General features: G+C 44.6%; 2 protein-coding genes and 1 pseudogene across 2 annotated transcripts in view; 1 reads left to right on the plus strand and 2 right to left on the minus strand.

The window, feature by feature from the left end:
- The first annotated feature begins 17,807 nt into the window (after window positions 1-17,807).
- Window positions 17,808-108,077, plus strand: DPY19L3 (dpy-19 like C-mannosyltransferase 3). The gene is given in 20 exon segments (XM_073605829.1): window positions 17,808-18,045; window positions 22,306-22,445; window positions 23,838-23,962; window positions 30,596-30,686; window positions 31,600-31,721; window positions 33,104-33,249; window positions 37,762-37,885; window positions 38,789-38,923; window positions 45,902-46,033; window positions 50,969-51,070; window positions 53,061-53,131; window positions 59,401-59,559; window positions 61,946-62,068; window positions 69,631-69,662; window positions 69,665-69,741; window positions 77,129-77,185; window positions 92,148-92,230; window positions 96,451-96,583; window positions 104,375-104,533; window positions 106,930-108,077. Coding segments are annotated over 20 exon segments (2,343 nt in total). The 5' UTR covers window positions 17,808-17,884; the 3' UTR covers window positions 107,101-108,077.
- LOC141113059 (U2 spliceosomal RNA) lies at window positions 85,042-85,210 on the minus strand (annotated as a pseudogene).
- A 16,368-nt stretch (window positions 108,078-124,445) lies between the features above and the next one.
- Window positions 124,446-144,179, minus strand: part of LOC141111760 (neural-cadherin-like) — a 130,839-nt gene continuing 111,105 nt past the window's right edge. The window contains 8 exon segments of the mRNA XM_073603899.1: window positions 124,446-127,676; window positions 130,690-130,844; window positions 131,331-131,569; window positions 133,604-133,784; window positions 136,685-136,943; window positions 139,252-139,418; window positions 141,432-141,606; window positions 141,773-141,890. Of these exon segments, the coding sequence (XP_073460000.1) occupies window positions 127,257-127,676; window positions 130,690-130,844; window positions 131,331-131,569; window positions 133,604-133,784; window positions 136,685-136,943; window positions 139,252-139,418; window positions 141,432-141,606; window positions 141,773-141,890 (1,714 nt within the window). The 3' untranslated portion in view covers window positions 124,446-127,256.

Genomic DNA, 144,179 nt, shown 5'->3' on the forward strand with positions numbered 1-144,179 from the left:
GTTTTTGAGCTAGGTCTTCTCCAGCATCAGAACCTGACCACAGCCCTACTGAACTCCATCAGGGTGAATTGGAAGGCTGTTTTTGAGCTAGGTCTTCTCTTCCACATCGAGAACCTGACCACAGCCCTACTGAACTTCTTGAGGATGATTTGGAGGGCTGTTTTTGAGCTAGATCTTCTCCTCCAACACCAGATCCTGACCTCGATCCTACTAAACAGTTTTGTAATAAATTGGAATGGCGACTGTGAGCCAAGTTTTCTCATTCAGGAAGCTCAAACTATTCCTCATGTTGGAATGAGATGTCCAGCAAGCTCATGTAAGTATGATGGTCAGGTATCCACAAACGTTTGGCCATATAGTATACATTGCCTTATTCAACAAGACGAAGCACAAATGACCCAAGGCAACTAATTAGAATGTTGATTTTTGCTGGGCCGACATTAAAAAAAAAACTTCTTGGATGTAGTTTACTCCTCTGCTATCTTTCTTTACCGCTTTGTTGAAAAAGCCTGAATGCCTATATTGTCTTTCCCAGCTCTGATGTAGGTTACTCCTCTGCTTTTCCATCTTTCTTTGCCACTTTATTGAAAGAGACTAAAGGCCCACTTTGTCTTTCCCAGCTAAAGATGTTACAATATTGTTTCCTTTTGACATTGGGCAAAATATTTAGAAGATGCATACGATGCTTTTCATAAAAATATTGCGCAGTTTGAAGGTTACAAGCTGCTCACTTGTATAGTTAACCATTTATAGCCATTATTATTATTAATTTTTTTGTGTAATCCTTTTTTTTTTTTTTTTTTTTTTTTAGATATCTATTTTTTTAGCGTTACGCAGGGTGTGTAGTTTTTCTTACATATTTATTGAGTATTTATATGTCATTTCACGACTGAGTTGTCAGCGGATACAGCTGACACATTGTATCACTGGTGCTAGTTCCAAATTTATGGCTCTCAACTAGATTGTGATGTAAGAGAATGGGGGTGGAGCAAAGGTACCGTAATTCAGAGAAAAGCCTGTGTGTGAGAATATTGACTGCTCTGTGCAATTACTGTGGCTTTAAACCTTGTTTTGTAAGTGAACAGTAGGGATCTGTAGTCTCCTAAAAAGCTGCTTATACGAACTGAAGTAGTGGAATATGATATTCATAGAGGTTTGATTTCCCTGTGATGATTGTTTTTTTTCTGATTGTGATTTCAGACAGATGAGGGCATGGATCGTCTTGTGCTCGTAGTATCTTAAGCCTCACTTGAGGAGTTATGCGGTGGGGATGGGCTGCTGGCCTGGTAAGAGCCTTTTCTTTCTCTGGCTGTTGGGTGCCCAGTTCATGCACATGCGTACTGGAATTTCATTATCTTGGTAACCTCTTATAGATACAGAAAGTGTACACGGTGCATACATCAAAGGAAGTGTACAAAAAAAAAAATGCTAGAAAAGAGTTCAAGTAGATTTTTTGGGTATAGGAGACCTACAAAGTGTCTTCTAAAATCTCAGCCTACTAAGAAAGAGTTTATAAAAAAAACTTCCTAATCACCTTTATTAGAACATACAAAAACATATCCTAGATTAAAAACAAGTGTACAACAGATAATTGTTACAATTTATCACACCATAATACCTCCATAAGTTGGGCTCTTCATAAAACATGATTCCAAATACAGATACATCATGGAACTCAACATGTTTTGTGAATCATGGTTCACGCCATCAGGAGTTTTGGTATTGCTGATGGGGTGTATCTTAATATAATCAAATTCTTTGAGGAAGTAAATCTTCCACGCTGGATGGTTACCATAAACGGGAAGTCTCCCCCCAGGGGTTGTGGAAATGTGGGGTAGGAAGTCCATTGGTGCACTGGAGGCAGAGGCAAGTGACATGGTAGGATAAAGAGTTCTTCTACAAGCTGTGTATTAAGTCCAAGAGCCAGGTGGCCACCTGGCTCTCAGATTTCATGCAGGGCTTGTAGGAGAACACTTATTTATCATTCGAGGTCTACCCATTTTATTTCTAGGGCCTTTATTCTTCGTGGTCACTTGCCTTTGCCTCCAGTACACCATTGGACTTCCTCCTCCATGTTTCCACAACCCCCCCCCCAGGAGAAACTTCCCATTTATGGTGACCATCCAGTGTGGAAGATATACTTCCTTTAATGAATTTTGCTTGATTATATTGAGATACACTCTATCCGCAAAACCAAAACTCTTGAAGAGAAGCGAACCATGATTCATGAAACGCGTTCCATGATGTATCTCTATTTGGAATCATTGGGTTGAGTCCATCTTGTGTGATATAATATAATAAATTTAGCTGTGGTGCACTCGTTTTTTTTAATCTACGAGATGGTTTTTATATGTTCTAAAAACAAAAGGTGATTACTTTTTTTTATATATCTTGGTGTTTATCTCCTAAAAAGTCCCGGGGCAATTTTTTTGTAAACCCTTTGGAAGTTTGGGATGGAGACACAGATGCCTCTGCATTAGACCGAGTGTTACCAAATTCAACCGACTAGTAGTTTTTTTTTTGTTTTTTTTTCAAAACCTTACTGGAGGCAAAACGAGCCCAGGTGCCTCTCCTGAAGTTGCTCTTCTCTACCACATCATGTCCTCATTCTTCTGGGTTGAATGACGCCCAACTTCTTTCAGCTCTTAAGACTGATTGTAAGTGCAGGGCATCAGAACATCTCACCGCGGCGGCCTGCTCTCGGTGTAATGATGCCGAGATTGGCGATGATGTCATGAAGCAAGCGCTGCACGTTACATCACTGAGGACCACCAGAGAAGAGGTGAAGAAGACCCTTCATGTCCCATGATGTCCTGAAGACTAAGACTGAATATTCAGATTCTTGCTTTGCAACTGTCTTATGACCGTATACAATAAGGGCCAATCTACACGGATCATTTTCAGTTGCTTAAATCGCACAGCGCTTGGAAAGTTCCCTTCTTTTTGAATATCGTCGTTGGGTAAAGTAAGTGAATGGTTGCAAAGGTTGATATTTAATGTATTGGTTCTGATACTTTTTCTTTTAGAATTACCTCTTAGAATTCAGAGCCCAGCTTCTAAAGAAAACAATGGTGCTCCATGGAATTGCATTGCTTCATAGTTTCGGTTATCTTACTTTTATTATGTAACACTAATTTTATTTTATTTTTTTATTTTATCCTTTGTTAAGCCAAAGTTCTCTGCTTTTGAAAAACTGACAATTAGACTGTCATGGCTTCTCACATTTTCCTTTATTGTATATTCTACAACCCCCCCCCAAATATTTCAGCTGTGCATGCCTTAACATATAGGAATGTTGCTGTATTCGGGATAGACTGTGCGGAGAAAAGAGGCGAATCCTTTAGTATTTCAACTACCTTTTACAGATACTGTAAAATGTTAGAATAATTTATTTTGCTTTACAAAAGTTTGTCACATATGGACTTTCATATTGTATTTTGGTAATAAACACATTTTAAATAACCTGCGTGGCATTGTGGGTAATTTATGGACTGAATAAAGTGACTCCTGTAAGGTAAACCTATTCATTACCGGTGAAGGAGTACAGATAGTCAGCAGTAGTGCTGTTTACCCAGAAGACATCAATATACCACCACCAGCCCGAATCCTTCACACAAAAAAAGATGGATCTGTAGATTTGTACTCTATATGCCAAATTTTGACTGAGATTGTAATATATATATATATATATATATATATATATATATATATATATATATATATATCTCTCTATCTCTATCTCTATCTCTATCTCTATCATCTCTATCTCTATCTCTATCATCTCTATCTCTATCTCTATCATCTCTATCTCTATCATCTCTATCTCTATCATCTCTATCTCTATCATCTCTATCTCTATCATCTCTATCTCTATCTACCCCGTATATACTCGAGTATAAGTCGAATTTTTCAGCACATTTTTTTTTTTGTGCTGAAAGTGCCCCCTCGACTTATACTCCAGTCAAGCACTTTTCTGCAGCAAAAAATTTCATTTTCCGAACCAACTTTGGGGCCCTGTATTTCAGGGCCACTTGGTGCTAGGAACCCCAAATTTGGTGTGCAAACCCAGTAGAACTGGCACCACAACATATCCTAAGCTGGAGTTCCTAGTGGCCCTGAGATACGGGGCCCCAAAATTGATTCGGAAAATGTCATTCTCTGCTGCAGAAAAGTGCTTGACATTTTCTGAACCGATATTTGGGGCCCTGTATCTTGGGGCCACTTGGTGCTAGAAACCCCAGCTTTGGATATTTTATGGTGCTAGTTCCACTGGGTTTGCACAACAAATTTTGGGTTCTTAGCACTAAGTGGCCCAGAGATACGGGGCCCCAAATTCGGTCAACTGTGTCCATCTGTAGCAATGTCATTTTGGGACCCTTTGGGTTCAGAGACCCCAAATTTTGGCTGCAGCTAGGGGGCATCTAGGAACCCTTAACTACCAAGTTTGAAGTTCGAGGGACCTATGGCTGCAAATGGGCACAGTGAGGCTGCAAATGGGCATTGTTGACCTTGACCCTCTTTTTCACTTACAGTAGCTGTGCATTTCTCACCCTCGTCTTATACTCGGGTCAATACGTTTTTCCCATTTTTTTGTGGTAAATTAGGGCCTCGACTTATACTCGGATCGACTTATACTCGAGTATATACGGTATATATATATATATATATAATCTCTCATATCTATATATATATATATATATATATATATATATATAGATAGATAGATAGATAGATAGATAGATAGATAGATAGATAGATAGATAGATAGATAGATAGATAGATAGATAGATAGATATATATATATATATATATATATATATATATATATATATATATATATATATATATATATATATATATATATATATATATATATATATATATATATAATTTTTTTTTTTTTTTTTAGCAAAGACCCTAAAGAATAAAATTGCGACTGTTGCAATATTTTATGTCACACTGTATTTGCACAGCGATCTTTTAAGCACAATTGTTTTGGAAAAATGCACTTTAATGAATTAAAAAAAAATAGTTACCCCTTTTTTTGTGTATAATGTGAAAGATGATGTTATTCCAAGTAAATAGATACCCAACATGTCATGCTTTTAAAATTGCGCACGCTCATGGAATGGTGACAAACTACAGTACTTAAAAATCTCTATAGGTGACGCTATAAAGATTTTAACAGGTTACCAGTTAAAAGTTACAGGGGAGGTCTAGTGCTTGAATTAGTGCTCTCGCTCTAACGATCGCAGCGATACCTCACGTGTGGTGCGAACATCGTTTACATATGTGGGCGCGGCTTTCATGTGCGTTTACTTCTGTGTGCGAGCACGGAGGGTAGGGGCGTTTTTTAAAATTCTTTTTTTTTTATTTTACGTTTTTGTTTTTACACTGTCCGTGTTTTTTTTTTTTTTTTTTTTTTTTAGCATTTGTTAACATCCATCGTAATAGAAATAAGCATGACAGGTCCTCCTTATTGAGGGATCTGGGGTCAAAAAGATTAAAATTTTTATTTTTAAATAAAAATAATTTATGCCCGAAAAACTGAAAATCAGAGGTCGCTCCAGTCCTCCAAGGGCATAGAGCCAAGTGGGGGTCATCTTGCCCTCATTCGACTTCCTGCCTAGCCATCAGCCGGATTGGATCGCTTCCAAGTTTACCGACTGCTCTGGTAAACCTAGGAATTACTGAAAAGGGGTGGGGCTGCTGCCATAACCCCGATTATTACGTATATATACTGTGGGTGGTTGGCAAGTGGTTTTAACCTTTTTTTAGTTGCTTCGTTTTGGTGACCTCTCACCCAGAGTGGCTTTTTTTTTTTTTTTTTTTTTTTTTTTTTTTAGCTGACTGGAGGTAAACCTGGTTGTGATCTTCTCCTCTAGATCTTTTAGCTTGAACACTGTTGACTGCTGTACCTAACAAGTACACTATATGGCCAAACACCTGACCATCACACCTATACAAGCCTGTTGGACATATCATTTAGGTTGCATTCACACCTGAGCGTTTTCAGCTCGTAAAACGCCCAACAAGCAAAATCCCATTCATTTCAATGGCACCTGTTCACATCTGAGCGTTTTGTCACCTGAAGCAAAACGCCTGAAAAAAAGTCCTGAGCTCAAAAAAGAACATGAGCTTCTTTGGGGCAGATTACAGGCATTTTTCTGCCTTTTACATTGGTGACCTGAACAAAATCGCGGTAAAAATGCTGTAAAAATGTGCAACTTTGAAACGCTTAGGTGTGACTGCGGCCTTAAAACCATAATCAAAATACAGTCTGATACTTGCTAGGGTGCCGCTCCCCTTATGGTAATTAAAGAGAGAGAAAAAAACATGGACTAGGATTTTTCAGGCACCAATTAGACCCAAAAGTTGCTAGCAGCAAAAGGGTTAAGTATCTAAATAAAAAAAAAAAAGTTGCTAACCGCACAAGGGTTAAATATCAAAAATACAGAAAAAAAAAAGTTGCCAGCAGCAAAGGGGTTAAATATCGAAATGCTAGCAGCAAAAGCGTAAAGTATTAAAATTACACAGAAAAAGGTGCTAGCAGTAAAAGGGCTAAATATCAAAATTACAAAAAAAAAGGCACTAGCAAAAGGGTTAAGTATCAAAATAATAAAAAAAAGTGAAAAAAGCGCTAGCAGCAAAAGGGGTTAAGCATCGAAATTACAAAGAAAAGCGCTAGCAGCCATAAGGGTTAAATATCGAAATTTACAAAAAAAAAGGCGCTAGCAGCAAAAGGATTAAGGATTGAAATTACAAAAAAAGGCGCTAGCAAAAGGGTTAAGTATCAAAATTAAAAAAAAAAAAAAAAGTCAAAAAAGCGCTAGCAGCAAAAGGGGTCAAATATCAAAATAATTTTTTGTTACTTAACCCTTTTGGCTCCTTGCGCTTTTATTAACAAAAAATTATTTCGATACTTGACCCCTTTTGCTGCTAGCGCTTTTGTTGCTTTTTTTTTTTTTTTTTAATGTTGATACTTAACCCTTTTGCTAGCGCCTTTTTTTGTAATTTTGATATTTAACCCTTATGGCTGCTAGCGCTTTTCTTTGTAATTTTGATACTTAACCCTTTTGGCTCCTTGCACTTTTATTATCAAAATTTTAAAAGGCGCTAGCAGTAAAAGGGCTAAATATCAAAATTACAAAAAAAAAAAAGGTGCTAGCAAAAGGGTTAAGTATCAAAAAAATAAGTAAAAATAGCGCTAGCAGCAAAAGGGGTTAAGCATCGAAATTACAAAAAAAGCGCTAGCAGCAATAAGGGTTAAATATCGAAATTACAAAGAAAGGCACTAGCAGCAAAAGGGTCAAGAATAAAAAAAAAAAAAAAAAAAAAGCGCAAGCAGAAAAAGGGTTAAGTATCAAAATTACACACAAAAAAAGTGCAAAAAAAGAAATTTCGAAAAGGCGCTAGCAAAAGGGTTAAGTATCAAAATAAAAAAAAATTAAAAAAGCGCTAGCAGCTATAAGGGTTAAATATTGAAATTACAAAAAGGCGCTAGCAGAAAAAGGGTTAAGTATCGAAGATTGAAAAAAAAAATACAATTTTGGAAGCAAATTTTGCTGAGTGAAATTTAAGTTTTCATTTCAGGGAAATTTAGTTAATTTCGCAGCTAAATTTAATTCAGCGAAATCCCTCCGCTCATCCCTAGTAATAAATGCAACATGAAAATATTAAGCTGATGGGTGTTTCAAGGGCACAACGACGGCATCTGGAAGTCAAATAGTTGACAGCTGGAGTCTGTCACTGAGCTGTCTGTCATCGGAATGGGGGCCGACAAACCGGCTTGACATATGAATATGAAATATATTTTTATATTCAGTATTCCGTGAGGTCACAGGTGGAAAAATAGAGCTCCTAATTCCAGTTTGGGGAATAAGTGACATCCTTCATGTCCCTTGATGAAGGGCTCAGTGACTGCATCCTTGGCGTTGGAGACCAGAGCCGCGCCCTCCCGTGGCATGAACGCACATCCTTCTGCCAAGGTAGAGTCGTCCATAACCTAAATTTGTAAACCCAATTACAGAGTAATGCAGTAAGAAACTTTTAAAATTAATTTTGCAATGCACTTCGCTTAATATTTAACCACTTGACCTCTAGAAAGTTTTACCACCTTCATGACCAGAGTGTTTTTTTGCTATTCAGTAGGGATGGGCCGAATGGACCCCTGTTCGGTTCGCAACAGAATTTTTGAACACCGCGAAAGTTCGGATCCGAATAACGAACACCTTTAAAGTCAATGGGACTCAAACATCAAAAATCAAAAGTGCCCATTTTGAAGGCTTATATGTAAGTAATTGGGCATACAATGGTAATAGGGGTCCGGGTCTTGCCCTGGGCGACATATATCAGTAAAAAAAAAAAGGTAATTTTTAAATGAGCAGCGATTTTTTTTTTTTTTTTTTTTTTTTTATTTAAAGTGAAAGCATAAAAATAAAAAATTCTTCCCAATATAGTGTCTGGGGGGGTCCCCTTAGTCTACCTGTAAAGTGGCAGATCTGTACCATGTCTAGAATCTGCTGCAGCAATAATTTCATTTATAGAACCAAAAAAAAAATGACATTTTCCCTGCAAGCTGCCTTTATTTTGCTCAGCAGCTGGGGAGCCAGTGTGTATGATAAGGCCACAATGTAGTGCATCGGGAACAAGATTAGAGATTATTTGGATACATTCTGGTGTCACTTTGACTTTGGATAGAAGTAACTGGTGCGTAAAAATTGGTCTTTGGGTGTCGGTGGCGCCTTCCCATCAGAACCCTATAGAGGTAATCTTGATGAAAGCAAGAATTGGCCTTGCTGTAAAAAATTGCAATGATATGCACCTTTTAAACAGGTGCTAAAAAATTGGTCTTCGGGTTTTAATTGTGCCCATGTGACCTATACCAAAAACATTCTTCCAGATAAAATGATTGAACACCCTCAAAGCTAGGCAGCCTCGAAGTCCTGCAGAGATTTCACATCCCAAAAAGACTTAATCAGTGACATCGGCATCAGGGGCTTCATAGCTGGTAATCCAGGACTGATTCATTTTTATAAAAGTCAAACGGTCCACGGAGTCTGTGGACAGACGCGTTCTATGATCAGTAACAAAACCTCCTGCAACACTGAATACCCGTTCTGAAAGCTCGCTGGATGCAGGGCAGCCCAACAACTCAATAGCATACTGGACAAGTTCTGGCCAGTGGTCTATTCTCATGACCCAGTAAGTCAGTGGATCGTCAGCTGGAAAGCTCTCCATCTCTGTTTTGGCCCAGAGGGAATCGTCCACCATGTGATGCAGACGCTGCCGATGGGATGTGGAAGCTGACAGCCCTGGGTGGCGAGAACTAAAAAAATTCCCAAATGCCTCTCTTAGGCGGACGCCTTCTCCAACGCTCCTCTCTTGACCAACAGAAGACTCAAAACTACGTTTTCCACGACACTAACCTACTGGAGTCAGGAAAAAAGTTCAATAACATCCTCTTTAACGTGTCCTCAAGAGATTATCTTCTGCACCCTCTGTGGGGACGGGATCAATTCTGAGACCTTCCCCTTATAACGGTGGTCAAGGAGGGTTGCCAACCAGTAATCATCCGCCATGTATTCTTGGGTACTTTTTTGCAGGCTTTGAAGGATGAGGTTGCCCATGCGCCTCAAATTTGCCAAGGCTTGAGAAGCAGACTCCTCGGGGTCACTCAGGATGACAGCATCTGGAACTTCCTCCTCCCAGCCACGTACTACTCCCAAGGGAGGGGTCCTGTGGTTTGAAAGCCATCGCTTACAGATTGACGCATGTCTTCCTCTTCCTCGAAGCCTATGAAAGTGCCAGAATCCTCCTCCTCCTCCTCATCCACCCCTCTCTCCTCCTGTGTGTTCTGTGACATAGGAATGATGGTGTCCGGATAAAGTAGGCCTTGAGAGGAAAAGAAGTCCTCCTCTTCCTCCAGTCCCCTGTCTTTTTTTCATTTATATAAAAAAAATATTTTGAAAAAAACCCCCAATATTTTCTACTTTCTGTCATAAAGCATACCCAATGTAATCAAATTTGAAGGAGAAGGCCTTCAAAAAAATACAAGGCTGAGGGATCATCATCAGCATTCCAACTTTACAAAGAATGCATCAAGAAATGCAAGGGTGCAATCGGGGAAAAATCCCAAGAAATTCTTTAAGTACATAAATAGAAAGAAAGGCAGGTCAGATCATATTGGTCCCATAAAGAAGGATGAAGGGAATCTGGTTACTAAGGATGGAGAGATGGCGAAGGTATTGAATTTATTTTTCTCAGTCTTCACGAGGGAATCGGGGGGGTTTAAGTAACCAAAACTGCAGTGTTTATCCTTGTGACACATCACAGGAAGGACCCTCATGGCTAACAGAGGACACAATTAGAAATAGACTTGAAAAACTTAACATTAATAAGTCACTGGGACCAGATGGCTTGCACCTGAGGGTCCTTAACCACTTCCCGACTGGCGCACGTCGATGTACGTCGGCAGAATGGCATGGCTGGGCAAATGGGTGAACAGGTAAGTGCCATTGCATGCGCGCCGGCCGGGAGCTCCGTGAGTCGGGTCGCGGGTCCCGCGGACTCGATCGCCGCGGGGATACCCGCGATCGCCTCACGGAGAGGACGAACGGGGAGATGCTGATGTAAACAGCATCTCCCCGTTCTGCCTAGTGACAGTGTCACTGATCTCTGCTCCCTGTCATTGGGTCACAGCTAGCCCATTCCCCCTACAGTTAGAGCCCTTGCACACTGGGGCGGTTTGCAGGCGCTATTGCGCTAATAATAGCGCCTGCAAACCGCCCCGAAAGTGCCGTTGCTTTCATTCCAGTGTGCAAGCCCCGAGGGCTTGCACACTGGAGCGATGCGCTGGCAGGACGGTAAAAAAAGTCCTGCCAGCAGCATCTTCGGAGCGGTGAAGGAGCGGTGTGTATACCGCTCCTTTACCGCTCCTGCCCATTGAAATCAATGGGACGGCGCGGCTATACCGCCGGCAAAGCGCCTCTGCAGAGGCGCTTTGCGGTGGTATTTAACCCTTTCTCAGCCGCTAGCGGGGGGTAAAACCGTCCCGCTAGCGGCTGCATACCGAAGGTAAAACGCCGCTAATAATAGCGGCGTTTTACCGCCGACCCTGCCCCAGTGTGCAAGGGCTCTTAGAAAACACTCCCCAGTACTGACTTAACCCCTCCCCGCCCCCTAGTGGTTAACCCCTTCACTGCCAGTGTCATTTACATAGGAATCAGTGCATTTTTATAGCACTGATTGCTGTATAAATGACAATGGTCCCAAATATGTGTCAAAAATGTCCGACGTGTCCGCCATAATGTTGCAGTCACAATAAAAATCGCTGATCGCCACCATTACTAGTAAAAAAAAAAATTATCAATAAAAATGCCATAAAACTATCCCCTATTTTGTAAACGCTATAACTTTTGTGCAAACCAATCAATAAACGCTTATTGCGATTTTTTTTTTTTTTTTTTTTTACCAAAAATATGTAGAAGAATATGTATTGGCCTAAACTGAAGAAAAAAAATGTTTTTTTAATTACTTTTGGGGGATATTTATTATAGCAAAAAGTAAAAAATATTGCGTTTTTTTCAAAATTGTCGCTTATTTTTTGTTTATAGCGCAAAAAATAAAAACTGCAGAGGTGATCAAATCCACCACAAGAAAGCTGTATTTGTGGGGAAAAAAAAAGGACGTCAATTTTGTTTGGGAGTCACGTCGCACGACCGCGCAATTGTCAGTTAAAGCGACGCAGTGACGAATCGCAAAAAACGCACTGGTCAGGAAGGGGGTAAATTGTTCTGGGGCTGAATTGGTTAAGGAACTCAGTCAAGTAATTGTCAGACCATTTTTATTAATTTTTACGAACAGTCTACTGACTGGAATGGTACCAGCTGATTGGAGAAAAGTCAATGTAGCACCAATATTTAAAAAGGACCAAAATACATCCCTGGGAATTACAGACCAGTTAGCCTAACATCAATAGTATGCAAGCTCTTGGAGGGGATGATAAGGGACTATATACAAGATTTTAGTAGTGAAAAAGGTATTATTAACAGTAATCAGCATGGATTCATGAAGAATCGTTCTTGCCAAACCAATCTATTAACCTTCTATGAGGAGGTTAGTTGCCATCTAGATAAAGGAAGGCCCGTAGACGTGGTGTATCTGGATTTTGCAAAAGCCTATGACACAGTTCCCCATAAACGTTTACTGTACAAAATAAGGTCCGTTGGCATGGACCATAGGGTGAGTACATGGATTGAAAACTGGCTACAAGGGTGCGTTCAGAGGGTGGTGATAAATGGGGAGTACTCGGAATGGTCAGGGGTGGGTAGTGGGGTTCCCCAGGGTTCTGTGCTGGGACCAATCCAATTTAATTTGTTCATAAACGACCCCTGGAGGATGGGATAAACAGTTCAATCTCTGTATTTGCAGACAATACTAAGCTAAGCGGGGCAATAACTTCTCTGCAGGATGTGGAAACCTTGCAAGAAGATCTAAACAAATTAATGGGGTGGGCAACTACATGGCAAATGAGGTTTAATGTTGAAAAATATAAAATAATGCATTTGGGCGGCAAAAATCTGAATGCAATCTATACACTGGGGGGAGAACCTCTGGGGGAATCTAGGATGGAAAAGGACCTGGGGGGTCCTAGTAGATGATAGGCTCAGCAATGGCTTGCAATGCCAAGCTGCTGCTAACAAAGCAAACAGAATATTGGCATTAAAAAGGGGATCAACTCCAGAGATAAAACAATAATTCTCCCGCTCTATAAGACTCTGGTCCGGCCGCACCTGGAGTATGCTGTCCAGTTCTGGGCACCAGTCCTCAGGAAGGTTGTACTGAAAGTTGAGCGAGTACAAAGAAGAGCAACAAAGCTAATAAAGGGTCTGGAGGATCTTAGTTATGAGGAAAGGTTGTGAGCACTGAACTTATTCCCTCTGGAGAAGAAACGCTTGAGAGGGGATATGATTTCAATGTATAAATACCGGACTGGTGACCCCACAATAGGGATAAAACTTTTCAGCGTAAGGTAATTTAACCTCTTGCCGGCCGCCTGCCGTCGTTTGACGGCGGCAGAATGATTCCCCTGCGTGAATCACCGTAGTTGTACAGCAGGTGCTTTAAGGTGTATAGGGGCGCACGCACCCGCCGCCTTACTGAGGAGCCGATGCACATGCCCGCAATGTTCGCCGGGCACCCGCAATCGCTCCTGACAGAGCCAGAACGGGGATGTGTGTGTTTGTACACACACATCCCCGTTCTGGCAGGGGAGAGGAGACCGATCGTGTTTTCCTAGTATATAGGAACAAGGATCGGTCTCCTCCCCCAGGCAGTCCCATCCCCCCTACAGTTAGAACACGCTGAGGGAACACATTTAACCCCTTGATCGCCTCCTAGTGTTAACCCCTTCCCTGCCAGTGACATTTATACAGTAATTTTTGGCTATTTGGGCTATTTTTAGCTGTGATCGCTGTATAAATGTCAATGGTCCCTCAAAAGTGTCCAATCTGTCCGCCGCAATGTCGCATTCCCAAAAATTTTACAAAAAATTACGACTTCTTACTAAATACCTTGGACTGTCTACTTTCCAAAAAAAGGGGTCAGTTGGGGGATATTTGTACTGTTCTGGTGCTATCGGACCTCAAGAAATGAATTGATTTTTCCAAATATATTCACTGTAGTTTGTGGACTCTAAATTTCTGAAAAAAGATGATTTATTTGCAAAAATTTTCAGCAGAAACAAAACTTTTTTTTTATTTTTAAATTTTTGGTCTTTTTTAGTTTATGTGGAAAAAAATAACCCCAGTGGTGAATAAATAACACCAAAAGAACACTCAAAACAAATGATAAAAATTTTATCTGGGTATAGTGTTGCATTCAAAGTGTGACAGCGCTGAAATCTGAAAATTGGCCTGGGCAGGAGGGGGGGGGGGGGGTGAAAGTGGCCGATATTAAAGTGGTTAATGTAATATATACTCTATTTTTGCCTGAAACAATTTTAAAGGTTGAAGAAAGATTCTACGATCTTGTTAACGTGAAACATTATTTAAGTTTTTTTTTTTCTCTCCCCCCCCCCCCCCCTTTTTTCCTTTTTTTTTAAAAATGTTTTTCTTAATTTTGGGTTTTTGTCACTCAGAATATATATAGGAGGTTTTTTTTTTTTTTTTAAGCAATATATAATTAAAGCTAAATGATTTAGTACTTATAACTTTAATGAACATCAAAGGCTAAATATGTATTCTGAATGACTGTATTTTGTGTATGTACTGTATGTGTGTTTTGTTGTTTGTATAAAATTTAAGAAAATGAATAAAAATATGTTGGACTAACTCACCACCCACCAATGAGGTACAAGGTGTAAAACTTCCTCTTCTGCAGGCTGCCGTTGTCGTATTTTGTTTTGTTTTTATGGTGACACCGAATGTAACTTACTAGTTTGCAGACTCACTTTTTTTAAGAGTCTAAAGCGCCACCTGCTGCCTCAGTAGGAGAATACAGGATGTTAGGGACCCAATCACCTACATAAAAAAAAAAAATGCAGAAAAGCCAAGAATTTTCAATGTTTGGTTGCAGTGTTTACTTTCCATAAATGATTACGGAGCTGCCAGGGGAGGAGTGAGAGGAAAAAAAAAAAAAAATATATATATATATATATATATATATATATATATATATATATATATATATATATATATATATATATATATATAATAAAAGAAATAAAAGCGGATAGAAAAGCTAATAAAAAAAAAAAGCAGAAAAACCTAGCACCAGTATAATATATATATAATATGCTAGGTTTTTCTGCTTTTTTTTTTTTTTATTAGCTTTTCTATCCGCTTTTATTTCTTTTATTATTACTATTTTTTTTTTTTTTTGTTAGGTTAGGGGGTTAAAGTGATTGTAAAGGCAGAAGGTGCATTCTAAAAACAAAAAAAAAAACCCTTCTGTGGGGAGCAGCCCCCCTAATATTTACCTGAGCCCCCCTCTCTATCCAGCGATGTTGGACGAGAGACTCGGCTGGCCGGGACTCTCCCTCCTGATTGGCAGTGGAGCACCATTTGCTTCTGCTGCTGTCAATTTAAAGTCAGTGAGCCAATGAGGTGAGAGAGGGGGGGGCCGGCCAGCTCTGGTGCCCCCATAGCAATCTGCTATCAATTTAAAGTCAGTGAGCCAATGAGGAGAGAGAGTGGGGGCGGGCCTGGCCCTGGCCCTGTGTCTGAATGGACACGCAAAGCAGGGGCTCGGGTGCCCCCATAGCAAGCTGCTTGCTGTGGGGGCACTCGGCAGGGGACAGGAGCATCGGTGAGGGACCTGAGAAGAGGCGGATCGGGGCTCCTCTGTGCAAAACTAACTGCATAGGAGGTAAGTATAACATATTTTTTCATTTTTAAATGAAAAAAAAATAGTTTTTAGTCTCACTTTACAGCGGTTGTATTGCCCGCTTGGTGATTTTCACCTACAGGTAATCCTATAATAAGGATTACCTCTAGGTAAAATTAATATCTCCTAAACATAGGCTGCGCACAGGGTGTGCCGGACGTGCCTGGGCACACCCTAATCTGGTGCTTGACAACCCGTCGATCACAATCTACTTGCCAATCACAGGCAGGTGAAGGGTAGACCATAAATCTTCCTTGTCGATCCTCGGGTAAAAATATATGTGTGTGTATATATATATATATATATATATATATATATATATATATATATATATATATATATATATATATATATATATATATATATATAATTTTGTATAATTAATAAAAAAAAAAAAAAAAAAGATCTCTGCTCTAATGACACCGTCCACTGCCCCACCGACACCAATCTCTGCTCTAATGACAACGTACACTGCCGTACTGACACTGTACACACACACAGTGCGTTTTGAGCTTTGGGGTGCACACCCTAATGCAATGGGCTGCGCCCACCTATGCTCCTAAACCAGTGATGGTGAACCTTGGCACCCCAGATCTTTTGGAACTACATTTCCCATGATGCTCCACTACACTGCAGAGTGCATGAGAATCATGGGAAATGTAGTTCCAAAACATCTGGGGTGTCAAGGTTCACCATCACTGTCCTAAACGTGCACGGTATAAGGAGATATTCTCCCTTCATGCAGCCGCTTGACGGTCCAGGGGCCCCCATGCCGGAACGAAGGACTCATCGCGGCGCTGTGATTGGCCGGAGCCCGCAAACCTGGAAGAAAACGCCGAAGGAACATGTCAGCCCACCCTCGGCGGTGACCGAGCGAGCTGCGGGAGCTTCCTTCTAAGGTAAGTATTTCATAATGTGCTAGTATGCGATGCATTACTAGCAGATTATGCTATTGTCTTGCAGGGTTTTGTTTTTTTTTTTTTTTTTTTTGTGTATGTGTGGAGGTGTAAACCCACCACCAAACCTGCACAAATGACAAAACCAAATAAAATAATAATATTATTGTGAAAAATTCTGATAAGAATGAGAGCAGCCCGTTGTAAATAAATTGGGTAAGAAAGGAATTAATTAAAAATGAATTAATTAGAACTGCGCTCTCCCAAAAATACTTTTTAAATACTTTTTTTTTTTTTTTTTTTTTCCAGGGGTTTACTACCGCTTTAAGGTTAGGATTAGGGGTTTGGGTTATTTATTTCTTTTTTGTTAGGGTATTACTACTACTACTACTACTTACACAAGTATTTACAAAAAAAAAATACACAAGTATTTATAAAAAATAAAAAAATACACAAATATTTATAAATAAAAAAAAAAAAATACACAAGTATTTAAAAAAAAAAAAACAAGTATGTATAAATTAAAAAAAATACAATGTAATAAATAATTAACCCCTAACCTTAAAGAAAAAATAATAATAAATAATTAACACCCTAACACAAAATAAATAATAATAATGATTATTATTAATGCTACTAATAATAAATTAATATTATTAATAAAATATTTTTTTTGTTCAGGTTTGGGGGTTTATTATTATTGTTAATAATAATATTTTTTATTTTTTTTTAAGGTTAGGGGTTTATTATTTACTTATGTATTTTTTTTTAACTTATGTATTATTTTATTTGTGATGATTCTTAGTCATTTGTATATTTATTTTACATTTATTTATTCATATTTAATTACCGTTTTTTTATTTAAACATTTTTCATGAAAATCGCACACACAAAAAAACGCACAAATGGCGTGTTTCAATTAAGTTTTATGGGAATAAAGAGATGGCAAAAATGCGCAAATCTGCCCAATCTGAGCGACCAAAAAAAAACCCTCCAGAACTTTTTTTTTGAGTTTCAGGCTTCAGGTGATTTGTAGTGGAGATGAGAATCACCTCCAGCATAGAGAATAATTGATTGAATGGGGCCTAAGTCACGCCCACCGAGCGCCTAGGTCGCGCCCACTGAGCGCCTGGGCCACGCCCACCCTGTGCCTGCTTGCCATTCGCTGGCTTTGTATCACGTGACGAATTGATACCACGCGCTGGCTACTGAGCCGCTCATCCTCCTCCCCCGCTGCCCTGTTCGCTGTATAAGACTGTGGGCGTTGATTTTTTTCCTTTACTGCGTTCCCATTGGTTACCGGTACAATAACAGAGACGCTCATAATCATCCAGTGTGCAATATCATACAATGTTCCATTAGCCGATATCATTTCTTTTCTTCGGCTAGTGCCCGCCTCCTCCCCGGCACACCGCACGCTGATTGGTTGATCCCATTATTGTTGATAGCAGCTGGAGCATATGATTTTTTTGGATTGGCCGGGAGCTTCTTCGCACAGCACCCTGGGAGTTGTAGTTTCTCTGTACGCCTCTGAGACGCGGCCGAGGCCGGTTGGAACTACAACCCCCATCCCCCCCTCTGTAGAGCGCTGGCGGCTTCCAATGCCTGTTCCTCTGTACGGGGGTGGAGTGGACCAATTCAGCCGGACAGGGGGGGAGAGTCTTGGCCTAGCTTGGTTGCCTGGGAAACCAGACGGCGCCGCCGACATCAGCTCCCCTTGTCTTCGGGTGGGATTGAGGCGAGGCCGCGGAGACTGGAGCCGGTAACCCCGGGGAGGGGTCTGGGGGGTCCTATAGAAGGCAGTCAGGGGGCCATTTACTGGGAGACAGAGAAAATGTCCCCTCATGGGTCACAGCTGGCCCATTGTTACCCATAATGACCCTTGTTTCTAGGGACAGGGTAACCATGGGCAACCAGGGGCTCTCCAGATGTCAGGGGACTACATGTTTCAGCATATTCAAGTCTAAGGAGCCATTCTTGGGTGACAGGGAAATGGTAAGGGCCCTCAGGGGCCACAGCTGTCCTGTTACCCATGATGACCCCTATTTGTAGGGACAAGATAACCACGGGGGACCAGGGACTGTTAGGGGACAGCCATGGCAGAGACCGAGGGACCATTTACTGGATGACCATGGCAACCCGGGCTCTCCAGATGTTAGGTACCCACGGCAACCAGGGGCTTTCCAGATGTTAGGTACCCACGGCAACCAGGGGCTCTCCAGATGTTAGGTGACCATGGTAACCAGGGGCTCTCCAGATGTTAGGTGATCATGGCAACCAGGGGCTCTCCAGATGTTAGGTGATCATGGCAACCAGGGGCTCTCCAGATGTTAGGTGACCATGGCAACCCGGGGCTCTCCAGATGTTAGGTACCCACGGCAACCAGGGACTCTCCAGATGTTAGGTGACCATGGTAACCAGGGGCTCTCCAGATGTTAGGTGACCATGGCAACCAGGGGCTCTCCAGATGTTAGGTGATCATGGTAACCAGGGGTTCTCCAGATGTTAGGTACCCATGGCAACCAGGGGTTCTCCCGATGTTAGGTGACCATGGCAACCAGGGGTTCTCCTGATGTTAGGTGACCATGGCAACCAGGGGCTCTCCAGATGTTAGGTGACCATGGCAACCAGGGGTTCTCCCGATGTTAGGTACCCATGGCAACCAGGGGTTCTCCTGATGTTAGGTGACCATGGCAACCAGGGGTTCTCCAGATGTTAGGTGACCGTGGCAACCACGGGCTCTCCAGATGTTAGGTGACCGTGATAACCAGGGACTCTCCAGATGTTAGGTGACCATGGCAACCCGGGGCTCTCCAGATGTTAGGTACCCACGGCAACCAGGGACTCTCCAGATGTTAGGTGACCATGGTAACCAGGGGCTCTCCAGATGTTAGGTGACCATGGCAACCAGGGGCTCTCCAGATGTTAGGTGATCATGGTAACCAGGGGTTCTCCAGATGTTAGGTACCCATGGCAACCAGGGGCTCTCCAGATGTTAGGTGATCATGGTAACCAGGGGTTCTCCAGATGTTAGGTGACCATGGCAACCAGGGGCTCTCCAGATGTTAGGTGACCATGGCAACCAGGGGTTCTCCCGATGTTAGGTACCCATGGCAACCAGGGGTTCTCCTGATGTTAGGTGACCATGGCAACCAGGGGTTCTCCAGATGTTAGGTGACCGTGGCAACCACGGGCTCTCCAGATGTTAGGTGACCGTGATAACCAGGGACTCTCCAGATGTTAGGTGACCGTGGCAACCAGGGGCTCTCCAGATGTTAGGTGACCATGGCAACCAGGGGTTCTCCAGATGTTAGGTGACCGTGGCAACCAGGGGCTCTCCAGATGTTAGGTGACCGTGGCAACCAGGGACTCTCCAGATGTTAGGTGACCGTGGCAACCAGGGGTTCTCCAGATGTTAGGTGACTGTGGCAACCAGGGGCTCTCCAGATGTTAGGTGACCGTGGCAACCAGGGACTCTCCAGATGTTAGGTGACCGTGGCAACCAGGGGCTCTCCAGATGTTAGGTGACCGTGGCAACCAGGGGCTCTCCAGATGTTAGGTGACCATGGCAACCAGGGGCTCTCCAGATGTTAGGTGACCGTGGCAACCCGGGGCTCTCCAGATGTTAGGTGACCATGGCAACCAACTATAGAAACAAGAAAATCCTGGACTGCCGCACTCTGAAGACAGACATCTTTATTGCATAATCGATTAAAATCCAAGGATAGCCATTACATAGTAACAGAGCATAGCAAAATCTAACGTGTTTCACATCTAGAGATGCTTACTCATAGCTAAATTGTTCAAGGCAGAAGTACAAAGAAGTAGAAAACAGGATAAAAAACTGCCAATTTTCTACTTATTTGTATTTCTGCCTTGAACACTTTAGCTATGAGTAAGCATCTCTAGATGTGAAACGCATTAGATTTTGCTATGCTCTGTTACTATGTAATGGCTATCGTTGGATTTCAATCGATTATGCAATAAAGATGTCTGTCTTCAGAGTGCGGCAGTCCAGGATTTTCTTGTTTCTATAGACTTGTGCAAAGTCTGCACCTGTCACCAATTACAGAGGGTGGAGGCACTCAGATGTGGTCCTGAGGCTTAGTGAGCGGCATATCCTCTACGTTTGCAACCAGAGACTAGGTGTTGGGTGACCATGGCAATCAGGGACTCTCCGGAGGTGACCATGTTTCAGCATGCTCAAGGGTAATGGTAAGGGCCCACAGCTACCCTATTGTTACCCTCCATGGTGCCCCCATGGCTATCCTATTATTCTCTATGGTGATCAGACGCCCATAGTTACCCTGTCCCTAGAAATAACATGACCGGCCGAAGTTCGGTGCCACGGAGGAAGACCGGACGAAATTCGGTGCCATAGAGGAAGACCGGCCAAAGTTCGGTGCCACCGAGGAAGACTGTCCAAAGATCAGTGCCATGGAAGAAGGCCGTCCGAAGATCAGTGCCACGGAAGAAGACCTTCAAAATATAGGTGCCATGGAAGAAGACCTTCAGAAGATAGGTGCCAGGGAAGAAGACCTTCAGAAGATAGGTGCTATGGAAGAAGACCTTTGGAAGATAGGTGCCACGGTGGAAGACTGGCCAAAGTTTGGGTCTGTGGAAGAAGATCGGCCGAAGATCGGTGCTATGGAAGTATACTTTCCGAAGATTGGTGCCACAGAAAAAGACTGGCCATAGATCGGTGCCCGGAAGAAGACCAGCCGAAAATCGGTGCTATGGAAGAAGACAAGCTGAAGATCAGTGCTATGGAAGAGGACCGGCCAAAAATCGGTGCCATGGAAGAAGACCGGCCGAAGATCGGTGCTGTGGAAGAAGACCTCCTGAAGACCGGTGCTATGGAAGAAGACTGGCCAAAAATCGGTGCTATGGAAGAAGACCGGCCTTAGATCGGTGCCCAGAAGAAGACCAGCCGAAAATCTGTGCCACGGAAGAAGATCAGACAAATATCTGTGCCACGGAAGATGACCAGCCGAAGATCGGTGCTATGGAAGAAGACCAGCCAGAGATCAGTGCCCGGAAGAAGACCAGTCGAACGTCGGTGCCATGGAAGAAGACCAGCCGAAAATCGGTGCCACGAAAGAAGACTGGCCGAAGATCGGTGCTATGGAAGAAGACTGTCCGAAGATAGGTGCTATGGAAGAAGACCGGCCGAAGATAGGTGCTATGGAAGAAGACCGGCCGAAGATAGGTGCTATGGAAGAAGACCGGCCGGAGATCGGTGCTATGAAAGAAGACAGGCCGAAGATCGGTGCTATGGAAGAAGACAGGCCGAAGATCAGTACTATGGAAGAAGACCAGCCAAAGATCGGTTCTATGGAAGAAGACCGGTGCTATGGAAGAAGACCGGCCGAAGATCGGTGCTATGGAAGAAGATCGGTGCTATGGAAGAAGACCGGTGCTATGGAAGAAGACCCGCCGAAGATCGGTTCTATGGAAGAAGATCGGTGCTATGGAAGAAGACCGGACGAATATCGGTGCCACAAAAGAAGACTGCCCAAAGATGACAATGGCTGGTGAGGGACACCACAGCGCTGGAGTGGAGGTGAGTATAGTTCCGCTTTAAAACAGAAGCATCTGGAAGATTAACCTGCAGTGAATGATAGGCAAACGTCAGATTCACTGCTTTCTAAATATACTACAAAGAGGATGTATAGCCAAATATTTCTCTAGTTATGGGTGGAGTGTGGAAGGTCAACCTGTTGCCGCCTGCCACAGCACCATGTGACCACTGTGACAACCATTGACAGTGGTGGTCACATGATTGCCAATAGAGGGGAAATCTTCCAATGGGGACACCTGTTCAGGTGACTACTAAGAGGGGATTTCCCCTATCTTTGTGAAGATCTCCTCTTCCTGTTGTGTCCCCGGGACAGGGAAGAGAAGGAAATCTCACCAATGGAACACAGACAGCCGTCATCGGGTCATCTGTCTGTGTAGATGCTGTTTATTGTGAGGGCACCAGAGCTGATATAACCTCTCTCTCTCTCTCTCTCTCTTCCAGGGATCTGCCTCGGAGGTATGTGAGAACGGCCGATACAATGACCACCGTGCGTCAGAGGAAGAGGATTAACGCCTCCGAGCCGAGTCCCAACAACTCGCAGGGGCAGAAAAGTTCAAGGGAGAACGCTAAAGGGATTTCCGGTGGGTGGAGCAAGCAATGTTTGTTATTACTTTCCATTACTGGTGTAGAACCTTCCATGCTTCTAGGCTGCCAGTTATAGACTGACTATACCATCAAAACCACAACTATATATGTTATATATCTATATATACATACTGTCATATATACTGTATATACATACAGATATACACTATATTACCAAAAGTATTGGGACACCTGCCTTTACACGCACATGAACTTTAATGACATCCCAGTCTTAGTCCGTAGGGTTCAATATTGAGTTGGCCCACCCTTTGCAGCTATAACAGCTTCAACTCTTCTGGGAAGGCTGTCCACAAGGTTTAGGAGTGTGTCTATGGAAATGTTTGACCATTCTTCCAGAAGAGCATTTGTGGGGTCAGGCACTGATGTGGATGAGAAGGCCTGGCTCGCAGTCTCCACTCTAGTTCATCCTAAAGGTGTTCTATCAGGTTGAGGTCAGGACTATGTGCAGGCCAGTCAAGTTCCTCCACCCCAAACTCGCTTATCCGTGTCTTTATGGACCTTGCACAGAGCAGCCCCGATCCTCCTCTTCTTGGGTCCCCAGATCCCCCAGATCTCATATTTAAGAGGTCCTTTCATGTTTTTTTTTTCTATTACAAGGGATGTTTACATTCCTTGTAATAGGAATAAAAGTGACACAATTTTTTTTTTTTAAACGGTGTAAAAATAAAAGATATAATAAATAATAATTAAAAAAAAATTTTTAAGCGTGCCCCGTCCTGCCGAGCTCGCGTGCAGAAGCGAACGCATACGCGAGCAGCGCCCGCATATGAAAACGGTATTAAAACCACACATGTGAGGTATCCCCGCGATCGGTAGAGCGAGAGCAATAATTCTGGCCCTAGACCTCCTCTGTAACTCAAAACATGCAACCTGTAGAATTTTTTTTAAACGTTGCCTATGGAGATTTTTAAGGGTAAAAGTTTGTCGCCATTCCACGAGCGGGCGCAATTTTGAAGCGTGACATGTTGGGTATCAATTTACTCGGCGTAACATTATCTTTCACAATTTAAAAAAAAAAAAGTGCACTTCTAAGACCGCTGCGCAAATACGGTGTGACAGAAAGTATTGCTAAAAAAAAAAATAAAATAAAAAAAAAATGGCCTGGTCATGAAGGGGGTAAACCTTCCAGAGGTCAAGTGGTAAACCCTTGTGGCTGCAAAAATATTGCAAAAAAAATTAAAAAAAGATTTTCAACCAATCATAACCCACAGGAGATTAAAAAAAGTGCATAAATGAGACAAGTCCTCCTTACCTAGTTTTGGCTTGTAGAAAACGAGATGAGATGTATTGTTGAGAATAATGTTGTGAATAAAGTAATTTTATGTTGTTGATGGAATTGGGATGTGATGACTTCTTCTTGTTTTCAGGAGGGAGCACATGGAATATCCTCAGTTACTTCATTGGCGGGATGCTGGCTTTGTTCCTGGGACTACTTGCTGCATATTATGTGGCCACCCTCCATGAGAATGATCTGTGGTTCTCCAATATTAAGGTACATGTACACTTGGGTAGAAAGGATTGGTCGATCGCTGTCATGTGGGACGTTCACACATTCCCAGGCAATGGATGCAGAACTCCTGTGTAGTTCTGGACCTCTCATTCCTACTTTGAATCAATTAAAGTGGAACTAAACCCATAAATTTAAAGCGGTATTAAACCCAAAACTAAAAAATGGAATACAGTGGAACCTTGGTTTAAGTCCTCATGCACACAGACGTTTTTACAGCTGCTTTTTGGAGCTTTTATTGCAGCTTAAAAAGACCTGTCTATTTTAGTCTATGGCTTCATGCCCACCTAGGCATTTTTGAGCTGCAAGTGGCATAGGCGTTTTTAAGCTGTAAAAAAAAACCCAGGACCAGTGGGTTCTGAGAGACGTTTTTCAGCTGTAAAAACGCTCTAACGCTCAAAAACGTCATTTACCAACATTTTTTAACGTTTTTGATCCATTGAAAAAAAAAAAAAAAAATTTGAAAAAAAAAACCCTGAAAAACGCTCAAAAACGCTAACAAACGCTATTGCAAAAACGCTGAAAAAAGTTTAAAAAAATCACTGCAAAGATACTGGCGTTTTCATAACATTATTTTAGCAGCCTGTGTGCATGAGGCCTTAGAGTTACGCGGTTAACGAGCGTTTTGAAAGACAAGAAATTTTAAAAAAAATCAGTTTCGGTTTGTTTGCCTTATGCCGGCCGTACACGGTTCAAATTTCGTAAGAATTTTCTTTCGAAAATCGCATGAAAGAATTTTCGTATGAATTTCGCACCATTAGTGGAGCTGCAACAACGGCCGATTTTCGTGCGGCAATCAAATTTTAGGAATCGGACATGTTGGAAATTTTCAGAAAAACAAACAATTTTCTAATCAATAATGGGAGAATCGTGCGAGAAATGTAATAAGAAAAGGAAATTTACGGAGAGAAAAGAAGAATCCCAGCCACAAAAATTATTTTCTGTAGCAACATGCGGTGAAATTGAAGGCTTGGTCGGCCGAATTTCGAAAATCAATGGTGGCGTCATCGGATCACAAAAAAACACGAACATTTGGATTTTGTAAAGAAAATTCGTTTGAAATTCGACCGTGTATGGCCTGCTTTAGAAAGCAGTCACATCCTGAGTAGAAAAGCCCGTCCCCTGCTAGCATACTACATACAGTGCCTGGAAAAAGTATTCACACCCCTTGAAATTTTCCACATTTTGTCAGGTTACAACCAAAAATGTAAATGTATTTTATTGGGATTTTATGTGATCGACCAACACAAAGTGGCACATAATTGTGAAGTGGAAGGAAAATGAAAAATGGGTTTCAATTATTCTTACTAATAAATATGTGAAAAGTGTGGGGTACATTTGTATTCAGCCCCCCTTTACTCTGATACCCCTAACTAAAATCTAGAGGAACCAATTGCCTTCAGAAGTCACCTAATTAGTAAATAGAGTCCACCTGTGTGTAATTTAATCTCAGTATAAATACAGCTGTTCTGTGAAGCCCTCAGAGGTTTGTTAGAGAACCTTAGTGAACAAACCACATCATGAAGGCCAAGGAACACACCAGACAGGTCAGGGATAAAGTTGTGGAGAAGTATAAAGCAGGGTTAGGTTATAAAAAAATATCCCAAGCTTTGAACATCTCACGGAGCTCTGTTCAATCCATCATCGGAAAATGGAAAGAGAATGGCACAACTGCAAACCTACCAAGACATGGCCGTCCACCTAAACTGACCGGCCGGGCAAGGAGAGCATTCATCAGAGAAGAGCCAAGAGGTCCATGGTAACTCTGGAGGAGCTGCAGAGATCCACAGCTCAGGTGGGAGAATCAAAGAGAAAAAGTTGGCGCTTGCACCCGCCTCAGTGTGGAACCACCAAACTGATGAATACCTGAAACATAGGGGGAACTTTACACAGAATGATTTAAAAAATGTAATTGAAAATGAGTGATTATGATAAGTCCATATAGTCCATAATGTATCACCTTGAAGGCAGCCCAGAGAAGATGAGAAGCAACTCTTGGAATAGCTGGGGGAGAAAGCACAAAGGCGCCACTCTAAGTGTAGTATAACAAAGAGTTTTAATGAGCAGAAAGTCCAAACCTACTCACAGGAGTATATTGATAACAGGCATGTCGAATATAGGTAGATAAAAACATCCGGGAAGGAAGTCCATCCGTGGCTGTTGTCTGGAGAAGCGATCACATGTGCCTTCTTGAGGAGGAGGACTCGTCGTGTTTGGGGGAAGAAAAATGCTAACTATGACCCTAAGAACACCATCCCTACAGTCAAACACGACGCTTTGGGGCTGTTTCTCTGCTAAAGGTACAGGCCAACTTTGCCGCATTGATGGTCCAATAGACGGGGCCATGTATTGTAAAATCTTGGATGAGAACCTTCTTCCCTCAGACAGAACACTGAAGATGGGTCGTGGATGGGTCTTTCAGCATGACGATGACCCAAAACATACCGCCAGGGCAACAAAGGAGTGGCTCAAGAAGAAGCACATTAAGGACATGGAGTGGCCTAGCCAGTCTCCAGACCTTAATCCTATAGAAAATGTATGGAGGGAGCTGAAACTTCGAGTTGCCAAGAAACCTTAAGGATTTAGAGAAGATCTGTAAAGAAGAGTGGACCAAAATCCCTCCTGAGATGTGTGCAAACCTGGTCACCAACTACAAGAAACGTCTCACCTTTGTGATTGCCAACAAGAGTTTCTCCACCAACTACTAAGTCATGTTTTGCTTGGGGATCAAATACTTATTTTACTCACTGAACTGCAACTCAATTTATAACATTTGTATTGTGTGTTTTTTCTGTATTTTTGGTTGATATTCTGTCTCTATCATTTAAAATACACCTATGATAAAAAATGATAGACCCTTCATTTCTTTGTAAGTGGGCAAACCTACACAATCTGCAGGGGAGCAAATAATGATTTCCCCCACTGTAAGTGCTCATGTGTACTAAGCCATTCAGCACAATGCACCCTTATACTCCTTGAGAGTTTCTACAGCTTCAGGCGACCTCCGCTTACTAAGCAGACCTTCCCACCACAAGCCTGATTTCAGTTTTCAGCTTGGTGTTTGGCAACTTAGTAAAAAAAGCCACATTTTAGGGAGTTCCTTTGGCTGAAATTGAAGATGATTTTATGACATTTAAAAGAATACCTAAGTGGCCCAAGGAGGGTTTTCTATATCCGTCCAGAGTTCCTCTTTAAGGTGTATAGAGTACTCATCAGTTAATAGAAATGGGAATTGCCATTTGTGCTGACAAGGCCCCTGACTCTGCACCGGTCCTGATACATCTTCTCTACACATCATTTTATGGACAGCTTTCCCAGCACTCCGATGAATGTGCCCTGCAGCCATATCATGCTGAGCTTTATTAATAACCTCGTACCTCTTCCAGATGAATGTTCTTTCTTTCATTGATTGTAGGTGTAGTGCAGAGCTCATAGGTTTGGAATTAAATCTATTTCATCTGCTTTTACTTCCCTCCTCCTTATTGGCATGCTAATATTTAATTAAAAAAAACATTTCTGCTATCATTCCATACTTTTTTTTTTTTTTAGACCCAGCAATGTCATCACTGGGTCTGTGTGCTTCTCTATGCAATGCAGATCATTGCTGGTGGGAGGGAGCTGTACATAGCCTCTTGATAGCAACAAAACACCCAGCCTCAGTGCTCCTCTTGAGAGCCCTCAGTCCTTTATGTAAGCAGTGGGCTGGCTCCTGGGAGGAGTTATGCAAATAGCAAAATGCCTTGATGGGCGGATGCCAGCCTGGAGAAGTGGGCGTTCCTAGGCAGGCTGCATTTACATACAAACCGCCTCTTGGGAGGAGTTATACAAATAGCAAAATGCCTTGATGGTTGAATGCCAGTCTGGAGGAGTGGGTGTTCCTAGGCAGGCTGCATTTACATACAGACCGCCCCTTGGGAGGAGTTATGCAAATAGCAAAATGCCTTGATGGGCGGATGCCAGCCTGGAGGAGTGGGTGTTCCTAGGCAGGCAGCTTTTACATACAACCACCCCTTGGGAGGAGTTATGCAAATAGCAAAATGCCTTGATGGACGGATGCCAGCCTGGAGGAGTGGGCATTCCTAGGCAGCCTGCATTTACATACAGACCACCCTAGGCATCACCCACCCCAGATAGCAAGCAATTGTGCTGCAAGTTTGAGAATGACTTGCTAAGCTATTGCTAGACTTGTCAGGCTTCACAAGTTTGTTGCACAATTGCAGCAAGTCCACATTGCATGACTCCAGATCAACTTTCTTTGCAAACATTCTGCACGTCTGCTGCAAGTTCTTGTTCAGTTATGTTGAGCAACCGTCATCCCACCACAGGGGGCACTGTGACTGAATTTTTATGCTGTAGACTTGCAGAGCTCTTGCTGTAGACTCACCACTGCAACTTTGCTCTTGCTAGAGACTTGCCTTGCAAACGTGCTACAAATTGGAAAAGTGTCAAGTGCTCTGCAAGTGTACAACCTGCCAGAGAAAATGTGCAGCAAGTTATCAGACTTACAATTCAACACTGCCACAAATGTGTGGCAAGTTGTCCTTGCTATCTGGGACGTGTGATGCTGAGCATCCATGAAGGAAAGAACTGAAATCCAATGAATGAAAGGGTTAGAGTCAGGCTGGGGAAGAAATGAAGGCTAGATGATGCTGCACATCCTGCAGCCAGAAAAGGAGGCGGGGCTCTATCTGACTTGCTGCAGCTTCTAATGCACATTGTGAGAAGCTCACAGTGTGCAGTGAAATCGGAGTAAGCCATTTCAGTCCAGGAGAGGATCCTGTGCAACCGCGCATGACTGAAGGTAAGGCCGGAGGTCAGGTCCCCGGAGTGCAGAATCCCAATCACTAAAATCTTATATTATTTTACAGGTAAAGTCGATATGGGAAAAAAGTCAGTATAACAAATGCCATCTGAGAGCATCACATGTCTTGTGCTGTAATTGGAATTGCTGAGGAAATGGCGCCATCTAGTGGCTGATTTGGTAACCCATAGGCTGCTGTCTTCTTATATTGCAAGGACGCAACCTACAGTTTTTTCCCTACACCTTATGGATGAGGAGCTCTAAGCCTCATAGGACCGGCAAATATTGTTGATGCCACAAAGAGAGCAACGATCCTTCTCTACAGCCTGCTGGCAGGGGAAAGGCTTTTCTACTCTGTGGCTGCTTTCTAAGCCCTCATGCACACAGGCTGTTAAAAAAACTTTATGAAAACGCCAGTATCTTTGCAGTGATTTTTTTTTAACTTTTTTCAGCGTTTTTGCATTAGCGTTTTTGAGCGTTTTTCCGCGTTAGCGTTTTTGAGCATTTTTTTTTTTTCAAAATTTTTTTTTTTTTTTTTTTTCAATGGATCAAAAACGCTAAAAAACATTGGTGAATGACGTTTTTAAGCGTTTTTGAGCGTTTTTCAGCGTTAGAGCGTTTTTACAGCTGAAAAACGTCTCTCAGAACCCACTGGTCCTGGGTTTTTTTTACAGCTTAAAAACGCCTATGCCACTTGCAGCTCAAAAACGCCTAGGTGGGCATGAAGCCATAGACTAACATAGACAGGCCTTTTTAAGCTGCAAAAAAAGCTCAAAAAAGCAGCTGTAAAAACGTCCGTGTGCATGAGGACTAAGGAAAGCAAACTGAAAAACTTTGCACATCTTTTTCATTTGATCAATCTGAAATACATTTAGCTGATTTAAAGTGATTGGCTGACCTGGGGGACCGGAGCAGGAGAAACTAGTAGATGTCACACGCAGCAGGGGAGCAATATAGTGGGGGGGGGGGGGGGATGGGGACCAAAAATAGAGGTGGATGAGCAAACCAGAGTATAAGCATACCTCCCAACTTTTTGAGATGGAAATGAGGGACACTTATTAGCAAAAGTATGCAGCCATAGGACACACCCCTTGCCATGCCCCCTTAAAGGAGAATTGTACAAAAAAAACAAGATTGGTTAAAGCCACAAGTGCTTTTTATACCACTACTATTCCTTTATATTGGCTTTTGGAGATTACAAATGCAGCAATTTAAAAATCAGATGAAAGGTTTAGCGCTGGAAAACACTTTTTGATAGATAAAAAGTGCATTTTATATACATCTACATAGATCAGACCAAAATGAGGGACAAATGAGGAGGACAGAGGGACATTGCTCCAAATCAGGGACAGTCCCTCGAAATCAGGGACAGTTGGGAGCTATGTATAAGCAGAGCTGGGTGTTACTACTAAGTGGGGGATTAGCAGAGCTGAGGGTTACTACCGGGCAGACGATCGGCAGAGCTGGGGGTTACTACTAAGTGGGGGATCAGCAGAGCTGGGGGTTACTACCGGGCAGACGATCGGCAGAGCTGGGGGGTTACTACTAAGTGGGGGATCAGCAAAGCTTCTGAATGAGGGTACTACTGAGCTGAGGTTCTTCTAAAACAAATAGAAAATCAACACACACAGGGCATTAGCCAAGCTTCAAAAAAGCATCAAAGAAACATCAAAAAACCCATAAAACATGTTTTAGCGGTAGGCGCTTTAATGCGTGTTAAAGTGGAAGCAAGTGTAAATGAGACCTAAAGTACATGTGTTGGTATAGCCGGCGTACAGTTTATAGGTAACAATCTGTTTTTTCTTTTATTTGCTCAGGAGGTGGAGAGAGAAATCTCATTCAGGACGGAGTGCGGATTGTATTATTCTTACTATAAGCAAGTCCTCCACGCCCCGACCATCTCTCAAGGTACGCTCTATGTCTTACGTGACTTATGCACACAGGTATGTTGGGATGTGCACATGGGGGTCTTCCACTACAGCTTTGTATCTGCATCCTCCTACCTAAGTTGTACCTGTTTATCTGAGTCTTCTCTTCTGTACAGTATATCTGTTCAAAGTCCAACATTCATAAAGCTTGTCTGAGATTTCAGAAAGTAGGGGGTGGGGAGTTGAAGTTACACTCTGCAAAGTTCAGTGAGGAGAGCACCGAGAGCTGATTGGAGGGATGGGACACCCCCCCCCCCCTTTCAGCTGAGGCTGTCAATCACAGGCGGTGTGCTGGAGCTCCTTCCTCTGTCACCTTTTTTCTCTTGGTGTCAGGAAAACTTGTCAGAAGTGACTCATGCTGATAGCAGAGGAAGGAGGCAGCAGACAGAAATGACACTTAGTGCTCTGGATTGAGACAAATACACACTATAAAGGGATATGCTTTGTTCTTATTTCATGTCTGAGGTTTACAACCACTTTAAGCTTTAACAAAAAAAGACTGGAAGCTGATTGGTTTCTATGCAGAGCTGCACCAGTGCACCGGTTTTAGTAAATCTCCCCCTATGTATAAAAATTCTCTAAAAACATTAAAAAGAATTTATCAAGACTGGAGTAGCCAGAGTCTAGAGCAGCTATGCATGGCAGCCAATTTTCTTGCTTTCATTTTCAAAGCTTAACCAAACAAGCTGAAGATGGAATCCGATTGTTGTCATGCACAGCTGCTCCAGATTCTGTCTGCTCCCATTTTGATCAATTCTCCTCAATGTCTTTTATTGGCCATAATAACCAATCGTGTTGCATTACTGTAGTTTTCTACTGGAATGTGATTGGACGGCACAGACACTTTTCTGTCCTCTACATTGGTGAAGCTTCTCTGTCTGTGTCTCCTATAGGAATCGCTGATTTAATCTATGACAACAGAACAGAGGCCATGAGGACCATCAATATTCTGGAGAGGATGAATGTGTACCAGGAGCTTCTCCTGGCGATCATCTACAGAACCTTCAATCTTTGGGTGAGTCTTTTTTTTATAGAGGTGCCCTACTGGAGGTGGTGGGCTAGAAGGGGTGCTCCACTGGAGGTTGGGTGTTAGAAGGGGTGCCCCACTGGAGGTTGGGTGTTAGAAGGGGTGCCCTACTGGAGGTTGGGAGTTAGAAGGGGTGCCCTACTGGAGGTTGGGAGTTAGAAGGGGTGCCCTACTGGAGGTTGGGAGTTAGCAGGGATGTTCTTCTTGAGGTGGGAGGTTGAAAGTGGGGGGCTAAAAGGGATGTTCTAGTGAAAGTGGGGGGCTAGAAGGGGTGCTCCACTGGAGGTTGGGAGTTAGAAGGGGTGGTTTCCTGGAGGTAGGGGGCTAGAAGCAGTAATCTACTGGAAGTGGGGGGCTAGAAGAAGTGCACCACTGGAGGTTCGGAGTTAGAAGGGTTCCCCTTCTTGAGGTGGGAGGCTGAAAGTGGGGGGCTAGAAGGGACATTTTACTGGAAGTGAGGGCCTAGAAGAGGTGCCCTACTGGAGGTGGGGGGCTAGAAGGGGTGCCCTACTGGAGGTTGGGAGTTAGAAGGGGTGCCCTACTGGAGGTTGGGAGTTAGAAGGGGTGCCCTACTGGAGGTTGGGAGTTAGAAGGGGTGCCCTACTGGAGGTTGGGAGTTAGAAGGGGTGCCCTACTTGAGGTGGGAGATTGGAAGTGGGGGGCTAGAAGAGATGTTCTACTGGAAGTGGGGACCTAGAAGAGGTGCCCTACTGGAGGTGGGAGGCTAGAAGGTGTGCTCTGCTGGAGGTGGGAGACTGGAAATGGTGGGGGGACATAGTAAAGGGTTAGGCTTTAAAGCGGTTCAAAACCCAAAATGTATTTTTAAATGAATGCATTCCCTGCATTAAGGTAAAAAAACTTTTTACATCTTGCTGTCCTCCCCCCACCTCCCTAAATACTTACCTGAGTCTTCAAGCGACCCAGCTCTGTGCATAGCTGGATCTCTTCTCTCACCTCTTCCTCTTCACACAGGGAATCCGGCAGCAGTAGGAGCCATTGGCGCCTGCTGCTGTCAATCAAATGCTGTGAGGAGGAAGCGGGAGGCGGGGCCCAAGCTGCGTTGTGTGTGTCTATAGAGCGTGGTTCGGGAACAAGCACACACTAGCTATGGGGAGCACATGGAGAAGAGGAGGAGCCAAGATCGCCGGCGGGGGGACCCCAGAAAAGCAGGTTCGTGGTCACTCTGTGTTAAACCATTGCACAGAGCAGGTGAGTATAACATGTTTATTATTTTAATTTAAAAAAGTGACTTGTGAGGATTTTGCAGGGAGTCATTAACAAGATTTGGCTAACATTACATTTGCCATTTCACAGAGCTTTATTGTTGGCTTTATTGCTGTCTTTTGATTGTGAAGTTGTCGTCCTCACAGAGCCTGCTGGATTCCGTCTATTTCTACATCTATACTCTGTTCGGGCTGCAGACGCTGTACGTAGCGGCTCTGTATATTAACAGCTGGCTGCTCAGTGGGACTTGGCTTTCTGGATCATTAGCGGCTCTATGGTACATTGTTAACAGGTAAAGTTCAATTCAGAATCAGCATCTACAAGTCATCAATGACAGGCGGCTAATGGTGTTATTTTTATGCATATCGCAGTAACGGGCCATGCGCTCGGCTCCCGCCAGCAGCTGCTCTGCGTACTGCGATGGCACGACTTTGAAACACAGCCTGCCTCTTGTATGCAGAGTTTACCCAAAGCAGTCTTTTAAAGGTTTTCATACGCTGTTATAGGACAATTTATCTCCTTTCTATTCAATGTAAATAATCAAGGTGTGTTTAAGGGTTTTTTTGGTTTTTTTTTAACCCGTTCATGCCTAAGGCTATTTCTGACATTTGTTGCTTAGAAGTTAAAAAACTCTGTATTTTTTGCTAGAAAATTACTTAGAACCCCCCAAACATTATATATTTTTTTTAACAGAGACCCTAGAGCAGTGATGTCGAACCTTGGCACCCCAGATGTTTTGGAACTACATTTCCCATGATGCTCAACTACACTGCAGAGTGCAAGGGCATTATGGGAAATGTAGTTTCAAAACATCTGGGGTGCCAAGGTTCGACATCACCGTCCTAGAGAATCAAATTGTGATTGTTGCAATATTTTATGTCACACGGTATTTGCGCAGCAGTCTTTTAAACGCATTTTTTTTTGGGAAAAAAGACACTTTCATGAATAAAAATAAAACTAAACAGTAAAGTTAGCCCAATTTTCTGTATAATGCGAAAGATGATGTTTCGCCTAGTAAATAGATACCTAACATGTCATGCTTTGAAATTGCACACACTCGTGGAATGGCGACAAACTACGATATCTAAAAATCTCCATAGGCGACGCTTTAAAAAAATGTAACGGTCAACAGAGTTAAAGAGGAGGTCTTTTGCTAGAAATATTGCTCTCACTCTGACGATCGTGGCGATATCTCACATGTGTGATTTGAATACCGTTTACATTTGCAGGCGCGGCTTGTGTATGTGTTTTCTTTGCTGCGCGAGCTCGTGGGAAGGGGGCGCTTTAAGAAAAAAAAAAAAATATATATATATCTATATATCGATAGATATATCGATATATATCTATATATATATCTATATATCGATATATATATATATATATCGATATATCGATATATATATATATATATATATCAGATTTTTTTTTATTTTTTTAAAGGGACAATGTAAAAAAATATATATATATCTATATTTATATCATTATTTTTTTTTTTTTTACATTGTCCCTTTAAAAAAAAATTTGATCACTTTTATTGCTGTCACAAGGAATGTACACATCCCTTGTGACAGTAATAGGCGGTGACAGGTACTCTTTATGAAGGAATCGCTGGTTTAAAAGACCCCAAATCCGTCCTTTGCACTTAAAAGTATTCAGATCAACAAAATTGGTGATTCTGAATACAGTCATTATTTTTCAAATCGGCATCATTGGCAGCCAAGTAAACCAGAAGTGACGCCGCTTCCGGGAGACCCGATCAGAGCCGAATCCGACTTTATTCGGATCTCAGCCTAGCCAGCGTACGCGCCGGCTGGTGGCCCGGATCTCCCGGTGGGACGGGAGGCCAGGAAGAGCGGCGGAAAGGTGGCCGCATCGGTTGATACCACTAAAGAGTCAACCGCTGGCTCTAAAAAACTGTACCGGAGTGATGCCTGCAGCTTCATCCCGATATAACCCCTTCAAGCCATGAACGCAAATTTGCATAGGTCGGCGTGAAGGGGTTAATAAACCAGTTCAGCTTTCAAACCTGTAGTGTACACCCCCTATGGATCCAAGCAATTTTTACATTTCTGCCATGTTTATTCGGAAATAACTTTGTCGTTACTGAACTCTGGGCTGGAGCACTTTTCAAGTGGAGCCCCCCTGGCACTGCACGGGTTAAATGATCATTATTTCTAGGGTATAGATAGAGGAAGAGGCTATATTACTTACCCCATTTCCCATTCCAGCAGGCTCCAACACTGTCTCCTTCTCCCCAAAGCTTCAGCCTGTGGACAGTCCATTGGTGTCATCACATACAATGCAGATATCAGAGAAAGGGAATAGGCCATGGAAGTACTGGCAATCTTGCCAGTAGAAGAAATGGGTGCCATAGGCGCATTATGTGACAGATGGTTCCCCCTGCTGGCCTATATAATGCTGCCTCTGTCTGACTCAAGTTGCTGGATTGTCTTCAGCTCTTCCCTGTTCCTGTGTTATACTTCCAAGAGATTCCTGTTGTGACCTCGGCTTGCCTCCTGACCTGCTCTGATCTCCTCTCCATTGTTTGACCCCCGGCTTGGCTCATGGACTTTGCTATACTTGCACCTGCCTGATTACCAGTCTTTGACCCCCCGGCTTGGCTCACGGACTTTGCCTATCACTTACCTGTGATTGACCCTCAGCTGGCCTCACCACAGCCTCCAATCTGCTCTCCTCCTGTGTTCTACCCTCAGCCAGGCTTATACTAAGTGTCTGAAATACTCCTTGTCGTCCTCTCAAGCAAAGTCTCCAAGTGATCATCAGCTCAAGCCGTCTCAACCTGCTGGCAACCCATGCTTCTTTGAGCCCTATACCTCCTGTACCACCTTCAGGGGTATACTGCGCTTAGCCACAAGGGGCGCCTCTCTCAGCATCTTGGCCTCGGAAAAGGTACCTGACAGCAGAGCTGTCAACCCTGTATTGTAGGGGCAAGCATGCGACCATGGCCATGAGAGGCTGAGAGAGGAGGCTCCACTCACACAGATTAAGGAGCCTGCTGTAGTACAGAGAAGTATTTCTCCATATTCAAGCACACCCAGACATAACAAGCATTTAAAACGGTTGTAAACCGTTGGTGCTTAAAAAAAAGAAAATCCTGCAAATCAACGTCACAATGTGCTAGTATGCATCACATACTAGCACATTTTGAGAAACTTCCCTTAGAACGAAGCCCTCCGGCGCCGTGATGTCACTGTTGAGACGGCTGACTTCTTCCCCCAGTCTTCCTTCCGGGTTCGCGGCCTCGGGCTACATGAGTGGTTGGGGGTGCAATGATGTCACTCCCGCTCATGCGCGTGGGAGCCGTCGTTTCCGGCACAGGCTCTGAAGGTCCGGCTTACAGTGCCGGGGGCTTTAACACGCATGCGCTGGTGATGTCATCGGCTGCATGCACTATGAATATCTCCTAAACTGTGAATTTTAGGAGATATTCCCCTTACTCACAGGCAGGGGCGTTGCTAGGTCTACTAAAGATCTGGGGCTAGAGCCCATAGCAGCGAAGTAAAGAAAGTCATACGCTTGGGCAGGCATACACATGTATATGATATAAATATGTGTGTGTATGTATATATATACAGAGGAGGTGATGCAGAGGCTGCGGGCATGGTACAGGAGATGTCAGAGGCTGCGGGCATGGTACAGACCACCTCTCTCCATCAGTACAGACCACCCCTCTGTACAGACCCCCCTCAGTACAGACCACCCCCCTCCATCAGTACAGACCCCCCTCAGTACAGACCACCCCTCCCTTAGTATAGACCTCCCCCCATCAGTATAGACACCCCCTCGGTGCAGCCACCCTCCTCAGTGCAGACCCCCCATCAGTATAGAAACCCCCCTCAGTGCAGACCCCCCAATCAGTATATACACCCCCCTCAGTGCAGACCCCCCCATTAGTATAGACACCCCCCCATAAGTATAGACACCCCCCTTTAGTGCAGACCCCCCATCAGTATAGGCACCCCTCTCCCCTCCCATAGCCCCCTGCACATGTCCACCTAAATACTGTATAGTAAAATGTACAGACCTCAGAACAGCGTTGACGGATATACTGTACACAGTGGTGTGTCCCTCGGGATTCCCCTCCTCCTGTGTGGATGTAAACAGAGAGGAGGGGAAGGCGGCCCCCACCTCCCAGCAACACCACTGCCTCAGGCTCACGCTGTGTCACTCGTGACATCACTGGTTGCTAGAACCTGGGCGGTTCTAGCAATCAGTGCAGTGGCAGAACAACGTAAAACGGCTGAGATGTTAGTTATCTGCACGGCGCCCACATCCACTGTTGATTGCACCGCTTCCCCCCAGTGAGAGACTCGGGGCTATGGGCCCTAGATTTGGGGCTATAGCCCCAATAGCCACCCCCTAGCGACGCCTCTGCTTACAGGTAACCCTTACTATAGGCTTGCCTGTAGGTACAAGTGGTAGTACAGAGTTTTACTACCACTTTAACCCCTGCAGTGCCGGGGGTGCCCATGCAAGGGTATTTTTTGTTCAAGCCCAGAGTTCAGCTTTAATGTAACAAAGCAATACATTTTTTTTTTTTTTTTATGACAAATAATGATCTACCTTCTCCATGTTTGGTGGTGAAGACCCTTCTTGGAGGGCCCTCAGCAGCTCATTCAGTAACATCTCAGGCAACCATTTTTATTTTTTTTTTAGAGCCAAAAAAAGTTTTGCAAAAAGTCTACATTGCAGTTCGTCATTTCACACGTGACAAGTGACACCTCCATGGCCTGCGACACCTCTGACTGTGATTTATTTTTATTTTATTTTTATTTTTTTCCAGAATTGACACAACGCGGGTAGAATTCACCATTCCCCTGAGAGAAAACTGGGCTCTGCCTTTCTTTGCTGTTCAGATAGCCACCATTACCTATTTGTTTAGGCCGGACCTGACCAGAGTGAAGGAGGTAAGCGTCTCAGAGACTAACATAGCAATGTGTGGGACAGTCTTGTCTTATTTTAAGGCAAACAGCTAAATACATAGAGTAATAAAGAAGAGGTGGATGAGTATCTGCGCTATCTAAAATATTGTAAAAAAAAGCAACCAGCACAGTTCGTCGATCATCAAGCACAAATAAATAAAAAGTCCAAAATGCAGCGCTTCAAATTGTCAGTAATCATAAGACAGTTCTGTCATAGTAGAGATCAAGAATATAAGGGACCCTTCACCAGCTTCAGTGTGTATGAAACCGCACACCACACTCAAGAGAATCCAATCTGCTTACCAGAAAGTAATGGTAAAAAGACATGTAATCTAAATCACAGGGGATCAAGGTGTGTCACACTCCAGATATTGCAAATCGATCACAGGGAATCCATATCCAGATCACATATAGCCACCAACTCATCAAACTTCAAGACAGGGATGCATATTATAAACACTCATCAATGAGACATGACCCAAGTGGAAAAAAAAAAAAAAGCAGCAATAGTCAAGCCCGTAAGTTATAAAAACAATAGTTTATTGTATTCCACTTACAGGTAGTAGAAATAAAACAGGCATCATGTTCTGTAGTAGAAAATCCGCGGCTCACAGCGTGCTTGCATCGGCCAGCCTGACATGTTTCGTCCCATAGGATCATCAGAGCCTCTGCAAGATGCTGATAACAGGTCTAATTCAGGAACTTACACTCTTTATATAAAATAAATACATAAAATTGAGGAGTTATTATTGAGTACATAGGTGTGTTATATGTATATTTATATTTTTTTATATGTGTGGAGTTTAGCTTTACTTTTAGGTTTTTGTTTTGTTTTCCGATGTCCATGAATATTTTAACATCTTGATTTACTTTTATGTTCCTCTTCAGAGAATGTCCCTTCTCGTAGTGTTCATTTCCACATTCCTCTTCAGTCTCACATGGCAGTTCAACCAGTTTGTGTTACTCCTGCAAAGTTTGGTGCTGTTTGCCCTGGACTGCCTGGACTTGGTTCCAAGCCGCAAGGTAAGGCCGTGCGAATGAATCTGTCTGATAATTGTAACCGCACATATTACTCAGCCAAGTAATGACGCCTCACAGAGACCTGTAATAAGGGGAATACCCTAAAGCAGAGGTCTCAAACTAGCGGCCCTCCAGCTGTTGCGGAACTACAAGTCCCATCATGCGTCTGCCTGTGGGAGTCATAATTATAACTGTCAGCTTGGCAATGAGTTGAGCTGCATCTTGATATAGTGCGGTCATTTACCCCGTAGGATCTCGACGCGCTTGGGACACACATTCCCACATATACTAGGGCCAATTTGGACAAGATCTAATTAACCTACTAGCATGTCTTTGGAGTGTGGGAGGAAACCGGAGTACCCGGAGGAAACCCATGCAGACACAGGGAGAACATGCAAACTCCAGGCAGATGGTGTCGTGGTCGGGATTCGAACCAGAGACCTTTTTTGCTGCTAGGTGAAAGTGCTACCCACTACACCACTGTGCTGCCTCATGGGACTTGTAGTTCTGCAACAGCTGGAGGGCCTCCAGTTTAAGACCCCTGGTCTAAAGTGACAGGTGTCAGTCACAGCTGCTGTGCCCTGTGTGGTGCACAAAACTTCCATAGAGCCAGTTTCATCTGGATTAACCACTTCCCGACCGCCGCACGACTATATACGTCCTAAGTTTGAATGGGGATATCGTTGTTATGGCAGCAGCTAGCTGCCATAACCCCGGTATCCCCGTTTTCGTGCGGCGGCCGGCTTTCAGATAAAAGTGGTCCCTGCGGCGGATTCGCCGCGAGATCACTTTTATCGGTGGCGGGAGAGGGGGCCCCCCCCCTCCCGCCGCGATCCGGTGCCCTCCGCCGTTTACCGGAGCCGTCGGTAGCGGCGGAGGCGATCGCGTCCTCTGCCGTTGTGTGTCAGGAGACGAGTGAGGCCAAGATGGCGCTCACTCGTCTCCAAGATACTGCTGGGCGGAAGCGACGTCAAAACGTCACTTCCGTCCACGCCTCTTAAAGGCATATTTTTTCAAATGTAATTTTTCTAAATGACTTTTTTTTTTTTTTTTTTTTATTGCATTTTAGTGTAAATATGAGATCTGAGGTCTTTTTGACCCCAGATCTCATATTTAAGAGGTCCTGCCATGCTTTTTTCTATTACAAGGGATGTTTACATTCCTTGTAATAGGAATAAAAGTGACACCATTTTTTTTTTTTTTAAACAGTGTAAAAATAAATAAAATATTTTAAAATAAATAATAAAAATAAAAAAAAAAAATTTTAAAACCCCCCTGTCCCGACGAGCTCGCGCGCAGAAGCGAACGCATACGCGAGTAGCGCCCGCATATGAAAACGGTGGTCAAACCACACATGTGAGGTATCACAGCGACCGGTAGAGCGAGAGCAATAATTCTAGCCCTAGACCTCCTCTGTAGCGCAAAATATGCAACCTGTAGAATTTTTTAAACGTCGCCTATGGAGATTTTTGAGGGTAAAAGTTTGACGCCATTCCACGAGCGGGCGCAATTTTCAAGCATGACATGTTGGGTATCAATTTACTTGGCGTAACATTATATTTCACAATATTAAAAAAAATTGGGATAACTTTACTGTTGTTTTATTTTTTTATTCAAAAAAGTGAATTTTTTCCAAAAAAAGTGCGCTTATAAGACCGCTGCGCAAATACGGTGCAAAAAAAAGTATTGCAATGACTGCCATTGTATTCTCTAGGGTGTTAGAAGAAAAACCATATATAATGTTTGGGGGTTCTAAGTAATTTTCTAGCAGAAAAACCTGTTTTAAACATGTAAACACCTAAAATCCAAAACGAGGCTGGTCCTTAAGTGGTTAAAGCTCATCTCTAGCCAGGACAAGGAGAATCTTATTAGCAACTTACTAGCAAAAGACTCACTCCCTTTCTTTTTTTTTTATAATCAATTTTTCCTGTAGTATTTCTATCTCGAATAGATCCTGTTTATGTGACTGGATCGCCCCTATTTTCTATTTTCTCTGTACAGAGAACTGGCTTCTGGTCAAGTTTCTTCCTCTGTGTAGTTTCCTGAAGTAGAGCAGATTGGGTGACTCCACAATACCTGGTCATAACCTGCCCACAGGTAGTAGCTATGCCAGTATCTGCTCTCTGGCTAACACAACACTATTCCTTATAGACAGTACATTCCTTTGGAATCCTACAAAAGGTAGTAACTATTTGCCACCGGTAGGCACAAATGTGACATGCGCCCCCTGCCTAGATCCTCCCCCCCAGTGCTCCGGTACAGTAAACTTTATTAAAAGAGCCAATGAGATCACATAAGAGAAATACAGTGACAAATTAAAAAGTTATTTAAAAAAAAAAATGTAATGTGCATGGAGTAAGGGAGCTAAGGGTCAAAAATAGGCAGGATCCTGGAGTTCAGTTTTAAAAAGAGCTGCAGAGGACACCCCCTCCCTGTGCTTATTATTTAAGGACCGGAAGGATTTGCCCCCTTAATAACCAGCCCATTTTTTTGCGATACGGCACTGCGTTGCTTTAACTGACAATTGCGCGGTCGTGCGAACGCTGTACCCAAACAAAATTGGCGTCTCCCCCCCCCCCCCACAAATAGAGCTTTCTTTTGGTGGTATTTGATCACCTCTGTGGTTTTTATTTTTTACGCTATAAACAAAAAAAGAGCGACAATTTTGAAAAACAAAAATATTTTACCATTTGCTATAATAAATGTCCCCCAAAAAACTAAAAAAAAAAACGAATTTCTTCATCAGTTTAGGCCAATATGTATTCTTCTACATATTTTTAGTAAAAAAAACCCCCCCGCAATAAGCGTATATTGATTGATTTGCGCAAAAGTTATAGCGTCTACAAAATAGGGGATAGATTTGTGTCATTTTTATTATTTATTTGTTTTTTTACTAGTAATGGCGGCGATCTGCGTTTAAAAAAAAAAAAATTGTGTTCTTTTAGCGTGACTGCAACATTGCAAAGGACAGATCGGACACTTTTGACACTTTTTTGGGACCATTGACATTTATACAGCGATCAGAGCTAAAAATAGCCACTGGGTACTGTGTAAATGACACTGGCAGGGAAGGGGTTAACACTAGGGGGCGATCAAGGGGTTAAATGTGTTCCTTAAGGAGGTGTTTCTAACTGTAGGGGGAGTGTAGTGACTGGAGGAGGAGAGAGATCGCTGTTCCTGATCACTAGGAACAGCAGATCTCTCTCTACTCCCCTGTCAGAACGGGGATCTGTTTGTTTACATACACAGATCCCCGCCGTTCTGGCTCTCTGTGGAGCGCTCACGGGTGGCCGGCGGACATCGCGGCTGGCAGGCCACGTGCATCGGCTCCAGTGTCGCGCCGCGGGCGTGCGCGCCTCCCATCGCTCTTAAAGCGTCCGACGTACTCCTACGGCGATTCGTGCAGGGGAACCAACCTGCCGCAGTATAATGACGCCAGCTGGTCGGCAAGAGGTTAAATGATAGGGTTCAGGAAATCCTCTGCAGCTGTTGGTATGTTACTTAAGCCAGCCATAAATAGTTGGTTTAGCAGGGACTGGCCGAGATTCGAACCATGTATGGACAGGCCAGGAGCGCCTGCTCTGTTAAAAACCATTACATAGAGCCGGTGAGTATAACATGTTCGTTATTTTAAAAAATAAAAAGTGATCCTTTACAATCAGGACTCTCACCCTGCCCCTGTACTGGGTGTCTGAGCTTCCAATCACCTACTTCAGTGCAGTCCTGTGGGAAGAAGTGGAGAGCGTCACATGATTCCCCATATACAGAAGTACCAAGGTACAGTGTCTTCAAAAAGTATTCATATCCTATTCATACCCCCCCTGCTGGGTCACAGCTAGAACCCTCCAATCAACAAAGCTCATGCTTCCTGGTGATCTGAGAGCTCCGACTCAGCAGGAGGCATGTCAGACCTCGGCAGAGAGGCCACTGCTTCTAAACAGAACAAGGGTCCTTCTACAGTGCCTTGAAAAAGTATTGATACCCCTTGAAATTTTCCACATTTTGTCATGTTACAACCAAAAATGTAAATGTTTTTTATTGGGATTTTATGTGATAGACCAACACAAAGTGGCACATAATTGTGAAGTGGAAGGAAAATGATGAATGGTTTTCACAATTCTTTACAAATAAATATGTGAAAAGTGTGGGGGGGGGATTTGTATTCAGCCCCCTTTACTCTGATACCCCCAACTAAAATCTAGTGGAACTAATTGCCTTCAGAAGTCACCTAATTAATAAATAGAGTCCACCTGTGTGTAATTAAATCTCAGTATAAATACAGCTGTTCTGTGAAGCCCTCAGAGGTTTGTTAGAGAACCTTAGTGAACAAACAGCATCATGAGGGCCAAGGAACACACCAGACAGGTCAGGGATTAAGTTGTAGAGAAGTTTAAAGCAGGGTTAATTTATAAAAAAATATCCCAAGCTTTGAACATCTCACGGAGCTCTGTTCAATCCATCATCAATGGAAAGAGTATGGCACAACTGCAAACCTACCAAGACATGGCCGTCCACCTAAACTGACCGGCCGGGCAAGGAGAGCATTCATCAGAGAAGAGCCAAGAGGTCCATGGTAACTCTGGAGGAGCTGCAGAGATCCACAGCTCAGGTGGGAGAATCTGTCCACAGGACAACTATTAGTCGTGTTCTCCACAAATCTGACCTTTATGGAAGAGTGACAAGAAGAAAGACATTGTTGAAAGAAAGCCATAAGAATTCCTGTTTGCAGTTTGTGAGAAGCCATGTGGGGGACACAGCAAACATGTGAAAGAAGGTGCTCTGGTCAGATGAGACCAAAATTTTACTTTTTGGCGTTAAAGCAAAACGCTATGTGTGGGGAAAACTATCACTGCACATCACCCTGAACACACCATCCCCACCGTGAAACATGGTGGTGACAGCATAATGTTGTGGAGATGCTTTTCTTCAGCAGGGACAGGGAAGCTGGTCAGAGTTGATGGGAAGATGGATGGAGCCAAATACAGGACAATCTTAGAAGAAAACCTGTTAGAGTCTGCAAAAGACTTGAGACTGGGGCGGAGGTTCACCTTCCAGCAGGACAACGACCCGAAACATACAGCCAGAGCTACAATGGAATGGTTTAGAGCAGAGGTCTCAAACCCAAATTGCCAGAGGGCCACATGACAAGTTTTCATATCCCATAGGGGCCGCATGCAAACTTTCAGAACTTCAAAAAACAATAAACTATACCAGCAATAATATCCTATACCCAGCACTGGTGTCAGCAAACACATTATTAACCCCCAGCATTAACCCCCACACTGCACAAATCCCCCCACACTCCATAAAATACCCCCCCCCACACTGCACACATTTCTACCCCAGTCACCCCACTAGGGACTTTGCCTCAGTGTGATGCTCACTCACCTCTCCTGGCAGTCAGGATCATCCGCCTCCCGAGTCCTCTCCTCCTGGCTTCCACACACGCCTAGTGACAGGGGACCCAGAGAACACAATCTCCCGCCCTGAGGTCAGTGCCTAGGTGGGCGGGGCGATGGGCGGATCTTTCCTCTGCTCTGTTCTCTCTCTGGGCTGCAGCAGCGCGCAGCGGAGAGGACAGAGCAGATGGAGACATAAAGCTCTTCGGCGCCTCCCCCTTTGCGGTGCAGTGCAAAAAGACTTCCTGGAACGGCCCTGCTTGTGGGCCATTTTTAACCAGTCCGCAGGCCACAAATGGCCCGCGGGCCGGTACTTTGAGACCCCTGGTTTAGATCAAAGCATATTCATGTGTTAGAATAGCCCAGTCAAAGTCCAGACCTGAATCCAATTAAGAATTTATAGCAATACTTGAAAATTGCTGTTCACAGACGCTCTTCATCCAATCTGACAGAGCTTGAGATATTTTGCAAAGAAGAATGGGCAAAAATGTCCCTCTCTAGATGTGCAAAGAGAGACATCCCCAAAAAGACTTGCAGCTGTAATTGAAGTGAAAGGAGGTTCTACAAAGTATTGACTCCGGGGGGCGCCATACAAATGTACCCCACACTTTACACAGATTTATTTGTAAAAAATTTGGAAAACCATTTATCATTTTCCTTCCACTTCACAATTATGTGCCACTTTGTGTTGGTCGATCACATAAAATCCCAATATTATTATTATTATACAGGATTTATATAGCGCCAACAGTTTGTGCAGCACTTTACAACTGGGGGCAGACAGTTAAAATACAAATCAATACAGGAGGAATCGGAAGGCCCTTCTCATTAGATCTTACAATCTAGAGGGGAGGGTCAAATGGAACAACAGGTAATAACTGTGGGGGATGATGAGATGGAGAAAATGAAAATCCAGTTGTTAGGTGTGGGTAGGGTGGGCTTCTCTGAACAGAAGGGTTTTCAGGGATCGTCTAAAAGCTAATAGAGTAGGAGATAATTGGATAGATTGGAGTAAGGAGTTCCATAGGATTAGAGAGGCTCTGGAAAAGTCCCAGAGGTGAGCATGGGAGGAGTTGATGAGGGCGTTAGAGAGCAGGAGGTCTTGAGAAGAATGAAGAGAACGATTAGGTTGGTATTTTGAGACTAGGTCAGTGATGTACGGTTTTTAGGTTGTAACATGACAAAATGTGTAAAATTTCAAGGGATATGAATACTTTTTTCATGGCACTGTATGTTACTTCCATGGAGAATGAAAGGGGGAGAAAGTGAAGAGAGTGTGTTCTGCTACATGGTCTGCATTATGGTGGACCCATTACTTTGCCCTCCAACAACAAAGACACACAGATTCACTTTAAGGGACTTTCCATCACTTTACTGAAAAGATAGGTATGAAAACCAGTACAGTCCAACACTGCTTAATATATTGGTGCTTTATAGGAAAGGATAATTGTATGATTAACTACAGCAACCAGTAAGGTATGTTGTGCTATATACTGTATGTTGTGCTATATACTGTATGTTGTGCTATATACTGTATGTTGTGCTATATACTGTATGTTTGCCTATGTTGTGTTGTTTGTAGGTGAGAAGCCTGTACATGATTCAGGCATCCAGTCTTCTCCTGGTGTGTCTCCTCCAGTTCATCAATACCATGATTCTGGGCTCACTGCTTCTCAGCTTCATCCTGGCCGCCATTATCGCCCAGAGATTACAGGTGAGCAAATCTGAGACTGATGGGTTTTATTACCTCAACTGCTACTGTGGTGGGTTGGGTGCAGATCTTTGAGTTTTATATGTACGGTACATACACCATTAAACAGAGCAGGTAAGTATAACATGGTGGTTTTTTTTTTTTTTTCTTTTTTTTATATACAGTGGGGACGGAAAGTATTCAGACCCCCTTCAATTTTTCACTCTTTGTTATATTGCAGCCATTTGCTAAAATCATTTAAGTTCATTTTTTTTCCTCATTAATGTACACACAGCACCCCATATTGTACACACAGCACCCCATATTGTACACACAGCCCCCCATATTGTACACACAACACCCCATATTGTACACACAGCCCCCCATATTGTACACACAGCACCCCATATTGTACACACAGCACCCCATATTGTACACACAGCACTCCATATTGTACACACAGCACCCCATATTGACAGAAAAACACAGAATTGTTGACATTTTTGCAGATTTATTAAAAAAGAAAAATTGAAATATCACATGGTCCTAAGTATTCAGACCCTTTGCTCAGTATTTAGTAGAAGCCCCTTTTGATCTAATACAGCCATGAGTCTTTTTGGGAAAGATGTTACAAGTTTTTCACACCTGGATTTGGGGATCCTCTGCCATTCCTCCTTGCAGATCCTCTCCAGTTCTGTCAGGTTGGATGGTAAATGTTGGTGGACGGCCATTTTTAGGTCTCGCCAGAGATGCTCAATTGGGTTTAAGTCAGGGCTCTGGATGGGCTATTCAAGAACAGTCACGGAGTTGTTGTGAAGCCACTCCTTCGTTATTTTAGCTGTGTGCTTAGGGTCATTGTCTTGTTGGAAGGTAAATCTTCGGCCCAGTCTGAGGTCCTGAGCACTCTGGAAAAGGTTTTCGTCCAGGATATCCCTGTACTTGGCTGCATTCATCTTTCCCTCGATTGCAATCAGTCGTCCTGCCCCTGCAGCTGAAAAACACCCTCACAGCATGATGCTGCCACCACCATGCTTCACTGTTGGGACTGTATCGGACAGGTGATGAGCAGTGCCTGGTTTTCTCCACACATACCGCTTAGAATTAAGGCCAAAAAGTTCTATCTTGGTCTCATCAGACCAGAGAATCTTATTTCTCACCATCTTGGAGTCCTTCAGGTGTTTTTTTAGCAAACTCCATGTGGCTTTCATGTGTCTTGCACTCAGGAGAGGCTTCCGTCGGGCCACTCTGCCATAAAGCCCTGACTGGTGGAGGGCTGCAGTGATGGTTGACTTTCTACAACTTTCTCCCATCTCCCGACTGCATCTCTGGAGCTCAGCCACAGTGATCTTTGGGTTCTTCTTTACCTCTCTCACCAAGGCTCTTCTCCCCCGACAGCTCAGTTTGGCCGGACGGCCAGCTCTAGGAAGGGTTCTGGTCGTCCCAAATGTCTTCCATTTAAGGATTATGGAGGTCACTGTGCTCTTAGGAACCTTAAGTGCAGCAGAAATTTTTTTGTAACCTTGGCCAGATCTGTGCCTTGCCACAATTCTGTCTCTGAGCTCTTCAGGCAGTTCCTTTGACCTCATGATTCTCATTTGCTCTGACATGCACTGTGAGCTGTAAGGTCTTATATAGACAGGTGTGTGGCTTTCCTAATCAAGTCCAATCAGTATAATCAAACACAGCTGGACTCAAATGAAGGTGTAGAACCATCTCAAGGATGATCAGAAGAAATGGACAGCACCTGAGTTATATATATGAGTGTCACAGCAAAGGGTCTGAATACTTAGGACCATGTGATATTTCAGTTTTTCTTTTTTAATAAATCTGCAAAAATGTCAGCAATGCCCTCACTGTAATCGGTGAGGTTATCAGTCTAACCTGTGTGGTTGGGTCCCGAACACTACTCTGTAGAAGCCATGATTTCCATACACGGCACTGATGATGGTCAAAAAGTCTGAAGGCGCTGTATGCTGTTTGCAATAAATGGCTCTTTAATATTGGGCTATATTTGCACTATACACTGTCAGTTCTTGACGTGCATCTGACAAATGGGTGTAAAGGAATTATTTGCATGGCTCCACCCATTGTCCTGACATGATAAATAATCCTCGTATTTTATGGATTGGAGATAGAATGACATGTGAATACTTTTTGTTTTCAGAAGGCTTTATTTTCCTATCTGTCAAGGAAATCCATAGTCTATTATTTTAATTCCAGTGATAATGGGGTATATGACAGAGTAAGTGTTGTGTGTACACAAATATCCAATTGGAGCGTTCAGGGTAACTTTCTGCCGATCTCAATGTACCAGAATGCAGCACCTCTGAAGAGACTGAAATATCTCTAGGGAAACCGATAAGAACAGCAGGGCGCAATCTGAGTGTAGTATATTAACAGATTTATTGTGGTGAAGAGACAAATGGCAATCCACATTGTGACAGTTAAAACCAGACTCATCACATTGTAAGGGCTTCCAATGGACAGTCTCACAACAACAGGGAACCTCAGAGCAGCACAGAAATACTGGGTGGATGGATACACCTGCAGGACCAAGAAAAAACACCGGAGGGGGGGGGGGGGGGGGGGGCACCAAACTAAGTGCAGCATTAACCACCTGCTTGATGGGCACTTATACCCCCTTCCTGCCCAGGCCAGTTTTCAGCTTTCAGCGCTGTCACACTTTGAATGACAATTGCGCGGTCATGCAAACCTGTACCCAAATGAAACTTTTATCATTTTTTTTTGGAGACAGATAGAGCTTTCTTTGGTGGTATTTAATCACCACCGGGGTTTTTATTTTTTGCTAAACAAACAAAAAAAAAAGACGGACAATTTTGAAAAAAATAACCTTGTTTCTGTAATAAAATTTTCCAAAAAAATAATTTTTCTCCTTCACTGATGTGCGCTGATGAGGAAGCACTGGGCACTAATGATGGGCACTGATGATGCTGCACTGAGAGCAGAGATAGGCTTCAACGATGAGTGGGCACTGATGAGGAAGCACTGATGGGCACTGATGAGGAAGCACTGATAGGCACTGATGAGGAGGCACTGAGGGCAGAGATAGGCTTCAATGATAAGTGGGCACTAATGAGGAAGCACTGCTGGGCACAGATGAGAAGGCACTGAGGGCCAGAGATAGGCTGCACTGATGAGGAAGCACTGGGCACTAATGATGGGCACTGATGGTGCAGCACTGTGGGCAGAGATAGGCTGCAATGATGAGTGGGCACTGATGAGGAGGCACTGAGGGCCAGAGATAGGCTGCACTGATGAGGAAGCACTTGGCACTAATGATGGGCACTGATGATGCAGCACTGTGGGTAGAGATAGGCTGCAATGATGAGTGGGCACTGATGAGGAGGCACTGAGGGCCAGAGATAGGCTGCACTGATGAGGAAGCACTGAGGGCCAGAGATAGGCTGCACTGATGGGCACTGATGAGGAAGCACTGGGCACTAATGATGGGCACTGATGATGCTGCACTGAGGGCAGAGATAGGCTTCAATGATGAGTGGGTACTGATGAGGAAGCACTGATGGGCACTGATAAGGAAGCACTGGGCACTAATGATGGGCACTGATAAGGAAGCACTGGGCACTAATGATGGGCACTGATGCACTGAGGTTAGAGATAGGCTGCAATGATGAGTGGGCACTGATGAAGAAGCACTGATGGGCACTGATGAGGAAGCACTGGGCACTAATGATGGTCACTGATGTTGCACTCAGGGCAGAGATAGGCTGCAATGATGAGTGGGCACTGATGAGGAAGCACTGATGGGCACTGATAAGGAAGCACTGGGCACTAATGATGGGCACTGATGCACTGAGGTTAGAGATAGGCTGCAATGATGAGTGGGCACTGATGAAGAAGCACTGATGGGCACTGATGAGGAAGCACTGGGCACTAATGTTGCACTGAGGGCAGAGATAGGCTGCAATGATGAGTGGGCACTGATGAGGAAGCACTGATGGGCACTGGTGAGGAGGCACTGAAGGCCAGAGAGAGGCTGCACTGATAAGGCAGCACTGATGGGCACTGATGAGGAGGCACTGCTGGGCATCATTGATGGGCACTGATGGCGCTGCACTAATAATCAGGGTACTGATGATCTGTGTACATGTCCCCTGCCAGGATTGCGGGTTATTGGCTCTACTCTCCTCACTCTGTGACAGCACGTGAGGAAAGTACTGACGATAACCAGCAAGTCTGTTTACACTGAGATCAGCTGTGATTGGACATATCTGATCACATGGTAAAGGACTGCTGTGATTGGGCTTTACTATAATCTGTGATTGGCTGTATCCAGCGATCACAAACTGGATCGGATGCACGTCCCAGAGGGCTTGCAAGGGCCGTGGTTCCCGGAAGGACATCCATGTGCGCTCTCCTGGAACAACAGAGCCACGCTGTAGCCGTCTTTCAGGTATAGCCTGGTAGGGAAGTGGTTAATTGTACTGAGAAATACTTGTAAATTAGCACCTCACATGGGAAGAAGAAATGACACATTTTGTATGTAACCTGTGAGTGGTCGGCTCATGCATCTGGGGTGGGGAGCCTCTTCCTACAACTTGCAGCCTAGAAAGTCGGGACATCCGGCTGGATGACAGCTTGGATGAGGAAGTAAAAAGCAATAAAATGGCGGAGGGCTTCTTGTGGGATGCAGAGCAGACCGGAAGTGATGTCAGGGGGGCGGAGCTATGCATTTTAAGGCCACCCAATCCATTTTCTCAAGCTAACCTGGTTATAGCATTAAGTGTCACAATGTGAGTTGTCATTTTGTCTTTTCACCACAGTAAATCTGTTAATATACTACACTCAGATCGCGCCCCGCTGTTCTTCTTTATCCATCATTTTATTTCCGTTTCCTGTACTTTTGATACTTTCTTCATCTAATCTATGGATCTGCATATTTTATTTCAGGTTTTTACATGTATTTATGTTGTCTTTCAGAAAAACCTTAGAAGTGGCAGTGTGCTGAGGAGACTCTGGAACATCGCCGTCCATGTAGTGATCGTTCTGCTCCTTGCTACAATCATTAATAAGTGTGTTAAGGTGAGCAGATGTTAATGGATGTAAGAAAATGTATCCGGTCTATTTAACCACTTAAAGTGGATGTAAACCCAATGTCATCCTTTCTAAACTACTGCCATGGGGGTTATCTATAAGGATAATCACGCCTCCTGCATGTATCTTTACCTGTCAAATGTCTCCCCTCTGTCTGTTATGAGACCCGAAAAACTGCAGATTCTGTGGGCGGGTCTGTTGTCTGGAGCTCGGTGGGCAGAGTCATGATGTCAGTAGACTCCCCGCCCATCTCTACACTCCCCGCCCACCTCTACACTCCCCTTGTCAATATGCATTTTCTCCTGTGTATTTCTTACACTGAACTTCTGCTATGATCTCTAACATCCAGTGAAAAGACAGGAAAGTAACCACATGACTCCAGCATGCCAAATCACGCTGAGGTGTGGAACAGCCAATCCTTGCAGAGCTGCTGAAGAAAGGAGTGGGGGAGGGAATTAAAAAATAATGCATGTCTTAGGCTAGTGCACTAGATATGTAAATCACCTGTCACTCACAGCAAGGGGGAGGATTTGACAAAGTTTTCCTCTGTTTGTCAAGATTTATCTCACTGAACAATAAAAGAGGATTGCTCAGAGCTGGATTAACTCTTTGTGGCAAGACTGGGCTCGAATGATAGGAAATCTTATACTCTACATTATGACATAAAAACAAAGTTAAAAAAATTTCGGGTTTACATCCACTTTAAGAACCGGGCCTAGTTTTCAAACTTGTAGTTAAAATCTTTTTTTCTTTTGCTAGAAAATTACTTTGAACCCCCAAACATTATATATATATATTTTTTTTTTTCAGACACCCCAGAGAATAAAATGGCGGTCGTTGCAATACTTCATGTCACACCGTATTTGCACAGCGGTCTTACAAGCGCAGATTTTTTTGGGGAAAAAATAAATTTTTTTAAAATTAAAAAATAAGACAACAGTACAGTTAGCCCAAATTTTTTTATATATTGGGAAAGATTATGTTACGCCAAGTAAACTGATACCTAACATGTCACGCTTCAAAATTGTGCCCGTTTGTGGAATGGCGACAAACAGGCTGTCTAAAAAAAAAAAAAAAAAATTATAAAAATGTGGTTTTGGTACAGTATTGCATGACCGTGCATATGTCATTCAAAGTGCGGCAGCGCTAAAAGCTAAAAATTGTCCTGGGCAGGAAGGGGGTGAAAGTGCCCGGTATTGAAGGGGTTAACAGACTAAAGTGGAAAAATAAGAGACAATTATTATTAAAGTTATTATTATTAAAAATGTAACTTCCGCTTTAAGTGAAGGTGACCCCCTGACATGCCACATTTGGCATGTCATTTTTTTGGAGGGGGGGGGAGCGGATACCCTCGTTTTAGAGGCACCCAGCTCCCACTTCCTCCCAGGGCCCCGCGGTGCCGAAAGGAAGTTCACCTCTCCCCCTCCCTCCCTGCAATCTTTTGGGACACGTCACAGGTCCCAGAAGATTGCCCGGCCATTCACAGCGCGGCTCGCGCATGCGTAGCCGGGCGCCCACAGTAAGAATGCTGGCGCCGTGGAGAGGAAGGGATGCTTCTTTCTCCCGCATCGCTGGACTGGTGAATGTCCGATTATTAAAAGTCAGCAGCTACACTTTTTTTTGTAGCTGCTGACTTTTAATTCTTTTCTTTTTCAGCGGAACTCCGCTTTAAGGTTTACTTACATTTTATAGGTTTTATACAGTTTCATTGCTTGCTGATCTAACTACGGTAAAGTAAATTTGGCGCGTTGCTGTATATTTCTTTGCTTTGTGTAGTGTATTGCTTTCTATAGCATTGTTTTCGTGAGCTTACAAAACATGTGATCAAGAAAAACATGGCTGACCCCATTTGCCTATATAAATCCAAGCTGTACATAGAAATCTGTCATCATATATGCTTTTAAAAAAAAAATTCTTTAATTAAAACGTTGTCCTTTTATAGTTTTATAATTTTTTTGTATTTGTTTCTCCTTGACAGAAAGTCCTGAATCTGCAGTCAGATGAACACATTTTTAAGTTCATACAAGCAAAACTGGGCTTTAAAACCAGGTAATCGCCTTTCTGGACAATTCTATTGCCATGTTCTCGCTGAAAATGCATATTTGCCATACTGACCTGCTCATGCCGTCACATTAAAGCGATAGCAAAGGCTTTTTTGTTGATTTATATCTACATTTAAATGTGTGTTTAGGGTGATGAGGGGCAGCGCCAGAAAATTATTAAATGATAATAACGAGTGAAGCTGCCCCTTTAAAAGCGGATAAACCACTCAAATGTGAATTAATACTGAAATAAAAAGATGTGGTGTTACCTCAAAACTCAATATGAATATAAAGAATAAGTGATCATTTCTTATGAATCCTTCAAAAACTAAACAGAGTGGTGCAATAACATAACATAACCAGGGGCGGACTGACCATTCGGGCACTCGGGCACTGCCCGAGTGCCCCATGCCACTAAGGGGTCCCATCAGGGTTGCCATCCTCCAATAAAACCAGGGACAGTATGTAAAAATCTGTGTTTTTTAAAAATCCCAAGATTATAGCTGCCCCACCTCTCCAGTACCTTTTCAGTGTGTGTATGTGTATTCTGTGTGTGTATACTGTGTGTGTATATTGTGTGTATACTGTATGTGTGTGTGTATACTGTGTGGCCCCATAATCTATTGCCTGGGGGCCCCATAATCTCCTATTGCCCGGGGGCCCCATAATCTTCTCCTATTGCCCGGGGGCCCCATAATCTCCTATTGCCTGGGAGCCCCATAATCTCCTATTGCCCGGGGGCCCCATAATCTCCTATTGCCCGGGTGCCCCATAATCTCCTATTGCCCGGGGGCCCCATAATCTCCTATTGCCCGGGGGCCCCATAATCTCCTATTGCCCGGGGGCCCCATAATCTCCTATTGCCCGGGGGCCCCATAATCTTCTCCTATTGCCCGGGGGCCCCATAATCTCCTATTGCCCGGGAGCCCCATAATCTCCTATTGCCCGGGGGCCCCATAATCTCCTATTGCCCGGGGGCCCCATAATCTCCTATTGCCCGGGGGCCCCATAATCTCCTATTGCCCGGGGGCCCCATAATCTTCTCCTATTGCCCGGGGGCCCCATAATCTTCTCCTATTGCCCGAGGGCCCCATAATCTTCTCCTATTGCCCGAGGGCCCCATAATCTTCTCCTATTGCCCGAGGGCCCCATAATCTTCTCCTATTGCCCGGGGGCCCCATAATCTCCTATTGCCCGGGGGCCCCATAATCTCCTATTGCCCGGGGGCCCCATAATCTCCTATTGCCCGGGGGCCCCATAATCTCCTATTGCCCGGGGGCCCCATAATCTTCTCCTATTGCCCGGGGGCCCCATGAGTTGTCAGTCTGCCCCTGAACATAACATAACATTATTAGACCACTCTGTTTAATCCTTAAAGGATTCATATGAAATGATCACTTATTTTTTGTATTCATATTGAGTTTTAGCGAGGTAGCGCCACACCTTTTTTATTTCAGTATTTATACCTACAGCTAAGCCAATAATAAAGCTTACCTTGTAGGTACAGTAAATATCTCCTAAACATGCACCATCTAGGACAGGGATATGCAATTAGCTGACCTCCAGCTGTTGCAAAACTACAAGTCCCATCATGCCTCTGGGTGTCATGCTTGTGGCTGTCAGAGTCTTGCTGTGCCTCATTGGACTTGTAGTTCTGCAACAGCTGGAGGTCCGCTAATTGCATATCCCTGATCTAGGAGATATTTACTTTAGCCGCGCTGGTAATGTTATCCGTTGAGAGAGAGCTGTTGGGTGGCCGTGGCTCCCGCGCACATGTGCAGGAGTGCCGTCATCCCAGCTTGGCCCTTCAAACAGCCTGCCAACCTGGAAGGAACATCAGGTGAACATGGAAGCCCTGGCAGTGGTGACAGCGCACCACCGGAGGGCTTGGTTTTCAGGTAAGTCATTCATATTGTGCTAGTATGAGGTGTATATTAGCACAGTGGGGGTTATTTACTAAAGGCAAATCCACTTTGCACTACAAGTGCAAAGTGCACTTGAAATTGCACTTGGAAGTGCAGTCGCTGTAAATCTGAGGGGTAGATCTGAAATTAGGGGAAGCTCTGCTGATTTTATCATCCAATCATGTGGCAAGCTGAAATGCTGTTTTTTATTTTCCTTGCATGTCCCCTTCGGATCTACAGCGACTGCAGTTTCAAGTGCACAGAGAAGATTTTTTTTTGTTTTCTTTTTTTTGCAGTTTACTACACTTTAAGGCCTTTTTTCACACGATCATTTAGCTACATACACCAGATTCCAGCAGCAAGAATTCTTGCAGCTGGAATAACCGATGCCTGATCAGTGGTGACCACTCAGCCTACATAAACTAATGACAGGATGACAGCGCCTGCCGCATGTAGCTGCACAGCATAGGGTTGCCTGCAGTTAGGGGACAGATGTCCAAGCCTGGACATAGCCGACTGCATCCAGGCGTCCAGACCCACACATCCGTACCTAACTGCAGGTAACCCTGTGGTGTGCAGCTACATGCGATCAGCGGCAGGCGCTGTCATCCTGTCAGTTTATATAGGGCTGAGCACCCACCGCTATTAACATGCACCTGTCATTCCAGCTGCAAGAAATCACTGATTCTTGCTGGAGGGATCCGGTATATGCAGCTAAAACGGCCATGAGAAGGAGGCCTAAAGTGTGTCTAAAGCAAGTAAAAATGAGGTGCAGCTACCTGTTGGCCTTTTGTCCTGCAGTCATCCATCGACCTTTACCCCAACGCAGAAGGGACCTGGAGCGTGCTGTCTAAATGTTCCCTCCTATCAAAGCACTAGGTTTATTTCTTCATTTTTGCCAGCCCTGTATTTACATTGCACCTGATGCCTTGTATTGTCTTATGCCCCGTACACACGGTCGGATTTTCCGATGGAAAATGTGTGATAGGACCTTGTTGTCGGAAATTCTGACCGTGTGTGGGCTCCATCACACATTTTCCATCGGATTTTCCGACACACAAAGTTTGAGAGCAGGCTATAAAATTTTCCGACAACAAAATCCGTTGTCGGAAATTCCGATCGTGTGTACACAAATCCGACGCACAAAGTGCCACGCATGCTCAGAATAAATAAAGAGATGAAAGCTATTGGCTACTGCCCCGTTTATAGTCCAGACGTACATGTTTTACGTCACCGCGTTCAGAATGATCGGATTTTCCGACAACTTTGTGTGACCGTGTGTATGCAAGACAAGTTTGAGCCAACATCCGTCGGAAAAAATCCTAGGATTTTGTTGTCGGAATGTCCGATCAATGTCCGACCGTGTGTACGGGGCATAAGTGCGATTCACAGAGGGGAAACACGACTTCAGTACGACTTTGCAAGGCAACTTCAACACGGCTTCAACGCGACTTCAGCGCGACTTTAAGCAACTTGCAACACGACTTCAAGTTGCCTCCAGGACAGGCGACTTTGGCTGTGGCCAATCACAGAATAATCAGCTCTCTGGGAGGGAGGGGTTTGCCTGGGTAAACTAATTTCTGTTCCTGTAAAGTTGCTTCAATATAGATGGAGATCCGACTTGGAGGCGACTTCCATTGAATTCTATGGGTACAGGTCGCCTAGAAGTCGCCTTGAAGTAGTTCAAGAACCTTTTCTGAAGTCGGAGCGACTTCAGTAGTGTACATTAAGACGGCTCTCATTGACTATAATGCAATTCCCAATGTCAAGCGACTTGGGGCGACTTGAGGGCTGACAAGTCGGATCCCAAGTCGTTGTAGTGTGAACCGACTCTAAGTATCACACATCCTTTTGAGCAGTGGTGTTGGCTCATGTTTTTGTGCCTATTTCCTTCTGTATGTTGAAAAACTCAGTATAGTTTATTTTCAAAGAGATGAGGTTCTGGATTTAATTATATATACAGTGCCTTGAAAAGTATTCATACCCCTTGAAATGTTCCACATTTTGTCCTGTTGCAACCAAAAATGTAAATGTATTTTATTGGGAATTTATGTGATAGACCAACACAAAGTGGCTCATAACTGTGAAGTGGAAGGAAAATGATAAATGGTTTTCAAATTTTTTTTACAAATAAATATGTGAAAAGTGTGGGGTACATTTGTATTCAGCCCCCTTTACTCTGATACCCCTAACTAAAATCTAGTGGAACCAATTGCCTTCAGAAGTTACCTAAATAGTAAATAGAGTCCACCTGTGTGTAATTTAATCTCAGTATAAATACAGCTATACACAGCTCTTCTGATTCTTGACCCTTAGGGTTATAGCGCCACCTACAGGAGTAGGATGCTAGGCAGAAAAAGTACACAGCACCACCTGTAGGCAGTCCTGGCTGGTGTAAACCCCCTTTCTGCTATAGGCAAGTCAATTAAAGGGGTTGTAAAGATAAAAGTTTTTTCACCTTAATGCATTCTATGCATTAAGGTGAAAAAACATCTGACAATACCGGCCCCCCCAGCCCCCCTGTTTTACTTACCTGACCCCTCGAAAGTCCCACGCTCGCCCCCAACATCTTCTCCGTTGCTCAGCCTGGCCGTTGATTGGCTAGAGTGGATGGATTGAAAGCAGCGCAACCATTGGCTCGTGCTGCTGTCAATCACATCCAATGATGCGGCGCGACGGGGAGCGGGGCCGAGTGATACAGTGAGCGGCTATGGCCGCCGGCTGTATCAAGGGAGCACGCCCGCAAGAACCCACCACCATGCGAGGGAGCTTGCATGATGGTGATTAGTTCTTGCGGGGGGGGAGCCGAGACAGCCGCCGAGGGACCCCAGAAGAGGAGGTTCGGAGCCACTCTGTGCAAAACGAGCTGCACAGTGGAGGTACGTATGATATGTTTGTTATTTTAAAAAAAAAAAAATTATCTTTAGTGATCCTTTAAGTCACAAAGTGACAGAAAGATTACATTTAAAAAAAAACTAGGGGTGGGTGCTGTGTCCATCAATGAAGTCAGAGAAAGAGAATTTACAGTGAATAACATTACATTCATTGATGGACACAGCTCTTCTGATTCTTCACCCTGAGGGCATCCCAAAGCAGTGTCTTAAAAAGGGGGGGAAACCAAAAACATTAAATTTTAAACAGCTGCCTAAAAAACCTTGTAGCCAAAACAATCATCCAAAGATGCAAAGACATCAGTTTGTAAAATTGTTCTAAAAGTGTACAAAGACGACAAGGAAGCCGCCTTGCAAATCCGAGACACAAACGCCAGAGGTCGGAACGCCCAGGAGGCAAGAATCACCCTGCCATTCTGAAGCTTCCCTCCATCCACTTTGCATATTATTTTTTATATATATATATATATATATACTGGGATTCTGTACTTGCCAAATACATAGCTCCCAACTGTCCCTGATTTCGAGGCACTGTCCCTGATTTGGAAAAATGTCCCTCTGTCCTCCTCATTTGTCCCTCATTTTAGTCTGATCCATATAGCTGTATATAAAATGCACTTTTTATCTATCAAAAAGTGTTTCCCAGCACTAAACCTTTCATCTGATTTCTAAATTGCTGCATTTGTAAATTCCAAAAGCCAATATAAAGGAATATTAGTGGTAAAAAAAAGCTCTTCTGGGTTTAACCAATCCTGTTTTTTTTTTGTACAATTCTCCTTTAAGGGGGCGTGGCAAGGGGTGTGTCTTATGCCTCCATACTTTTGCTGATAGGTGCCCCTCATTCCCATCTCAAAAAGTTGGGAGGCATGCAAATATGCTGCGGAAATCTCCCTCCACTGAGTCTGGCTGCAGCCATTTTAACTGTGGGCAGCTGAAGCTGCTGCCTGTTCACTTCCTGGATTTACACAGAGGCACACCTCCAGCTCTGCAGCTCTCATTGGCCCTCTTAAGAGTCATCCCCCCTCCCTTCCTGGCAAACTCTCAGGAGAGTGAGAGCGAGAGCTGTGCATGATGTCATAAGAAGAGGCTAATGACCAGACAAGAGACAGGAAGTGGGCTGTAGAAGGGATTTACTGGCAGAAAAAAAAATGTTTTACTATCCGAAGTTAAAACAACAACAAGGGCAGAAGATTTAATAGATGGAAAGATGAAAAAAATGACTGAAGTTCTGCTTTAAGCAGTGTTGTCATCCCTGCCCAGTTCTCATCTGCTGGACTACAGAACACCTCCCTCTTATGTTATGGAAATGAGGAGAGGGGGGAGGTGTTCTTTAGAGATGGATCACATGAGTTTTTGTTTATTTTGTCCAGACATTTTAAGGCCTGAACACAAAAGGCTGGCCATACAGATCTGTAGCCTTTCTGTATTACTCTCTATAACAGAAGAGACCATGAGACTTATGAATTGTTTCTCCTTTACAGAGATTTCGATGCCAATCTATATCTGTGCGAGGAGCCCTTCCAGATGCTTCCATCTGACACGTTTGAGAGACTCGCCGACTCGTTACTTCTCCACCCCTTTGTATTTGTTCTTTCCTTCCTAATCATTGCAGCATCCGTCACCGCTTTCCACAAACTGAGGTGAGTTGCTGTGTATCAGGGATGGTATTGCTGCTTCTTATTATTTATATCAAATGTTTAACTACTTAAAGTGGATGTAAACCCGAAAATTTTTTTTTTTTTAAATGTCATAATATAGAGTATAAGATTTCCTATCATTTGAGCCCAGTCTTGCCACAAAGAGTTAATCCATCTCTGAGCAATCCTCTTTTATTGTTCAGTGAGATAAATCTTGACAAACAGAGAAAAACTTTGTCAAATCCTCCCCCTTGCTGTGAGTGACAGGTGATTTACATATCTCGGGCACTTCAGCAGCTCTGCAAGGATTGGATGTTCCACACCTCACCATGATTGGGCATGCTGAAGTCATGTGGTGACTTTTCTGGGTTTTCACTGGATGTTAGAGATCATAGCAGAAGTTCAGTGTAAGAAATACACAGGAGAAAATTAATGTTGACAAGGGGAGTGTAGAGGGGGGCGGGGAGTCTACTGACATCACGACTCCACCCACCGAACTCCAGACAACAGACCCGCCCACAGAATCTGCAGTTTTTCGGGTCTCATAAGAGACAGAGGGGAGACATTTGACAGGTAAAGATACATGCAGGAGGCGTGTATATCCTTATAGATAACCCCTATGGCAGGAGTTTAGAAAGGATGACATTGGGTTTACATCCACTTTAAGGACCAGCCTCTCTTTGACACTTGTTGTTTACAAGTTAAAATTATTTTTTTTTTTTTTTGCTAGAAAATGACTTAGAACACCCAACCATTATATATATTTTTTTCAGACACCCTAGAGAATAAAATGGCGGTGGTTGCAATACTTTCTGTCACATTGTATTTGCGCAGCGGTCTTACAAATGCAATTTTTTGGAAAAAATACACTTTTTTGAATCAAAAAATAAAAAAATACACTTTTTTGAATCAAAAAAGAAGACAACAATAAAGTTAGCCCAATTATTTTTTATTTTGTGAAAGATAATGTTACGGCGAGTACATTGATACCCAACATGTCACGCTTCAAAATTGCGCCCGCTCGTGGAATGGCGACAAACTTTGGCACTTAAAAGAGAAGTATGGGTTTGGGGGTCCTATCTAGGTGGATGCAGAATCAGTCCCCCCGGTGCCTCTACTCTGAGAACCGAGCGATCGAACTTCGCCGATGGGTCGGTTCTCACAGCTCCCAGAGCAGAGAGCTGCTGACTGTCAATCAGCAGCTCTCCTCTCTGCCCCTCCATGCTCACTGGAGCGCTGGACTGTGGAGGGGGTGGGGAGCGGCCATCTCAGGCTTTCAGCGGCTCGCTGAGAGGTCGAGACAGGTGTCAGTCCAGGCATCTGGTGGATTCCGACTCCCATTGTCGGGATGACTCGGTGCCTGGACTGATTTCTGTGACATCAGCAGGGAGTGGGCTGAAGTCGGGTGAAAACGGGTCACAGGAGTGAAAAACTAATTGCACTCCTGTGACCCATAGGAGAAGCCCAGCCAAACGACCTCAGGCTGGACTGCTCCTTTAAAAACCTCCATAGGCGACGTTTAAAAATTTCTACAGGTGACCAGTTTTGAGTAACAGAGGGGGTCCTGTACTAGAATTATTACTCTCGCTCTAACGATCGCGGCGATACCTCACATGTGTTGTTTGAACATCATTTACATATGGGGCCGCAACTTACGTATGCGCTCGCTTCTGTGTGTGAGCTTGGAGGGACGGGGAGCTTTAATTTTTTTTTTTTTTTTTTTATTTATTTTACTTATTTTTACACTGTCCCTTTAAAACATTTTTTGGGGATCGAAAAAAAGCATTTTAGAACCTCTTTAATATGAGATCTTTGGTCAAAAAGACCTCAGAGATCTACACTTACTTAAAAGCAAAGAAAGAAAAAAAAGTATTTTTTTAATTTTTTGTTTTTTGTTTTTTATATAAAAAGTTGTCCTTTGGAGGGCAGAAGTGACGTTTGACATCGCTCCGGTCCTCCAAGGGCATAGAGTCGAGTGAGGCCACTTCCTGTCCACCAAGCCACAGGACCGGTCCGCTTCCACCAGCTCCGATAAGCAGCGGAGACGCCTGGGACGTGGCGGGGGGGGGGGGGGCACGTCTCCCACCACTCATAAAAGTGATCTTGTGGCAAAACCGCTGCTGAGACCAATTTTATGTAAAAGCAGATCCCCGGCCGTGGATAGAAATACTGGGGTTATGGCCGCTATCTGCTGCCATAACAGCGGTATTTAACATCAAAGTATCGTCGTATATCCACGGTGGGCGGCCTGGAATTGGTTAAATGAACAAGCTCGGGTTAGGAGCTGATTGGTTGTAGAAGCGATTTTGATTTTGCACTCTCCAGCTTTAGTAAATAAACACCAATATTTGGGATGGATTGTGACTCTAGACATTGTCTTGTTTTCCAGCATCTCCTCAGCCAACAAACAGAAGCACTGGAGTGAAGATCGAACGTCTTTTGTCCGAGCGGACGTGGCCTATAATTTAGTTCATAACGTGATGTTTGGTTGCCTGGCTATCAGCACAATGCGGTAAGTCTGACTCTGAAGCAGCCCATAGATGACTCCATTTTCTTTTCTTCCACCACAGATTGAAGGAAAGGAAATCGCTCGATTCTCCCATCAACACAGGAAGTGTTGACCCCCCACCCCCCGCAGCACTATTGTATTCTGCCAGCCGGGGGGGGGGGCTTTCTGGCTGGCAGAATACAGTGATTACTGTCAGCGCAATGTAAAAAATCCAACAGGCTGGTTGTACCACGTCATCTCCCCCACTGTAATATCCACGTCATCTCCCCACTGTAATATCCACGTCATCTCCCCCACTGTAATATCCACGTCATCTCCCCACTGTAATATCCGCGTCATCTCCCCCACTGTAATATCCACGTCATCTCCCCACTGTAATATCCACGTCATCTCCCCACTGTAATATCCACATCTCCCCACTGTAATATCCACGTCATCTCCCCACTGTAATATCCACATCTTCCCACTGTAATATCCACGTCATCTCCCCACTGTAATATCCACGTCATCTCCCCACTGTAATATCCACGTCATCTCCTCCCACTGTAATATACACGTCATCTCCCCCACTGTAATATCCACGTCATCTCCCCCACTGTAATATCCACATCATCTCCCCACTGTAATATCCACGTCATCTCCCCACTGTAATATCCACGTCATCTCCTCCCACTGTAATATCCACGTCATCTCCTCCCACTGTAATATCCACGTCATCTCCCCCACTGTAATATCCACGTCATCTCCTCCCACTGTAATATCCACGTCATCTCCCCCACTGTAATATCCATGTCATCTCCCCACTGTAATATCCACATCTTCCCACTGTAATATCCACGTCATCTCCTCCCACTGTAATATCCACGTCATCTCCCCCACTGTAATATCCACGTCATCTCCCCACTGTAATATCCACATCTTCCCACTGTAATATCCACGTCATCTCCCCACTGTAATATCCACGTCATCTCCCCACTGTAATATCCACGTCATCTCCTCCCACTGTAATATCCACGTCATCTCCCCACTGTAATATCCACGTCATCTCCCCCACTGTAATATCCACATCTCCCCACTGTAATATCCACGTCATCTCCCCACTGTAATATCCACGTCATCTCCTCCCACTGTAATATCCACGTCATCTCCCCCACTGTAATATCCACGTCATCTCCCCACTGTAATATCCACATCTTCCCACTGTAATATCCACGTCATCTCCCCACTGTAATATCCACGTCATCTCCTCCCACTGTAATATCCACGTCATCTCCCCCACTGTAATATCCACGTCATCTCTCCCACTGTAATATCCACGTCATCTCCCCACTGTAATATCCACGTCATCTCCCCACTGTAATATCCACGTCATCTCCTCCCACTGTAATATCCACGTCATCTCCCCCACTGTAATATCCACGTCATCTCCCCACTGTAATATCCACATCTCTCCCACTGTAATATCCACGTCATCTCCCCACTGTAATATCCACGTCATCTCCCCACTGTAATATCCACGTCATCTCCCCACTGTAAAATCCATATCTCCCCCCACTGTAATGGACATCTCCCCCACTGTAATATCCACGTCATCTCCCCCACTGTAATATCCACGTCATCTCCTCCCACTGTAATATCCACGTCATCTCCCCCACTGTAATATCCACGTCATCTCCCCCACTGTAATATCCACGTCATCTCCCCCACTGTAATATCCACGTCATCTCCTCACTATAATATCCACGTCATCTCCTCACTATAATATCCACGTCATCTCCCCACTGTAATATCCACGTCATCTCCTCACTATAATATCCACGTCATCTCCCCACTGTAATATCCACGTCATCTCCCCACTGTAATATCCACATCTCCCCCACTGTAATATCCACATCTCCCCCACTGTAATATCCACATCTCCTCCCCCACTGTAATATCCACATCTCCCCCACTGTAATATCCACATCTCCCCCACTGTAATATCCACATCTCCCCCACTGTAATGGACATCTCCCCCACTGTAATATCCACTTCATCTCCCTCACTGTAATATCCACATCTCCCCCCACTGTAATATCCACATCTCCCCCACTGTAATATCCACATCTTCTCCCCCACTGTAATATCCACATCTCCTCCCCCACTGTAATATCCACATCTCCCCCACTGTAATATCCACATCTCCCCACTGTAATATCCACATCTCCCCCACTGTAATGGACATCTCCCCCACTGTAATATCCACGTCATCTCCCCCACTGTAATATCCACATCTCCCCCACAGTAATGGACATCTCCCCCATTGTAATATCCACATCTCCTCCCCCACTGTAATATCCACATCTCCTCCCCCACTGTAATATCCACATCTCCCCCACTGTAATATCCACATCTCCCCCACTGTAATATCCACGTCATCTCCCCACTGTAATATCCACGTCATCTCCCCCACTGTAATATCCACGTCATCTCCCCCACTGTAATATCCACGTCATCTCCCCCACTGTAATATCCACGTCATCTCCCCCACTGTAATATCCACATCTCCCCCCCCCCCCCCACTGTAATATCCACATCTCCCCCCCCCCACTGTAATATCCACATCTCCCCCACTGTAATATCCACATCTCCTCCCCCACTGTAATATCCACATCTCCCCCCCCACTGTAATATCCACATCTCCTCCCCCACTGTAATATCCACATCTCCCCCCCCCACTGTAATATCCACATCTCCTCCCCCACTGTAATATCCACATCATCTCCCCCACTGTAATATCCACATCATCTCCCCCACTGTAATATCCACATCTCCCCCACTGTAATATCCACATCTCCTCCCCCACTGTAATATCCACATCTCCCCCACTGTAATATCCACATCTCCCCCACTGTAATGGACATCTCCCCCACTGTAATATCCACGTCATCTCCTCACTATAATATCCACGTCATCTCCCTCACTGTAATATCCACATCTCCCTCACTGTAATATCCACATCTCCCCCACTGTAATATCCACATCTCCTCCCCCACTGTAATATCCACATCTCCCCCACTGTAATATCCACATCTCCCCACTGTAATATCCACATCTCCCCCACTGTAATATCCACGTCATCTCCCCCACTGTAATATCCACATCTCCCCCACAGTAATGGACATCTCCCCCATTGTAATATCCACATCTCCTCCCCCACTGTAATATCCACATCATCTCCCCCACTGTAATATCCACATCTCCCCCACTGTAATATCCACGTCATCTCCCCACTGTAAAATCCATATCTCCCCCACTGTAATGGACATCTCCCCCACTGTAATATCCACGTCATCTCCCCCACTGTAATATCCACGTCATCTCCCCCACTGTAATATCCACGTCATCTCCCCCACTGTAATATCCACATCTCCCCCACAGTAATGGACATCTCCCCCATTGTAATATCCACATCTCCTCCCCCACTGTAATATCCACATCTCCTCCCCCACTGTAATATCCACATCATCTCCCCCACTGTAATATCCACATCTCCCCCACTGTAATATCCACGTCATCTCCCCACTGTAAAATCCATATCTCCCCCACTGTAATGGACATCTCCCCCACTGTAATATCCACGTCATCTCCCCCACTGTAATATCCACATCTCCCCCACAGTAATGGACATCTCCCCCATTGTAATATCCACATCTCCTCCCCCACTGTAATATCCACATCTCCTCCCCCACTGTAATATCCACATCTCCCCCACTGTAATATCCACATCTCCCCCACTGTAATATCCACGTCATCTCCCCACTGTAAAATCCATATCTCCCCCCACTGTAATGGACATCTCCCCCACTGTAATATCCACGTCATCTCCCCCACTGTAATATCCACGTCATCTCCCCCACTGTAATATCCACGTCATCTCCCCCACTGTAATATCCACGTCATCTCCCCCACTGTAATATCCACATCTCCCCCACTGTAATATCCACATCTCCTCCCCCACTGTAATAACCACATCTCCTCCCCCACTGTAATATCCACATCTCCCCCACTGTAATATCCACATCTTCTCCCCCACTGTAATATCCACATCTCCTCCCCCACTGTAATATCCACATCTCCTCCCCCACTGTAATATCCACATCTCCCCCACTGTAATATCCGCATCTCCCCACTGTAATATCCACATCTCCCCCACTGTAATGGACATCTCCCCCACTGTAATATCCACATCTCCCCCACAGTAATGGACATCTCCTCCATTGTAATATCCACATCTCCTCCCCCACTGTAATATCCACATCTCCTCCCCCACTGTAATATCCACATCTCCCCCACTGTAATATCCACGTCATCTCCCCACTGTAATATCCACGTCATCTCCCCCACTGTAATATCCACGTCATCTCCCCCACTGTAATATCCACGTCATCTCCCCCCCCCCCCCACTGTAATATCCACATCTCCCCCACTGTAATATCCACATCTCCTCCCCCACTGTAATATCCACATCTCCCCCCCCACTGTAATATCCACATCTCCTCCCCCACTGTAATATCCACATCTCCTCCCCCACTGTAATATCCACATCATCTCCCCCACTGTAATATCCACATCTCCCCACTGTAATATCCACGTCATCTCCCCACTGTAAAATCCATATCTCCCCCCACTGTAATGGACATCTCCCCCACTGTAATATCCACGTCATCTCCCCCACTGTAATATCCACGTCATCTCCCCCACTGTAATATCCACGTCATCTCCCCCACTGTAATATCCACGTCATCTCCCCACTGTAATATCCACGTCATCTCCCCCACTGTAATATCCACATCTCCCCCCCCCACTGTAATATCCACATCTCCCCCACTGTAATATCCACATCTCCCCCACTGTAATGGACATCTCCCCCACTGTAATATCCACTTCATCTCCCTCACTGTAATATCCACATCTCCTCCCCCACTGTAATATCCACATCTCCCCACTGTAATGGACATCTCCCCCACTGTAATAGCCACGTCATCTCCCCACTGTAATATCCACATCTCCCCCACTGTAATATCCACATCTCCCCCCACTGTAATATCCACATCTCCTCCCCCACTGTAATATCCACATCTCCCCCACTGTAATGGACATCTCCCCCACTGTAATATCCACTTCATCTCCCTCACTGTAATATCCACGTCATCTCCCCCACTGTAATATCCACGTCATCTCCCCCACTGTAATATCCACGTCATCTCCCCACTGTAATATCCACGTCATCTCCCCCACTGTAATATCCACATCTCCCCCCCCCACTGTAATATCCACATCTCCCCCACTGTAATATCCACATCTCCCCCACTGTAATGGACATCTCCCCACTGTAATATCCACTTCATCTCCCTCACTGTAATATCCACATCTCCTCCCCACTGTAATATCCACATCTCCCCACTGTAATGGACATCTCCCCCACTGTAATAGCCACGTCATCTCCCCACTGTAATATCCACATCTCCCCCACTGTAATATCCACATCTCCCCCCACTGTAATATCCACATCTCCTCCCCCACTGTAATATCCACATCTCCCCCACTGTAATGGACATCTCCCCCACTGTAATATCCACTTCATCTCCCTCACTGTAATATCCACTTCATCTCCCTCACTGTAATATCCACATCTCCTCCCCCACTGTAATATCCACATCTCCCCCACTGTAATGGACATCTCCCCCACTGTAATAGCCACGTCATCTCCCCACTGTAATATCCACATCTCCCCCACTGTAATATCCACATCTCCCCCCACTGTAATATCCACCTCTCCTCCCCCACTGTAATATCCACATCTCCTCCCCACTGTAATATCCACGTCATCTACCCCACTGTAATATCCACATCTCCTCCCCCACTGTAATATCCACGTCATCTACCCCACTGTAATATCCACATCTCTTCCCCCACTGTAATATCCACGTCATCTCCCCACTGTAAAATCCATATCTCCCCCCACTGTAATGGACATCTCCCCCACTGTAATATCCACATCTCCCCACTGTAATATCCACTTCATCTCCCTCACTGTAATATCCACATCTCCTCCCCACTGTAATATCCACATCTCCCCCACTGTAATGGACATCTCCCCCACTGTAATAGCCACGTCATCTCCCCACTGTAATATCCACATCTCCCCCACTGTAATATCCACATCTCCCCCCACTGTAATATCCACATCTCCTCCCCCACTGTAATATCCACATCTCCCCCACTGTAATGGACATCTCCCCCACTGTAATATCCACTTCATCTCCCTCACTGTAATATCCACTTCATCTCCCTCACTGTAATATCCACATCTCCTCCCCCACTGTAATATCCACTTCATCTCCCTCACTGTAATATCCACATCTCCCCCACTGTAATATCCACATCTCCTCCCCCACTGTAATATCCACGTCATCTACCCCACTGTAATATCCACATCTCCTCCCCCACTGTAATATCCACGTCATCTACCCCACTGTAATATCCACATCTCTTCCCCCACTGTAATATCCACGTCATCTCCCCACTGTAAAATCCATATCTCCCCCCACTGTAATGGACATCTCCCCCACTGTAATATCCACATCTCCCCCACTGTAATATCCACTTCATCTCCCTCACTGTAATATCCACATCTCCTCCCCCACTGTAATATCCACATCTCCCCCACTGTAATGGACATCTCCCCCACTGTAATAGCCACGTCATCTCCCCACTGTAATATCCACATCTCCCCCACTGTAATATCCACATCTCCCCCCACTGTAATATCCACATCTCCTCCCCCACTGTAATATCCACGTCATCTACCCCACTGTAATATCCACCTCTCCTCCCCCACTGTAATATCCACATCTCTTCCCCCACTGTAATATCCACGTCATCTCCCCACTGTAAAATCCATATCTCCCCCCACTGTAATGGACATCTCCCCCACTGTAATATCCACATCTCCCCCACTGTAATATCCACGTCATCTCCCCCACTGTAATATCCACATCTCCTCCCCCACTGTAATATCCACATCTCCTCCCCCACTGTAATATCCACATCTCCTCCCCCACTGTAATATCCACATCTCCTCCCCCACTGTAATATCCACATCTCCTCCCCCACTGTAATGGACATCTCCCCCACTGTAATGGACATCTCCCCCACTGTAATGGACATCTCCCCCACTGTAATATCCACATCTCCCCTACGATTGGAGCTTGCTTGCTTGCAGTTGAGGCGGCTGATGATGACATTAGCGCGCCGCTCACCTAGGCCGCCGCCGGGTGTACCAAGTTGGCCGCCGCTCCGGTGCTAGGTCGAAACCGCAGCCTTTCCTAAGGCCGAGGCGGCAGAGCGCTCCACGGATAGCGTGTGTGCCAATCCGAACAGGCTGAACCGTTCGGATCATGGATCGGTGACGATCCGTTGCACCCCTAATATATGGCCGCCTGTAGAGCTGTGAGTGATGGCTGCAGTGTGTCCTCAGATAGCAAACGACTGAATGACGAGACAAACTCCTCTTGTTACAGGATGAAGTATCTCTGGACATCCCACATGTGTGTCTTGCTTCCTTTGGAGTCGCCAGTAAGGACATTTGGGGAATTGTGTTGCGATTGGTCCGGTTCTACACACCCCAGAGGGTACGTATACTGACCTCTAGAGTTAACGCACCTAGATTCCAGTGTTCACTAGATCACCACCTTTGCTGCAATAGATACAGTGCCTTGAAAAAGTATTCATACCCCTTGAAATTTTCCACATTTTGTCATGTTACAACCAAAAACATAAATGTATTTTATTGGGATTTTATGTGATAGACCAACACAAAGTGCACATAATTGTGAAGTGGAAGGAAAATGATAAATGGTTTTCAACATTTTTTTAATAATAAATATGTGAAAAGTGTGGGGGCATTTGTATTCAGCCCTTTACTCTGATACCCCTAACTAAAATCTAGTGGAACCAATTGCCTTCAGAAGTCACCTAATTAGTAAATAGAGTCCACCTGTGTGTAATTTAATCTCAGTATAAATACAGCTGTTATGTGAAGCCCTCAGAGGTTTGTTAGAGAACCTTAGTGAACAAATAGCATCATGAAGGCCAAGGAACACACCAGACAGGTCAGGGATAAAGTTGTGGAGAAGTGTAAAGCAGGATTAGGTTATATTCACGGAGTTCTGTTCAAACCATCACCCGAAAATGGAAAGAGTATGGCACAACTGCAAACCTACCAAGACATGGCCGTCCACCTAAACTGACCGGTCGGTCAAGGAGAACATTCATCAGAGAAGAGCCAAGAGGTCCATGGTAAATCTGGAGGAGCTGCAGAGATCCACAGCTCAGGTGGAGAATCTGTCCACAGGACAAGTATTAGTCGTGTTCTCCACAAATCTGACCTTTATGGAAGAGTGGCAAGAAGAAAGACATTGATGAAAGAAAGCCATAAGAAGTCCTGTTTGTGAGAAGCCATGTGGGGGACACAGCAAACGTGGAAGAAGGTGCTCTGGTCAGATGAGACCAAAAGTGACCTTTTTGGCCTCAAAACAAAACGCTATGTGTGGAGGAAACTAACACTGCACATCACCCTGAACACACCATCCCCACCGTGAAACATGGTGGTGGCAGAATCTTATTGTGGGGATGTTTTTCTTCAGCAGGGACAGGGAAGCTGGTCAGAGTTGATGGGAGGATGGATGGAGCCAAATACAGGACAATCTTAGAAGAAAACCTGTTAGAGTCTGCAAAAGACTTGAGACTGGGGCGGAGGTTCACCTTCCAGCAGGACAACGACCCTAAACATACAGCCAGAGCTACAATGGAATGGTTTAGATCAAAGCATATTCATGTGTTTATGCCCCGTACACACGGTTGGATTTTCCGACGGAAAATGTGTGATAGGACCTTGTTGTCGGAAATTCTGACCATGTGTGGGCTCCATCACACATTTTCCATCGGATTTTCCGACACACAAAGTTTGAGAGCAGGATATAAAATTTTCCGACAACAAAATCCTGTTGTCGGAAATTCCGATCGTGTGTACACAAATCCGACGCACAAAGTGCCACGCATTCTCAGAATAAATAAAGAGATGAAAGCTATTGGCCACTGCCCCGTTTATAGTCCCGACGTACGTGTTTTACGTCACCGCGTTAGAACGATCGGATTTTCCAACAACTTTGTGTGACCGTGTGTATGCAAGACAAGTTTGAGCCAACATCCGTCGGAAAAAATCCTAGGATTTTGTTGTCGGAATGTCCGAACAAAGTCCCGACCGTGTGTACGGGCATTAGAATGGCCCAGTCAAAGTCCAGACCTAAATCCAATTGAGAATCTGTGGCAGGGTGTGTAACACAGCAAATATCCATAGAGACGCTAATATTACCAGGATGTAGACGTGAACTCGGATGTATGAGAGTGACGAGGGATCCCCAGTGTGCAGAGTCCAAGAGCCAACCAGTGTTCCGCAGGTGACCCCGTCACAGAGGTTTGGACTTAGCTGCATACTGACTCCCAAGTTGTGACCCCTGGGATCACCCGGCTCTAATGTGCGGAGACTAACATGCTCTAGTAGAAGCAGATGAGTGCAAAGCTCTAGTGTCAGCAGTTGGGACAGGAACTGTGCTGCAGAGAGACTCCAAATCTTGTAGGAGGAGTTTTCACACTGCACTGAGTGTCCTATCAGGATCTAGGACCCCTAACCCCCTGTCTGCGCTGATTGGCCTGTGCTGATCACATGCACTCTCCCAAGAAAAAAAAAAAAAACTACACTAGCAATACACACCAAACTGAGCATGTGCAGCCTGACTCCAATAACTCTGTCTTATCGGACCTGTTTTGAGTCAGTGAAGAAGGGGAGGATCAGAGAAGACAGGATCAAACAGCCTTGTTACACAATGCAGAGGATTAACCCCTTAGGTTCCACAGTGAGTATAACAAGCATGCTTTACTGCATATACAGACTGATTTTACTGATGTGGGTTTAGTAAAACTTTAATAAAATGGTTGTAAACCTCTGAAATAAAAAACAAAGCATATCCCTCCGTGGTGTGTACTCACCACTATCCAAAGCACAGAGTGTGATTTCTCTGCTCGTTCTTCCCTCTACTATCTGCATGACTCACTTCTGACAGTCTTTACCAGGGATATGCAATTAGCGGACCTCCAGCTGTTGCAGAACTACAAGTCCCATGAGGCATAGCAAGACTCTGACAGTCACAAGCATGACACCTAGAGTCAGAGGCATGATGGGACTTGTAGTTTTGTAACAGCTGGAGGTCCGCTAATTGCATATCCCTGTTGTATACCAAGAGTCTCCAAACTTTCCAAAGGGCCAGTTTTCAGTCCTTCAGACTTTAGTGATGCCAGACTGTGCCCAGCGGGAGTGAACAATGCCCCATCTTTGATATTAGGGGGAGAAATAGTTGGTGTCAGTAGGAGGAATAGTGTCCCATCATTGGTGTCAGTGAGAGGAATAGTGCCCCATCATTGGTGTCAGTGGGAGGAATAGTGCCCCATCATTGGTGTCAGTGGAGGAATAGTGCCTCATCATTGGTATCAGTGGGAGGAATAGTGTCCCATCATTGGTGTCAGTGGGAGGAATAGTGCCCCATCATTGGTGTCAGTGGGAGGAATAGTGCCTCATCATTGGTGTCAGTGGGAGGAATAGTGCCCCATCATTGGTATCAGTGGGAGGAATAGTGCCTCATCATTGGTGTCAGTGGGAGGAATAGTGCCCCATCATTGGTATCAGTGGGAGGAATAGTGCCCCATCATTGGTATCAGTGGGAGGAATAGTGTCCCATCATTGGTGTCAGTGAGAGGAATAGTGCCCCATCATTGGTGTCAGTGGGAGGAATAGTGCCCCATCATTGGTATCAGTGGGAGGAATAGTGTCCCATCATTGGTGTCAGTGAGAGGAATAGTGCCCCATCATTGGTATCAGTGGGAGGAATAGTGCCCCATCATTGGTATCAGTGGGAGGAATAGTGTCCCATCATTGGTATCAGTGGGAGGAATAGTGCCTCATCATTGGTGTCAGTGGATGGAATAGTGCCCCATTGTTGGTGTCAGTGGGAGGAATAGTGCCCCATTGTTGGTGTCAGTGGGAGGAATAGTGCCCCATTGTTGGTGTCAGTGGAGGAATAGTGCCCTATTGTTGGTGTCAGTGGCAGGAAAAATGCCTCAAGGGCCAGATAAAAGCAATCCAGTCCCCAGCCACAGTTTGGAGACCACTGGTCTATACCAACATCAAGAAATCCCAGGAGCAGCTTGCTTTGTGGGCATTGGCAAGGGTGAGGAGCCAGAACGCTGGCGGGGACCTCAGAAGAGGAGGATCGAAGCTGCTCTGTGCAAAACCATTACAGAGAGAGGGTAAGTAATACGTTTGTTAAAAATAAAAAAATTGCTTTTAGAATAGTTTTGAGGGGACAGTCCACCACCAGAGCTCAGGGAAGCAGAGAACCAGTTATGTTAAAGTGTTGCTAATCTCCCCTTTACTAATAAAGCAGGTAACCCCACTGGAAGGGCTCATTTTATGCTTTGCCAGACCACAAAAAAAAAAAAAAAAAAAAACTGGGAATGAGGTAATATGAGATTTGCTCACTAGATGGCAGCACAGAGCTATAGTCTTTGTTACGTTTGCAGAAAAGAGTGAACATATTTCAATAGAATGGTTACCATCGATCGAGTGAAATCTTAGATAACTGAAATATAGCTGCTTTTCTTCTGCCACTCTTATACTATTGAGGCAGCCGTTTTGTGAGCTAGACCATTTCTTTGTTTCAGGGAATATGCTTATTTGTCTAGTGATATCACTAGGACATAACGAAAGGACTAGTGACATCACTGTGACATCACTGTGACATGTAGTGAGGGACTGTGCAATATACCTGAGCCTAGTGTGCACAATATGACCATCAGATGATTTACAGGTTCAATTTAACCCCTCGAAGACCGGGCCTTTTCTGACTTTTTTTTTTTTTGTTTACATTTAAAATTCTGTATTTTTTGCTAGAAAATTACTTAGAACCCCCAAACATTATATATTTTTTTAAGTAGAGGCCCTAGAAAATAAAATGTTGGGTTTTTCTATTTTTTTTAATTTTTTTTATGTCACACAGTATTTGCGCAGCGTTTTTTTTTTTTTTTGAAAAAATATACTCTAACCACTTACAGACTGGAAGCGTTTCCCCCTTAATGACCTGGCCATTTTTTGCGATTCGGCACTGCGTCGCGACAATTGCGCGGTCGTGCGTGGTTGCACCCAAACATAATTGATGTCCTTTTTTCTCACAAATAGAGCTTTCTTTTGGTGGTATTTGATCGCCTCTGCGATTTTTTTTTTTTTATTATTATTCTTTGCGCTATAAACAAAAAAAGTCATTTTGAAAAAAAAAAAATTTTAACTTTTTGCTATGATACATATCCCCTAAAAAAAAAACAAATTTCTTCAGCAGTTTAAGCCAATATGTATTATTCGACATATTTTTGGTAAAAAAAAAAAAATCTCAATAAGCGTATATTGATTGGTTTGCGCAAAAGTTATAGCATCTACAAATTAGGGTATAGATTTATGCATTTTTTATTATTTTTTTTTTTTTTTTATTAGCAATGCGGCGATCTGCGATTTATAGCGGGACTGTGACATTGCAGCAAACAAATCGGACACTTTTGACACTTTTTTGGGACCATGGACATTTATACAGCGATCAGTGCTAATAAATGCACTGATTACTGTGTAAGTAAGTACTGTGTGGTCCCGGCTGCCTTGAGATCATTGACAAGATTCTCCTGTGTAGTTCTGGGCTGATTCCTCACCGTTCTCATGATGAATAAAACTCCACGAGGTGAGATCTTGCATGGAGCCCCAGACCGAGGAAGATTGATAGTTTTTTTTTGTGTTTCTTCCATTTGCAAATAATTGCACCAACTGTTGTCACCCTCTCACCAAGCTGCTTGGCGATGGTCTTGTAGCCCATTCAGTCTTGTCCCTGATGTTCTTTGACAGCCCTTTGGTCTTGGCCATGGTAGATTTGGAATTTGGAATTGGAATTTGATTGATTGCTTCTGTGGACAGGTGTCTTTTTTTTTTTTTTTTTATACAGGTAACAAACTGAGATTAGGAGAATTCCCTTTAAGAGAGTCTCAGCTTGTTACCTGTACAGAAGACACTGGGAGCCAGAAATCTTGCTGAATGATAGGGGATTAAATACTTATTTCACGCATTAAAATGCAAATCAATTTATAACTTTTTACTTTTCTTTTACTTTTAACTTTTCTCACTGTTGAAATACACCGACCATTAAAATTATAGACTGATCATTTCTTTGTCAGTGGGCAAACGTACAAAATCATTAGAGGATCAAATACTTTTTGTTATCACTGTAGCTGCAGGTATCACCTTCCAAACTGACAACATATTTTTACGTTGGCCGTTCTTCAAGTGTTTAAAGGAAACCTGGAGGCTGCCATTGCTGCTTTCTATTCTGCAAGTGCTAGTTTTCACCTTCTTCCTTCAATACTTTGTGCCCCTTACCTGGAACAAGCATGCAGAAAAGGACATTTGACTGTACAGATAAGGTACCGTATATACTCGAGTATAAGTCGATCCGAGTATAAGTCGAGGCCCTAATTTACCACAAAAAAAGGGAAAAACTTATTGACCCGAGTATAAGACGAGGGTGAGAAATGCACAGCTACTGTAAGTGGAAATGAGGGTCAACAATGCCCATTTACAGCCATAGGTCAGCCGAACTTCAAACTCGGTAGTTAATGGTTCCTAGATGCCCCCTAGCTGCAGCCAAAATCTGGGATCTCTGAACCCAAAGGGTCCCGAAATGACATTGCTGCAGATGGACACAGTTGACCGACTTTGGGGCCCCCGTATCTCTGGGCCACTTAGTGCTAGGAACCCCAAATTTGGTGTGCAAACCCAATGGAACCAGCACCACAAAGCTGGGGTTTCTAGCACCAAGTGGCCCCGAGATACAGGGCCCCAAAATCGGTTCAGAAAATGTCAAGCACTTTTCTGCAGCAGAGAATGACATTTTCTGAACCGAATTTGGGGTCCTGTATCTTGGGGCCACTTGGAGCTAGGAACCCCAGCTTTGGATATGTTATGGTACCAGTTCCACTGGGTTTTCACACCAAATTTGGGGTTCCTAGCACCAAGTGGCCCTGAGATACGGGGCCCCAAAGTTGGTTCGTAAAATGACATTTTTTGCTGCAGAAAAGTGCTTGACTCGAGTATATACGGTATACTTATTCCAGTGTAAACATTATTGGACTGAGTGGGTCCATGTACTGAGCAGGCAATGCGTATCTTCAGAAGAGGGTCGGCATAGGCAGCCCACATTTGTCTCTTATGCCCTGTACACACGAGCGGACTTTTCGACCGGACTGGTCCGACGGACCAAATCCGGCGGACAATCCGACCGTGTGTGGGCTTCATCGGACCTTCAGCGGACTGTTTCTGTCGAAAATCTGACGGACTTTAGATTTGGAACATGTTTCAAATCTTTAGGTCGGAACTTCGCCGGACCCAGTTCCTATCGAAAAATCCGCTCGTCTGTATGCTAGTCCTACGGACAAAAACCGACGCTAGGGCAGCTATTGGCTACTGGCTATCAACTTCCTTATTTTAGTCCGGTCGTACGTCATCACGTACAGATCCGTCGGACTTTGGTGTGATCGTGTGTAGCCAAGTCCGTTAGTTTGAAAGTCTGTCAAAAGTCTGTCGGAAAGACCGTTGGACCTTTGTTGCCGAAAGGTCCGCCCCTGTGTACACAGCATTAGGAACAGTTTCCTTTAAGATCCTAGAGCAGTGATGGGCGAACCTTGGCACCCCAGATGTTTTGGAACTACATTTCCCATGATGCTCTGGCACTCTGCAGTGTAGTGGAGCATCATGGGAAATGTAGTTCCAAAACATCTGGGATGCCAAGGTTCGCCATCCACTGTACTAGAGGAAGAACAAAACTATTCTGGTTTCTTTTTTTGCTGCTGATAATTTTCTGTATTTTGTTTCAGGCTAATGGGATTCGATATTTGGTGTCATTGATTCTGATAGTTTCCGTGGTCTTAAAGGTGAGTTTCTATTTTTATTAAAGCGGGGACAATACTGCATCTGAGCGGCACAAACTAAAAACACTGTTTCTTGTTCAATATTTTTATTTAAGTTTTCAAAAGTAAAACAGAAAGGTATACAAACATTCAGATGGGATATTTTCAATGCATAAAGGCAAAATCATATGTAGAAGGATAAACATAAACAGCGCAATCAATATAGAACCAACACAACTGGACCTCAAATAAGTCTGGAACAGAGGCGCTCTGTTAGCCTCAGAGCGATGCTGAATATGCCTCCAGTCCAACCCAACACCGCTAATGGGACCAAGCTGTGAACATGTGGGGGCACATCTGTCAATTTTCACTACGGCATGTCCAAAAATTAAGGTGTGGTGTAAGAGGTATGTAGGTACAGAAAGGAATAAGAAACCCCCGAAAATCGATTTCCTCAGGGAGCAATCGTATGAGCTATCTTGCGCTCAACAAGGGTGAGTCAAAGGAAAAGGTTCATGGGGGGGGGGGTTCAAGCATAATGTCTCCACCTCCATGTTTGATGGGGGGGAGGTGATGTTCTTAGGGTGCTCAGGGAGCAATCGTATGAGCTATCTTGCCCTCAGGGGTGAGTCAAAGGAAAGGGTTCATGGGGGGTGCAACCAGGGCTTGACAAATTTGCTTGGAATCTAGGAGCCAGCTAAAAAAGTTAGGAGCCAGGTTTTTTTTTTTTAAACGACCGACAAAGCTTTATTTTCAGTATAAAAATGAACCAATCTTAAATTTACACAGAGACTACTAGAACAAATGTGACTGCTTTTATTTCCTGCCATGCAGGGACACAAGACCACCATATTCCCGCTAAGGATCCAATCAGGTCCGCCTGAAAAACTGACAGGCGAACCTGATCAGACAGCCCGTGTGAAAGGGGACAAGCAGGGAGATGACAAATAATAAATTCATTTTAATTAACCACTTCCTTCCCGCAGGACGACTATATACGTCCTGTCTTTGAAGAGAAATACCGTTGTTATGGTAGCAGCTAGCTACCATAACCCTGGTATCTTCTTCAAGAGCCGGCGGTTCTCTTTCAGATAAAAGTGGTCTCCGCAGCAGATTCGCAGCAAGATCACTTTTATCGGCGGCAGGAGAGGGCCCCCCCTACCGCCGCTCTCCGGTGCCCTTCACCGCTTACCGTGGCCGTCGGTAACGGCGGAGGAGATCCGGATCTGTCCCTGGCCTGACATGGAGACCAGTGAGAGGAAGATGGCCCCCCCGCCCATCTCCAAGTCATTGCAGGGTGGAAGCGACGTCAAATCGTCACTTCCACCCATAGCTCTTAAAGGGACATTTTATTTTTTTTTTTTCAAATGACAATTTTTTTTTTTTTTTTTTTTTTAATGCATTTTAGTGTAAATATGAGATGTGAGGTCTTTTTGACCCCAGATCTCATATTTAAGAGGTCCTCTCATGCTTTTTTTCTATTACAAGGGATTTTTACATTCCTTGTAATAGGAATAAAAGTGACTTTTTTTTTTTTAAAAGAACAGTGAAAAAATAAAAGTTAAAATAAATAAGAAAAAAAAAATTAAATATGCCCCATCCCTTGTAATAGAAATAAAAGTGACACCATTTTTATTTTTTTTTAAAAACAGTGTAAAAATAAATGCGCCCTGTCCCGCCGAGTTCGCTTGCAGAAGCAAACGCATATGTGAGTAGCACCCGCATATGAAAACGGTGTTCAAACCACACATGTGAGGTATCGCCACGATCGGTAGAGCGAGAGCAATAATTCTAGCCTTAGACCTCCTCTGTAACTCAAAACATGCAACCTGTAGAATTTTTTAAACGACGCCTATGGAGATTTTAAAGGGTAAAAGTTTGTCGCCATTCCACGAGCGGACGAAATTTTGAAGCGTGACATATTGGGAATCAATTTACTCGGCGTAACATTATCTTTCACAATATAAAAAAAATTGGGCTAACTTTACTGTTTTCTTATTTTTTAATTAAAAAAGTATTTTTTCCCAAAAAAGCGCGCTTGTAAGTCCGCTGCGGAAATACGGTGTGACATAAAGTATTTTAATGACCACCATTTTATTCTCTAGGGTGTTAGAATAAAAAATATATATAATGTTTGGGGGTTCTAAGTAAAGGGAAGGAGATGAGCAGGCAGTGAAAACAGGTAGGGAAAGCTCCATTAGCATTGGTGGATGTCTTGTCATACCAATGGCCACCACCAGAGGGCGCCTGATTGCAGAAGGAACCATAGGACTGCAGTAGGCCGCAAAGCCGGGGCCTCAATCACCGGCGTGGCCCAACGCGATCGCACCGGGAGGGGGGGGGGGGTGTCGAACGGACACAGGATACCCCAGCTGTGCCGCCCCAGGCGCCAGGTCGCTAATTCTAGTCGCAAATGCGACCTGGCGCCCGGGGTTTGTCGAGCCCTGGGTGCAACGTATACCACTTTTTTGATTGAAAAATGTATACTTTATTTTGCAAGAAAATATACAAAAAAACAAATACTTAAACAGGGTACATCCAATCTGTACTGCGACGCAGCGCATAAATACACTACATTACAATACATCACCAAGCATACAAATAAATTACATTCATCCTGCGGTATGATGCCTAATGTGTTGTGCAGAGTAGTAATACCCCGAAACATCACATCATGCATGACGCCGCATTACCCTGAAAGCAGTACTAAAAAAGACATTTCACAAAAAGTCCAGTCATACAGTCAAATAACATTCAAATGGGCAACGGGTGTGATGGGGGGGGTGGAGAAGGTGGGGCAGGGGAGGGAGTAAAGAGTTCACAGGCCCGAAGCTTTATTTGAACTGCCAAAGGATACACGGGGGAGAGGGGGGGGGATGGGGAAATCTTCAGACCTCCTCTTCCTCCTTGAAGTCCATCAGGTGATAGTCTCTGAGCAGACTGTGAACCAGTCTGCGACAGTCCTCGATGGACATCCTCTCCCGCTGGTGGATGAGGTGCTTTCTGGCGCACCATAAAGCGTCCTTAAAGCAACACAGCACCCGCCAGGCACCGTCAATGTCCTCCTGTGAATGAGTTCCACAGAAGAGTCCGTTCAACACACCAAAGTGTGTGATTGCAGTCTGTGGTACAAAGTCTTTGAGTTCAGGTTCCAAGGCCCTCAACAGGTCCTGTGCAAAGGGGCACTCCCAGAAAACATGCAGAGCAGTTTCCTCCTGGATGATGCAAAAGGGGCAGTGCCTGTATCTACACAGGTTTCTGGCATGCATGAATGTCCTGAGTGGCAGCCCCCCTTGGATTGCCATCCATGCCAGATCTTTGTGCCTGTTGGTGAGTCTCTTTGAAGAAACATTTCTCCAGACCACTTTACAAGTGGCTGAAGGGAGGCCTGGAACAGTCTCAACAATGTCCGATGCTCTGATCAACTTGTGGATAGTTTTTGGCTTCCACAAGTCGGGCTTCACTCCATGTAGCCCCAGCTCCTTGATAAACTTGAAGGTGTCCAAGTAGTACCAAGGCGTGTCCCAGTTGTAGGGGATGGAGCTGTCCCATTTGTCCCATCCAAGGGTCCTCCAAAGAGGCAGGAGGAAAAAACGGGACATAGAGTTACCACCAGAGTCCACAGTTCTGTCCACCAATGTCCTGCGGATGCAGTTACAAGCAAAGCACACCCTCAATAGTGTAGCGATGTCGGGCACGCCCTTACCGCCCTTGAGGGGTTCCTTGAACATAACCGCCCGCTTCACTCTGTCCATTTTGGAGCTCCAGATGAAGTGAAACACCGCCCTGGTGATGGCCTTACAGGTGTTGACCCGAGGGGGCCAGGCCTGGGCGAGGTACTGCAACACAGGGAGGATCTCGCTGCGGAGTACCAGTGTTTTGCCTTCGATGGTGAGTTCTCTGAGGCTCCAAAGTCCAAACTTCTGTCGCATCTTTGACAGTCTTTCCTCCCAGGACTTCAGGGCTGCGCCCTCAGCTCCAAACCAGACCCCAAGGATTTTGATGAAGTCCGTCTTGACGCTGAAAGGAATTGGTGCAGAAGAAGGCAGGAACCACTTTCCGAAGAGCATGACTTCCGACTTCCCGCAGTTGACCTTTGCCCCTGAAGCTTGGCCGAAGTCCTCACAGGTCTGGGCGAGTGTGTCGATGGAGCGCCGATCAGCACAGAACACCGTCACGTCGTCCATGTAGAGTGAGCACTTGACCTCCCGTCTGTCCGGTCCTGGTGCGGTGATCCCTCTGATCTCAGAGGTGAGAGAGGGCAGCCTTGTCTGACCCCAGACAGGATTGGAAAGGGGTCAGTTTTCCAGCCATTTACCAGCACCAAACTAGAAATGTCAGTGTACATTACATTCACATACGAACAAAACATTTCCCCAAGACCAAACCTGCGCAGAGCTCTGCACATAAACTCGTGGGAGACACGGTCAAAGGCCTTCTCCTGGTCAAGACTGACCAGGGCCGCGTGCACACGGCGGCCATGAATGTACTGGACCGTGTCCCGGACAAGCGCAAGGCTGTCCGCAATCCTGCGACCAGGAATGCCGCAAGTCTGATCCGGGTGGATGATCTGTCCGATGACAGACTTCAGCCTGTTGGCCAGGACCTTGGCGAGGATTTTGTAGTCCACGTTCAGCAGAGAGATCGGACGCCAATTTTTAAGATCCGATCTCTCCCCCTTCCGCTTATACAAAATCGTGATCATCCCCTCCCTCAGTGACGGAGGCATTCTGCCCTCCACCACCATCTCCTCGTACAGCTCGAGCAGGTCCGGGCCCACGAGATCCCACAGTGCTACATAGAGTTCAACTGGGAGACCATCGCAGCCCAGGGTCTTGCCTCGCCTAAAGGATTTAGCGGCAGAGTGCAGCTCCTCCAGCACCAAGGGGGCGTTGACGGTTGATGAACCTGCAGGATCAATTTGGTTAGAGATACCTGACAGGAACCTGTCGGCCGCCTGTGTGTCCGTTTCTTTCGGGGAGTAGAGGTTGGTGTAGTAGTCGCTGACCACTTTCATCACAGCCTTCTTCCCCTTCTGGAGTGTTCCGGTCTCGTCGCGCAACTCTGACAAGGGTGTGTGTCCTGAGTGGAGTTTCCTGAAAAAGAAAGAATTACACTTCTCACCTTTCTCAAGATTCTCCACCTTGGCACGGAAGACAATGTGCCTGGATTCTTCCTCGAAGTGTCCTTTCAGGCTCCTCTTGGTGTCCTCCAGGTCCTGCCTAACGTCCCAGCCACAGTGCTGAAGGTCCTGCAGGGACTGCAACTGACGCTGCAGTCTCCTGAGTTCCCTCCTCCTGGCACACACACGCTGGCGTCCCCTTGCCTGAAAGAAGCTACGCAGCTTAACCTTCACAAACTCCCACCAGTCACTTACCCTTCCGAAGAATCTCTTTTCCTCCGTCCAGGTGGCATAGGCATCTCGGAGTTCCCCCATCAATTCCTCGTTTTCCAGCAGGGTGCTATTCAGCTTCCAGGAACCCGGTCCGCGGGCAAAGCCCTCGCCCAGGTCACCCCGAAAGTGAATAGCCCTGTGGTCAGAGAAAAAGCAGGGGACCATGGAGAACTCACGATGCTTGACTGTTCTTGAAGTGAGCACGAAGTCAATCCTGGAACGCACAGATCCATCGGGTCGGCACCACGAATAGTTCACGGTCCCTTTCCCTATGGATCCCACGGCGTCCTGCAAGGAGGCCTCCGAGATCATCTCCTTGAGCAGCCTAGAAGTAGCGTCAGGTTTTGCGTATATGCTGGAGCTGCGCCCATCCTCCTCGATCGGACAGTTAAAATCACCGCCGATCACTACTGTTCTGGTGGTGACGAGTTGGGTCCGCAGGGTCTGGAAGAGTTCCAGCCGCGCATTCTTGTCTGGGGGGGCGTACACGTTGATGAGCCTAACTGGCTCTTCCACCCACGAGCCGTCTATGACCAAGAGACGGCCACAGACTAGCTCATGGATAGAGTCAACCGTGAAACGCCCACCCCTGACCAGAATGGCTACGCCTGCAGACTTGCAATCGCCACCCCCGGACCAGTAGGAGGGACCAAGGGTCCACTGGGAGGACAGATGAGTGTACCTCCTCAGGGGAGGAAGGGCGCACTCCTGAAGCATGTAGACATCACTCTGCTGACTTGAAAGAAAGGTCAGGACCGCTTGCCTTCTAGATGTATCCTTGATACTCCTCACATTAATGGAAAAGATTGAGATCTCAGCCATAATGAAAAAGGGTATGAGGGTCTAGTTAACAAGGGTCCGAACTTACCTCCCCGGAGGGGGGGGGTGGCTCTTCCGTTGCGTCTTCTGCCTGTCCTGTGTCCTGGGCCAGGCCCAGCTCCTCAAGGACAGACTCCATCATCTGCTGGCTGATGTGGACGTTGGGGGGGAGGTCATGCTCAGGGTCGACCACGATCTCCTCCCCTTCCTCCTCCTCTCCTGCAGACTCTAGGTCCTCCACTACTTGCTTGGGTCCCTCGCTGTCGCGTTGGACCCCGTTGGGCCGTTTGGTGGAGGTGGCGGGTTCCTCAGCTGTTGGGCTCTCTGGCTTACGTTTCCGGCTTCCTCTTGGGCCACTGGTGGGGGTGGGAGGGTGGGGAAGTCCTCCAGGGAGGACAGGTTGGGGGGGGAAGGGGTGGGGAGGGGCTCCTCCGGCACAGAGGGGGTGGGTGGGGGTGTGCTGGAGGTAGGGGCAGGGGCAGGAGGGGCAGGGGCAGGTGTGGCGGGAGTGGACTTACCTTTGGCCTTTCGAGGTTCTTTTGGTTTTTCTGGCAGCTTTCTCCCGGATGGCTTACCCTGGCTTACTGCTCCAGCGTAGGTCCGGGTTCTCTGGGGGCAGTGTCTGAAGACATGTTCTGCCAGTCCGCAAAGGTTGCAGGCTTTGGACCTCGGACAGTCCTTGGTCTCGTGGCCTGTCACCCTACAGAACTTGCAAGCAAGTTCTGTACAATCCTTCCCTATGTGTCCCGGCTGCCCACACTTGTTACAGTTGTAGGGTATGCCGGGGTAGAAGAGGATTCCTGCGGAGGATCCCAGGGAGAAGAAAGGCTGCAGGTGCTGGATGTCCCCCGAAGGGTCTTTCCTCAGTTTGCAGAGCACAGACCACTTACCTATCCAGAAGCCGTTTGCATCGAAGATTTGGATCGGGTCCTTCACCACGGTGCAGAACCTCTGGAGGTAGGTGGCTATGTCCTTTCCACTGGTATGGGGGTTCCTCATGGCCACTGTCACCCGCTTTTCGTCCCGTGTTATGGGGCAGTTCGCAGTGAACTTCCGGAAAGGGGATTCAGGGCCACTGGTCTTCACCATCTCCCAGTATCTTCTGCAGACCTGGAACGATACAAAAGTTATAAAGAATATACCTCTTGTGAAGGCCTGCACAGAAAGCGTCTCCGCTTTGCTGAACCCCTGTTCCAGGATCATCTTCTTTCCAAAGATCTCCGGGGTCATGTCGGGGACTCTTCCGTCCACCTCCTTCAGCTGCAGCACGACCGTCTGCTTCATCCATGGCTCCAAAGCTGGGAGCCCGTCTGCAGGCTGGTCTGGCTTGGCTGGTCCCGGTCGGCTGGTGCCGGCCGGGGTAGGGGCGGGGGTTGAGGCAGCGGCATTCCCGGGCTTGGAGGAAGTGGCTGGAACGGGGTTCTTCTTCTCTTTTCCGGTCTTCTTTTCGCTCTTCCCCATCGTCAAGGATTTGGATGTCGCTTCAGATGTTTCTTAGGCGGCTTCCTTCTGGTTCCTCGACGTCTTCGCTCTTTTTCGTAGCCTTTAAAAAGGCTTTAGCATCTACTGCCCGGAGGTAGTAATGCGGAGTGGGGGAGGAGGGAAGACCGCAATCTCGTTCCCTGTGGGGGCTAAGCCTCTAACCCAATAGCAGCAAGTAGGTGAAGCTGAATTTAATCAACGATCCTACCAGGCCGAGCAGAGGGTACCCCACAAGGACCAATTAGCTTGGATAGATACAAGTGGTTCTCAACGTCCTAGCTGTGAAGCAGAGACACCCCTAAGGGCTAAAGTCGATACTACACTTGATCTTAGCCAAAAGGCCGAGAAGCGATCGTATACCACTACCAACCCTTATGTTATATACTAGACTATACTAGAATCCATTGATAACTTGGGGTAAATTGGTACGCGTTCAACCTCATTCACAAGTTATAGCTTGGAAGATGAAAGGATATCCCATATAGATGGGCCAAATGGTTGACTATAGAGTAGGAAAGTAAGGGGGGTGAAAGACGAAGTTGCGGGTGTGTGCCAGATTAGGGTTCCTCTAAAGTTCGTGGGCAACGAGTGCCTCTGTATAATGCCCGCTCCTTGAGGATCAGACAGAAAGAGGGCTGGTAGAGAAAGAGGGGTCAGGGGGGAGCCTCTCGTGACGGTAGTGCAGCTCCTGATCAGGAAATGCTCCAAGCAGGTAGTAGGGCGGGTTCTACTACCAGGGCAAAAGCAAAGACTTGTCGAAGTCAGGGGGTAAGCAGTGCTTGACCCATGGTTGCCATATTTTTTCAAATTTCTTTATTTTATCATTTTCAATGGCTGTCATTTTAGCAAAGATAATGGCTCTATTCATCCTGTGTTTGGCTTCAGCCAAAACCAAAGTTTGAGACTTCCATGCCTTGGATATGGTTTGTTTGGCTACAGTGGTAAGGTGGAAGAGTAATCGGAATTGAGTATGGGTGAGCTCAACTGGTTTAAGGGCTGTGGCTGGGTCAGGAAGAATATCGCTTTGGAGGCCATAGCAAAGATTTTTTTCCAGAATTCTTGGGCGACTGGCCATTGCCACATATGTGTATGTGGGGGCCTGGATCTGAGCAGCCCCGAAAGCATATTTTGCAATTCTCGCTGGTACCAAGATACCATCTTGCTAGGACTTTATAGTTAGTTTCAAGTGCGCAAGCAATTGGGAGAGGAGGATTTAGTGGCCAGCCATATACTGGACCAATCTGCGATCGCGAATGTGCGATCCATGTCCTGCGCCCATTTAGTGGTGTAAGATGGTGGTGCGTTGTTTGGGATTGCATTGAGGTGTTTATATTGGAGTGATATCAGTCCCCTGATGTGTGGGCCGCTCTTGGAAATGCGTTGAGTTGTGTCATCTGGCTCAGTGGTAATCTTGTTCTGAGGAAAGGCATATAGAAATGTTTTATTTGCAGATAGTGAAAGAGATCTAGCAAGTCCAAAAGTCTCATATGAGGTAGGGAATGCTTGGATAGCATTGTTAGAGACCAGCTTATGGAGTCTAAATAGGTTCGCGGCTGACCAGGCTGTAACTGCCGTAGGGGATTCCCAAGCTGGATAAAATGCTGGATTTCTGAGGGGGGGGAGTAGGGGGTTGTGAGGGGATTGAAGATTACGGGTGTCCCTAAATTTGTGTTTAGTAATGGGGTTCAAGAGGTGAGCTCTGTCTTTCGGTTGGAGCCACAGCATGTTTGCTACAGAAATGGGGTCACAGTCAATTGATTCGATAGCTACCCACAGCGGTGTTTCTACTGTTGCGTGATACTTGGGCAGTTGTGCGAGTTGCGCTGTGTAATAGTATGATGAGAAATTCGGAATGCCCCATCCACCGCTCAGTTTAGAAAGGTAAAGCATTGATTTAGGGATACGAGGTTTGGTAGCACCCCATACAGTGGGGTAAAAAAGTATTTAGTCAGCCACCAATTGTGCAAGTTCTCCCACTTAAAAAGATGAGAGAGGCCTGTAATTGTCATCATAGGTATACCTCAACTATGAGAGACAAAATGTGGAAACAAATCCAGACAATCACATTATCTGATTTTTGAAAAAAATGTATTTGCAAATTATGGTGGAAAATAAGTACTTTGTCACCTACAAACAAGCCAGCTTTAAGAGGCTCCTCTGTCCTCCACTCATTACCTGTATTAATGGCACCTGTTTGAACTTGTTATCAGTATAAAAGACACCTGTCCACAACCTCAAACACTCCAAACTCCACTATGGTGAAGACCAAAGAGCTGTTGAAGGACACCAGAAACAAAATTGTAGACCTGAACCAGGCTGGGAAGACTCAGTCTGCAATAGGCAAGCAGCTTGGTGTGAAGAAATCAACTGTGGGAGCAATAATTAGAAAATGGAAGACATATAAGACCACTGATAATCTCCCTCGATCTGGGGCTCCACGCAAGATCTCACCCCGTGGGGTCAAAATGATCACAAGAACGGTGAGCAAAAATCCTAGAACCACACAGGGGGACCTAGTGAATGACCTGCAGAGAGCTGGGACCAACGTAACAAAGGCTACCATCAGTAACACACTACCCTGCCAGGGACTCAGATCCTGCAGTGCCAGACGTGTTCCCCTGCTTAAGCCAGTACATGTCCGGGCCCATCTGGGGTTTGCTAGAGAACATTTGGATGATCCAGAAGAGGATTGGGAGAATGTCATATGGTCAGATGAAACCAAAGTAGAACTGTTTGGTAGAAACACAACTGATCGTGTTTGGAGGAGAGAGAATGCTGAATTGCAACCAAAGAACACCATACCTACTGTGAAGCATGGGGGTGGCAACATCATGCTTTGGGGCTGTTTCTCTGCAAAGGGAACAGGACGACTGATCCGTGTACATGAAAGAATTAATGGGGCCATGCATCGTGAAATTTTGAGTGCAAACCTCCTCCCATGAGCAAGGGCATTAAAGATGAAACGTGGCTGGGTCTTTCAGCATGACAAGGATCCCAAACACACCGCAAGGGGCAATGAAGGAGTGGCTTCGTAAGAAGCATTTCAAGGTCCTGGAGTGGCCTAGCCAGTCTCCAGATCTCAACCCCATAGAAAACCTTTGGAGGGAGTTGAAAGTCCGTGTTGCCCAGCGACAGCCCCAAAACATCACTGCTCTAGAGGAGATCTGCATGGAGGAATGGACCAACATACCAGCAGCAGTGTGTGACAACCTTGTGAAGACTTACAGAAAACGTTTGACCTCTGTCATTGCCAACAAAGGATATATAACAAAGTATTGAGATGAACTTTTGATATTGACTAAATACTTATTTTCCACCATAATTTGCAAATAAATTCTTTCAAAAATCAGACAATGTGATTGTCTGGCTTTGTTTCCACATTTTGTCTCTCATAGTTGAGGTATACCTATGATGACAATTACAGGCCTCTCTCATCTTTTTAAGTGGGAGAACTTGCACAATTGGTGGCTGACTAAATACTTTTTTGCCCCACTGTATGTAGGACATCACATCACTCTGCGTTGCGTAAGGCGTAAAAAAATATGATGGTACCGAGATGGGGAGTACTCTGAAAAGATCAAAATCACAGTTTTTTTTCCATACATCATGGGACACATGATGTCAGGCTAATATTTATTACCTACTGGGTTATACTCCATCAGGTGAATGAACACTGGTAGACCAAAGGTCTTCAGACAGGAAGTGATCTCCTATATAACCCCTCCCATACAGGAAGCACTGTTTTTACCAGTGTCTGCAAGGTGGATGGCATGGTTTGTTTGAGCTCTCTGAGCTCCAGGTCTCTAGTCCCACAAAGGGTTCTTAAATCCACTGATTGATCGATTGGATCCATTTGACACAGGCTTATATGCTTGGATAAACCGGTTTTGCCTGTAATGCGGCCTCTGGGTGCTGGAAACTGCGAAGTGGAATCCTGGACACTACAGCGCTAAGGCATTCCTGCAGGGTGCTGTACAGGTCCAAGGGAGTGGACCCTAAACATAAAAAGGGTACCCAGTCTTTGAAGGTCCTCAAGTGACAGGAACCCCCCGTGAAGGGTGAAGATTGGGTTCTTGGCTCCTAAGCTGCCCTGCGTCTGGACAGGTAAGTGAAACCCCTTTACTTCTTATTGTGGGGTGTCCCAGTGATTGTAACAATCAGTCAAGCTAGCTAGAGGCTGGACACCTGTGTGCGGTGACCATATGGGGGAGATTTGGGCTAGCTGTGGGTATTTGCAAAGTTTACTCTTTTTGCTTGTGTCTGGCTGTTTTTTTACCTGTATGATGGCGCAGGACTGTGCGCCATTTTGTCTTGGTTCACCAGGGCGCACATGCATTCAAAAGAGTGCAGTTAGCAGTTTGGTGGCCATGGCGCACACGGCTTCGCCGCACATGCGCAGTAGTAGCCTTTTATCCGGGCACACAAGGATTCGCGTCATACGCGAATACAGCCACACCCGTTCGGGACCACGCACGTGCGTACGCACAGAACGTTCCAGCGCACACCTAGCTTATTTAAGCTGTATAGGCCAAGCATGCAGTGCTTCCAGAAGGCAGCTGTGGGACACAGAGCAGGCTCTGCACAGACACTTGCAGTGGTTCATTTTTTCCTTACCCGGGTCACGTGAGTCACCAAGTGTTGCTTGGCAGGCTAAAGGTGCTTAGCTGGATTGTTACATAGGGGCTTGGCAAGCCCTATTAAAGGGTCTCCCTTCTGAGGTGTTTTAATACTACACCCAAGTACTCTCTTTTTGTGGCTAGTAAATGTCTTCAAAAAAGAGAAGCGGGACTAACACTACAGGGAAGGGCACACCGATGTCATCAATAGTTCCTGATGAACCTAGTCGTATCCCTAGTGTTGTATCCCCTGAAAGTCCAGAGGCTTCCGGGCAATCGGAGCCGCTGTGCCTATCTGATATTGTGCCTACAGTCAATGCTGCTGCTTCTCCCTTTATCACTAAGGATGAACTGTCCTCGGCCCTAGCCGGGTTAGAGCACAGGATTGCTGGCATGATTGCCTCCATCCCACAGGGTAGCAGGAAGCGTGACAGATCCCCCTCCCTGGAGCCTCCTAGTTTGGAGCAGAAATGGGTTGATGATGGGGAAGAGCTTAAAGCTCAGGACTCTGTGGAGGGCCCGGCAGATGAGTCTGCTTCCGAGCAATCTGGACAAGAAGATATCCAGTTGATGTCTGCCTCTCAGTCACAGAGGTTTTTGATCCTGACTCTGACTGAAATGGTTTGTTCTGCCTTTAAGTTGCCTCTTGCAGAGGTGACTGAGCCCCCCTGGTCCTCTTTGGGATCCCTGAGGCCTCTTCAGGCCGCATAGGCTTTTCCCCTGCACCCCCTGTTGGAACAGGCGGTGTATGGTGATTGGGAACATCCTGACAGGATTTTTTGTTCCTCCTAAGAGGTTTTCCCTTTTATATCCCATGGATGAAAACTGCTTTCTCCAGTGTCTCTGCGTCAAGGTGGTTCCACCGCCAACAGAGCGCCAGGGCCGAAAAAGGCCCTGAGTCCAAGTTTCTTCTAAACCCAGCACCAAGCCCCCCTTTTTGAGGGGACGCCCCCACTCCATCGGGTGGGGTGGAAAGGCTGCGTTTTTTTTTTGGAGAACAATAATTCAGGACAAGTGGGTCACCTCAATTCTATCTTGTGGTTACAAGCTAGAGTTGTGGGGGGGTTCCCCCTCAGAGGTTTTTAAGATCCAGCATTCCCTCGGATCCTCCAAAAAGAAACCTGTTGCTTCAAGCACTACATCATCTAGTACATCAAGGAGAGATTGTAGAGGTTCCGATATGGGTTCCGAAAGGGGTTTACAGTTCAAAAACCAAACGGGGACACAGGGCCCATTTTGGACCTAAGATCCCTGAACAAGTATCTACTGATACACTCCTTTCGGATGGAGTCTGTCCGCTCAGTAGTAGCCTCACTCCAGAGGGGAGACTTTCTAGGCTCCATCGATATAAAAGACGCGTATTTACACATACCTATCTTTTAGCCTCATCAGAGGTTTCTACGTTTTGCAGTAGAGGATCGTCAGTTTCAGTTTGTGGCTCAACCCTTCGGGCTGGCTACAGTTCCCCGGGTGTTTACAAAGGTCCTAGCACCAGTACTGGGACTTTTAAGGGCCCAAGAGATCCTGGTGCTCTGGTATCTGGATGACCTCCTACTCGGAGATCACTCATTACAGGCTCTAGAACAGAGCATAATATGTACAGTGCGGTATTTGAAAAGCTTAGGCTGGATCATAAATATCGAAAACTCAGCCTTGAAACAAGCTCAAAACTCTAAAGTAGTTAGGTCTGATCCTAAATACGGTTCAAGCAAGAATATTCTTGCCACCCGTAAGGATCTGTGCCCTGAAGGTTCAGGTGCATCAGATATGGGGCACAAGACAACCCTCACTTCGGCTCTGTATGAGTCTTCTGGGGAGGAGACTCCGGCGCCGGCTGGATCTACACAACACAAGCAGGCTGGCAGCCAATGACTGGTCCGGAGCAGCCGAGGTGAGCATCGCATTGGATGATTGGGCTGGGGTGGGGGGACGTCAGATGATAAATGTCAGAGACACAGAGAGCAGCCAGCGGACTGCGATGTTGCGGCGGACAATCTGACACTAACACTTTTAAAACTTTGCGGGAACCAGTGACACTATTACAGTGATCAGTGCTAAAAATATACACTGTCACTGTACTAATGATGCTGGCTGGGAAAGGGTTAAACATCTAGGGAGATCAAAGGGTTAAATGTGTGCCTAAGCAGTGTTTTGGTGTACTGTGTATGCTGCTTTTACTAGGGGATGTGCTGGATTTTATTCCCTGCTTTTCAGGAGGCTCAGCAACACGTGGGCATTGCCTGGGGAGGTTTTCATGCAAATTCAGTCTGCCTAGGAACACCAACTCCTCCAGACTAACCAATCACTCGTCAAGGCATATTTGCATAATTCCTCCCACTGCTTGCATCGGTGCTGAGGGCCCTTGAGAGGAGTACTGAGGCAGAGTGCTGTGATAGGAAGCTATGTACAGCACCCTGCCAGCCCCTCCCACCAATCATGATCTGCCTGCATTGAATACAGAAGCACAGAGACCCAGTGATGACATCACTTAGTCTCAAATAGTATGTGTAATAAAAGTGGAAAAGTTTTTTTTTTTTTTTTTTAAAGTTCTTTAGTATGTTGATGAGAATAGAAAGTTGGAACCAGGGAAGCCAAAATATAAGTAGATTAAACTTTATCTTTAATAAATGTACTGGAGATCTCCTGAAATCTTGTCGTATATCATGTGTTTCAGTTCTGGCCAAGAATTCTTCAGGAGCTTTCGGAACTGCGGGAGTTTTATGATCCTGACACTGTGCAGTTAATGAGCTGGATCAAGTAAGTAGTCGTCTCTGTCTCCTCTCTCTTAAATTACCCAAAGTGTTCTGATTTCCTCCCTCCCCCATCATATCTCCCCTCCCCCATCATATCTCCCCTCCGGGGTAATGAAACCGACCACTCAGAAGCCATATTTCCATTGTAGGTGCTAGAAAGTTAAAGCCGAGTTCTGGCCGAAATAAGACTTTTTTAAGATAAAAATACCCCTAGAATACTCATGCCTTGTGCAATGTCACAAACTATATACTATATATATATATATATATATACACACAAACTATATATACCAGTTTTCTATCTGTGCTGCATTGTTTTCTTACTATGTGAAGTTTCTGCACAGGGCGGCCATCTCCAGTGTGGGCATCTGAAGCCCCAGTGCCCTTCTTCCTGGATTCCGTGCATGCTGACTACCCAGCATACACCTGCCGATCTCGCGATTTTGGTCAGCTTGGCATGGCACAGCTTATATAAAATATAATACATATAGATATATGCAGGGCTTTTTTTTCTCAGAAAATAGGTGCAGGAACTCAACCACAACATCTCAAAAAAACCCCTCCCCACCCCACACAAACCTTCCAAACCGCATCAAATACTGAGTGTGGTCAGATTCCACTAAAAGTGGAAGGGGCAATAAATACCAGGAGTGCATTATGTACAGAGTGCAGAGTTTTTTTGGGGGGGGGGGGGGAGTCGTCCACAAGGTTTAGGAGGGTGTCTATGGGAATGTTTGACCATTCTTCCAGAAGCGCATTTGTGAGGTCAGGCACTGATGTTGGACAAGAAGGCCTGGCTCGCAGCCTGCGCTCTAATTTATCCCAAAGGTGTTCTACCGGGTTGAGGTCAGGATTCTGTGCAGGCCAGTCATGTTGGAACAGGAAGGGGCCGTCCCCAAACTGTTCCCACCAAGCTGGGAGCATGAAATTGTCCAAAATGTCTTGGTATTCTCACGCCTTAAGAGTTCCCTTCACTACTAAGGGGCCAACCCCAGCCCCTGAAAAACAACCTCACATCATAATCCCCCCTCCACCAAATGATTCAGACCAGTGCACAAAGCAAGGTCCATAAAGACATGGATGAGTGAGTTTGGGGTGGAGGAACTTGACTGACCTGCACAGAGTCCTGACCTCAACCCGATAGAATACCTTTGGGATGAATTAGAGTGCAGACTGCGAGCCAGGCCTTGTCGTCCAACATTAGTCCCTGACCTCACAAATGCACTTCTGGAAGAATAGTCAAACATTCCCATAGACACACTCCTAAACCTTTTGGACGGCCTTCCCAGAAGAGTTGAAGCTGTTATAGCTGCAAAGGGCGGAGCCAAGTCAATATTGAACCCTACGGACTAAGACTGGGATGTCATTAAAGTTCATGTGTTTGTAAAGACAGGCGTCCCAATATTTTTGGTAATATAGTGTATGTGTGTATATCTGTATTTAACCCCTTGATTGCCCCTAGATGTTAACTCCTTCCCAGCCAGTGTCATTAGTACAGTGACAGTGTATAGTATTAGCACTCATCAGTGTATTAGCGTCACTGGTGATGTTTGTGTCAGTTAGTGACCCTCCCAGATAATGTCAATATGGAACCCTACGGACTAAGACTGGGACCCCATTAAAGTTCATGTGCGTGTAAAGGCAGGCGTCCCAATACTTTTGGTAATATAGTGTATTCCTTGCACAAGGCTCTGTAGGAGAACGGCCCGCATTGCCCCACAGCCACAAGACTCGATCGTTCGTTCTCCAGCTGTCGCTTTCCCCTAGGTATGTGAATTTTATTGGCATCTACGGGGCTTCACAGATAAATGATCATGGAGGCTCGTCGTGTCCCCTAAAAACCATCCACCTATATTGTTTTTTTCCGTGCCTGAGACGAGGGCGCCGCCGTTGGCGTACTTTTCCCTCGGCCCCCGCGAGCTCTTTGCGGAGTTGAAGAATGGCACCACATCTGCTTAATGCTAATCCACAGGCCGCTCGCCAGAGGATGAAGCGTCCTTGAAAACGTGAAAAAGCCGCTGTCGGCGATTTTCTGAAATAACTATTGATGTTTTTTTATGATAAACGGCTCCGGTGACAAGATGTTTAAGACCATCATCATATTTAAAGCTGGCTAATACCTCCTGCATTCTGTCCTCTGGAGAGCCGTTTATGTTGGAGTGGATGTAACCCGTATAAAACTGTAATATGTATTCTATATCATCCGCGTCCCGGAGAGAAGTGCTGAGGCGGCAGAACACGAGGCGCTACCTTTTTCCTCCAATGTAAATCTGCACAGGAAACCTACAGATATTTGTCTTTCAAACGATCAGAGCCGGGCACGCAATGACAGATGTCTGGACAGGAGCCAGACGTGTTTATAATACCAGGAGGAGATTTATGAGCCAAGCGTTGATATTGTGAGGCTGGGCGCTCCGCGGGTGACACTGACAAAGACACGCGGCTTCTTTAGAAGACATCTCTAGTCTTTATCAGGAGCTTTTTTTTTTTTTTAGGTAAACGGCTGGGAGAAAGTTTGTGAAACCCGACGGGGGAAAAAGTCATTAGAATTAAGGCTTTAAGGCTCCGGGCATTGCCCACATTTTCCTTTTCATCACCCACACCTCCCAACATATTGAGATGGGAATGAGGGACACCTACTGGCAAATGTATGTAGGCGTAGGACACACCCCCCTGCCACACCCCCTTAAAGGAGAATTAACCAAAAAAAGGTCCGCAAGGGCTTTTTTTTTACCACTACTATTCCTTTATATCGGTTTTTAAAATTTACAAATGCAGCAATTTAGAATTTGGATGAAAGGTTTAGCACTGGGAAACACTTTTTGAAAGATAAAAAGTGCATTTTATATACAACTATATAGATCAGACCAAAATGAGGGGAAAAGAGGGACATTGCTCCAAATCAGGGACAGTTGGGAATTATGATCATGTCCAGCATTATTAATATTACAGGGAGTTAAGGAGTCCAGCAGGTAAGTGGGATAGGTGACGTTCAGTAGTCCAGTAGTAGAATGGGACAGAGAGGGGCCGGGATAGGTGGAGTTCAGTAGTAGAGTGGGACAGAGAGGGGCTGAGGCAGATGTAGCTCAGCAGGTAAGTGGGATAAAGAGGGGCCGGTGTACATGGAGTTCTGTAGTCCAACAGTAGAATGGGACTAAGAGGGGCCGGGATAGGTGACATTCAGTAGTCCAGTAGTACAGTGGGACAAAGAGGGGCTGGGATAGAGGGAGTTCAGTAGTCCAGCAGTAGAGTGGGATAGAGAGGGGCTGGGATAGAGGGAGTTCAGTAGTCCAGCAGTACGGTGGGATAGAGAGGGGCTGGGATAGGTGGAGTTCAGTAGTCTAGCAGTACAGTGGGTCAGAGATGGGCTGGGATAGGTGGAGTTCAGTAGTCCAGCAGTAGAGTGGGATAGAGAGGGGCTGGGATAGAGGGAGTTCAGTAGTCCAGCAGTACAGTGGGTCAGAGATGGGCTGGGATAGGTGGAGTTCAGTAGTCCAGCAGTAGAGTGGGATAGAGAGGGGCTGGGATAGAGGGAGTTCAGTAGTCCAGCAGTACGGTGGGTCTGAGGGGGGCTTTGATGTACATGGAGTTCTGTAACCCTTTTAGAAAAATGCTGCGCTACCCTTAAAGCAATATACCGTAATGTATACAATAAAAGGGTGCAATAGTGCTGTGAAACAAATCTTGAATCCACTGAATATAAATATCTAATTTTCACCAAGAGAAAAGGGTGACAGGGGAGGGAGCTCCAGTACACAGCCTGTGATTGACAGCCTTAGCTCTGTTCCTGTGTGCTGTGTGAAGGGGGGTGGGGGGTGTTGTGTCCCTTTCCTCCAATCCAGAGGCTGCGCTCTGTAGTGTGTAACTTCAGCTCTCTGTCTCCTGCTTTCAGAAAGCTCAGACAAGCTTTATAAACTCTGGACTTTGATGATTTAAGCTTTTATATTATTTGGTATTATTTGATATTATGTGGGGTCCACATTTGGAGGTGAGCAGATGTATTTTGCTGGGTGCCTGGAGACACATCCTGATATTTTGGGAAGTTTATAGAAATCTTCACATAGGTTACAATGGTGATGGACTATTGATCATCGGAAGTTTGGACTTTTATTTATTTTTGTTCTTTTTTTTTAATCATTCTTTATTTATTTTGTTTGCACTACATCACTTTTGTCTCTGGGCATTGATGCATTTCTAGTAATGATCCTTTGTTTCCTTTTTAAGGTCAAACACCCCGAAAAATGCTGTATTTGCAGGCAGTATGCAGCTTCTGGCTGGGGTGAAGCTTTGCACTGGGAGGGTGCTGACCAATCACCCTCATTATGAGGACAAGACCCTCAGGGACAGGACCAAACAGGTGGGTTCACCAATGGGGGGGGGTTAGTGGATCATTGTGCTGCGGATGTGTCATTCTTCACATTTTAGGATTGTTAAAAGGAAAGCATAATGTATTCTCACCGAGTGCTTATTTTGAGTGTGACCTAATACCAAAAGATTGGGGTGCCGCTCAACCGCTACCTGGGATCCACTGAAAGACAGGGTACTGGTGCATCCTTATACTGCTCCAGAAGGCTAATTATTGTAGATATCCCTGCTCTCGCGATCAGCCCATGTAAAAGTGGCCTCAGCTTGCATGTTTCTGCCAAAACCACTCCCCTTCTGACATGTTTCACCCTGCCAACTTGCATGTCTCTGTAAAAACCACTCCCCTTCTGACATGTTTCACCCTGCCGGGGCTTAGTCATAGGGTCTATGACAAAGCTTCATTAAGTGGGACGAAACACGTCAGAGGGGGTGCATGGTTTTGGCAGAGACATGCAGGCTGAGGCCCCCTTTTTACATGGGCTGATCAGGAGTGTGGCAATCCTTGTATTTACACTTATTTTGAGTGGTTATTATAGTGTTGACTTTTATAAAAAGAGGGGGGAATTGTGGGACTTTATATGAGGCCAGGGCATCCGCCGTAGATAGCCCCCATCCCTATTGAATTAATAAAGAAAAGGAATTTGGGACTTTATATGAAGCATGCGGCCGAATTAAGCAACATGAACAGAGAATGGCTGGTGGGTGTACAAAGATAAAGATAAATAACCCAATCACATAGTGTTATGGCATGTACATAGTGACATAACATGAACCAGTATCATGATTATATGACCATTTATTGGATATAGCAATCATATAGTAATAAAAGTAACATAGGTAACATGAATGGTACATGACATTAACAACATGATGTCAAAAGAGAGGGAGGCCACCAGATATAAATTTCTATGTTCACGTATTTATAATAAGTTCATAAAATACTTGGTAAAAGCCAGTATAAAACAGTAGTATAATAAACATGTTGTGGAATATCACTCTTGGATAAAATTGATATTAAGGGCATCTCTATAGCTCGACGCGTTTCATGGATACCTCCAATCTTCAGGAGCAGATGCAATAATCTATAAACATAACATAAGGTAAGTTGGTGGAACTGGCCAATTTAACAAGAGGGAAATTGCAACATACAGGGGCTTGAGAGGCAGAGAGAGCAGAAGTATTAATGAATAACAACTATGTTATGGATATATCACCCATAGACAACTTACAATTGAGCTGTGATTGCATGCGACAGTGCAATGGGCCAGGACCCACTGGGGAACAGTCATCCTCCCGGGAGCTGAGGCGGCACAACTTTTATGTATCATATTTGCATCCTTGCTGTTCCATATTGTAGTTAATTAATAATATATAAAGATATGTGTATATGTGAGATATGTGTATAAGCTGCTAGAGGGAGCTTTGTACTTTACTGCAACCTTTCAGCCTGAGTGATTTTCTTGGGTTTAGGTTGAAGGTAAGAGTTACGTTTTTAGTGAATCGGTTTCAGGTTTATAAGTTTCTATTACTATAATTATTATTATTGTTATAAGTTCCATAAATAACCATCCCCGCCGCCCCCTCCAAATAAATCTCCCTATTAAATTTGTCTATAATTGCCCATCATTTTTTTTTTTTTTTAATTATAGGGAAAATATCTGTTGATCTATTCAGTTACTCTCACTTTCTTCATTATGGTGGCAACGATCTGCATGAAGACTTGTCTAGCCTTTGCAGCGTTGCCACCACAGGTCACACACTCCCGGTTTCCTCAAAAGCATTTTCTGTTCTTTCCAGTTCCTAGCCACCCATGTCACAGGTAGGAGTTTTTGAAACAGTTGTTGGACGAATGTCACACACGTTTGTGCATGCGTAAAACATATTTTACCCGTGATTTCTCTAATAGATGAATTCCTTTGATCATCAGCTCCATCTAATGGCCAAAATGAGATATAGTTTATTGTTTGGTTTTTCAGAATACTATACTGCATTTTTGCCACTAGATGGAGCAGATGATATAGGAATTAATCAATTAGATAAATTACAGCCAAATTTGTTGGGCGTGCATGAATGTGTGTGACATTCGCCCAATTAATATTTTATAAATAGACACCATAGTACAGTGGCAAAAATTATGATTTGATCCCCTGCAGATTTTGGAAGTTTGCCCACTTACAAAGAAATGAAGGGTCTATCATTTTTATCATAGGTGTATTTTAAATGATAGAGACAGAATATCAACCAAAAATCCAGAAAAAACACATAATACAAAATCTTATAAACTGAGTTGCAGTTCAGTAAGTAAAATATGTATTTGATCTACCAACCAACAATAATTCTGGCTCCCACAGACTGGCTACAGTAGGTGCTCACGTGGTACACAGATTAGTCCTGTCAATGTAAGAAGGTCCTCCTAACGACAACTCGTTATGTGTATAAAAGACACCTGTCCACAGAATCTCTTTCTTCCATTCAAGCCTCACTATCATGGGTAAGACCAAAGAGCTGTCAAAGGACATCAGGGACAAGATTGTAGACCTGCACAAGGCTGGAATGGGCTACAAGACCATCAACAAGAAGCTTGGTGAGAAGGAGACAACTGTTGGAGCGATTATTAGCTAATGGAAGAAATACAAAATAACAATCAACCGCCCTCGGTCTGGAGCTCCATGCAAGATTTCACCTCATGGGGTGAGGATGATCATGAGAAAAGTGAGGGATCAGTTCAGGACTACACGGGAGGAGCTTGTGAATGACCTCAAGGCAGATGGGACCACAGTCACCAAACAAACCATTGGTAACACAATACACCGCCATGGATTGAAATCCTGCAGCACCTGCAAGATCCCCCTCCCCAAGAAGTCACATGTACAGGACCGTCTGAGGTTTGCCAATGAACATCTAAATGATTCAGAGAAGGATTAGGAGAAAGTGCTGTGGTCAGAGGAGACCAAAATTGAGCTCTTTGGCATTAACTCAACTCGCACTGTTTGGAGGAAGAAAAATGCTGACTATGACTCTAAGAACACCATCCCTACAGTCAAGCACAGAGGTGGAAACATTATACTTTGGGGGTGTCTCTCTGCTAAAGGTACAGAGACTTTGCCACATTGAGGGGAGAATGGACGGGGCCATGTATTGTAAAATCTTGGATGAGAACCTTCTTCCCTCAGCCAGAACACCGAAGATATGTCATGGATAGGTCTTCCAGCATGACAATGACCCAAAACATACCGCCAAGGAAACAAAAGTGTGGCTCCAGAAGAAGCACATTAAGATCATGGAGTGGCCTAGCCAGTCTCCAGACCTTAATCCTATAGAAAATGTATGGAGGGAGCTGAAACTTCAAGTTCCCAAGCGACAGCCAAGAAACTCCAAGGATTTAGAGAAGATCTATAAAGAAGAGTGGACCAAAACGTCTCACCAACAAGGGTTTCTCCACCAAGTACTAAGTGGTGTTTTGCTTGGGGATCAAATACTTATTTTACTCACTGAATTGCAACTCAATTTATAACATTTGTATTATGTGTTTTTTTTCTGGATTTTTGGTTGATATTCTGTCTCTATTATTTAAGATACACCTATGATAAAAAATTATAGGCCCTTCAATTCCTTGTAAGTGGGCAAGCTTACGAAATCTGCAGGGGTGAAATAATTATTTTCGCCACTATATTATGATAGTGAGGCTCCCTGCGGGAGTTGCCCGTGACTCGGGATGAGCTCGGGGGCTTGGATCCTTGTCTAAACCCACCTGAGTGAGTGCACCAGGAAGCCGTCACTTGTACTGGGCCAATTATCTGTGACAGGGCATTCCCTGCCCCACAGCTACATGTACAGTGCCTTGAAAAAGTATTCATACCCCGTGAAATTTTCCACATTTTGTCATGTTACAACCAAAAAGGTAAATGTATTTTATTGGGATTTTATGTGATAGACCAACACAAAGTGGCACATAATTGTGAAGTGGAAGGAAAATGATAAATGGTTTTCAAAATTTTTTACAAATAAATATCTGAAAAGTTTGGCGTACATTTGTATTCAGCCCCCTTTACTCTGATACCCCTAACTAAAATCTAGTGGAACCAATTGCCTTCAGAAGTCACCTAATTAGTAAATAGATTCCACCTGTGTGTAATTGATTCTCAGTATAAATACAGATGTTCTGTGAAGCCCTCAGAGGTTTGTATGGCACAACTGCAAACCTACCAAGACATGGCCGTCCACCTAAACTGACCGGCCGGGCAAGGAGAGCATTCATCAGAGAAGAGCCAAGAGATCCATGGTAACTCTGGAGGAGCTGCAGAGATCCACAGCTCAGGTGGGAGAATCTGTCCACAGGACAACTATTAGTCGTGTTCTCCACAAATCTGGTCTTTATGGAAGAGTGACAAGAAGAAAGACATTGGGGAAAGAAAGTCATAAGAAGTCCTGTTTGCAGTTTGTGAGAAGCCATGTGGAGGACACAGCAAACATGTGGAAGAAGGTGCTCTGGTCAGATAAGACCAAAATTGAAATTTTTGGCCTAAAAGCAAAACGCTATGTGTGGGGAAAAACTAACACTGCACATCACCCTGAACACACCATCCCCACCGTGAACATGGTGGTGGCAGCATTCTGCTGTGGGGATGCTTTTCTTCAGCAGGGACAGGGAAGCTGGTCAGAGTTGATGGGAAGATGGATGGAGCCAAATACAGGACAATCTTAGAAGAAAACCTGTTAGAGCCCTTGCACACTGGGGCGGGGGGCGGCGTCGGCGGTAAAACGCCGCTATTATTAGCGGCGTTTTACCGTCGGTATGCGGCCGCTAGCGGGGCGGTTTTACCCCCGCTAGCGGCCGAGAAAGGGTTGAATACCACCGCAAAGCGCCTCTGCAGAGGCGCTTTGCCGGCAGTATAGCCGCGCCGTCCCATTGATTTCAATGGGCAGGAGCGGTAAAGGAGCTGTATACACACCGCTCCTTCACCGCTCCGAAGATGCTGCTGGCAGGACTTTTTTTACTGTCCTGCCAGCGCATCGCTCCGGTGTGCAAGCCCTCGGGGCTTTCACACTGGAATGAAAGCAGCGGCACTTTCAGGGCGGTTTGCAGGCGCTATTATTAGCGCAATAGCGCCTGCAAACCGCCCCAGTGTGCAAGGGCTCTTAGAGTCTGCAAAAGACTTGAGACTGGGGCGGAGGTTCACCTTCCAGCAGGACAACGACCCTAAACATACATCCAGAGCTACAATGGAATGGTTTACATCAAAGCATATTCATGTGTTAGAACAGGGGTGGGAAACCTGGGGCCCTCCAGCTGTTGTGGAACTACATTTCCCATGAGGCATTGCAAGGCTGGCAGTTACAATTGCTCCCAGAGGCATGACTTGTAGTTGTGGAACAACTGGAGCGCCCCAGGTTGCCTACCCCAGTGTTAGAATGACCCAGTGAAAGTCCAGACCTAAATCCAATTGAGAATCTGTGGCAAGACCTGAAAATTGCTGCTCACAGACGCTCTCCATCCAATCTGACAGAGCTTGAGATATTTTGTAAAGAAGAATGGGCAAAAATGTCCCTCTCTAGATGTGCAAAGCTGGTAGAGACATCCCCAAAAAGACTTGCAGCTGTAATTGGAGAGAAAGGAGGTTCTACAAAGTATTGACTCCGGGGGGCGCCATACAAATGTACACCACAGTTTTCATATATTTATTTGTAAAAAATGGTGAAAACCATTTATCATTTTCCTTCCACTTCACAATTATGTGTTGGTCGATCACATAAAATCCCAATAAAATACATTTACGTTTTTTGGTTGTAACATAACAAAATGTGGAACATTTCAAGGGGTGTGAATACTTTTTCAAGGCACTGTATACAAGGAGCGTGTATATGTGCCGCTGTGGGGCAAGGAATGCCTTGGCTGTTTATGATAGGCCTGGTACAGTGACTTCTTCCTGGTGGGCTCACTCCAGAGTTTGGATTAGGATCCGCCCACCCAAGCTCATCCCTAGTCACAGGCAACCACTCTGGAGAGAGCAGTCCAAAGTACAATTACCAGTGTCTCCTCCAGGGGGCCTCACTGTCATAAGTGAGGCCCCCTGGAGGTTACTATTGGTTCTATTTATTAAATATTTATTGGATGAATGACACACATCCTTGCATGCCCAGCAAATCTGGCTGTAATGTATCAAATAGATTCATTCCTGTATCTTCTGCTCCATCTAGTGGCAAAAATGCAGAAGAGTTTTCTGAAATTTCTCAAGAAAATATATCTAATTTTGGTCACTAGATGATGAAGCTGATGATCATTAGAGCAGAGATGTCAAACTCCATTTCATTGCGGGCCGCATTAGCATTGTGGTTGCCCTCAAAGGGCCAATGTTGCATCTGTAAGACTAGATGTCCAGAGCGCCCCCCCTTACATGAGAAGTCAAGAGTCCCCCACCCTCCCTTATATCACAGTGCACCCTTCTTACCTTGTGCTGCAGCCGGGAAGCAGAAAGTGCAGGATCTGGAGGAGGACCAGAGGAGGGTGGGAGACAGCTGCTGAATGCTGAGACCAGGGGAGGCGGAGACAGCGGGGTGCTGCGGCTGCACAGAGAGGTGCGGGATCTGTAGGAGGAGTTCTGTCCTCTCTGCTGCTGAATGCTGAGACGAGGGGGGGGGGGATGATGAGGGAGGGGCAGAGATGAGCCTCTCCGTGGCTGCACAGAGAAGTGCAGGATCTGGTAGAGGAGTTCTGTCCTCTCTGCTGCCGAATGCTGAGATGGGGGGTTGAGGGGGGGTGATGAGGGAGGGGCAGAGATGAGCCTCTCCGTGGCTGCACAGAGAAGTACAGGATCTGGTAGAGGAGTTCTGTCCTCTTTGCTGCCGAAAGCTGAGATGGGGGGTGATGAGGGAGGGGCAGAGATAAGCTTCTCCGTGGCTGCACAGAGAAGTACAGGATCTGTAAGAGGAGTTCTGTCCTTTCGGCTGCCGAATGCTGAGACAGGGGGGGATGATGAGGGAGGGGCAGAGATGAGCCTCTCTGTGGCTGCACAGAGAAGTGCAGGATCTGTAAGAGGAGTTCTGTCTCCTCTGCTGCCGAATGCTGAGATAGGGGGTTGGGGGGGGGGGGTGATGAGTGAGGGGCAGAGATGAGCCTCTCTGTGGCTGCACAGAGAAGTGCAGGATCTGTAAGAGGAGTTCTGTCCTCTCTGCTGCCGAATGCTGAGATGAGGGAGGGATGATGAGGGAGGGGCAGCGATGAGCCTCTTCGTGACTGCATGGAGAAGTGCAGGATCTGTAAGAGGAGTTCTGTCCTCTCTGCTGCCGAATGCTGAGATGGGGGGGTGATGAGGGAGGGGCAGAGATGAGCCTCTCTCCGTGGCTGCACACAGAAGTACAGGATCTGGTAGAGGAGTTCTATCCTCTTCTCTGTTGCCGAATGCTGAGACAAGGTGGGGGTAGAGAGGAGAGATTTGAAGGCCACATGAAATGGCCGGGTGGGCTGAATTCGGCGGGCCTTGTGTTTGACACGCGTATTGGAGAAATTACAGCCAAAATATGTTGAGCATGCGCAAATGTGTGTGACAATCATGCAACAAATGTTTTATAAATAGATGCCTGTGTCTGTTTACTGAATCAGATAGGCGCTTTTCCTCCACTCCGCTCTGCACAACCTGGGGAGAAGGATGGAAATGAGCTGCAGAGTCCTCACCATGACACGTGATGAGCCACTGCTCCGTCCTATCCATGAAGTCCTTGGTGGTGTTTAGTTGATGCACTGTACACAGGTCCTGTTTGGCAGTCACCGTTTGTCCTTTTTTAGGTGTATCAGGTGTATGCAAAGAGAGCCCCGGAAGATGTACACGGCGTACTGAGGTCATTCGGCACAGACTACGTGATATTAGAGGACAGTATATGTTATGAGAGGAGACACGGGAGAGGATGTCGTCTACGAGATCTGCTGGATATCAACAATGACCATGTGAGAATACAGTCATTTTATGTCACTTGAATAAGTATTGTTAATTGAGACCTGTGGGCCCAGTGTGCATTGGGATTTGCTTTACTCAGGCACTAACTGACAATTTACACTTCACTTTACCAAAAGTATTGGGACGCCTGCCTTTACACACACACATGAACTTTAATGGCATCCCAGTCTTAGTCCATAGGGTTCAATATTGAGTTGGCCCCGCCCTTTGAAGCTATAACAGCTTCAACTCTTCTGGGAAGGCCGTCCACAAGGTTTAGGGAAGTGATGGTGAATCTTGGCACCCAAGATGTTTTGGAACTACATTTCCCATGATGCTCAACTACACTGCAGAGTGCATGAGCATCATGGGAAATGTAGTTCCAAAACATCTGGGGTGCCAAGGTTCGCCATCACTGGTTTAGTGTGTCTATGAGAGTGTTTGACCATTCATCCAGAAGCACATTTGTGAGGTCAAACACTCATGTTGGAGGAGAAGGCCTGGCTCCCAGTCTTCACTCTAATTCATCCCATTGGGTTGAGGTCAGGACTCTGTGCAGGCCAGTCAAGCTCCTCCACCCAAAACTCGCTCATCCATGTCTTTATGGACCTTGCTTTGTGCACTGGTCCAAATCATTTGGTGGAGGGGGGATTATGGTGTGGGGGTTGTTTTTTCAGGGGTTGGGCTTGGCCCCTTAGTTCCAGTGAAGGGAACTCTTAAGGCATCAGCATACCAAGACATTTTGGATAATTTCATGCTCCCAACTTTGTGGGAACAGTTTGGGGACGGCCCCTTCCTGTTCCAACATGACTGCCCACCAGTGCACAATACAAGGTCCATAAAGACGTGGATGAGCGAGTTTGGAGTGGAGGAACTTGACTGGCCTGCAGAGTCCTGACCTCAACCCAATAGAACACCTTTGTGATGAATTAGATGTACTGACCAGACTATAGGGAAACATTATGTTTGATGATGGAGAACATTAATAGGAATCATTTAAAGGTTAAAAAGATAAACTTATTTGTCAAATGTACCCTCTTACCTGTAAATTAAGGCCTGAGAGGGCAGAAACTATCATCTTTACCAACAATCACCCAACTGTAGGAGGTACAACATGCACATTAAACTGGAACCTTTCCCCTGTACTGTTCCCTAGTGGCAGAAATGTATATTTCTCTTGTTTGAAAACTGCATTAAGAAATAGTGTTACTTGAGTTGTATTCCAGGATTTCCTTGTCTTCAGCTGAGAGAATGTGCAATAATTGAAGACTTTACCTAAAGTCTCAGAAATCTTTCATTAAGGTCTTCATGTTCTATAGTTTGAATATCATGTCATGGATATATTATTTATCATTGTAAAATAACATACCGTATATACTCGAGTATAAGTCGAGTTTTTCAGCACATTTTTTTGTGCTGAAAGTGCCCCCCTCGACTTATACTCGAGCACTTTTCTGCAGCAAAAAATTTCATTTTCCGAACCGACTTTGGGGCCCCGTATCTCAGGGCCACTTTGTGCTAGGAACCCCAAATTTGGAACTGGGTCCACAACATATCCAAAGCTGGGGTTCCTAGCACCAAGTGGCCCCGAGATACGGGGCCCCAAAATTGGTTCCGAAAATTCTCTGCTGCAGAAAAGTGCTTGACATTTTCTGAACTGATTTTGGGGCCCCGTATCTCAGGGCCACTTGGTGCTAGAAACCCCAGCTTTGGATATTTTATGGTGCTAGTTCCACTTGGTTTGTACACCAAATGTGGGGTTCCTAGCACTAAGTGGCCCAGAGATACAGGGCCCCAAAGTCGGTCAACTGTGTCCATCTGCAGCAATGTCATTTCGGGACCCTTTGGGTTCAGAGACCCCAAATTTTGGCTGCAGCTAGGGGGCATCTAGGAACCCTTAACTACCGAGTTTGAAGTTCGGGGGACCTATGGCTGCAAATGGGCACAGTGAGGCTGCAAATGGGCATTGTTGACCCTCTTTTCCACTTACAGTAGCTGTGCATTTCTCACCCTAGGCTTATACTCCAGTCAATAAGTTTTCCCAGTTTTTTTGTGGTAAATTAGGGCCTCGACTTATACTCGGATCGACTTATACTCGAGTATATACGGTATTCTGCACTTCTTTTCTTTTTTTTTTTTTTTTTCAAATTTTTCTGGAAAGAAAAAACAAAAAACGGAAAGAAAACAGTTTTTTTCGAAATTTTTCAGTTTTCTTCAGGCTATCACATGATCCACATATTATGCCCCTGCTGGGTACATTGATCACATTACAGTATCCAATGCATGTTCGCCTATCCTAACCAAGACAGGCCATTTATTCAACTTTTAGCTTATAAGTATTAGCAAGAGGGTACCGTGTTGCCGATCACCAAATCCTTTTTTATTTTTTTTCTCTCTGTTTAACCAGACAATGGATGGTCCTGGGGAAAACGACCCTGATTTGAGGCCTTCTCCCTTCCCCCGCTTCTGCGATGAAATAAAGAAAGATTCTCTGGCCTACACAAAGTATTTCACCAGGGTCTTCAAGAACAGAACTTTCAATGTTTACAGATTGTCACGTAAAGCCCCTGTGAAGTAAGCGCAATCTGGCAGACGGGACAGTATTTTGTTGTTCTAGTGTATCTTATTGGTCAGCGCCGAATCCTCCGCGGAGTGGAAACGGGACTCTTCTTGCCTCCAGAGGTGTTCATTTCAACTTGGCCACAACGGTTGTTTTTCAGTTGTGACTTTCTAGTAGTGTTTTAATGGAAGGTAAGGTGATTTTTAGGCGAGTGGAGGATGAAGTTTGACAAGTGAACCGTCCAGTCACTTTTTTTTTTGTTACAATTATCCTTGTTTTACAAAAACTTAGGTCAAGTGACAGCTAAACAGCATTTCCCATAATGCTTTACTAGCTCCGGAGATAACGTTCTTCAGTAGTAACAACAGCAAGGCGCAGTAACCCCGCAGGCTGTTAGCTTTCAGCTTCTGAATATTGGCTTGCCTGATTTTGGGGTGGAAGTTTTGACTGAAGAAATTGTGGCCTAGGTACTTTTTACTGTGTGTGTTATATTCTTATCATGTGCAAATGAGGCTAAAAATAAGTTTATCAATTCCCAAAAGAGTACTAGTCACTTGCTGTCCCTTAACCTAGATATAACCCCATAAACCTAACCTTGAACAGAACTCCATAACCATAAAGAGGACCTGTGCGGTTGAAGGACTAGTTATCAGTATTGTCCGTGGTCTCCCTGCTGCTGATCTTTTCCCTATTACTGGCTTAAAGCGGAACTAAAACCTCCCATAGTTTTCAGCCAAGGAAGCTGCCATCTTGGCCTCTGTTTGATCTTCAACTGCCATGGTGCTGCACATGTGATCAGTTAGGACTCCAGCCATTTGATGGTTGAGAGTGCAAGCAATGTGACACACTACCAACATTAGTGTGTGCTGAAAATTGCCTCCAGTATTGCTCCTGTTTCTTCTTGCTGGAGGCGGCCATTTTACTGAATCCCAGAGCCCCTGAACAGCAGTAAATCAGAAAAGTGGAACTAAACCCATCAATTTAACGTTTTTTAACCACTTAAGCCCCGGACCATTTGGCTGCCCAAAGACCAGAGCACTTTTTGCGATTCGGCACTGTGTCGCTTTAACTGACAATTGCGTGGTCGTGCGACGTGGCTCTCAAACAAAATTGACGTCCTTTTTTTCCCACAAATAGAGCTTTCTTTTGGTGGTATTTGATCACCTCTGCGATTTTTATATTTTGCGCTATAAACAAAATAAGAGCGGCAATTTTGAAAAAAACGCATTTTTTACTTTTTGCTGTAATAAATATCCGCCAAAAATATATAAAAAAACATTTTTTTTCCTCAGTTTAGGCCGATATGTATTCTTCTACATATTTTTAGTAAAAAAAAAAAATCGCAATAAGCATTTATTGATTGGTTTGCGCAAAAGTTATAGCATTTACAAAATAGGGGATAGTTTTATGGCATTTTTAATAATAATTTTTTTTTTTACTAGTAATGGCGGCGATCAGCGATTTTTATTGTGACTGCGACATTATGGCGGACACATCGGACATTTTTGACACATTTTTGGGACCATTGTCATTTATACAGCAATCAGTGCTATAAAAATGCATTGATTCCTGTGTAAATGACATTGGCAGTGAAGGGGTTAACCACTAGGGGGGGGGGGGAGGGGGTAAATCAGTACTAGGGAGGTGTTTCTAACTGTAGGGGGGTTGGACTGTGTGTGTCACTACACTGATCTCTGCTCCCGATGACAGGGAGCAGAGTTCGAGTGACACTGTCACTAGGCAGAACGGGGAGATGCTGTTTACATCAGCCTCTCTCCGTTCCTGCTCTCCGTGAGACGATCGCGGGTATCCCCGCGGCGATCGCGTCCACGGGACTCGCGACCCGACTCACGGAGCTCCCGGTGGCGCGCACGCAATGGCACGGCGGGGTATTCAAAAGGACGTACAGATACGCCCTTTTGCCCAGCCGTGCCATTCTGCCGACGTAAATAGTTGTGCGCCGGTCGGGAAGCGGTTAATAAAAAAAGTTACATTTCTGGAATGCCGGGATTGCTAGCTGTCACATTTGCTTGTGTCCTCAACCAAACCGTCAAACCATCGAATGGCTGGTGTCATAACTGATCACATGTGCACCATCATGGCAGTTGAAGATCAACAGAGGCCAAGATGGCAGCTTCCTTGGCTAAAAATGATAGGAGGGTTTATTTCCACTTTAAGGGCTTTTGAGCAAAATTAGTTGACTCAGTGACAGCAAGATCAAATGCTCCGAAGAACAATTTTTAGAATTCCCTTGTGAACATTTGAGAAACTTCTACTGGTGTATGGCCAGCTTTACCATACATTGTTCTGCACTGTGGGGTTGTGTGGTGGTGGCCATCTTGGCAAAGGCAGTGCTTTGCTTGATGTTAAAATTTCCTCCCTGATGAGGAGTGAGGTAATGATAAAGAGGCAGCAGGAGAAGCGGAGAAAGGACAGATCTACAGAATTCGTGAAGCAGGGAGATCCTTGTACTGCAGTTCCTCAGGTACAGCTTCCTCTCCAGAAAGGAGAACAGCGACCATTACACTAGTGACATCACCAACTCTCACCCCAAACCTGGCGAGATTAGCAGTCAGAGGCAGCAGTGCCTTAGATGATCTCACACTGCAGAGGCTGTAGGCACAGGAAGTGCATTGCTATCTTTTTTTAGGAGGAATTTAGAACAAAAGATAGATCTTTCAGGGTAATGCTTTAAGCACAATTCACATTTCTATATGTTCCCTATTACATAGCACTCTTTAGCACTATTACATAGCACTCTTTGAGTTTAGGTCCACTTTACCCCAACATGAAATGTATTGTGTCACGTGGATCTTTTCATGCTGGAAATGTCTGTTTTGCTAATTACAGTGTTCTGACTCCAAAAAATCTGTGCCAAAATCAGGCAACCTTCAGAAATCCATAGAAACTGGAACTCGTCTCTTTGTCCCGACTCCAGACTGATGGAAGTTGAGGAGATTTCGGTGGTTATGGGTTTCTGCACTTTGATGCTCTGATGCACTGCCTTCTGCAACATCCCTGATCGTGTTTAAGCACTTGATGTTTGGAAAATTACATTCTGTGCCAAATATTTTTAGATTCCGTGTCACTGTGCACCGTGAATGGTGAAGTATTATGCTAAATTTTATGAAGATTCGTTTTACATTGAACTGAAAATCTCTCCACCTTTGTCACCGGAGAAGGTGCATTTTCTCTTAGAAGAGGTATACATGGGCTTCAAGAGGGGGCGCTATCAAGCGAACCACAACCAAACAGCTTAGTACACATGCTCCTTGAAGCATACACTTCATTGTGCCATAGTCTAATAATAAAATGGTCTTCAGCGATCAGGCCACCCTAGGCTTGGCAGGCCGGGTGACTAAACAGTGCTCTCCTGGTGCTTTCCCTACCGGGATTGCACTGGCAAAGCTGGCAGCGCTGAGCGCCTTGTATGCCAAGTCCTATAGCATATATATATCACAAACTGTGATTTTTTTTTTTCTTTAAATAACAAACACGTTATACTTACCTGCTCTGTGCAATGGTTTTGCACAGAGCAACCTCGATCTTCCTCTTCTGGGCTTCCCCACTGGCGCTCTCCACTCCACCTCTTCTCCGTGTGCCACCATAGGAAGCCGCTACCTGCAGGCTCGATCCTGAGTTGGGCTTTGTGTGTCTATTGACACACACAGTGTGGCTCAGCCCCACCCCCTGCTCCATCATCACTGGATTTGATTGACAGAAAACGGCTTCCCCTGCTCTCAGTCCAGTGAAGAGGGAGAAAGAGAGCACTGCTGCTGCTCTGGTGCACAGCTTGAGATCGGGCTCAGGTAAATATTTAGGGTAGCTGGTGGGAGGGGGGAATGCATATAAAAGGTTTTTTTAACCTTTGGGTTGGAGGACAAGTGACAGCTATTGGTGGATTGTCTGAATCAGAGGGTTGTGCAGCTAGCGTCAAGAGATTGGAAACTGGCACACAAAGCTGTTAGGACAGGCCAGCATTAAAGTGATTGTAAAGGCTTGTTTTTTGTTTTTTTTAAATAACAAACATGTTATACTTACCTCCTCTGTGCAGTTGGATTTGCACAGAGCAGCCCGGATCCTCCTCTTCTCGGGTCCCTCTTCTGCTCTCTTGGCTCCTCCTTCTGGTGGGTGCCTCCTCAGCCAGCAGCTTACTACAGGGGGCACCCAAGCCGAGTCAGAGCTCCGTGTATCCATTCAGACACGGAGGTCCGACTCTGGCCCCCTCTCTCTCCTGATTGGCTGACTGATTTTGATTGACAGCCGCGGGAGCCAATGGCACCGCTGCTGTGTCTCAGCCAATCAGGAGGAGTGTCTGGAACAGCTAAGACACTCGTGGACAACACTACAGAGAGAAGGGGCTCAGGTAAGTGATTAGGGGGGTGCTGGAGAGGCTGCTACACGCAGAAGGTTTTTTATCTTAATGTATAGACTGCATTAAGATAAAAAACTTTCTACCTTTACAACTCCTTTAACCCCCTCCTGCCCCCCTCATGCCTCATGTTTTTTTGCTAGCGTCCCAATGAGTAAGGACATCTTACTTCTGAGAGAAGCAAACCTATTTCTTTTTTTTTTCTTGCATTTTAGGGAGGGTCAGATTTTGGCCTTGGCCATGTAATGGGCACCAGAGGAAGTGGTGTCTCCCTGCTGGATATTCAGTGTGGCATGGGTTGTGTAAATCACAAACGTGGCTCAACACAATCGCAAACTTCTTCTGAGGCAAAACATTTTACATAGCTATATATTGCGCTGTTTGGATGGAGTTCAGCTTTAAAGAAACTTGTCAAGATGGCCATTTGCCTGTCATATACAGTAAAGCTGGTGTCTGCCATTGCTGACTCCTGGGAGAGGTGCCAGTTGCAGGGTAGAGCACTTCCCTGCAGTATCACGTCATGTGACACCCTATCCTTAGAACTGGCACTTCTTCTGGGAGTCAAGCAGTGGTAGCCACCACTCCAGATGACAGTCTTGGTTGTGCCAGGCAACAGCTATTCTTACAGGTTCACTTTGATATAAAAACGTGCATTCGTTCTCCATGCAAAGTTTAGAAAATATATCACAGCGAGCCATTACGAACAATTGTCTACAGGGGAAAAAAATGGTATGCAATCTGATGTCTTGATTTCTAGCTCAACAAGAATAGCCCATAGTGGAACAAAGAGGCCTAACCAGCTGCACATACTTACCTTCCCTTCAACTGTAATTCTGTGTTCAGCCGCTGGATGCAAATATTACAAAGATCGATTACAAAGGAACACGAGTTACTTCCCTTCCCTGTCACGTGACTGATTTGAATTCTGCCCATAGTCCCAAACACACTATAGGCGTTTCCCCCAAACAACATGAAAACCGAATCACCCTAGAGGGGGAATTCTTTGTCCGTTCGGAAAAGAAGAGAAGGGTGTTAATACGGTGAGCAGCAAAACAGTCAATGGACCGCATTCTTTAGATTTGGACAGCCAATCAGCAGAAGAATGTAGCGTGAACGACATCTAGTCTTGTGCAACTTTTACCTGCCAACAAATATATGCTCCAGGCCTTGAGGAGGCCGAGAGAATCGGCAATCATATACAATTGTACAAATAAAAGTGACCTATTAGACAGCCAGTGATTGGCTTCCTTAGGTGAGGTAAAGAATTGGCTCTTGCCTTTGTGCACCACTCTGAGCCTCGCAGGATATAACATACTGTATGGCAGACTGCATTCACGGAGGCGCAATTTCACATTTTTAAATGCTGCCGCAGCAGAGACATCCGGAAAGATGGTGATGTGGTTGTTATAAAGCAAACTAAGCATGTTCCGAGCAGGATGGTTTCTTTATCTCTGAAATATAGGAACCATGCTAGTAAGGGTCTAGGAAATCTCTCCGGGGGAGGTGCCCACAGCGGGACCCAATGAGCGCGTTCAATGGAAAATAGATGGGAGAAACTTTCCTCTCCAAAGGTTTGATTTAGCCAGGTGAGCAGAAATTCTTCAGGGCGTTTACCCTCTGAGCCCTCGGGGAAACCCAGGAACCTCAGGTATTTCTGCGGAGCCTGTCCTCGATATACCCCAGTTTGGCCTTTCTGGGACTTGTGGTCCGCTGCCACCACTCTCACTGTTATCATAAGGGGCTTAAGGTCATCCTCCACTGCACTAATGCGTTGCTAAGCATTAGTCACTCTATGCTTAACTTTATGCACATCATCTTTAAGGATTGCAATATCCACCCTGAGGGTCTCTATTTGTGTGGAGAGAGACGCATGGCAGGATTAAATGGTGTCCAGGATTTGTGACAGGGACGGCTCTTCTACCTTAATGTCCAATGTACCTGGAGTGGAGTCCGCAGATGGAGAGGCTATTGGAATAGCCAGAGGATCTGTGGCATCCATCCATTCCATCTCTCCCTCAGCCCATGGCTGTCTAGCATGTACCGGATGCCATTTTGGCCTTCCTCATGGGCGAAGCGGGAGAGCCGTTCAGTGGGTGTCTGCAGTGGGTTTGGTCCATATTTTACCATGGTCTGGTGCCTGGGATGTTCGGACAGCTGTCCGGCCAGTGTGGAGCTGAAAAACAGGGTTTTTGGCTGTTCGGGATGATGTAATATCTTGGCGTGGTCCGGAGTTCTGGAAAGAAGCTGCTCACGTACAGGAAGGCAGGCACGCCCCCTGTCACGTGACTGATGATTGGTTGCTCAGGCAACCAACACTGTCACATAGTGCTGTGTAAGCTCCAGGTCACTGTCACATAGTCGCTGTGTAAGCGCCAGGTCACTCGCTGTGTAAGCTCCAGGTCACAACTAAGGTCCCATGCACACATGACTTTTTTTTTACCTTCCCTGGACACCTATGCTCCAGGGGAGGAAGGAGCAGCCCAAAGCCATGTTTTGCAAATGTGTTTAGACAGGGTTCAGGAGTGCGTTATGCACAGAGTGAAGAGCTCAGGATTATGCAACAGGTAGAGTTCAGGAGTGCGCTGTGTACAAAGTGCTAAGTTCAGGAGTGCATTACATACAGAATTCAGGGGTGTGCTGTGTACAGATTGCAGGGCTTAGGGGTGTGCTAGGGTGTGCAATCCCAATTCCCCTCCCTGAAGCTTCCACACATCTCTCTCTCTCTCTCTCCTACCTTGCCTGGCTCTAGTACCTCCCTATGTAGGTGGCTTGGCCTCACCTTGCAGGGAGTGGAGGGTGAGAGCTGGAGGTGGCGGAATGGATTTCCACCACCTTGCGGCTGCAAAACTGGAATGGCCCATGGGCCTTGCATTTGAAATATGTGATCCCTAGAGCAATGTTTCTCAACTCCAGTCCTCAAGTACCCCCCAACGGGTCATGTTTCCAGGCATTCCATTATTTTGCACAGGTGATTTGATCAGTTTGGCTCCCTTAGTAACTACCACAGCCGTTTCATCTGAGGGAAATCCTGAAAACATGACCTGCTGGGGGTACTTGAGAACTGGAGTTGAGAAACATTGATCTAGAGGAAGTGATGGAATCAGAAAGCATTTTTTTTTTTTTTTCAATTTCAAAGAAAAGTGAAAATTCAAAGTTTCCGTGGATGAGGTAAGTGAGAGATCAGCACATTGGGATGGCTGGTGAGGTAAGTAAGAGATCAGCACATTGGGATGGCTGGGGCAGAAAGGACATTAAAAAAGTCTTCCATTAAATTCTACCCGAAAAGCTGAACTTGGCCTTAAGAGCATCTAACCAGATTGGAGGGAAGATGAAGTATGCAGCTGGTTGGGCCTCCATTAAAGTGCTGCTGTTACAATACCCTACAAAGCACAGGAAACATTCCGCCAACTCTTGTTTTGTTTTTTCATCAGATCAGTGTTACTTAGTCCATACAGTATACATTTCAAATCGAAAAATTAATCAAATAATTTTATGTATATAATTGTATTTTTATGTACATCAGTGTCACTGCATTTATAAAGTGGTTTTAGTTGTCTATTTATTTGGCTTTGTTTTTGAACCTTACCACTTTTTGCACAAATTTGCACAAAGTGTTTTATTGAAAGCCATAAACCATTGTCCATTGTCATCTACATGACCCTGCTGGAGGCTCTTCGTATCTGAACAATTATCTTTCCCCGTTCTCTAGGTACTTGTCACACATTGTGCCTTATGGCTGGATGATGTCACAGGTTCTTGGTGACTGGATAGGCTACATTCTGAGAAATATGGCAACTTTTACAATAGAACTTTCACAGCTTCCTGTGAATAACATTGCACCGTGTTACTAATAACCGGACCTTTTATTTGCTTTAGGCCTCATGTATATGGATGGTAATAGGCTGAAAATATTTAAGAAAAAAATTCTGCCTAGGAACCTGTAGGTGCCATGTTCAGCTTTTCATACAAGTGAACTGCTGTTGTTACGCTGATGCTTCTGTGTATCAGTGTTCACCCACGCATGTGCGTATGACATATTTCCTAAAAGCAAAACTTCCATGTTGGGTAATACATCGTACACGCATGTCTGGGTAAACTTCAATGCACAGAAGTATCAGAATTTACGTGAGTATGATAAACAGCACACACCAATAACTCTAAGTGCTTAAGAGATGGATAGCAGCCACGGTTATGGCTCCTTGCGATAGGCCACACCCTCAACATGTTTCGCCCTGCCCCTGGTGCCTAGTCATAGAGGTACCCGGAGGCGGGGCGAAACCCGTCAGTGCCATGGCCTATCAGGAGGAGCTGGGGCTGAGGCCACTTTCCTTTTCTTAAGCTATTTGGTGTGTGGCGTTTACCCAGTATTGTCAGACTGCATTGGATTAGCGCACAGGTCTGCACTCTCTGCACCATCAGAGCCATATCGCCAGCGCTTGCAGCAGCACTCCACAAAGCAGTTACATGAGTGTGGTCGCTTACAGCTGTTCACTTGTATGGCAGGCTATACATGGCATCTGCAGTTCCCGGAGCGTGAGAAAGGGCCCATAACTTTACACCAAATATATTTTCAGTCTCTAAACTTTGGTGTGAATGAGGCCTTAAGGGGTCTCCATTAAGATGCTATCAAGACTAGGCTCTGATGACAGTAGCTACTCCTATACAGTATGCCAGTTTCAACTTCATTGCTGACTCCTTCAAAGGAACTAAACACAGTAAAGGTCGGGGTATGGCTGCTACTATTAAAGCCTAACTAAACATTTTTTCTATTTTGCTTTATAATAGAGATCCCTTTAAAGTTAAGCTGTGAGGTGGTCAAACCAACAACACTGTCAAAATGCAGTACCTATGTACCAGTGAGCCATTGTATCCCTGATCTTCACTATACATAGGAACCCAGCTTATGGCCCACCTCAGTGCTAAGCTCTACCCACTTGAACCAAGTTCACTGACTCTGGAAGCTGTGTCCAAAAAATGCCAGGCAGAGGGCAAGGGACTAGTCACCAATATTGCCTCTGTATTTCTGACTTGCACAATACATAGGGACCCAGCTTATGGCACACCATGGTGCTAAGCTCTAACGACATGAAACAAGTTCCACTCTCACCAAAAGGAACTCGACTCTGCAAGCTGTGCCCAAAAAATACCAGGCAGAGGGCAAGGAACCAGTATTGCCCTTGGTCTCCCTGAAGCTGAATGTTTCCCCAGTACTGATTTACCATGTTCAGCACTGTGTCTCTTTCTGGAGGCAATCATCGTGGTAGAGGTAGGACTTTGCTTTCTTATGTCAGAGCCTCCAGCAAGGATAACGAGGAGCAGGACAGTAGCAACATCACCAAATCTCACTCAAAATCTTAGGGCACTAGCAATTGGAGGCAGCAATGCCTTAGATCCTTCACTGTAGATACACAGTTTTGAGGCTTTAAAAGAGAAGTATGGGATTGAGAGGCTGAGGCAGGTGCCGGTCCAAGCATGTGGGCGGATTCCAACCATATGGTCGCTATCTTTACCGAGGCTGGACCGGCTCTGTGATGTCAGCCAACCGCGGACTTTAGCCCCCGTCTGCTGAAAATGGGTCACAGGAACAGCACTCCTGTGATCCACAGGAGAAATACAAACAAACGAGTTTTGGCTGTACTTCTCCTTTAAGCAAAGGAGATGTGATAATGTTAATACTGTGCTGCTAACTGTTCTCTTTGCTGGAGGCTCTGACATAAGAAAGCTACACTCTGCCTCTACCAAGATGGCCGCCTCCAGAAAGAGACATAATGCAGGATAAGGCATAGTAGGGGAGACAATGGACACCCACATGCTAAGAAATGCAATGCTGTTTTTTTTTTAGGAGGAAATCCAGACAAAGGGTACATTTATCAGAATATTGCTTAGGCAAAAAAAAATTTCCAAATGTCATTAACAGCAAATATTTTTGAGTTCAGTTCCAATTTTAACATCCCAGTATAACAGCTTCTAGTGGCCATTGAGGGTTCCATATGCCACTGTTTAATACCATGAATAGGCATTTCGCTGCAGCATCTGAGAGCCTTTGCTCCAAGTCACACATCAAGGGCCCTATGGACTCTCCTGTTCTTTAGGAAATGTATTGAGGAGTAAAAATAGCTAAAGAGCCTTTACCATGACTGTTTTGTTAGTTTGGTCACCTGACAGGTTCACTTTAATACAGGTATATCAAACTCAAACGAGTGTGAAATTCCATAGAATAACTGTGAGCAACCACACCGGTTATACGGTAGGCCAAACTTATGTGCCAAAATCCTTTATCATAACATGCCAGTTATAACAGATTTAAGATAAAGAAACATGGAAATGGAAATAAATACATTTTAGGGACATTTACCAATGCTGTTGCAGGGCAATGCTAAACAGAGAGATAAATTATGAGTCAGAATTATTAAGAGTTCAGCTTCATCCATATTAGGGTTAAGCTAAGGTTTGGCCTGAACCAATGGGAAACTGCCATTATAGTAGGCTTCCGCCCAATTTGCTGCGATCAAGGAATTCACCCCACGTGTAACAAAAGGGCAGGCATGATGGTGACATCATTGACCTAATATGACCATATTCAGACAATGACTTGTCTTGCTGAACACCTTGTGAGTCAGATCTCATCCAATATCTGAAACTGACCTAACAAATGTTCTTTTAGCTGGATGGGCACACATTCCCTTAGACACCCTCCAAAATCCCTTCTCAGAAGAGCAGAGGTGATTATAGCCATAAGGGAGCAGGGGGGACAGTAGGACAATGTCATTGACCAAATATGACCATGTAGCCACCTTAGGTCAATGATGTCACCATCATTCCAATAGGACATCATTGACCTAATATGGCCATATTTGGTTAATGGCATTGTCCTACTGAACACCTTGTGAGCCAGATCTTCTCATCCAATATCAGTACCTGACCTCAAAATGTTCTTTTGGCTGGATGGGCAAAAATTCTCACAGACACCCTCCAAAATTGTTTCCATGAAGACCGGAGGCGGTTATAGGCATAAGGGAGCAGTAGGACAATGTAATTGACCAAATATGGCCATGTGGCCATATTAGATCAATGTCACCATCATCCCCCGTTCCTTTATTGCGTGCAGGGAAAATTACTTGGTTTCAGCAGATTGGGACTCCATATTTATACCTGTTATAGATTGTCCCACAAGCTCATACAGCGTAATGGTTAGGTTTCCCCAGCTTTTGGCCATATAGTGTACTTTGCCAAATGAGAGACAGCCTGATTCCCAATAGACTTGTGCATAATTTTGTTTGTTTGCTTGATAAATGTCCCTCTGTTGTGTATTAATTCATTGTACTTTGCCAAATCGTAACCGTGGTAAAGATGGAATACAAAACTACTCAACAGTACAATTACACAAGGATTTGTTACCATAATGACCAATAGAACAAATTGAGAAGACGTTTTGGAAGTATTGAGGGCCGTTTATAGCCCAAAAAGGACCAGTATGACCTGAATGCTTGAAACATTTGTAATCCTAAAAGGATTTGCATTTAAACGATTTAACAGTGTGATCTTTGACCTAGTTCTGCTTTTATGGCAGGACAGACATGAGTTGGGTATCGCAGTTAGGCCAGTCAATTATATGATAGTTGGATCATGCACACACAATCTTACCTCCAAATGTTTTTTATTTTATTTTTAACAGCTGAATATCTTTCTTTGTAGCCATAGAACAGACGTTCTGTCTGTGGTAAGTTAGCGGTGTGAAACGATGTAGGAGTTGTTTACGACTCCATACTGGTAGACGTGCATTAGATTGTAAGCTCTGAGGAGCAAAGGCTCACTGTGTCTTAATGGTTGTTGTTTGTTCATTGCCAACTTTGTTGTGACCACATTGTAAAATTAAAGATTTTATTAACTGTGATGAATCAACATTTTTTTTTCCAATTTTTATGGTGTGCAGAGATCAATTTACCAATGGTATGTATGATTGTACAGGTTTGGACAGTCTGTCACTTACCTTTTATCACATAGTACATAAACTCAGTATATTTAATTTCTCAAAAAACACAGAAAGACGTTTAAAATGGTGATCTGTATTTTTTTAATAACATAATCATACACATTTTCTAGGTGCGTTCAGTGTTCTAGGAAAGTTATAAAACTTCTTATTCCCATATGAGTGTGACAGACAAACAAGGGTTGGCACTGGGTAGAGCATGCACATTGTAAGGCACGTTGACATACAAAAAATCCTTAAAGGTCAATTCCTTCCAAAGCTGGCTTTTCAGTTTTTTTTGGTGGGCCCTGGTTGGTAAAAACACCCACCAAATTTGAATATTCTTATGAGATTCAGAAGCAGGATTTTCCTGTGGTAGTCTCTTTGCCCCCTCCAGTAAGGCCATAATGAAGGTGTTACTCTCTCAACTGGACCTTTCAATTATTTTTTTTCTACCTTTTTTTTTATCCAGGGATCTGTGAAGTCTTAGGTTCCTCCAGAGGTTTCTAGAGGTTCCTTGAGCTGTGAGCAATGGTGGACATCAATCTCCTACACTGACCAGCAATGTAAGGGGGCACTTTTCATTGGACCACTAATTTAAAGGGGTTCCTCTCAATTGGCCACTAGGTAAGGATACACTGGACTTTATTCTACCTTTCTCTACCAGGGTTCTATGAAGCCTTAGGTTCCCCTAAAGGTTGCTAAAGGTTCCTTGAGCTTTGAACAATGGTGGACATCAATCTCCCGCACTGGCCATCAATGTAAGGGGGCAATTTCCCACTGACATCAATGTAAGGGGGCACTTTTCAACAGACCACTAATGTAAGGGGGTTCCTCTCCATTGACCACTAAGTAAGGATACACTGGACTTTATTTTACCTCTCCCAGTTAGGGTTCCATGGAGCCTTCAGTTCTTCCAGAGGTTGCTATGAGTTCCTTGAGCTTTAAGCAATGGTGGACATCAATCTCCTATACTGACCATCAATGTAAGGGGGCACTTTCCCACTGAGATCGAATGTTAGACGTCACCTGTACACTGACCAGCAATGTAAGGGGTCACTTTTTAATGGACCACTAATATAAAAAGTTTCCTCTCCATTGGCCACTAGGTAAGGGTACACTGGACTTTATTCTACCTTTCTCAACCAATGATCTATAGAGCCTTCAGTTCTTTCAGAGGTTGCTAGGGGTTTCTTAAGCTTTGAGCATTGGTGGACATGAATCTCCCACACTGGCCATCAATTTAAGGGGCAATTTCCCAATGACATCAATGGAAGGGGATACTTCTCAAGAGATCACTAATGTAAAGGGATTCCTCTCCATTGGCCACTAAATAAGGGTACACTGGACTTTATTCTATCTTTCCCAACCAGGGTTCCATGGAGCCTTAGGTTCCTCCAGAGGTTGCTAAAGGTACCTTGAGGTTTAAAGTACTACTAAACCTAAAAACGTTTTTTTACCTTAATGCATTGTTTGCATTAAGGTAAAAAAATTAAATTTCCCTGTGCCCGCTTCCCCTGTATGAAGAGTAAGAGAGGGGAGAAGAGATCAGCGCTGTGCACGGCCGCATCTATTCTCCCCTTACTCCCTTTTCTCACAGCATTCGAGCAGGAGGAGCCATTGTCTTTTGCTGCTGTCAAATGCAGTGAAGAGTAAGTGGGCGGCGGGCCTAAGTCCAGCTGTGTAAGTCTATGGTGCACGGCACACAGGTTGGAAGCAAGCACGCATCCTGTATCCCCATAGCAAATGGCTTGCTATGGGGATGGAAAAAGAAGGGGAGGAGCCTAGATCGCAGACGGGGACCTGAGAAGAGGAGCAATGGTGGACATCAATCTCCTTCACTGACCATCAATGTAAGGGGGTAATTTCCCAATGACATCAGTGTAAGGGGACACTTCTCAAGAGATCATTAAAGGGGTTCCTCTCCATTGGCCACTAGATAAGGGTACACTGGACTTTATTCTACCTTTCCCAACCAGGGTTCCATGAGCCTTAGGTTCCTTCAGAGGTTGCTAAAGGTTCCTTGAGCTTTAAGCAATGGTGGACATCAATCTCCTACACTGGCCATCAATATAAGGGGACACTTCTCAAGAGACCATTAAAGTAAAGGGGTTCCTCTCCATTGGCCACTAGATAAAGGTACACTAATTATTAACCATTAATTTAAGGGGGCACTTTCATACTGATATCAAATTTTAGATGTTACCTCTACACTGACCAGCAATGTAAGGGGTCACTTTTCAACAGACCACTAATATAAAGGGGTTCCTCTCCATTGGCCGCTAGGCAAGGGTACACTGGACTTTATTCTACCTTTCTCAACCAGGAATCTGTGAAGCCTTAGGTTCCTCCAGAGGCTGCTACGGGTTTCTTGAGCTTTGAGCAATGGTGGACATCAATCTACACTAAACCAACTATGTTGAACAAGTTTGAAAAAAGGCCATTATCTCCATTATAAAGATTTCATCAGGGAAGTATGATACCATCATTTGGCTTTGTAATGGAAACAGTTTGTCAAAACTGGAAATTCTAGTGTGGATATCTTTGCATTGGAGTTGCCAAGATATACAAGAAACCATTAATGTGATTCAGCTTGCCAGCAACCACAAAGAGGTCACCTTCACTGAAAACGGCATCTAACAGTGATCAGGAAGTCCCACAATACAGGCAGCTAAAGTTCTATCCAAATCTTGACTTTTCTTGCGTCAAGAGCAACAGTATTTGCTTGCAAATATTAATGCGATATAACAAAATGTTTTCAACTGTGTATTTAACAGACCAAATGCCAGCAAATAGGAGATATACACTGTTCATATTTATGTTCACTTTAAAGAGACATTGTAACGTTGTCCATCCAGGGCAAATTTACAATGTCTTTGTAAAAGGCCCTCACTCTATAATAGCTTTGCTAAAAAAGAAAAAAAAAAACCACCTTAATAGGTCTAACCATTTTTTTGTATTAAATATTAGCTTTTAATTCAAGCTTGTGGGCAACGGTGAGTTTTTAAAATTTCTATTGTCACTACAGTAACATTACTATGTAGTCAGGATTTCCCAACGTTCACTTCTTGCTTCTGTAATTATCTCCTCCCTTTTTTAAGAAATCTGCATAGCAAAACATCAAATTGCAGCCACCCCCTGTATTCATTTGCATCCCGTTAAATTAAACTTGCATTTAATTTAAAATGAATGTTTTATTATATTTAATATTTATTTAAAGTAAATATTTATTATTATTTTTTACTTGTATTGATTATTATCAAATTGCAGCCACCCCCTGTATTATTTTGCATCCCATTAAATTAAATTTACATTTAATTAAAATGTATATTTTATTAAACGTAATACTTATTTAAAGTAAATATTTTTTATTATTTGTATTTATTATTTTAGTTAAATTACATTTAGATTTCATTTCATTTAAAGTTTATTAATTTGCATCCCATTAAATTAATTTAATCCGATATATAAATGTGCACAGAGCATGACATGAAATTGCATCCATCCCCAGCATTAATTAGCTTTCCATTAAGTTGAACTTACATTTATTTTAATTTCCTTAAAATGTATTTTTATTAAAAGTGTTAATAAACCCAGGAGCCTGCAGTCACTATATCTGGTCTACCACAGTACACAGAACATGGAAATGTAATTATTTTAGTAAATATAAACTGCTAAATACCTTTTCTCATCAGCAGTATATAGCAGTCTTGTGACTTCTATCAGCGGCTGGTTAAAGCTTGCAGGAGGAGTTTCCATTCTCCTCTGACTGTCCTATGAGGCTGCATGACCCCTGATCCTCTGTCTGGACAGTGCTGATTGGCCCTGTGCTGATCACATACCCTCCCAGAAAAAAAAAAAATCTCTAGCAATACACACCAAACTGAGCATGTGCAGAGTGCCCCAAAGGCTCTGTACTATCAGGAGATGGATTGGGGACTGTGGAAGAAGGGGAGGATCAGAGAAGACAGGATCAACCAGCCTTTTTACACAATGTGCAGGATTAACTCCTTAGCTTCCACAGTGAGTATAACAAGCATGCTTTACTGCATATACAGACTGATTTTACTGTTGTGGGTTTAGTAACACTTTAAATTTTTATTTTTATTTATTGTAAATATTTTATTTATTTTATTTAAATTACATTTTGATTTATTTTAATTTAAATCTTATTCTTTTTTGCATCCTATTGAATAAATGTATTGTCTTGTATAAATTTGCACAGAGTAGGACATCAAATTACAGCCATCCCCAGCACAGTCCTACACTAGGAGCCTCGTCTTTGGTTAGATGCTTAAAACCTAACTTCAGCCTAATTGTTTTTTTATTTTGTTTTGAATAGTACAGGGAAGGGTAAGACCTCTGTTTGGTTTTAATTGCCATCTGCAACCCTGTTAGGGAGATTTCCCATTATTTCCTGGCAGAACAGGAAGTGATGTTAAATCTCTCCAACGTGGACCTACTTTAGTGGAGTAGGGAAGTCTAAAACGTCTGACAATGTTTATATTAGACATGTGCAATTCATTTCATTACAAATTAGTTATTAACAAATTTCGACATATTTGCTAATTCGGAAATATCCGAATTAACGAAAACCCGTTTAACAAATTTTTCGGAATATTCCTAAATTTGAATATTCATAAATTCGTAACTCTGTAAATTCGAATGTTCGAAAATTTGTAAATCCATCAAATTCGTAAATCCGTAAATTCGAAAATTCAGATATGTGAAAATTCAGAAACTTGGAATTTCGAAAACCCAAAAATGTGAAAATCTGAAATAATAACTAACTAATAGCAACTTAACTATTAAATTATAGGTATTGGAATTTCCTTTCAAATGTGGCTCTTAGTGAACGCAACAAATACGAATTTATCCAAAGTTACGAATTATCCGAAATAACAAATGCCGTATCTTAAACAAATGGAACATAACTAATTAATAATAATAAATAACAACAATAATAAAAACTTTTTATTATTATTATTTATTATTAATTCGTTTTGTTCCATTTGTTCAGATACATCATTCGTTATTTCGGATAATTCGTAACTTTGGATAAATCCGTATTCCAAATTTGAAAGGAAATTCCAATACCTATAATTTAATAATTAATTCTTATTAGTTAAGTAGTTATCATTTAGAATTTTCAGATTTTCTTTCTTATTTTCGAATGTACGAATTTAAGAATTTTTCTAATTTACGAATTTTAGAATTTTAGAATTGTGATAATAACGAATGACCCGAAAAAAAAAAAAAACGGATGAAACGAAAAAAATTAAAAAATTTCGGCAGTGCACATGTCTAGTTTATATTGCTGTCCGTTCCTTCCTGTCCCGATGACACCCGCACTCCCTACTTCTTGTACAAGTGTCACAGAGACAGGAAATGAGAGAAAATCTAAAACTCAGAAAAAAAAAAAAAATAAAAAAACACTTTTGGCTGGAGTTAGGATTTAAAGGATATAGGGGGTCGTTATAAGACTCTTTATAAGAGACAGACCCTCTGCTTTGCACTGTACAGCAAATACACTGGAGCCGCTTATCTACAGAACGACAGCAGGTAAGAATCTGCAATCAATTTTCGCAATGTGTATCGTTCACCTGGAAGAGATTTTCTTTTGCCTCAACAGATCTAGTGTTTCCCGTTAAGTCGATGCCAACCATTCCCTTCCCACAAAAAGGTAACCACGTCCTTAAACACATTAAATAGAAGTATTCACTATCATAGCACAATATTAGCCATCCACCTATCCCACTTATTTAAAGGGTGAGACACACATAAAATGATTACTACAAAAAAAATGTCTTAAAGTGTCTGCCTAGGCAAAGTGTGTGTTTTTTTTTTTTTTTAATTAAAGAATTTTAGAACCCCTGTCAGGTTTTTTTTACCACTATCTGCGGCTACTTTGAAGTCACACAGAAATAAAAATGATTTTCTTTAGTAGAGTAGTAAAGGGTAAAACCGCATCAAATTTTTATTTCTGCCGGTGGCCCCATTACAGATTTTTAGCACTTCCTTTCTGGTGACACCGCAGTCTGCAGGACAGAACGTAACATTAATGTTTCATCTGCTTTATGTTTTATCTTCCCTGTTTCCTCCTTTCTTGCCTTTTCTGGCACTTTTTGGGGTTTTTTTTGTTTTAAGTAAAAATCTGTATTTTTTGCTAGAAAATTACATTTTATATATATAATTATATATATTATACATTATATATATAAAATGGCAATTGTAATTTTTTTTTTTATGTCACACAGTATTTGCGCAGCAGTTTATCAAATGCAATTTTTTTTTAGAAAAAATACATTTTGATGAATTTTAATGCAAAAAAAAAACACAATATATACCCCAATTTTTTGGTAAAATATAAAAGATGATGTTACGCCGAGTACATAGATACCTAACATATCAGGCTTTAAAATTGCGTACGCTCGTGGAATGGGGCCAAACTACAGTACTTAAAAATCTTCATAGGCAATGCTTTAAAATTTTCTACAGGTTACTAGTTTAGAGTTACAGAGGAGGTCTAGTGCTAAAATGATTGCTCTCGATCTGACGTTCGCGGCGATACCTCACAGGTGTGGTTTAAACACTGTTTACATTTGTGGGTGTGACCTACCTATGCGATCAACATTGCACGTGAGGACGGGGGCGGTTTAACATTTGAAACACCATTTAAATATACGTGTGCGACTCGCGTATGCATTTTCTTTTACGCGCGAGCATGGAGGGTTGGGGGCGTTTTACTTTTTATTTTTTTTTATCACTTTTATTCCAATTTACAAGGAATGCAAACCTAACTTGTAATAGAAATAAGGGATGACAGGTCCTCTTTATGGAGACATCTGGGGTCTATAAGACCCCAAATTTCTCCTCTACCTTTAAAAGCAAAAGATCAAAAAGTTTTTTTGATCATTTGCTTTAAAAAAACAAAAAGGTTTGCTTTCGCTCTAGACCGGAAGTGACCTTGTGGCGTCATGACGTCGTGACGTCATAACGTCACTCCGGTTCTCCAAGATCGTAGAGGGGATCAGAGACGATTTGGTCTCTGTTCACTTCTATGGCCAGCCACGTAAACTGTGGGATCGGTTCCCGGGCATGCGGGAAAAAAAAAAAAGGTAATCCCGAGAAACACAGGCGAGCGCCGTTAGAGGGGGGGGAGGGTCCTAGGCAGGTTGTATTTGCATGTAGCCCACCCTAATTATTGCCTACATGTAAGGCTAAGCTTCCACGATTAAAAGAACTGAAATCCAATGAATGGAAGGGGTGGCCAGTGGACAATCGGGCTGGATGTCCTCCAGCCAGGAAATGAGGCGGGGCTCTACCTGACTTGCTGCAGCTTCTAATGCCCGTTGTGAGAAGCTCACAGTGTGCAGTGAAATCATAGGAGGAAGCCATTTCAGCACAGGGAAGGAGCCGGTACAACTGTGCAAGACTGGAGGTCACCTTTAAATGGAGCCCTGGATAGCAGTAAAAACCTGAACAGGAGTTCTAATCCCTCCCCTCTCCATCCAAAACTAGACATACACTTTAAGGGGGTCACCGAGTAGGTTGTCACAACTTACAAAGTTCCTGAAGGTTCCTGCAGCACTTGTAAGCCTTGCATTGATAGTAAAACACCTTGCCCTTTTCCTGAGCGTCAGCTCTGTGGTCAAGCGAACAATGCTGCGTTTTTTTTTTTTTTTGCTAAAAAGTTTTGCCTCGTCTGCACTGAAGTTTGTGCTATTTAAATCATTTTTCTTTTAGCAATTTATCACGAGTGCCGGTAGTGACGTCAGATTTGTGCAGAGGAGCGTTGCATGGATGTGGCGCGGCGGTCCGTCCCCGCCCCCTTCACTGCGAATCGTCGTCCTCCGTGTAAGAATAAAGTTTACTGAGATAGTAAAATTTGGGCCCCCACGCTTTCACGTCCTCGTACTCCAAGTCCGACTCCACTCCAGACGAGGCCAGAGTGCTCAGGCTGCCGGCGGTCGAGCCGGCCCCCTCCGTGTCGTACACCTTCAAGCTGTCGCAGGACGAGTGCATGTAGACGGCGTCCTGGCAGACGTCGTAGAAATACTGACCGAAATCTCCGCTGGTGAAGGAGCAGCTCAGCCTTGGCGCCGGCGCTCTTGACGGAGCCTTCTGGCTGTCAGGCGGCTCGTAGTCGCAGCTCAGGGGGCTGTGGACGCGGCGATCCTTCGCCCTCCTGCCGAGAGTGAGCACCGGGCTGTTCCGCAGAGACAGATGGAGGTCTGTCATGTTGAATGCGTCCTGCGGGGAATAATCACAGTAATTAGACCTGATCGGCGAATCATGTACTTTTATTTCGACTGGAAAAGATTGCCTGTTACGTTTTAACCCATCGCTAGCCTATAACAGCTCGGCTTCTCTATGCCTGCCTTTCCAATCACTTTTATCAAAATTACTTTTGTGTCTTAAGGAAAACCTTCTGAAATTACTATATATTACTACCATATAGACTGAGCAGAAGAAGACATCTATCTACACTACAGTACCTTCTGCTGTCTTATAAACCCCCACTTTGTCTCTCCCCTCTCACTGTCTCCCTCTCTTTCTCACCCCTCTTTTCTCTCCCCCCCTCTGATTCTCTCTCCCACCCTTTCCTTCTGCGCCATCTCCCTCTCCTCCACTGTCTCCTTCTCCCACCATCTCCCTCTCCACTGTCCCCCTCTGAATCTCCACCATCTCCCATTTACACCATCTCCGCCACTTTTTCCTTCTTCCACCATCTCCTATTACAATGTCTCCCTCTCCCACCATCTCCTCCTCCTCCGTCTCCCTCTCCCCTCTCTTATTCTTCACTGTTTCCCTCTGCCACCATCTCCTTTTCCACTGTCTCCCTCTCCTACCATCTCCTTGTCCACCATCTCCCTCTCCCACCCTCTCCTTCTCCGCCGTCTCCTTCTCCCACCCTCTCCCTCTCCACCGTTTTCCTCTCCCACCGTCTACCTCCACCTTCCTCTCCTTCTCCATTATCTCCCCAACTCATCCTTTCCCCCACTATCTCCCTCTCCCACATCTCAATTTCCCCCCTCTGATTCTCCACTGCCCCCCTCTCCCACAATCTCCTTCTCCACCATCTCCCTCTTCTACCATCTCCCTCTCCCACCATCCCCCCTCTCACTATCTCCCTCTCTACAGTCTCCCTCTCCCATCTTCTCCTTCACGGTCTCCCTCTCCCACGATCTCCTCTTCCACCATCTCCCTCCCTCCTGGACTAACTCCCTTTCCCTACCTCTCCCACCATCTCCTCCCAAACTGTCTCCCGCTCCCACCATCTCCTCTCCCCTCCAATTCTCCACTGTCTCCCTCTCCCACAATCCCCTTCTCCACCATTTCCCTCTCCCACCACCCCCTCCTCCAAGGTCTTCCTCTCTCACCAGCTCCTTCTCCACTGTCCCCCTCTCCCCCCTCTCAATCTCCACCATCTTCCTTTTACACACTATCCTCCACTGTCTCCTTCCACATCTCCTTCTCCAATATCTCCCTCTCTCACCATCTCCTCCTCCACCGTCTCCCTCTCCTTACTCTTATTCTCCACTGTTTCTGTCTGCCACGTCTCCTTTTGCACCATCTCCCTCTGCTACCATCTCCTTCTCCACCGTCTCCCTCTCCCACCATCCCCTTCCCCACTGTCTCCCTCTCCAACTCCTTCCTTCTCCACTGTCTCCCTCTCCCACCCTCTCTTTCTATACTGTCTCCCTCTCCCACCATCCCCCTCAGCTATCTCCCTCCCCTCCCTCTCCTTTTCCACTATCTCCCCCACTCATCCTTTACTTCTCCATCTCACTCTCCCATCTCCTCTTCCACTGTCTCCCTCTCTCACTATTTCGATCTACCCCCTCTGATTCTTCACCATCTTCTTCTCACTATCTCCCTCTCTACCATCTCCCTCTACCTCTCCCATCCTCTCTTTCTCCACTGTCTCTCTCTCCCACAATTTTCTCCACCATCTCCCTCCCCCCTCGCCTGTCTCCCTCTTCTTCTCCACTATCTCCCTCTTCCATCCTTTCATCCACCATCTCCCTCTCCCCCTGTCTACCTCTCCCACCATCTCCTCCACTGTCTCCCTCTCCCACAATCTTCTCCACCATCTCCCTCTTCCATCCTTTCATCCACCATCTCCCTCTCCCCCTGTCTACCTCTCCCACCATCTCCTCCACTGTCTCCCTCTCCCACAATCTTCTCCACCATCTCCCTCTTCCATCCTTTCATCCACCATCTCCCTCTCCCACTGTCTACCTCTCCCACCATCTCCTCCACTGTCTCCCTCTCCCACCACCCCTTCTCCACGGTCTCCCTCTCCCACCATTCTCCACTGTCTCCCTTTCCCACCATCTCATTGTCTCCCTCTGATTCTCCACCATCTCCTTCTCCCACCATCTCCTTCACTGTATCCCTCTCCCACCATCCCCTTTTCCACCGTTTTCCTCTCCCACCATCCTCCACCGTCTCCCTCTCCCACCATCCCCTTCTCCCCCCTCTGATTCTCCACCATCTCCCTCTCCCACTATTCCATTCTCCACCATCTCCTTCTCTCACTATCCTCTTCTCCACTGTCTCCCTCCTCCACCATCCCCTTTTCTACCGTCTCCCTCTCCCACCATCCCTTTTTCCACCATCTCCTTCTCCCACCATCCCCTTTTCCACCGTCTCCCTCTCCCACCATCCCCTTTTCCACCGTATCCCTCTCCCACCATCCCCTTCTCCACAGTCTCCCTCTCCCATCATCCCCTGTTCCACAGTATCCCTTTCCCACCATCTCCCTCTCCCACCATCTCCATCAATTTTCCCACCGTCTCCCTTTCCCACCATCTTTCGTCACTCTTTCCCTCTCCCACAATGTCCTTCTCCACTGTCTTCGTCTCCCCCTCTAATTCTCTCCCCACCTTTCCCCCAGGCTCCTATCCCCTCCTCTCATTCACTCTCCTTCATCCCCTATCGCTCTCTTTTCCCATTCTTTTTTTGGCCCTCTCCCTGACTCCCTCCCCCCTCCTTCCTCTCCTTCTCCCCCCTCTTTCTTTCTCCCCCTCCTCTCCCCTCCCCTCCCTCCAACACACACATCTCCCTCTTCCCCCTCTTCCCCCTCTTTTTTTTTCTTTCTTTCTCCCTCTCCTTACTCTCCACCCCCCCCCCCTTTTCTCTCCCCTTCTCCCCCTTTCTGTCTCACTCCCCCCCTCCCTTCCTTAAAGTGTGCCTGTCTCATACACAGTGCAATGGAAATTTTGTTGGCTTTATCACTTGAATATTTTAATGAGCTCACCTGATCCTCCTCGCCGCCTCCCTCCTCGTTGTAATGGAAGATGTTCTGCCTGGTGTCCTCCACTTCATCGTGATAAGCAGACACATGATAGACACCCTCATTCATCCTTTTCTTCTTCTTGCAGCGGGAGAGAAGTACAGCGCCGGCAATCACAGCTACAGCAGGGAGGAAGACATGCAAAGTCACCTGATGTTCTGTCTGTTACATTGTAACCTCTGCTCTGTCAGTAATCATTAATGTCCTATCCCAGGCCAGGCTGAGGTATGGACAGGCGCTGACCTTAGGTGGAAGGGTAAGAAGTGGTGGACGAAGGTGGGGCATATAAATAGCTGCCAGTTAGATCTCTTCTTGAAAAACTACTTTGTGACCATCTTGCAGACTGGCCTTAAAATACTAAAAATAGACTGCAATTTGCAATATCCAATTAACTTTCATATCTTAAAGGAAGAGTCCACCTACATTTGATCATTTAGTTATAGGTGGAGCTTAATGGTCTTCCTGTCCTCCTGGGAGTTTTGGGAGTCCCCACCCACCTTCTTTGTGTCCCAGCCCCACCCCTTACATGCTTCATAATAAATGATATAATACTGTTATATCTTGTTACAATGTAGCCAGAGACTTGTGCACATTGTGATTGTTACCGATCAGGGCAGTGGAGCCGATGCAGGTGATGAGGAAAGTGCTGAGCGTGGATCCCGGATCCAGGGTATAAAGGACCACATCGCAGTTGCTGCCAGCAAATCCCTGCGCGCAGAGGCAGGAGAACTCGGCGTCCGATCGCGGTATGCAGGTGCCATATTTGCATGGGCTTTGTGCGCACACGGTATACAGGCACCACTGGCCAGTGATGTTCTCTATCAACAGGTACCCCGGGGGACAGCTACAGAACAGAGAGGACAGGAAAAGATTAGCATTGTGTGTCGGCAAATTGAAAGCCAAACTCCGGCTAATAGACTTTAGTAAATAAATCAAAAGGCCTGCAGGGGGCTAAAAGTTTATGAACCCAAAATCTGTTTTTTTAGTATGTTAGGCATCATGCCCCACTCTATACAGTTTTCTTGGGCAAATTGTTATATGTGAATCTATTGCAAAATATTTTACCTGGAGATCCATCCAGCAATGAAACTTTATGTCGCAGGCTGACACCGCTGAGCCGCTGCCTTGTAATTAGAAGCAGCGTTGTCAGCCTGCTATGTGCGCTCTTCCGGCTGGCTGTTCATTTGCCACTCTGGGCGGAAATTGTAAAGAGGCAGCCCAATGGCCAACTGAAGGAGCCCCCTTTGTAGGCTGACAACCTTGCAGCTAATTGTGAGGTAGCAGCTTAGTGTTGTCAGCCTGCAACAGGAAGTGCTTTTACTTTGCAATAGTTTTACATAAAAAAAAAGCTTTTCTTAAGAAAATTGTATATAGTTAGTAATGCTGACAAACATATCAAAAAGAGACATGGACTTACATATACTAATAAATATAAACTAGTAATAACTAAACTAGTAATAATATATAATGATTTAAACAAATGATTATTTGTGTCATGATTAATAATAATAATTAAAAAATGTGTTATTTGAGACAGAATAAAAATGTTAAAAAATACATAATAAGTGATCATGAATAAATAACAAATAATATTCACCTCCCCTCAGGTGCTGTCCCCTGCAGACTCACGGCTCCAGTCCTCCAGTGCCAATTCTCTTTCTGGTTGAATGACACCCAGCGTTATACAACCCTGTCTCTGTGAGCGAGGGCATCAAGGACCTGCTCTTTGGGGGGTGTATCATCAAGGACCTGTCCCCTGGAGGGGGGTATCATCAAGGACCCGCTCCTTGGGGTGTATCATCAAGGACCTGTCCCCTGGGGGGGTGTCATCAATGACATGCTCCTTGGGGGTGTATCATCAAGGACCTGCTCCCTGGGGGTGTGTCATCAAGGACCTGCTCCCTGGGGGTGTGTCATCAATGACCTGCTTCTTGGGGGTTTGTCATCAATGACCTGTCCCCTGGGAGCATGTCATCAAGGATCTGCTCCCTGGGGGCGTGTCATCAAGGACCTGCTCCCTGGGAGTGTGTCATCAAGGACCTGCTCCCTGGGGGTGTATCATCAAGGACCTGCTCCCTGGGGGTGTGTCATCAAGGACCTGCTCCCTGGGGGCGTGTCATCAAGGACCTGCTCCCTGGGGGCGTGTCATCAAGGACCTGCTCCCTGGGGGCGTGTCATCAAGGACCTGCTCCCTGGGGGCGTGTCATCAAGGACCTTTCCCCTGGGGGCGTGTCATCAATGACCTTTCCCCTGGGGGCGTGTCATCAATGACCTGCTCCCTGGGGGTGTGTCATAAATGACCTGCTTCCTGGGGGTGTGTTATCAAGGACCTGCTCCCTGGGGGTGTGTTATCAAGGACCTGCTCCCTGGGGGGTGTTATCAAGGACCTTGATGGCACACTAGGGGTGTGCCATCAAGCCATTCTGGCTTCCCAGGAAAATCCTGCAGCGAGCCTTGCCACACCATTAAACCCCACCACTAGAGGACGGGTTTATATATAGTAACATAATAATAGATCAAATTAATGGCTGAAGGAAACAATTATATTTATTTTTAACAAAATTACTTTAACATTACTGGTTAAAGGACATAATGACTTTGATCATTGAATTTCATAGCACTTTATGATAAAAAAAAAAAAAAAGAAGCACTACTGATCCAAAGTGCATACCCAACTGTCTGTCAGTGCTTTCTTGTTTCACTCAGGATTCCAAACAGTGCAGCAGGAAAAAAACGTTGCTGTTTGCAAAGAAAAGGTCGGCAGTGTCAGCTTCTATTTTACTCGTCTGACAGGTTCACTTTAAAGAGCACCCGCCTACAACACAGGAAGCCAATAAAGAGAATGCCTTGCCAGTTGCAGGTCCTGTAGAAGACTTACCTGCATTCGTGTAGCATCCACATGTCAGTGCAGACAAAGCCCCGGCTACAAGGAGCACTCCTGCAGACGTCGGAGGTACACCCTCTGCTCACTCCTTGCTTCCTAACCATGGTCACTGGAGAGCTGGACTGGTTTTCCATGGGCAGTCTGTAGCTATTAAATCTTACATCCTTCATGCAGCCTATTGACATTGAGTACAAATCATCAGTTTCCACTGTCAATGCAGACTAAAGAAAAGCTGACATCTTAAAGTATATCTAAACTCCAAAACTAAAATGTAATACTGTATACTGCGGCTTTCTAGCTTTAAGATGTGGTGGCTGCATTCGCTTTCTTTTTTAAGTTTTTTAACTTTATCTTCACCTGGTGATTCCACCAGTAACCCACTTTCTGACCTAGGCTAACAACACTCACTCACTGTACTGTATCTGTGGAGGAGCAGTATTGTTACCCTTTGACAGAAAGTATGTTAAAGTAAAACTATGGGCAAAACTTTTTTTTTCATTTTGGATAGAGTAAGAAAGAGCTATAACCCCTGTCAGATTTGTTTTCGCCATCTCTGTCCCATTGCGGACATTTCGCTTCACTTCCTGTCCCATAGCCAAACAGGAAGTGAGAGTAAATCTCTGCAAAGTAAAGGAATTTTTGGGGACCCCCAGCTCACCAGAACTAGTGTCCCCATTGGAAGATTTCCCATCTATTACTTTTCTGGGGATAGTGAAGCCGAAAATCTACACTGCCGGGTTCCCTTACCCGCAATGGCGGCGGGAGCACCCGACCAGCCGATGTAAGCTTCTGCGGTGCCGACATCACTGGACTCCAGGACAGGTAAGTGTCCTAACATTAAAAGTCAGCAGCTACAGTACGAGGTGTGTCTATTAAATAATGAGACTGTGATCCCACCTAGTAAACAAAGCAGTCAGAACCGGTTATAACTGCATGCGTGGTGACCTTGAACATGTTTGAACCTGCATGACAAGCAGCAACACTCTACGAAGTTCAGTTGATTGTAAGTCGCCATTTAGTTTGGTTGTGTTTTCTGTAGTGTGCCGAAAAAAATGCTAAGTTTAAAAGTTGAACAATGTGTCAATTTGAAATTTTTAGTAAAATTGCACAAACAGAATGTTTTCAAGGGCTTACTACCGCTCATGGGAATGACAGCCTGTCTCGTGCGCGTGTGTTTGAGTGGCACAAAAGATTCAGCGAGGGACGTGAGAATGAATTCCCAAAAAATAAATCAGGGCTTAAAAAGGGACACGTTTTGAGTCAGTAGATGCTGTAAAGAAGAAAATGGCAGATGTGTTGAAACAGCTGACAGAAACTGATTTTCTCTATGCCTTAGACCAGTGGAAAACAAGACTGTAGCAATGTATTAGTGCAAATGGGGAATATATTGAAGGGGACAAGCATTCAATTTGTAATACATATAAATAAAGAATTATTTAATAGACACACCTCGTATGTGTAGCTGCTGATTTTTAAAGGGGCGGACGGAGCTCCACCTTAAGATAAAAAAAAAACAATCTGTGTGCAGCAGCCCCCCTAATACTTACATGAGCCCCATCTCTGTCCAGCGAGCCGCTCATAATGTTCAATATGCTTGAGAGGACTGTGTGAAACTGCAGACCTAATATTGAAAATGGGGGTCAGAGAGTGCCGACAGGATACATTGTTGGCGGGGAATATGCTTTAGAAGAAAATACGAAACTGGGAACATATTACATGAGGCTAGTAAAGCTCAATGCTATTACCCTAATCAGTGTTCCCACTCTAGACTGCTGAGGTCTGAGGACACACATCAAACACCAAAGGGACACATGTGGCCCTTAGACCTTAGGTTGGGCATCAGGTATCTACTGCTTCCACCAGTGGATCCATGCACCTGGATACAAACCTTTTCAATTTATTGTAGAACCTAGGGGCCTACAGGTCCACATCCTGTACCCCCCACCAATGATACAGGAACACCTCCTGGTGTAGGGATCACTCTCCTGAGTCCAGGCACTGCTGGCTTAATATCTGTCTGCCATTGGTCTACATCTGGAATGTACAAGGCTAATAAGGCTAGAATGTATAGTCATGTGGAAGACTAGATTTGAGGAATTAGATGGAAGACTAGAAGACTAGATCTCAGCTCCAAGACCAGAGAGACTGAAGCTTCTCTTGAGGATGGAACACTCCAAGACCAGGCTTGGATACTACAAGCAATGAATTGGTTCCAGCGGTGATTTCTGAAGGTTCACTTTCAGGCTATCATTATAACCTCTAGTCCAGTGGGGTCTGGGTGCAGTCTAAAGTTAGCCTGGGAACAACCTAGCCAAATCACACTGATTTGGAGATCTCGACCAGCAGTGTAGAGTCTAAAGAATGTGTAGTCTTGCCAAAAACTGGATCTGTTCTACCCTCAGATCCAAGACCTGAGAGACTGAAGCTTCTCCTGAGGATGGAACACTCCAAGAATAGTCATAGATACTCCAAGCAATGAGTGATTTCTAAATGTTCATGTTCAGGCTATCATTGTAACCTCTAGTCCAGCGGGGTCTGGATGCAATCAAAAGTTAGGCTGGGAACAACCTTGCAAAATCACTGCCAGTTGAAGATCGAGAGCAGCAGTGTAGAGTCTTGGTTTAAGCAAGGTAAAGGCTAAAAAATGTGCAGTAAAAAAAAAAGTTACCACAGAGCTTAAGTAAAGATGGCCATCCTCTTAGGGCACTAATACAAAATGAATGCATGTTAGTAGTAGAGGGGGTTATTCTGAACCGACCTACAGTATATTTGTTTGCCAGTGTCTAATCATCTTGTAGGCAATGGTATAACCTGAAGATTTTAGACTCTCTATTTGAGACTCACTTTGTACCTCAATGGACAAGAAAGAAAAACGATGCTATACTTTAGAGACGAATTCCAGGTAAACATAAAGGACATGCATTAGTACATCTCTGTATTTATTACATCAATAAATGGAATTCAGCTTTAAAGAGCATATATAAATACACTCCAGGTTCTCAGTATGAAACCTTACCCAAGGTGGTGTTGCGTTTATTGTGTTCAACCATGCTTTATTCAAATTGTGCATCATACCTTCGAAGCTTGGCTCTTCCATCTTGCCGCTCCCTAAAAAAACACTGCTTGGATCCACTTTAATTTCCTTGTATGTGCCATGCGCCACTGTGACCTCACCGTGTTCTGATCCGCTACTCATACGCAAAGTGAATTCATTCTGAAGTCGCTCCAAACTCACTTCACACCACTCCCCAGAATCCAGTCTGTGGCCGGCGAGTTTCACTAAGTAGTCACCATCCCCAATATTATATGAAGCTGTGAGGATTCCATGTACCACCTATTGGAAAGGAGGCAAAAATGGCTTCCATCAATAACTGTCACAACTTTGCCAACATTTTAAAAGGAACAAGAGGTGTCATTGCCAGGAATTTTTTAGGGTGCACACAGTTTTGCATGGTTGCAAGGATTTTAAATTTGAATTCATGTAACAGCCCTACTCTGGGGGCTAAGCTTGACTTTTGTAGGACAAGTCAAGATTTAAATATAACATCAGCTGTTTAGACTTCTGGTTTTGACATGGGGTTTTCAGTGATGGTAACCTTGGGTTTTGCGGGTTTGCATCATATGCTCAGTTTAGAATTCCAAGTGCTCTCCCCAACTAAGGACCCCTGTTCCTCTTAAGGCCATGACGCCCTTCCACTCAGTCTTCTAGGTTGATCTAGTAGTAGTCACATTTAACTGGACTTGTTCTGTAATGTTAAAGACATAGCTTGTCAAAGCCACTTCTTTGGTACTGAGAGTCAGGAAAATTCCTCAGCATTTATATCCAAATGCGTAGCACCAACACCTTGGTACAATTTACATGGAATGGCGGATGTCATTGTCTAAGGACAGGAAAGGGGTATGAAAATTGTGGAATCACCCTGTCCTATTTACATAATCCCATCCTTGGTATCAGGTTAAATAAACATTAATCTGATGCCAATATTCGCTCTCACCCTCACTTTTTGTTTGCTCTTTGTCATATCGGTAATTACCGCATGTAGCATTTCTGCCGTTTAACATGTGCCCTCCAAGACTCACTCACATCCTTCTCTCTCTTTCCTTATCTATCTTTCTCTTGTACTCTGCACCTGTGAAGTGGTCACTCTCTTCCCCTTTCTCTTGTCTTTCTTTTACTCCTAATTCTGAGCTCTTATTCTCTTAATAGGTGTTCTGGAGCACATTGTTGGATAATTATGCAGAACATAGTTGATCTTTTGAAACCACTTTCAACACTTTCTTACCAACCCCATTTGGGATGCTTTGAGGGTTCAGGTCCCACATCTTGAAAATCCTGGACTGTATCATATTTTGTGATACTTCCTATATCCACCCCATTGCTAACACTAGCTCTGGACGCTGTTATACCCTAGATTGTTAATGGGAGTCTCAATTCTTGCTTAATTTATTCATAGTTTTTTCTTTTGGTATTTTAAATATTTAATAAAAGATATATTTTCCTCTAAATAAACAGTTATCCTTTGATTAACATGGCTGAAGCAGTAAATTGTTGTCAAAACTCTGGGATAGAAATGGTAAAATGGTGTTATATGTGGAAAACGGATGAGGTTGAAGGCCCCCACTCCCATTCAGTGATGATTGTTATAGTTTGAAGTAGATGGCCTCTTTGATGCCTCCTAGAAACCAGTTGGCTTCTCTGTCCAAAATGTGAACCTCACTGTCCTCTAAAAAAAAATGTCCATTTTCCTTAATTGGAACAAGGTGTTGGTGCTCTTTGGATATAAATGTTGGGGTATTTTCCTGACACTCATTGGAACTGAAGAAGTGGCTTGTGCAACTACAAAGTCTTTAACGTTACAGATCAAGACAAATTGGATGTGTCCAGGTGTAGGGATCACTCTCCTGAGTCCAGGAACTGCCAGCTGAGTAAGACCAGAGAGATGGAAGCTTACCCTAAGGAAAGAATACTCCAAGACCAGGCCCAGGTACTCCAAGCAATGAGTTGGTTCTGGCGGCAATTTTTGAAGGTTCAATTTTGGTCTATCAATGATGGCCATTAATGTACAGTCTTACATTAATGGCCTCTTGCAAACCAGTTGTCTTCTCTGTCCAAAATGTGAACCTCACTGTCCTCTAAAGCATTAGTTCTCAACCTCAGTCCTCAAGTACCTCCAACAGACCATGTTTGAGAAAGTTCACAGACACATCCTCTATGTTGTGTGAGGCTGGGCACAACATGCACTGAACGCTTAATGCAACATCCCAACACCAGGAATTTTAGTCTGAACTGCTTCAGTTTTCAAAATCAGGAAGGTAAAGAAAGTTCCAGGTACAAATGTCAAAAACCCAGTACAACCTGGAGCTGCAAGTCTAAACACAGACCCCCCCTGCCCCATGTTTATGTATGCCGCCATTTTCTAAGCATGGAGCAGTTATTTGTGAACACCTGTTATAGTAATGGGACCATCTCTAATATTAATACATAATGATATGAACAGCTCCTGGGAACATCCACCAGCCCTGTAAGGTGATACCTAAATCTCTAGAACAACAGCCCTGGCCCTGTTTCTAAAAATCAATGACAAGCACAATGCAATCAGACAGCAGAACTACTATTAGGAAAGTCTTCTACTTCCACCTACCTGCAGAAAAATGTACTCGGTTCTGTCTCTGGAGAACAGGCTAAGGATTGTACTGTGAGACTGACGCGTTCTCACCATTGCCTGGAAATGCGTCCTTTGTGGGTGAAACATGTGAGTGAACCTGTATTGTATCAAGCTGCCAGGCTGGAAGAGGTGTTCTGTATCATCTGTAGGATTCAGTCAATATCAAAGAAGAGAATAACTATTTGGCAAAATAATAATAAGTAGCCAAAATGCATAACAAGAAACTACAAGATGGGATATGGGAATGGTGGGAGATTTACAAAATCAATAAAAATGAAGACACAGTATGAAGCATTATCTCTTGCAGCATCTGTATTATACTCTATTGCAACCTTTCTCAACCTTTTTGCCACCTCTGCTGTGTCTGGCAGTACCTCTTCTTTTAGAGCCACCTGAGATGTTGAACAGCTCTGGTCTCATTCTTTGGACTTTCTTGCCCGTCTTGTCTCTTGCTTCTGATGAACCTTGAACTCTTTGCTCCTTCCATGAACTTTCTGATATAAGCCATGTCTCTGCACTTCCCGTTTGCCAGATTATTGTGCTCTCTACAGTCAACATCTTGCTCCTTTGCGTACCTGCAGCCTACCCTTTCTCCACTACCACATGTTACCAACCTTTGGCTTGTTCCACGACTACGCTTCCACTTGATCCCAACCAGCGACCACTTGTTACCAACATTTGGCGTGTTTACTGATAACACTTTTGCTTGACCCCCTACTTGCTATATCTGCTACTGGACCCGGGGTTGCTCATCTCTTGGTGGGGTAATCTTGCGGACTGTGACCTGGTACTAACACACAGCAAAACCCATCTCCACCATCAGGAGCTCTGGTGAATACCTGTTAATGCTTAGACCCCGAATCTCAGGTGAGCCCGTGTCATCTGCCAGGATGACCTCCTGCTGCATTTATCCAGCTGGTCGGTGGGAGTCTCTCTAATGCTAGAGCTGCTGGCCTCCAAGCCTGACTGCTGACTGTGACACATACAATGGGAATATGGAAGCGTACACTAAGAGCCGCTCAATTCTAAATATGACAGAAAGGCTTCAGCTCCATTCCCTCCCGAACCATGCCCGCTAACGCATTTCACCCGTCATGGACTTAGACCTCCATGATTAAGCTCATGATGGGTGAAACGCATTAGCGGGTGTGGGTTAAGAGAGGATGGAGCTGAAGTTTTCCTGTCATATTTGAAACTAAGTGGCTCAGGGTGTGCGCATCCATCTTCCCCTTGAATGGTTTTGAGTAAATTGTAGATATAAAAATAGATAAAATAAAGAATGTGGCATACCTAGTGTATTTGACCCCCCCGCTCTATAATCCCAAATTACTTTCACTATTAAACATGAGATATGTGGCCAAAAACAGAAATTGTGTGAAAATTGTAATGCCCCATTACGCTGGTTTTAGTGGAGAAAAGTTTCTTTACGTTGGTGGTCAATGTAATGGTCACATACATTGGTGGCCATTGGGGGAAAGACCCGCTTATATTATTGGTTCATGGAAAATGATCCCATTACATTGCTGACAAATAGGAAGGATGACTCTTCTTTACAGACAGCTAAAAAGATAGCTGATGTCAGTGGTTAAGCAGAGACAAGGAATCCCTAGCAAACTCTGGAGGAACCCTGGTTAGAAAAGACTGCTCTAAAGTTAGCAAATCTAGTACCTTATGTTTACTTCCATATAATCATGTTGGGCCTCTCTTTCCAAAAACTATGGTCTTTATTATGGAGTTGCACCCTCACACACTACCACCACAGTTCTGGAAAGGTTTTTCACAAGATTTTGGAGTGTGTCTGTGGGAAATTGTGCCCATTTGTAAGGTCAGGTATAGATGTTGTTGGGCGAGAAGACCTGGCTCAGAATCGGTGGATCCAATTCATGGAAGCCTCCTGTACCGAAAACATCCAACCCTGATTTTCACTCCTCCTTTCCCATTTCTTCCCAATCCCCTATAGCCACCTCCATCATTTCTCTTCTCCTCCAAGATAAAAGATTTAGCCGCTGTAGAGGACATTTTGAATATCACATGATATCCGATATATCAGAGGACATCTGTCAGACTTGTAGGCTTTCTTATTATTAGCAGATCTGACACAACCTTTCTCTGCCATCGTATGGGCACATCTACAACACGTCACCATGATACAATACCTTTTTCACATTCATGTCTATTGTCACCAGGAAGGCAGCCACAGTTGGAGGTTCTTACATCTCCGCTACACCGCGCTGGAGTCTCACAAGAAGCAGAATGTGAGCCGATGAAATCACACAATGTGCAACCCACAGAGCTGTTAACGGATTCCAGGGGGGCACCAAAGTCAAACATCTTGGTTTTTAGCCATGTAAAAAAAATAAATAAATAAATAAGGAGAAAACATTGACATGCTCGGACAATGAGGTTTCATAAATATATACATTTTTGGATCGTTTCAGTGGTCAAATGATAGTTTTCAGCACTACTTTTTTTCATCACTACCTTTAACCTCACTTACCTGCTTATTAATGATAAGGTTACGTAGACATCCTTTAAAATGGGCCGATGGTAGGTCTCGATGAGAAGGAGATGACTTAATCCCACCCAGCTGCAGAACATGGTGTGGATTCCAAAGTCTTTGAATAAAAAAAAAATTAAAAAAAGGGGGTGAATTAAGAAAAATGTAAAGACACTAAGAAATGTATGCAAAAATGACTCATTCAATATGCAGACATGATGGGAAATTCCCCTGGACATCTCCTCCCCGGATGCTCACTATGGAACAGGAAGCGGCAGGAGGAGACATCAGAGGAACCACAGGCTTCAAATTTATGCAGGAACTGTATACAATATCATTTTGCTCCTATATAAAAGGTTATGCTGTATGTATTTTAATCTAAAGTCATTACATTGATGTTAAATATATATTTTATATTATGATAGAAGTCCTAACCAAACTTTTTTGTGAATTGTTCTCCTCCGAAAGTCTTCCAGCACTCATGTTGTTCCTTTGTCTTCCAAAACAACTGTGTGCTGGAAGACTTCGGGGGAAGATGTTTGGTGTCGGACTCCAGGAGATTACTCCATCATAAAGAAGTTGAGTAACTGTTTAGTTTACTGTACTTATTGCATACATATTGTACATGCTTATTCTGCTAGAAAGGATATTTGGCTTGTGCATGTTGTAGGCATGTTTTGTAATAATTTGCATGCTATAAATTGTGTTTTTCTGCAGTTGTATGTGCAGTTTTTCCTGTTTAGTAAAAGTATTAATAGACTACAGAGGTCTAAGTTTCCTTGGCTCGTACCACAAAGAACCTTTAATTAAAACCAAGCAAAACAATTGGGGGCTCGTTGGGTGGATTTGCGCTAAAGTTCAACTGAAGCAGATCGGTTTTCTGTGGTGTGTTTTGTTGCTTGTGCTGGGGGAAAATGCTGCATACGCTGTTTAGTAAAAGTATTAATACACTACAGAGGTGTAAGTTTCCCTGGCTTGTACTACAAAGAACATTTAATTTACACCAAGCAAAACATGACTAGAGTGGGGAAAGTTTTTTTTTTTGACAAAGGTGAAAAAACATAATAATAATAATAATAATAATTATTATTATTATTAATGGAATAATTATACAGTAATTAAATAATATTATTATTTTATAATATTTTATACATTTGATGTATTATTTTTTTTCTATATTATCTTGCATATTTATACTTTTTTTTTTTGCATTCTTGGTTTCTGAAATTTTTTAGTACATAAACAAAGGATAGTGATATGAGAATTACAAAAGTCAATTGGATAAATTAATTAATCTGTGTATCACAAATAATGTTCAACATAATGTAAGCTGTTGAACTTTGTAGGGACTCAAGCGAAAGTGGGACAATAAGATCATCGTATAAATAAAGTAAGGCCAGATGTCGGGCAACATTATAACTGGCTTGGCGTGAAAGCAATAGATGTGGGCGATGGGGATCTAAGGTCCTGCCCCAATGTCAAGTGGCATCATGCACCTCAAGTGCATCCTGTTTTATGGTTACAGGGAGGACCCCAGCATGCCCATGCATTGTTAAAAGGGGTCAGGTGTGTATGTATGTATATATATATATATATATATATATATATATATATATATATATATATATATATATATATAGATGTAGCACCCTTATGTTTAGGCAGGGTTACTAGTACATTTACCTGCCAGGCATAGTTGCCTTGGCCAATTGTTAGGGGAACAATTGATTCCACCCTAATTCTGGAATTGCTGCACTTCTCTCACTAGATGGCCGGGTATCTGGTGAGATTACATAAGACAAGGGCATTGCAAGGACAGATTAAAAATGTATAGGGTATCTCAGCCAATGGGCAGGGATCTTCTTGGGTCCCTTGGCCTTCTGGGAGAGCCTATTTATTTAGGTGCGGTCAGGTGATCTGGGTTCCGTGCTACCTGGATGGCTGTCTGGGTGGACATGTGTTGTGCTGCTAGGCCAGAACCTGAGGCCTATCCCAGGTACATCTGGCTGCTAGGCTGTCTAAGAGCCTATCCAGAAGCAAGAGAGCAGCGTAGGGTTGGGACTGCGGCTTGCAGTCCAACCATAAGTGACGGTTCTGCCGGCCGGAGAACCTATCGTGGTCGGAGGTAGAAGGGAAGCGGTCGCCACTAAGGGACCATCCACTTTATTACCTGGGACCACAGTGAGTATCTAAAGCAAGTACCAGAGCAGTGTCCTCACCAACCGGGGATGGTGAAGAATTGGGAAACTTCAGCAGGCGTCAAGCCAGGGACCCAGCCAGCGGAGGTGACGCTTGCAGAGCAGCCTTGTGTGCCAAGCCAGGGACCAAGCAGGCCAGTGGGGTGAAGCTTGAAGAGTATCTGTGAGTGCCAAGCTAGGGACCCAGCCAGTGGAGGTGACGCTTTCAG

This window comes from Aquarana catesbeiana, linkage group LG11 (genome assembly GCF_042186555.1).
Source record: "Aquarana catesbeiana isolate 2022-GZ linkage group LG11, ASM4218655v1, whole genome shotgun sequence".
Lineage (NCBI taxonomy): Eukaryota > Metazoa > Chordata > Amphibia > Anura > Ranidae > Aquarana > Aquarana catesbeiana.